Raw genomic sequence first — 143540 nt, 5'->3', positions numbered from 1 at the left:
GCATGTCATACCTGCTTGTGCTCCATCATCAGCTTTTTCAGCCTTGAGTCATATTGGTTCCATGTTTCAGCCTCAAGATTTTTGAGCTTATGGGCCATCAGTATGCGGTGCCTTCTTTCTTCTATCTTAGCGCGTACAGAGCGCGCTCCCTGCAGGCAAGGAAAACACATCCGCATGCAGCGTTAGTCTCCTAGGACTGGGCACAGGCAGGAGCACAGGGACGGTGGGCCGCCACATCTGCTGCTTCTGCCCTGCTCTGGAATCTCCGAGGGGAAACGGGGCTGGGAAATGCCTATGGAGTACCGTTGTTGAAGGGTCCTGAGGATTATCCAGGCACTCAGGGGTCCTAGGCTTTGGGTAAGCTGGAGGTGTTGGTTTCTTCAACTCCTCCTCAGATCCCTCGTAAATTGGTGGCATTAATCTAGAAAGACAGAACAGGCTTAGTTTATGGGGGTACACTTGGAGGCAGTTACTCAGAGCTGGGCTCGCAGCTCACAGCTTAGCTCCAGCAGCACAAGGTGCTTCTGGCAGAGGAAGACCACGACCACACCAGGACGACACCTGTCCCTTTGATGTTTCCAGTGCCTTTTGGCATGAGCACATTCACTGCAGCCAAGGGAAACATCTCACTGGCACAAAACCATCTGACTTCCTCCACTTGTGTGGGGAAAAAGGGACAGAATTGTCCCAAGGCCTCACTCAGGCCCGTAGTTGTAGGATGTGTTGCTAAGTCGAACACAGACGCACACCATCAGACATGGCGCCATTGGCCCTTTGCACCCATAGCCTTCCCCTCGGGACCTGTGTCATGCCTCAGTTATGGGGTGCAGAGAGATCCCTGGGTTGGCATCGCACCCAGCTCCTTCCCGTGTCACGAGGAAGGGGAAGACGACAAGACCTGGAACCCCAGAACACGGCTCAGGGGCTCAGGGCCTCCAGGGCTGTTCCCAGGCCTCAGCTGGACCGGTGCACACTTACTTTCTCTGTGCTGTCCTTGGTTGCTGTGGCACTTGCTGCCACTCCTTTGGTGCCTTCTGGCTCGTAGGCATTTGGCCTTTCAACTTGTCCTTTATTCTCTTCTTCAGCATCTTATCATACTCCTTTCTCACAATGTGGGAAGGAGCTCGCGTGCACTTGAGTATTTGGCAGAACGATTTCTGCAAAACGAGAAGAGAGTCTCCTAAAGAACTGCTGCAAGCAGCTGAGGCTGCTCCTCCCAGTGCGTTCCTGCAGGAAATGGCTCTGAGCAGCAGCGGGCCACGCTCTCCAATGGGGTCTCCTACCAACAGACAGTGCTTTCAAGGCTGCAGCCCTTGCTCCCTGAGCCCAGGGCAGGGCCTGTTCTTTCTGCTTGCGTGTGTGCTTCTGCTGAGGCAGGTGCCTCGCACAGCCTCACTTTAGTCTTCAGGGTGCAGGTACAGCGGGCACTCATCCCTCGCAGGGCGGTACAGACCCTCGGCAGATCCTTGCCCATGCCCAGCTCGCTGCTGGCTTTGCCCTTTGCTCACTGCAACAGCTCGTCCCGCATGGCAACGTGCAGGGGAGCGGGCAGACAGCAGGCACATGCCTGGCCAGGTGGGGACTGCAACGCTGCCGTGCCGGAGACCTGCACTGCTCCCCTCCCTCCCAAGGAGCAGGGCAAAAGCCTGCTGGGGGCATTTTTTCCTAGGCTCTCTGAAAACACGCCATGCTCCTTGCTCCTATTCCATATGCATACATATCATTGGTCCCACATTTCAGCTTCAATCTTTCTGATCCTGTGGACCAGCAGCATTCATGCCCGTCTTCTATCTGAGCGCGCACAGAGCGCACTCCCTGCAGGCAAGGGAAACACATCTGCATGCAGCGTTAGTCTCCTGGGGCTGGGCACAGGCACGAGCACAGGGACAGTGGGCAGCAACAGCTGCTGCTTCTGCCTTGCTCTGGAACCCCCAAAGTGAAACGGGACTGACAAATGCCTATGGCATACCATTGTTGGAGTGTCCTTATCACAAGCCGGGATTATGGATGACCGTGGATAAGCTGAAGGTGTTGGTTTCTTCAGCTCCTCCTCAGACCTCTCATGAATTGGTGGCAGGGATCTAGAAAGACACAGCAGGTTTAGCTTATGGGAGGCAGTCTCTAAAAGGCGGGCTCGCAGCTCACATCTTAGCTCCAGCAGCACAAGGTGCTTCTGCAGGAGGAAGACCACGCCCCCGCCCGGACAACTCCTGTCCCTTTGATGTTTCCAGTGCCTGCTGGCATGAGCACCGGCACTGCAGCCTATGGAAACTTCTCACTGGCACAAAAGGCAAGAGCACAGCGAGTCCCCTAACTCCGCCACAACACTTCCCCAGCAGGCTCACCTGGCTTGGTCACCCTGCTTCTTTGCATCCTCCATTCTTTTCTTCTCTGCCCTCTTGGCTAGAGAAACCCTCCTCCGAGCCATCACCACCGGGTCCAGCACACTCACTGCAAGACAACACCACGATGTCACCTCTGTGTCTGTGCAGGGGAGCGGCAGCAGCAGAGCTGCTCAGCCATGCCCACCCACACTCATTGCCACCGCTGGGAGCCACCACTCCTGGGGCATTTTATCCCACACAGCTGCCTTCTCTCCCATCCCCCCCACATCAACATTGGCTCTCCTGCCCTGCGAGGACAAAAGGAGAACACGCAACCCCCTGCCAGGAGCCCACTGGGACATTACATCTTCGGCCACCCATGCCCCAAGGCTGCGGATCTCTTCTGGGCTTGATGCAAATCGGTTTGCGTTGTGGCTCCTTAAGTATAAGCCTGCAAACAGGAAGACACCAGTTGTCAAATAAGGCACTATGTTCCCTTGGTGCCCCACACTAAGAAGCTGCTGGCAGGGTTCTTTGGGAGCCACTGCCGAGCCTCTGGAGGACACAATGGCCTGTGCGAGCTGAGGGGCCCTACAGCCTCCAGCAGCTTCTTCCCGTGCTTCTTATGCCTTACTGCCAGACCCAACACAAGTCCTCCTCGCTGTCCCCTCACACCCTCCCACCGCTCTCAGGGACCCTCAACTGCAGACTGGCTGCTTCATCTGCACTGCCCAGAAGGACTGAGCAGGGGGTCAGCCTGGAAGGCCTCCCAGGAACGAGCTGGTCCTGCCTCACTCTGGCAGGAGAGAAGCATCAAGAAGAGGCTGCACCCAACGCACGAGCTGGGCACCAGCTCCCCTGGCCAGTCAGATGTTATAGAAGAGAAGGTACTCACGTTGGTAGTGTGAGGAAAGTATTTCCACTGATACGAGTATATTTATTTTTGCCGTTGAACGCAAGCATATCCATCATCTTGGGGTTCTGCAAATGGGACAGACACACGTCAGCAGGAGCCAAGGATATGTGCTCCTTGCTCCCAAAGGTAGCAAACGTTCCCACTGCTCAGGAACGTGGCTAGCTCTCCAAAATCCTTGCCCCACTTTGTCCTTTGGTGTCATTAGCCCCCAACACAAACAGGCCAAGGTGCTACCGACAGTTTGTGTAGCTCCTCAAGCCTGTCTCACCCAATGGTGAGGCAGGCAAGGAGAAAGCAGTTTGAGAGAGCTTTGACAGCATTGCCAGAGCTGCAAGCTGCCCTGGAGACATGATCCGCTCACCGTGAGTAGAGCTTCACGCATATTGCGTGTGTCATCCACTTCCATCAGGAACTCGGTGTAATAGTTCATGGTGACCACTCTTCTTCGCACAGTAAGAATGCCAATGCCCTTGAAGAAGAATTCCACATCGTGTTTGTCCAAGAGGCCACCAGCGTAGAGAAGCAGGGTCTCGTGGATGCACTGCTCTACTATTTGTGGTCGGAAGTAGATGGCTGCGGCAATTTTCTCAAAGTCCAGCGGATCAATTAGGGTCTCGACTAGAAAACAACCATGAAGGAACAATGTCAGTCCTCACTCAGTTCAGCAAACTCACAGACGAAGTGTGTGCAGCACCCAGCCCTCGCGCGATGCTGTGCCACGGGGAAGGTCCTTGCCAGCTTTGGCCACATCTCCAGAGCACAGCAGATGGGGAACAGAAGGCCAAGGGAAGCTCTGCCACCTGCTACGAGCATCCTGCTAGAGGGTGGGATGAGCTGCAGACGGGGCTGACTCCCAGGGCAGGGGCATGTTCTGGGATGCTGTATGTGCACCCACACTCAGCCTCTCCATGGTGCAAGAGACTTTGCTCTGCCGTGGCACAAGGACGACTGCATGGAGCGAAAGGCAAGGGCTGCAGAGGGAAAGCAAAGCAAAAATCTTCTTACTAGGAATTCTGCTCTCAGCACACTTGAGCTTGTAAAACATCTTCATAAACCTGCAGGGCTTGAATATGGGTTTGCGAACAACCATAGCCCTGCCATCCGCACCAGTGGTCTTCGCTGACACAACGGCAAATGTCCCGATTCCAATATTCACCGCCTGAAAACGCAAGCAAGAAGAGGGACCAATGGCAGTGCTGGGCAGAGCTGGAAGGGTGCTGGGTGACTTGCTGGCCCTGAAGATGGTGCTGTGTGGCCCAGGTCCAAAGGGGCAAGATGGGCCAGGGGCAGGATGTAAGGCTCACCTTCTTCTGCAACAGTTGCCTTCTGATGTATCTGCATGTACTATTCCACACTTGGGCGATTTCTGGAAAGCAAACGACAGATCCCAAGATGCTGTGAGTTGGCAATGCCCGTGAAGTCTGAACCCCCACAGCCACAGAGGTGACAGTGGTGTGTGATCAAGCTCTGCCTTGCCCTCAACCAGCACTCGCACCGCTGGGGCAAGCTGCTGCACAGCTCCTGAACCTTGCCCAGCTTGCAAGAAGCCCACGCTGTGCCCAGGAATGGCCTGGGGAGGGAGGGGAGGCATTAGATGCGCTTTGGGAAGCACATTGGATGCACTCAGGGCTCTCCTTGCAGACGCCAGGACCCTTCAGAAGACCTTCCCCCGGCAGCCCCAGCCGCAAGCTTTCCACAGCTCATGTCCATCTTTGCAACAACAGCGCTTCCACAAGGGCCCCCCAGGGCCTTACCTTTCCTGGTGAGCTCCTTAATTAATGAAAGGTCCTCAGGCTTCAAGGGGTTGAACAGCAGGTAGTGCTTCATCTTTACCCTAGCCTTACAGAAGCTGGGAAAGACGTGCTCTTCGTGCTACAAAACTCCCTTGGCTCCTCCTCCTTTTCCTCAACACTTCCCAACCAGCGTTCTCTACCACAGGCTCCCCTCGCCTTCTGCTGCCGGCAGAGCAGCTCCTGTGGAGCAGAGTAGCGCTGGCGAGAGCAGCTCCAACACTTCCCAGGCCTTGCTGGGGAGTGTGGCCAGGCACGGCAGGGCCGGTATTTATAGCCGAGCCCCATGACATCATCGAACGCGTCACAATGGGATGACACCTCACAGGCCACCCACATCTTGCCTCAGCATGGGCAGGGGTGCAGAGGGAGGCCCCTGAGGGGGCGGTGCAGACACCTCTGCCTCCATCTCTCACCTCAGCTTGTTACCATATGCTCCTGTTACTCCAGCGCACCGTTTTCTTTGATATACTGCCTCCACCTTTCCAGCACCCCCACGTCCAATTACTAATTAAGTAATTAATTGCAATTACTGTTGTGAGGAGGACACATTTTGGACTTCACTCCCTTGTGTGAGGCTGCTTTGAGCTCAGAACTCCACGCAGGCTGAACATAGGTATCACCGCAGTGCCTGTAGAGAATTTGTTCAGCTCACTGCTCAAAACAAGACCCACAGCCTGGTTTTGCCAGGGTCTGCGCAAACCGTGTCCTAACAAGCTGGAGGCTGCAGTAAGGCTCCTTGCCAGTCAGGCCCAGCTTAGTTGCATATGCTCCTTCAAAGTGTTCTTCCAGAGCACGGCTGTTTTCTTCAGGCTGCTTTTGATGTTCAGGTGAATTCTTTGCTTTCAAAATTAAGAGAATCACGGAACCATAGATCAGAGAGGAATCCTAGATCCTCTCAAGCAGGGCCACCTACAGCAGGTTGCCGAGGAGCATGCACAGGCTGCTTTTGAGGATCTCTGTTGGGGGAGGCTCCACAGCCTCTCTGGGCACCCTGTGCCAGTTCTCTGTCACAGGTGTCCCTTACGCCCGAGTGTGGATGTTTTATTTTGTTCATTAATTTATTTATCAATTTCTGAGAGAAACACTTGACTGTCTCTGCCTGTGTGCAGGTTTCTGACCAGGGAGTGTGAGAAACAAAGATTGTGTTGTTGCAGTAGAATACCACTGAGTGTGGCTGTTTTATTGTTCGTTTGTTTGTTTGTTCTGTTGTTGTTTCATTTTTTTTTCTTTTAATTATTTTTATTTATTTATTTATTTATTTTTCGGAGAGGTACACTTACCTCTCTCTGCCTGCGTGCAGGTTTCTCACTTGGGAGACAGCGACCAAAGATGACAAGAGTTGTTCATCTCCTTAATCTGCTGATCTTATCAGCAAGGGTTAGAGGGAAAATGGGGTGGGAGGGGAGTCGGGACCTCACTGTGGCTGTTCCAAGGGAAGATGCAGGGTATATAATAAATAACGCTGTTTTTTATTTTGTGCTGTGCTGTTTTACTTTCTCTTCCCATTGAAATCTTATTTTTATGTCTCAAGGGATGAACAACCGTTTCCTTCTTTGATCCTACCGTATGCTGTGTTTATTCTAGTTTGCCCTGTCCTTCACAACACCGGTCCCACCTTCTCTGAATTTCCCCTGATGTTGCACTTGTGTTTAGGCTGTTAGTTTTCAGGAGGACACATCTGGGACTTCGCTTCCTTCTGTGAGGCTGGGTTAAGCTCTGAATTACACACTTGTTGAATACTAATAGCAGTGTGGTAGCAGCAGAGCAGTTGTGCAGCTCAGTACTCAACTCTCTTTCTGCAGGGCTGCACTTCAGCCATCAGTCCCCCTGTCTATATGCAATACCCTCTTCTTGTCTTCCAAGCCAGTCCTTTCATCATGCAATTTTAAGCAGTTTATCAAGCATGATTTCCTCGTGGTGAACCTGAGAAGGCTGGGGGTGCACAGGGAGGTGGGAGGGGACACGGCCAGGACAGCTGACCCCAACTGGCCACAGGGATGTCCCATAGCATGTGGTGTCATGTGGGACAATAACGCTGGGGGGGTTGGCAGGAGAGGTCACTGTTGCTCAGGGACCAGGTGGGCATCAGTTGGCTTGTGGTGACCAGCTGCATTGTGCATCACCTGCTTCTTTTATTTGTGTTATTGTTTTCTGATATTTTTTTTCCTTTCTTTATTCCTTTGTAAACTGTCCTGATCTAAACCCTTTTTTGTCACATTTTCTCCTCACTTTCCTTTGAGCAGGGGTAGGGTGAGAGACCTGTGTGGTAAAGCTGAGCTAGCCATCACTGTGAAAGCACCTCCTGGCTAACACTGTTTTCTTTTGCTAATCCGAATTTTCCCTGCTACTGCTTGTTTTTTGCTCCTGGACAGTTTGTTTGGCCATCTCATGTATTCCTACACACCCATAAAATTTTAGAAATTGATCACTCAATGCTGTTGTTCCCTAATGGGTTTGTAGTAATAACTGTAGAAGTACACGCCTAGCTTGTTCCTTTGGCAGCATTTCTCTTCCATCAGGCAGAATCCATTTTCCTTCTTTCAGTTCTGCCCCTATTGTCTTTATAGTTTTTATTTCTGCTTCTGTATACTTTTTCTCTTGTGTCCCTTTTTCATTATCCGATTCCTGTAGGGTTAGAACTACGTCATGCTTCCTAAGAGCTGCTTCCCTAGCTTCTTTATCTGCTAGGTCATTCCCTCTTATGTGGAAACCAGTTCCCTTTTGATGTCCTCTGACATGTACTACGGCAATTTCCCTAGGTCCTCTCAATGCGGGCAATATTTGAGTAACTACAGTTTGGTGAATTAGCCCTTTTCCTTGAGTGCCTATGAGTCCCTTTTCTTCCCCAATTTTCCCAATTTAAATTTCTGGTATTGCAAAAAAAAAAAAAACACCTTTTCCTGTTGGCCAGTTGCTCCTATTACATTTACAGACTAATTAACACAGAGGAAGAAGCTCCCATAACCAACAAAAAATTCAAGCCTCTCTCTTCGTTTCCTAGTTTTATTTCAACTAGTGGACCTGCTAGGGTAGATGCTCCTGGTCCCCGTCATTCCTGACTGTTGTAAGTTTATCCTGCAGCCTAAGACAATTTCTTTCTGATATCAAGGGCCGATTGCCCTAGAAAGAGGCTAGCCAATTGCCTCTGTTTGTTTTCAGATGCCAGGTCCATTTTTTTTTTTTTCATTGCATTTAAAAGTTGGCCCCAAAATTTGAAAATTCCACAGGGGTTCTTTTGGACCTTGTTGGAACAGATTCTCAGTTCCCAAGCTAACCAGATTTTGGTATTTACATAATTTCCAGAGGGATTAGGGTCTCAGTGAGGGGGGTGGTCAGGGTAATGCAATCGTTGACAGTTCCCTGAGCGGTCCCATTGGCAATCTGAGCTCATGCATGAACTCAGGTTGTTTTAAGAGTTAGCACCTTTTTTGTTTCCATGACAACTCTCTTGGACCCCTCATGTGTGCCTTAATGAACAGGAGTAGTATCTGACCATGTTTACTAAAAGAAGTAGGCAGAGGCAGTGAGATTTATTCCAATGGGGTTGATAGCAAGTCCAAGCATCCTAAAGACCTCTAGTTTAGGCAAGAAAAAGGAATCATAGAATGGCTTGGGTGGAAGGGCTCTCAAGCATCACCTAGATCCGCCCCCCTGCCATGGGCAGGGACGCCACCCACTAGATGGTGTTGCTCAGGGCCTCATCTCAGTAGCTGAGGTCAGCCGCGTCAGAGCCGGAGCAGCCACATGCACAGGCGCAGCGCCAGACCACGAGTGACGCGTCGCTGCCCACTGTGAGCAGGGAGGGGCCAGCAGCGTGGGAACACCACTCCACCCAACACTCACAAGGCGATTCCAGAGATCACAACGGAATCGCAAAGATTTTGGTAATGTAGTTGGAGCTGCTGGCCAAACTGAGAAAGATTTTTTTAAAGCAACTCCTTAAATATAAGATTGGGATGCAAAGTGGTACGCATCAATTTTTGTATTTGCCAGGATCACCTAAACCATTGTTGGGAAGAGATTTGTTAAAACAATCAGGAGCATGCATAACGTTTTGCCCAAGGAGCTCCAAGTAAAAGAGACGCAGCTTATCTTATCTTCCCTATGAGGAAAGGCTGAGAGACCTAGGTCTGTTCAGCATAGAGCAAAGAAGACTGAGAGGGGATCTCATCAATGCGTAGAAATAGCTGAGGTGTGGGAGACAGAGGGATTTGGCCAACCTCTTTTCAGTGGTTTGTGGAGACAGGACAAGGAGTAATGGCCACAAGATAGAGCACAGGAAGTTCCGCACCAACATGCCAAAGAACCTCTTCACGGGGGTGGGTGACGGAGCACTGGGACAGGCTGCCCAGGGAGGTTGTGGAGTCTCCTTCTCTGGAGATATTCGAGGCCCGTCTGGACGCCTCCCTGGGCAGCCTGCTCTAAGGAACCTGCTTTGGCAGGGGGGTTGGACCTGATGATCTTTCGAGGTCCCTTCCAACCCCTACAGTTCTGTGATTCTGTGATTCAGCTAATCCAATTTTTAAGTTAATACAGGTACCAACAGTACTCTCCTGCCTAGTGAAATCCTGGAGCACATCTACCCCAAATTCAAAACTGACCATGTGTGATTTACCATGTTGGGCTTGAAAGATGCCTTCTTTTGTCAAAAAGTATTTGCTTTTGTGTGAGAAAATCCGTTAAATGGCAGAAAGATTCAGTTGTCTTGGACAGTGTTACCTCAAGGGCTTAAAATAGCCTGACGATGTTTGGTAATCAGCTAGCAAAGGAGCTTGAGGCTTGGAGCTCATTCCCAGGCAAAGGCACAGGATGTAGATGACCTAATAGCCCCAACTATGCAAGAAGAATATATATATTCAGAGGACTATAAACTTGTGATTTTTTTTTTGATTAAGTGGGTAAAGCGTATCTCAAGAAAAGGCCCAATTCGATCAATATCGAAGTGGATGTCTGAGGCAATCTGCTCAAAGTCCAGCGGAGCAAGTAGTGTCTCGGCTAAAAAACCACCTTTTCTTTTTTTGCACATTGAACCTGGAAAAGCAGAGTGTTGCGAAGCACGGACAAAAAGCACAACAGACACCAGTTGAGTCAGATCATGCTGCTCCATTTTATTGCCCGAATAGCCCAACTTTTATAGTGAATTTTACAGGGGTGGACAGTGTTTCACACAAGATTATTGGTCAAGAGCACTCAGACAAACCGTTAAGAAAATAACACCACCTGCAAGAAAAGAACCCCCCTTTTGATTAGAAGTTAGGAAAACAACCCCCTTTGTGCTTAACGGTCACGTAGACCTAGTCCTTGAGGCCAGCTGCTGATAACAATATTATCTGAGTTCCTTAATTGGGTGATGTGGGAGTCATTGCAGTGGGAGCTTCTCACAGTTACTCTGGCAGCTTGGTTTGCTCAGCTACAGCAGGCCCTGAGATTTCTAAGGCCTACTGGTTGCTTAAAGCAAGCTTAGATCGAACAATTATGCCAATTCCCAACAGCAGAGTACTTCTAGTGAAGGTCTAAAGTGCTGAGAGGGCATGTGGAGAAAACCCCAAAGGAATCCCCAAAGCAGGAGAATGGGTCTGTGGGCCCACAAATGGTAGAACGGATGGCAAGGAAGGTGTCCCAGAGACAGAAGCCTGCTTGACATTCCCGGCCATTGTTGCAAAGCAGCAAGTCCCTGGTGGCAGATGGTCCTCGTCAGCACTGCGAGAAGCCCTCTGCCGCAGGGCCCGAGGCCCTCCTGCGTGAGCTGCCCTTCACCAGGAGAGGTGGCTCGCAACCACGGGAGCAGTACTGGGAGTTGCAGGGCTTCTCCTTTCCTGTGCAAAAATAAAGGCCATGCAGGGAGCAGTGTGGTCAGTCCAGCTGGCAGAAGGCACCAGCACTCTTTATTTGGCAGGTCACTCTTTGGAAGGCGCTCCTCACACCCCTTGCTGACAGCTCTCACACTGCAAAGGGGACAGCGCCATGAGCAGAGGTGGGAGCTTCTACTCGAGTGTCCCTGGTACTGGTGCCGGCGCCTGCTCCAGCTTTTGGTATTGGTGCTGATGGCTACGGCCTCTGCAGCTGGAAGCTGCAGGGCCGCTTGCGGTTTCCTGGCGTGGACGGCATGCCCTGGGCCTTCTCACGGTTGTCCAAGAGCCTCGTCTTCTCCCCTTTCCTGCAGGATCCAAAAGAAAGGCCATCAGTTTGGGTGGGGAAGAAGGGACAGAATTGTCCCAAGGCCTCACTCAGGCCCCTAGCTATAGGATGTGTTGTTACAACCCATGCAGACGCACACCATCAGACACAGCCCCCTTGGCCCTTTGCACCCACAGCCTTCCCCTCCGGACCTGTGTCATGGAAAGGCCTGGGGATGCCGAGAGGCCCCTGGGGGTGACATCGCACCCAGCTCCTTCCCGTGTCAAGAAGAAGGGGAGGATGACAAGCCGAAAGAACCCCAGAAGACGGTGCAGGGACTCCAGGGCCTCTAGGGCTATTCCCAGGCCTCGGTGGGGCTCGTGCACACTTACTCTGTCTGAGGTCTCCTGGGAAGCTCTGCCTTTTCCTTATGCCCATCTGATGTCTTGTGGCTCGCAGGGCTTTTGCCGTTGACATGCAACATCCTCTCCTTCAGCTTCTCATCGTATTCTTTTCTCAAGAGGAAGGAAGGATGTTGGTCACCCTCCAGGAGGTGGTAGGCAGGGTTCTGCAAAACCAGAAGAGTCTCCCAAAGACCTGCTGCAAGGAGCTGAGGCTGACTCGCCTAGTACAGTCCTGCAGGAAATGGATCTGAGCAGCAGCGGGCAACCCTCTGCGTGTTACTGTTTTGTTTTGTTTTGTTTTGTTTTGTTTTGTTTTGTTTTGTTTTATTTTATTTTATTTTATTTTATTTTATTTTATTTCATTTTATTTTATTTTTACCATATGCTGTGTTTATTCTAGTTTGCCCTGTCCTTTGCAACACCGGTCCCATCTTCTCTGAATTTCCCCTGATGTCACACTTGTGTTTATGCTGTTAGTTTTCAGGAGGACTCATTTGGGACTTCACTTCCTTCTGTGAGGCTTGGTTAAGCTCTGAATTACACACTTGTTGAATACTAATAGCAGTGTGGTAGCAGCAGAGCATTTGTGCAGCTCAGTACTCAACTCTCTTTCTGCAGGGCTGCACTTCAGGCATCAGTCCCCCTGTCTATATCCATGCAGTGGGTTTACATGCAAGGTTTTGGGAGCAGCGGGCCTTAGGAGTGGTTTCTGTGAGAAGGATCTAGAAGCTGCCCCATGTTTGCTAAGAGCCCCACTGTTGACCAGAGCCAAGCCAATTTATGATGTTGTTTTGAGCCTGTATAGGTGAGAGCATATTTAAGACAGGAGAGAGAAAAATGCTGCACCACACAGCAGCTGGGAGAGGAGTGAGGAACAGCCTTGCCTGCACCAAGGTCAGTGAAGGAGGGGGATAGGTGCTGCAGGTGCCAGAGCAGAAGTCTCCTGCGGCCTGTGGTGAGGACCATGGTGGAGCAGCATTTCCCCCTACAGCCCATGGAGTACCACTGTGGAGCAGGGTTCCACACTACAGTCCATGGAGGAAACCGGGGTGGAGCAGTTGGACCTGCACCGATGGAGGCTGCAGCCTGTGGAAGACATTCTGGTCCGAGAAGAGATTCCGGGCTGGACCTGTAGCCTGTGTAGAGGAGACCACACAGGAGCAGGTGACCTGACAGGAGCTGCTGCCCGTGGGGAACCCAGGCTGGAGCAGTTTGCTCCTGAGGGATGGACCCCGTGGTACGGACCCATATCTGGAGCAGTTCTGAAAGAGCTGCTGCCTGTGGGAAGCCCATGCCGGATCAGTTCATGAAGGACTGCATCCCATGGGAGGGACCCCACAGCACAGGGGACGAGAGTGACCGAGAAGGAGCAGCAGAGAAGTGCTATAGACTGACCAGAACCCCCATTCCCCTGTTCCCCTGCACCACTCGGGGGGAGGAGGTGGAAGAGGGCGGATGGGGGGGGGGAAGGTGCTTTTGGTTTCTTTCCTCTGTTTCTCACTTCTCTAGCTTGTTAGTAATAGGTAATAAACCTTACTACCTCCCTATTCTGAGTCTGTTTTTCCCATCACAATAATTACTGTGTGATCTCCTTGTTCATATCTCAACCCTTGAGTCCTTTTCATCGTATTTTCTCCGTGTTCCTCTTTGAGGAGGGGGAATGAGATAGCGGTTGTGCTGGAGCTCGGCTGCCCACCCAAGTAAAACCACCATAATCCAATGCCCTCTTCTTGTCTTCCAAGCCAGTCCTTTCATTATATAATTTTAAGAGGTTTATCAAGCACGACTTCCTCCTGGTGAATCCGAGAAGGCTGGGGGTGCACAGGGAGGTGGGAGGGGACACGGCCAGGACAGCTGACCCCAACTGGCCACAGGGATGTCCCATAGCATGTGGTGTCATGTGGGACAATAACGCTGGGGGGGTTGGTGGGAGAGGCCACTATTGCTCAGGGACAAGGTGGGCCTCAGTTGGCTTGTGGTGACCAGCTGCATTGTGCATCACCTGCTTCTCTTATTCTTGTTATTGTTTTCTTCTTATTATTATTTTTTAAACATATGAATCAGCAGAATCTTGAAGTTATAATGTACTTATACATCCATCCATCATTGTTATGTACATTACTGAGCTGTTTGGGTTTCAAACAATAAAGTTCCAAACATCCTAATAGCAGAGGTACTCCAGCCCTTTGATCATCCTTGTGGACCTCCTCTGGGCTTGTTCTAATACATCCATGTCCTTCCTGTGCTGGGTAGAGGCCCCAGAGCTGAACGCAGCACTCCTGGTGGGGTCTCATGAGATCAGAGCAGAGGGAAACAATCACCTCCCTCTCCCTGATGGCCACGCTGCTTTTGATGCAACCCAGGATATAGATGGCTTTCTGAGCTACAATCACACATTGCTGACAATGTCGACCTTCATGTCAACCAACACCCCCAGGTCCTGCTCCTCAGAGCTGCTCTCAATCCATTTTTCTCCCAGCCTTTATTTGTGCTGGGGATTGCAGGACTTGCACTTGGACTGGTTGAACTCCATGAGGTTCACAAAAACTCAATTCTCAGGTCTGCCTGGGTCCTTCTGGATGGCATCCCTTCCCTCCAGCCTGTCTACGGTGCCACACAGCTTCGTGTCATCATCAAACTTGCTGATTGTGCACTCAGTCCCACTGTCCATGTCACCGACAAAGATGTTGAACAGTACCAATCCAAATACTGATCCCTGAGGAATACCAGTCATTACTGATCTCCACCTGGATATTAAGCTGTTGACTACAATTCTTTGAGTGCAACCATCTAGCCAATTCCTTACCCACCAAGTGGTCCATCTGTCAAATCAAGGTCCATCTGTCAAATCTCTCAAATTTAGAGACAAAGATATCATGAGGGACATGGTATGGGCCAATTTCCTCAGGACCTGGATCCATCTTATCAGGCCCCATGGACTTGTGCACCCTTCCGGTTCCTTAGCTTGTCTTGAACCTGACCTCCTACAGTGGGAGATTAATTATCTCACCCAGTACTGGATGGCTCTGGATGGTGAAGATGCTAGCTTTGAAGCACAGCAGAGACTCATAGTGATGTTCTGGCCACTGAACGTATCACAGTACTGGCTCAACAGTGGGAAATAAATGAGGGAGCTTTTCCTAATCTTATAGATTTTACAGCCTGGAATCAAAATGAGCTCAGAAAGCCAAAACAGTTTTGGTAAGGCTTATGCAAAAGGCTACGTCTGATTCACATCACCCAAGGGAGCTATTTCTTTGGAATATGGCCTGACTGCAGTCAGCACTGCCTCACTGCTCTCTGCTCCACGTGGAGAGACAATCTCAACCCAAAGTACACAATGTGTATTGTCATCTGTTTCCTCTAAGGCCATATCATGATAGTGATGAACAAATGGAACTAGCTGAAATAAATATCGCCCACATCAGTAAGGCTCTTTTGAAAGGCCTACGTACAGTACCCAAGCAGGTATCTAATTCTAAGTCCTCAACTTACCTAAGGATGCCATGGATGCTCTGGATCCCACAGTTACTGTGCCATACTCTGAAAGAGAAGCTAGGGAGACTTAAAGACAACTTATGTGCTCAATTGAGATATTAGAAAAGCTTCTGTGGTCTGTATTATGCTGGTTTCAGAAAAGATGATCAGCTCATAAAGCTCATTTCTGGGCTTCAGGGACAAAAAAACACCCCTGTGAGGTCCTTTAAGTATAGGTTTAGAAGTTTCTGTTGTTGCAACACACAGTTCATCTGATGTGGATCACTGGCTTTTTTTATTTTTAAATCAAATATATTTCTGTGTCTTCTGCCTGGAGTAGCCATGGTAAGGTGACTGAAGAAAATTACCGTGAACCAGGCATAGTCCCATGCATACAACATTGTAACTTGTATCTCCAAATTTTAGCTGCATTCTTAAAGATACATTTCTCTCCGGGGGGATTCATTCATATCTTAACTGTAGTTAATGTAGGCATGTTTTCTAAGGCAGACGGGGAAGAAGGGAATAAGAGAGGGAAGAAAGGAGGAAGGGAGAGGATGTGAGGGAGGGGATGTTTCTTTATCCCACAAGTGTTTAAAAAGCACGCAGCAGAGAAATGTCTAAAGGCAAACTCAAAAAAGGAAAGGAAAGGAAAGGAAAGGAAAGGAAAGGGAAGGGAAGGGAAGGGAAGGGAAGGGAAGGGAAGGGAAGGGAAGGGAAGGGAAGGGAAGGGAAGGGAAGGGAAGGGAAGGGAAGGGAAGGGAAGGGAAGGGAAGGGAAGGGAAGGGAAGGGAAGGGAAGGGAAGGGAAGGGAAGGGAAGGGAAGGGAAGGGAAGGGAAGGGAAGGGAAGGGAAGGGAAGGGAAGGGAAGGGAAGGGAAGGGAAGGGAAGGGAAGGGAAGGGAAGGGAAGGGAAGGGAAGGGAAGGGAAGGGAAGGGAAGGGAAGGGAAGGGAAGGGAAGGGAAGGGAAGGGAAGGGAAGGGAAGGGAAGGGAAGGGAAGGGAAGGGAAGGGAAGGGAAGGGAAGGGAAGGGAAGGGAAGGGAAGGGAAGGGAAGGGAAGACAAATGCTGCAGTATATTGTCCCACCAAATCCATTTTGTCTTACATAATATTGTGAGTATGAATAACAATTGGGAAGGATAGCTTCAGAGATAAAGTGTGTTTGCAATAAAAACTGCTCATGTTTACCAGAAAACTGTAAATTTCATCTCATTAATGAACTCTGGAAAACCACCATGCAGGGTACCACTTATAGCTACAGAAATCAGTTTAGCAGTGAGAACTTCTGTTTACTCATGGTGCAGCAACATCACAATGTGACAGTAACCACACTAGTTGTAAATCCAGTGGTGGAAAATGAGGAAACAGTGTGGACAAATTCCAGAAGCTTGGGACAAAATATCTTAAAAAAAAAGAAAACATATCAGAGACATACAAGAAGTGCTTACATGAATTAAATGCCTACATGGATTGGAGATATATTTAAACAGTCCAACCTCTGACCTAACACTAACCCTTCCTCCACTAAACCATATCACTAAGCTCTACATTTAAACGCCTTTTAAAGACGTCCAGGGATGGTGACTCCACCACTTCCCTGGGCAGCCTGTTCCAATGTCTAACAACTCTTTTGGTAAAGAATTTCTTCCTAATATCCAACCTAAACCTCCCCTGGCGCAACTTTAGCCCATTCCCCCTTGTCCTGTCGCCAGGCACTTGGGAGAATAGACCAACCTCCACCTTGCTACAGTCTCCTTTAAGGTACCTATAGAGAGCAATAAGGTCACCCTTGAGCACTTCTTGTAAGACTTGTTCTCCAGACCTTCAACAGCTTTGTTGCCCTTTTCTGGACTTGCTCGAGCACCTCCATGTCCTTCTTGTAGCGAGGGGCCCAAAATTGAACACAGTACTCGAGGTGTGGCCTCACCAGAGCCGAGTACAGGGGGACAATCACTTCCCTAGCCCTGCTGGCCACGCTGCTTCTGATACAAGCCAGGATGCTGTTGGCCTTCTTGGCCACCTGAGCACACTGCTGGCTCATATTCAGCCGACTGTCAACCATCACTCCCAGGTCCTTCTCTGCCAGGCAGCTTTTCAACCACTCATCTCCCAGCCTGTAGCTCTGCTTGGGGTTGTTGTGCCCCAGGTGCAGGACCCGGCACTTGGCCTTGGTGAACTTCATACAGTTGACCTCAGCCCATCGGTCCAGCCTATCCAGATCCTCCTGCAGAGCCTTCCTACCCTCGAGCAGATCAACACACGCACCTAACTTGGTGTCATCTGCAAACTTACGGAGGGTGCACTCGATCCCCTCATCCAGATCATCGATAAAGATATTAAAGAGAACTGGCCCTAGTGCTGAGCCCTAGGGGACTCCACTAGTGATGGGCCTCCAACTGCATTTAACTCCATCCACCACGACGCTTTGTGCCAGGCTACCCAGCCAGTTTCTTGTTGCAGGAAGAACGGCCAAAGTCATGACATACCCCAATATGATCAGATCATGCTCTCTCTTTATTACCCGAATAGCCTGATTCTTATGCCAATCTAGTAGGGGCGTACAGCATCTAACACAAGATTATTGGTCAAAAGCACTCAGACAAACAACTACAAGAAAACAACCCCCTTGTGATAGCAGTCACGTAGACCTTGTCCTCGAAGAAAGTGCCAGCTGCTTGCAACAATATTTTTAATTCCTCAATTGGGGGATAGAAGAACATTGTTATGGCAACTCCTCATAGGCGTCCTGGTAGCTTGCTTTGCTCAGCTGCAGCAAGTCATGGCCTCCTTGCTCTTTCCAGAATTCCTCAACAGTTTCTAACCCAACAAAGCGTACGCTAGTCCAAGCCAAGAGCAGCCAGTTTCTTAAGGAGAATGCTGTGGGAAATGGTGTCAAAAGCCTTACTGAAGCCTTTCCCTCATCCACCAAGCGTGTCACTTTGTCATAGAAGGTGATCAGGTTCATCAGTCAGGACCTGCCTCTCATAAACCCATGCTGACTGGGCCTGATCGCCTGGTTGCCCTGCAAGCGCTGTGTGATGACACTCAAGATAATCTGCTCCTTGAGCTTCCCTGGCACTGAGGTCAAACTGACAGGCTTATAGTTTCCCAGGATTTACCTTCTTGTAGATGGGCGTCATGTTTTCTAGCCGCCAGTCAACTGGGACCTCCCCTCATAGCCAGGACTGCCAATAAATGATGGAAAGCAGCTTGGCCAGCTCTTCCACCAGTTCTCTCAGTACCCTCGGGTGGATCCCATATGGCCCAATTGACTTGCACACATCCAAGTGCTGTAGCAGGTCACCAAACATTTCCTGGTGGATTATGAGGGCCACATTCTGCTCCCCATCCCCTTCTACCAGCTCAGGGTACTGGGTATCCAGAGAAGAACTGGTTTTGCGCTAAAGACTGAGGCAAAGAAGGCATTAAGCACCTCAGCCTTTTCCTCATCTCTCGTCACAAAGTTTCCTCCCACATTCAGTAAAGGATGGAGATTCTCCTGAGTCCTCCTTTTTCTGTTATTGTATTTATAAAAACATTTTCTGTTATCCTTAACAGCAGTAGCCAGATTGAGCTCCCGATGAGCTTTGGCCTTTCTAATTTTGTCCCTACACATCCTTACAACATCCTTATAATCCTTCTGAGTGGCCCACCCTCTTTTCCAAAGATCATAAACCCTCTAAGCTCTACCCCCAACTCTCTGTTCAGCCAGGCTGGTGGTCTTCTATGCCAGCTTGTCTTTGGGCACATGGGGACAGACCGCTCCTGAGCCATTAAGATTTCCTTCTTGAGGAGTGCCTAGCCTTTCTGGACTCCTCTGCCTTTCAGAGCTGCCTCCTAAGGGACTCTACCAACCAGTGTCCTCAATAGCTCAAAGTCAGCCCTCTGGAAGTCCAAGACAGCAGTGTTAGTGGTCCCCCTCCTGACTTCGCCAAGAATAGAGAACTCTACCATTTCGTGGTCACTCTGCCCAAGACAGCTCCCAAACACCACATGTCCCACCAGTCCTTCTCTCTTTGTGAACAGCAGGTCCAGTGGGGTGTCTCCCTTGGTAGGCTCACTAACCAGCTGTGTCAGGAAGTTATCTTCCACACTCTCCAGAAGCCTCCTAGACTGCTACCTCTGAGCTGTATTGTACTTCCAGGATATGTCTGGGAAGTTGAAGTCCCCCACAAGGAGAAGAGCTGACGATTTCACAACTTGTGCCAGCTGCCTGTAGAATTCCTCATCCGTCTCCTCAACCTGGTTTGGCGGTCTGTAACAGACCCCCACCAGGATGCTTGCCTTCTTGGCCTTCCCGCTGATGCTAACCCACAGGGACTCAACCTTATCATTCCCAGTCTCAAGTTCCAAAACATCAAAACACTCTCTAATACAGAGAGCTATGCCACCACCCCTTCTGTGCTGCCTGTTCATTCTGAACAGCCTAGAGCCAGTCATTGCAGCACTGCAGTCATGGGAGTGGTCCCACCACGTCTCAGTGATGGCAACCAAGTCATAGCCTGCCTGCTGCATGATTCCAAGACCTCCTGTTTGTTGCCCATGCTGCGTGCATTAGTGTAGACGTACTTCAGCTGGGCCATTGCCTGCTCCCCCAGCTCGGACATTGTTCCCCCTGGCACACCTCCAGCAAACCTTATTTCATCCCCATCTGCTTCCTACCTAGCTTAAAGCCCTCTCAATGATCCCTGCCAGCTCTTGCGCTAGTGTCTGTTTTCCCCTTGCAGGTGGGACCCATCTGCAGCCATCAGGCCGGGTGCCAAGTAAAGCGCCCCATGGTCAAAAAAACACAAAATTTCTGCACCAGCCTCTGAGCCACCTGTTTATCAGGTAGGCTTTCCGGGTCCTTTCTATACCCCTCCCTGCCATTGTAGGGATGGAGGAAAGCATGACCTGTACTCCCATTCCATCTACTAATCGTTCCAGTCCCCTAAAGTCCCATTTGATAGCCTTCAGGCTTCTCTCCTCAATATCATCTCTGCCAGCCTGGACTATCAAAAGAGGATAATAGTCAGAGGGGTGAACCAGGTTGGGAAGCTTTCTGGCAATGTCCCTGACCCAGGCCACAGGGAGGCAGCAGACTTCTCTACGGGGAGGGTCATGTCAACAAATAGGGCCCTCTGTTCCCCTGAGAAGTGAGTCACCTACAACAATCACCCTTCCTTCTTTCTTCGTGGAGGCAGTCCTGAAGCGTGGAATTGACTTCCTTGCCCTAGGCATCCTCCTGGGTAGACTGTTCACCTCGTCCTCACCCATCAGTCTCTCAAGCTCCAGGGCCTCAAACCTGTTGTGTAAGGGCACCTGGGAAGGCAGGGCCAGTAGGGAAGGGGGTTGCCTGCGATGTCTAGCAGGGACCTCTTTCCATTCCTCCTCAACTCCTAGGTCCGCTCCCTCTGCTCAGCAGGTCAGCGGCTCCGCCACTCTTTGGGGTGTCTCACCCTGGTGCCTTTCCTTCAGGCATGGCAGGGAGTTGCTATCTCCCGCTCACACTCCTGATATTCTTCGAAGACATGATCCATTCACCATGAGAAGCATTTTGAGCATGTTGCAAGTGCCAGCCACCTCCAGCATGCAGACAGTAAAGAAGATCACGGCGACCACTTTTATTTGCACGGTAAGAATGCCAATACCATTGAAGAAGAATTCCACATCCTGTTTGTCCAAGAGGCCACCAGTGAAGAGAAGCAGGGTCTCGCGGATGCACTGCTCTACTATTTGGGGTCAGAAGTGGATGTCTGTCCTGGTTTCAGTTAGAACAGAATTAATTTTCTTCCTAGTAGCTGGTGGAATGCTGTGTTTTGGCTTAGGATGAGAAGAGTGCTGATAACACCCCGATGTTTTAATTGTTGCAGAGCAGTGCTTATACCAAGCCAAGGACATCTCAGCCTTTTGCTCTGTCCTGCCAACAGGCAGGCTGGGGGTGCAGTAAGAGCTGGGAGGGGACAGACCCAGGACAGGTGACCCAAACTAGCCAAAGGGGTATTCCATACCATCTGACGTCATGCTAAACAATATATAGGGGTGGCTAGCCGGGGGAGGGGGCCGGACTGCTCGGGGTTAAGCTGGGCATCGGTCAGCGGGTGGTGAGCAATTGCATTGTGCATCACTTGTTTGTACATATTAGTAGTAGTAGTACTATTATCATCATTGTATTATTATTATTATTATTATTATTATTATTATTATTATTATTATTATTATTATTATTATTATTATTTTCCTGTCTTATTAAACTGCCTTTATCTCAACTCACGGGCTTCACTTTCCATTTCTCTCCCCTGTCCCAGAGAGGGAGGGGGGAGGGTGAGCGAACGGCTGCGTGGTGTTTAGCTGCCAGCCGGGTTAAACCACGACAGTCTTTTTGGCGCCCAACGTGGGGCTCGAAAGGTTGAGATAACGGCAGATCTGACCAGAGTGTGTTAAACTAAAATTGGTATAAGATTTAGACCTGCTTAATAGTCACTTGTCATAATGCTGATTGCTTTAATCTCAACTGTGCTGCGCCTGTTTTCCAAATTGAGTATTATAGCACGTTATTTTCCGTATGTGCTCTCTGTCATGTTGTTTATCCTCTCCGGGCCCTGGTTTCAGACCATTATGGTACTGTGTGTTGTATCAGTGGCTTATGAGATGATGTAATATCTGGCCATGACACTAACCTGGTATTTGTACTCAGTAACATCTTCGATTCTATACTTTGGAAACTGTATTTTGGAAACTATTAGCAATTATATCTGTTGCCTTTTTTCATTAGGGAGTCAATCTGTGGAGGGGAAAGGGGAAGATAATTTTTCTTACTTGATCACTCTCCCTTTCTCCTTCACCACCCCTGTATCCTCCTTGATCACTCTCCCTTCCTCCTTCACCACCCTCTTATCCTCCGAGTTTATTACAATAGCTCTCCAAGATATTGAATATCCTTGGGATACTCAGACCAGCATAGTCTTGTTGTTCTGCCTCCTGAATGCACTTCAGGTTCTGCTTAAAGTTAAACAACTACTTAGGAAGCTCATCCGGAGATCTGCCCGGAGGCAGTATACTTGTGGGTGGCAGGGAGTATGGGAGGATATGGGCAGGCATCTAGAGCAGTTGGCACCCCCAGTGTTTTGGAAATTCACCCCTGAACAACTGAAAAATCCTAAAAAACTGGCAGAATGCTTGAAAAAAAAGGTGTCGCGATTCGGGAAGTTCCAAAGTAACACAAATCATTGTAACATGCTGGGGCGTGGCTCATGCCTATCGAGCTGCCATGGATACTGCTATCAACTTAGTGACAGACCCTGCGGCCACTCCAAGTCCCGTGACAGATCCAACGGTCACTGTGACCCCTACGGTGGACTCTGCAGCTGCTCCAGTCCCAGCTCCTGCAGATGCTCTAGTCCCAGCTCCTGCAGCCGCTCCAGTCCCAGCTCCTGCAGCTGCTCCAGCTCCAGCTCCTGCAGCCGCTCCAGTTCAAGCTCCTGCAGCCGCACCAGTTCCAGCTCCTGCAGCTGCTCCAGCTCCGGTTCCTGCAGCTGCTCCAGCTCCTGCAGCCACTCCAGCTCCTGTGGCTGGGTCAGAGAAACGAGCTGTAGCAGTGCAAGTTGACCCTGCAGAGGGTATTCCAACCTCTGTGGCAGACCCTATAACAAGGTCAGAGAAACGAGCTGTAGCAGTGCAAGTTGACCCTGCGGAGGGTATTCCAACCTCTGTGGCAGACCCTGTAACAAGGTCAGAGAAACGAGCAGTAGCAGTGCAAGCTGCCCCTGTAGAGAAGGTGAAAAGATGGTATAGAGATTCAGGTCGTTTAGAACGCAGAGAATCTTCTGCCAAATCTAGGTATAGAGACGACGGAGACGACGACGACGCTGGGCCATCAAGGGTTCAGGAGGAGGAAGATGGGGATGCCAAAAAATCAACAGTAACTACCCGAAGCCTAAACGAGCGTGAGTTACGAGATGTGCAAAAAGATTTTGGTCGCTGTATAGGTGAGCAGCTTGTCACCTGGCTGCTCCGATGCTGGGACACTGGAGCCAATTGTGTGGAATTAGATGGCAGGGAAGCCAAGCGACTGGGATCCCTTGCTAGAGACGCAGGCATTGACAAAGCAATTGCAGACGGAGCACAATCTCACAGCCTCTGGAGGCGTCTCCTCTCAGCTGTGAGGGAAAGGTATCCCTTCAAGGAAGAACTTTTATGTCTACCAGGCAAGTGGACCACTATGGAGAAGGCAATCCAGTACCTGAGGGAATTAGCCGTACGGGAAGTGATTTATGAGGATCCAGACCTCAGACAAACATCCAAAGATCCAGATGAAGTCAGGTGTACACGACCCATGTGGCGGAAGTTTGTACGGAGTGCACCATCATCATATGCCAGCTCATTGGCAATAATGGCCTGGAAAGAGGATGAGGAACCCACAGTGGATGAAGTGGCTAAACAACTCCGGCAGTACGAAGAAAGTCTCTCCTCTTCCTTACAGGCCTGCGTCTCAGCTGTGGAGAAACTTTCTGAAGAGTTCCACCAACTTAAAGAGAATCTATCTTCATCCCCACCTGAACCAACCAGTGTCCACCGACCAAAAGAGAACACTTGGGAGAAACTTTCTGAAAAGGTTCACCAACTTGAAGAGAGATTATTCTCCTCCATACCTGTACAAAGCAGTGTCTCAGCTATCAGGGGTAGTCGTTCATCCACACAAGGAAGACGATATGGTGGGTACTCACCCCGTGCCACCCTGTGGTTTTACTTACGAGACCATGGAGAGGACATGAGAAAATGGGATGGAAAATCTACCGCGACCCTAGAGGCACGGGTACGTGAGTTGCAAAAGAAAACAATCAGGAAAAAGGGGTTCTCTGAAAAGTTTGCTGCTCCAACTTCCAGCAGACAGTCCTTCAAACACAGAAACGAAGAAGATTCTGACCAGGATTAGGGAGGCCCTGCCTCCAGCCAGGGGCAGGAAAGGGATAATCGAGTTTATTGGACTGTGTGGATTCGATGGCCTGGCACATCAGACGCACAGAAGTATAAGGCTTTAGTAGACACCGGTGCACAATGCACTATAATGCCATCGAGCTATAAAGGACCAGAGCCCATCTATATTTGTGGAGTGATAGGGGGATCTCAGCAGTTGACTGTATTGGAGGCTGAAGTGAGTCTGACTGGGAATGAGTGGGAAAAGCACCGTATTGTGACTGGCCCAGATGCTCCATGTATCCTTGGCATAGACTATCTTAGAAGAGGATATTGCAAGGACCCAAAAGGGTTCCGGTGGGCTTTTGGTATAGCTGCCTTAGAGACAGAGGGCATTAAACAATTATCTACCTTGCCTGGTCTCTCAGAGGACCCCTCTGTTGTGGGGTTGCTGAGGGTCGAAGAACAGCAAGTGCCAATCGCTACCACAACTGTGCACCGGCGGCAATATCGCACTAACCGGGACTCCCTGATTCCCATCCATAAGCTAATTCGTCAATTGGAGAGCCAAGGAGTGATCAGCAAGACTCATTCACCTTTCAATAGTCCCATATGGCCAGTGCGAAAGTCTAATGGCGAGTGGAGACTAACAGTGGACTATCGTGGCCTGAACAAAGTGACGCCACCACTGAGTGCTGCAGTGCCGGACATGCTGGAACTTCAGTATGAACTTGAATCGAAGGCAGCCAAGTGGTACGCCACAATTGATATCGCTAATGCATTTTTCTCCATCCCTCTAGCAGCAGAGTGCAGGCCACAGTTTGCTTTCACTTGGAGGGGAGTCCAATATACTTGGAATCGGCTGCCCCAGGGGTGGAAACACAGCCCTACCATTTGCCATGGACCGATCCAGTCTGTGCTAGAGCAGGGGGAAGCTCCTGAACACCTGCAGTACATCGATGGCATTATTGTGTGGGGTGACACAGCAGAGGAAGTTTTCGAGAAAGGGAAGAAAATAGTCCAAATCCTTCTGAAAGCCCGTTTTGCCATAAAACAAAATAAAGTCAAAGGACGACCTGCACGAGAGATCCAGTTTTTAGGAATAAAATGGCAAGATGGACGTCGTCAAATCCCAATGGATGTGATCAACAAAATAACAGCTATGTCTCCACCAACTAACAAAAAAGAAACACAGACTTTCCTCGGTGTTGTGGGGTTTTGGAGAATGCACATCCCAAATTACAGTCTGATTGTAAACCCGCTCTACCAAGTAACCCGTAAGAAGAATGAGTTTGAATGGGGCCCTGAACAACGACAAGCCTTTGAACAAATCAAGCAGGAAATAGTCCATGCAGTAGCCCTTGGGCCAGTTCGAACAGGACCAGATGTAAAGAATGTGCTCTACACTGCAGCCGGGGAGAACGGCCCCACCTGGAGCCTCTGGCAGAAAGAACCTGGGGAAACTCGAGGTCGGCCCCTGGGGTTTTGGAGTCGGGGATACAGAGGGTCTGAGGCCCGCTATACTCCAACTGAAAAGGAGATATTGGCAGCATATGAAGGAGTTCGATCTGCTTCGGAGGTGGTCGGTACTGAAGCACAGCTCCTCCTAGCACCCCGATTGCCAGTACTAGGCTGGATGTTCAAGGGAAGGGTCTCTTCTACGCATCATGCAACTGATGCTACATGGAGCAAGTGGGTTGCACTGATTACTCAGCGGGCTCGAATAGGAAACCCCAGTCACCCAGGAATATTGGAAGTGATTATGGACTGGCCAGAAGGCAAATACTTTGGGATATCATCAGAGGAGGAGGTGGGTCGTGCTGAAGAAGCCCCACTGCACAACCAGTTACCAGAGAATGAAAAGAAATATGCCCTGTTCACTGATGGGTCCTGTCGTATTGTGGGGAAGCATCGGAGATGGAAGGCTGCTGTATGGAGTCCTACATGACGAGTTGCAGAAGCTGCTGAGGGAGAAGGTGAATCGAGTCAGTTTGCAGAAGTGAAGGCCATTCAGCTGGCTTTAGACATTGCTGAACGAGAAAAATGGCCAGTTCTCTATCTCTACACCGATTCATGGATGGTAGCAAATGCCCTGTGGGGATGGTTACAGCAATGGGCGCTGGGACATTCAAAAACTGGGATACGCATTTGGCAAAGGCCACCTGGCTAGTCAATACTAGGGGATCGGCCAACCGAGCTGGACCTGCCCAATCAAACCTGTTACGTACTGTAGATGGGGATAAAGTTCCTGTAGTGCATGTAAAAAATATGCTGGGTAAAACAGTCTGGGCTACTCCTGCCTCAGGAAAAGGCAAACCTATTCGTGGAATTGTTTTCGCTCAGGGACCTGGATACACTTGGTGGGTGATGCAAAAGAACGGAGAGGTCCGGTGTGTACCTCAAGGAGATTTAATACTGGGTGAGAATAGCCCATGAACTGAATTGTACCATGTTAATTACTATATAATACTGTATGTTATCACTACCATGACTACTATAGGTGACTAATTAGAATGTATGGAAAAGAGTGTAACCTGAGCATGACATAAATAGTATGGAATAAGGGGTGGATAGATGTCCTGGTTTCAGTTAGAACAGAATTAATTTTCTTCCTAGTAGCTGGTGGAATGCTGTGTTTTGGCTTAGGATGAGAAGAGTGCTGATAACACCCCGATGTTTTAATTGTTGCAGAGCAGTGCTTATACCAAGCCAAGGACATCTCAGCCTTTTGCTCTGTCCTGCCAACAGGCAGGCTGGGGGTGCAGTAAGAGCTGGGAGGGGACAGACCCAGGACAGGTGACCCAAACTAGCCAAAGGGGTATTCCATACCATCTGACGTCATGCTAAACAATATATAGGGGTGGCTAGCCGGGGGAGGGGGCCGGACTGCTCGGGGTTAAGCTGGGCATCGGTCAGCGGGTGGTGAGCAATTGCATTGTGCATCACTTGTTTGTACATATTAGTAGTAGTAGTACTATTATCATCATTGTATTATTATTATTATTATTATTATTATTATTATTATTATTATTATTATTATTATTATTATTTTCCTGTCTTATTAAACTGTCTTTATCTCAACTCACGGGCTTCACTTTCCATTTCTCTCCCCCGTCCCTGAGAGGGAAGGGGGAGGATGAGCGAACGGCTGCATGGTGTTTAGCTGCCAGCCGGGTTAAACCATGACAATGTCCGAGGCAATCTGCTCAAAGTCCAGTGGAGCAAGTAGTGTCTCGGCTAGAAAACCACCTTTTCTTTTTTTTTGCACACTGAACCAGGAAAAGCAGAGTACTTCTAGTGAAGGTCTAAAGTGCTGAGAGGGCATGTGGAGAAAACCCCAAAGGAATCCCCAAAGCAGGAGAATGGGTCTGTGGGCCCACAAATGGTAGAACGGATGGCAAGGAAGGTGTCCCGGAGACAGAAGCCTGCTTGTCATTCCCGGCCACTGTTGCAAAGCAGCAAGTCCCTGGTGGCAGATGGTCCTCGTCAGCACTGTGAGAAGCCCCCTACCACAGGGCCCGAGACCCCACTGCACGAGCTGCCCTCCACTGGGAGAGGTGGCTCGCAACCGTGGGAGCAGTACCAGGAGTTGCAGGGCTTCTCCTCTCCTCCTCTGCGCAAAAAAAAAGGCCATGCAGGGAGCAGTGCAGTCAGTCCAGCTGGCAGCAGGCACCAGCACTCTTTATTCGGCCACTGACAGGCATCACCCTCTCCTTCAGCTTCTCATCGTACTCTTTTCTAATGTGGAAGGAAGGACGTCGGTCACACATCTGCAAGGGGTTGACGGAGTTCTGCAAAACCAGAAGAGAGTCTCCTAAAGAACTGCAGGAAGCAGCTGAGGCTGCCCCTCCCAGTGCACTCCTGCAGGAACTGGCTCCGAGCAGCTGCAGGCTACCCTGAGCACAGCGACAGGTGGGCAGCCAGAGCTGCTGCTTCTGCCCTGCTCTGGAATCTCCAAGGGGAAACGGGGCTGGGAAATGCCTATGGCGTACCGATGTTGCTGTTTTCTGAGCAGCAAAAGACAGGCGCTCATGGGGTTTAGCCTGTGGATAAGCTGGAGGTTTTGGCTTCTTCAGCTCCTTCTCAGACCTCCCATGAATTGGTGGCAGGAATCTGAAAAGACACAGCAGGCTTAGCTTATGGGAGTACACTTGGAGGCAGTTTCTAAGAGCTGGGCTCACAGCTCACAGCATAGCTCCAGCAGCACAAGGTGCTCCTGCTGGAGGAAGACCATGTCTCCACCAGGACAACAGCTGTCCCTTTGATGTTTCCAGTGCCTTTTGGCATGAATACATTCACTGCAGCCAAGGGAAACATCTCACTGGCACAAAACCATCTGACTTCCTCCACTTGTGTGGGGAAGAAGGGACAAAAATGTCCCAAGGCCTCACTCAGGCCCCTAGCTGTGGGATGTGTTGCTATGTCCCACGCAGACGCACACCATCAGACACGGCCCCCTTGGCCCTTTGCACCCACAGCCTTCCCCTCCGGACCTGTGTCATGGAAAGGCCTGGGGATGCCGAGAGGCCCCTGGGGGTGGTATCGCACCCAGCTCCTTCCCGTGTCAAGAAGAAGGGGAGGACGACAAGCCGAAAGAACCCCAGAAGACGGTGCAGGGACTCCAGGGCCTCTAGGGCTATTCCCAGGCCTCGGTGGGGCTCGTGCACACTTACACTGTCTGAGGTCTCCTGGGAAGCTCTGCCTTTTCCTTATGCCCATCTGATGTCTTGTGGCTCGCAGGGTTTTTGCCATTGACATGCAACATCCTCTCCTTCAGCTTCTCATCGTATTCTTTTCTCAAGAGGAAGGAAGGACGTCGGTCATACTCCTGTGTGGGGTAGACGGGGTTCTGCAAAACGAGAAGAGAGTCTCCTAAAGACCTGCTGCAAGGAGCTGAGGCTGCCCCTCCCAGTGCACTGCTGCAGGAAATGGTGCTGAGCAGCAGTGGGCTACCCTCTCCAATGGGGTCTCTTTCCAACAGCCAGCACTTTCAAGGCTGCAGCCCTTACTTCCTGAGCCCAGGGCAGGGCCTGCCTTTTCTGCTTGCGTGTGTGCTTCTGCTGAGGCAGGTGCCTCGCACAGCCTCACTTTAGTCTTCAGGGTGCAGGTACAGCGGGCACTCATCCCTCGCAGGGAGGTACAGTCCCTTGGCAGACCCATGCCCATGCCCAGCTCACTGCTGGCTCTGCCCTTTTCTTCTTGCAATAGCTCGTCCCTCATGGCAACACACAGGGGAGTGGGCAGACAGCAGGCATGTGGCTGGCCAGGTGGGGACTGCAATGCTGCTGTGCCGGAGACCTGCACTGCTCCCCTCCCTCCCAAGGAGCAGGGGAAATGCCTGTTGGGACATTTTCTTCCTGGGGGCTCTGAACGCATGTCATACCTGCTTGTGCTCCATCATCAGCTTTTTCAGCCTTGAGTCATATTGGTTCCATGTTTCAGCCTCAAGATTTTTGAGCTTATGGGCCATCAGTATGCGGTGCCTTCTTTCTTCTATCTTAGCGCGTACAGAGCGCGCTCCCTGCAGGCAAGGAAAACACATCCGCATGCAGCGTTAGTCTCCTAGGACTGGGCACAGGCAGGAGCACAGGGACGGTGGGCCGCCACATCTGCTGCTTCTGCCCTGCTCTGGAATCTCCGAGGGGAAACGGGGCTGGGAAATGCCTATGGAGTACCGTTGTTGAAGGGTCCTGAGGATTATCCAGGCACTCAGGGGTCCTAGGCTTTGGGTAAGCTGGAGGTGTTGGTTTCTTCAACTCCTCCTCAGATCCCTCGTAAATTGGTGGCATTAATCTAGAAAGACAGAACAGGCTTAGTTTATGGGGGTACACTTGGAGGCAGTTACTCAGAGCTGGGCTCGCAGCTCACAGCTTAGCTCCAGCAGCACAAGGTGCTTCTGGCAGAGGAAGACCACGACCACACCAGGACGACAGCTGTCCCTTTGATGTTTCCAGTGCCTTTTGGCATGAGCACATTCACTGCAGCCAAGGGAAACATCTCACTGGCACAAAACCATCTGACTTCCTCCACTTGTGTGGGGAAAAAGGGACAGAATTGTCCCAAGGCCTCACTCAGGCCCGTAGTTGTAGGATGTGTTGCTAAGTCGAACACAGACGCACACCATCAGACATGGCGCCATTGGCCCTTTGCACCCATAGCCTTCCCCTCGGGACCTGTGTCATGCCTCAGTTATGGGGTGCAGAGAGATCCCTGGGTTGGCATCGCACCCAGCTCCTTCCCGTGTCACGAGGAAGGGGAAGACGACAAGACCTGGAACCCCAGAACACGGCTCAGGGGCTCAGGGCCTCCAGGGCTGTTCCCAGGCCTCAGCTGGACCGGTGCACACTTACTTTCTCTGTGCTGTCCTTGGTTGCTGTGGCACTTGCTGCCACTCCTTTGGTGCCTTCTGGCTCGTAGGCATTTGGCCTTTCAACTTGTCCTTTATTCTCTTCTTCAGCATCTTATCATACTCCTTTCTCACAATGTGGGAAGGAGCTCGCGTGCACTTGAGTATTTGGCAGAACGATTTCTGCAAAACGAGAAGAGAGTCTCCTAAAGAACTGCTGCAAGCAGCTGAGGCTGCTCCTCCCAGTGCGTTCCTGCAGGAAATGGCTCTGAGCAGCAGCGGGCCACGCTCTCCAATGGGGTCTCCTACCAACAGACAGTGCTTTCAAGGCTGCAGCCCTTGCTCCCTGAGCCCAGGGCAGGGCCTGTTCTTTCTGCTTGCGTGTGTGCTTCTGCTGAGGCAGGTGCCTCGCACAGCCTCACTTTAGTCTTCAGGGTGCAGGTACAGCGGGCACTCATCCCTCGCAGGGCGGTACAGACCCTCGGCAGATCCTTGCCCATGCCCAGCTCGCTGCTGGCTTTGCCCTTTGCTCACTGCAACAGCTCGTCCCGCATGGCAACGTGCAGGGGAGCGGGCAGACAGCAGGCACATGCCTGGCCAGGTGGGGACTGCAACGCTGCCGTGCCGGAGACCTGCACTGCTCCCCTCCCTCCCAAGGAGCAGGGCAAAAGCCTGCTGGGGGCATTTTTTCCTAGGCTCTCTGAAAACACGCCATGCTCCTTGCTCCTACTCCATATGCATACATATCATTGGTCCCACATTTCAGCTTCAATCTTTCTGAGCCTGTGGACCAGCAGCATTCATGCCCGTCTTCTATCTGAGCGCGCACAGAGCGCACTCCCTGCAGGCAAGGGAAACACATCTGCATGCAGCGTTAGTCTCCTGGGGCTGGGCACAGGCACGAGCACAGGGACAGTGGGCAGCAACAGCTGCTGCTTCTGCCTTGCTCTGGAACCCCCAAAGTGAAACGGGACTGACAAATGCCTATGGCATACCATTGTTGGAGTGTCCTTATCACAAGCCGGGATTATGGATGACCGTGGATAAGCTGAAGGTGTTGGTTTCTTCAGCTCCTCCTCAGACCTCTCATGAATTGGTGGCAGGGATCTAGAAAGACACAGCAGGTTTAGCTTATGGGAGGCAGTCTCTAAAAGGCGGGCTCGCAGCTCACATCTTAGCTCCAGCAGCACAAGGTGCTTCTGCAGGAGGAAGACCACGCCCCCGCCCGGACAACTCCTGTCCCTTTGATGTTTCCAGTGCCTGCTGGCATGAGCACCGGCACTGCAGCCTATGGAAACTTCTCACTGGCACAAAAGGCAAGAGCACAGCGAGTCCCCTAACTCCGCCACAACACTTCCCCAGCAGGCTCACCTGGCTTGGTCACCCTGCTTCTTTGCATCCTCCATTCTTTTCTTCTCTGCCCTCTTGGCTAGAGAAACCCTCCTCCGAGCCATCACCACCGGGTCCAGCACACTCACTGCAAGACAACACCACGATGTCACCTCTGTGTCTGTGCAGGGGAGCGGCAGCAGCAGAGCTGCTCAGCCATGCCCACCCACACTCATTGCCACCGCTGGGAGCCACCACTCCTGGGGCATTTTATCCCACACAGCTGCCTTCTCTCCCATCCCCCCCACATCAACATTGGCTCTCCTGCCCTGCGAGGACAAAAGGAGAACACGCAACCCCCTGCCAGGAGCCCACTGGGACATTACATCTTCGGCCACCCATGCCCCAAGGCTGCGGATCTCTTCTGGGCTTGATGCAAATCGGTTTGCGTTGTGGCTCCTTAAGTATAAGCCTGCAAACAGGAAGACACCAGTTGTCAAATAAGGCACTATGTTCCCTTGGTGCCCCACACTAAGAAGCTGCTGGCAGGGTTCTTTGGGAGCCACTGCCGAGCCTCTGGAGGACACAATGGCCTGTGCGAGCTGAGGGGCCCTACAGCCTCCAGCAGCTTCTTCCCGTGCTTCTTATGCCTTACTGCCAGACCCAACACAAGTCCTCCTCGCTGTCCCCTCACACCCTCCCACCGCTCTCAGGGACCCTCAACTGCAGACTGGCTGCTTCATCTGCACTGCCCAGAAGGACTGAGCAGGGGGTCAGCCTGGAAGGCCTCCCAGGAACGAGCTGGTCCTGCCTCACTCTGGCAGGAGAGAAGCATCAAGAAGAGGCTGCACCCAACGCACGAGCTGGGCACCAGCTCCCCTGGCCAGTCAGATGTTATAGAAGAGAAGGTACTCACGTTGGTAGTGTGAGGAAAGTATTTCCACTGATACGAGTATATTTATTTTTGCCATTGAACGCAAGCATATCCATCATCTTGGGGTTCTGCAATGGGACAGACACACGTCAGCAGGAGCCAAGGATATGTGCTCCTTGCTCCCAAAGGTAGCAAACGTTCCCACTGCTCAGGAACGTGGCTAGCTCTCCAAAATCCTTGCCCCACTTTGTCCTTTGGTGTCATTAGCCCCCAACACAAACAGGCCAAGGTGCTACCGACAGTTTGTGTAGCTCCTCAAGCCTGTCTCACCCAATGGTGAGGCAGGCAAGGAGAAGGCAGTTTGAGAGAGCTTTGACAGCATTGCCAGAGCTGCAAGCTGCCCTGGAGACATGATCCGCTCACCGTGAGTAGAGCTTCACGCATATTGCGTGTGTCATCCACTTCCATCAGGAACTTGGTGTAATAGTTCATGGTGACCACTCTTCTTCGCACAGTAAGAATGCCAATGCCCTTGAAGAAGAATTCCACATCGTGTTTGTCCAAGAGGCCACCAGCGTAGAGAAGCAGGGTCTCGTGGATGCACTGCTCTACTATTTGTGGTCGGAAGTAGATGGCTGCGGCAATTTTCTCAAAGTCCAGCGGATCAATTAGGGTCTCGACTAGAAAACAACCATGAAGGAACAATGTCAGTCCTCACTCAGTTCAGCAAACTCACAGACGAAGTGTGTGCAGCACCCAGCCCTCGCGCGATGCTGTGCCACGGGGAAGGTCCTTGCCAGCTTTGGCCACATCTCCAGAGCACAGCAGATGGGGAACAGAAGGCCAAGGGAAGCTCTGCCACCTGCTACGAGCATCCTGCTAGAGGGTGGGATGAGCTGCAGACGGGGCTGACTCCCAGGGCAGGGGCATGTTCTGGGATGCTGTATGTGCACCCACACTCAGCCTCTCCATGGTGCAAGAGACTTTGCTCTGCCGTGGCACAAGGACGACTGCATGGAGCGAAAGGCAAGGGCTGCAGAGGGAAAGCAAAGCAAAAATCTTCTTACTAGGAATTCTGCTCTCAGCACACTTGAGCTTGTAAAACATCTTCATAAACCTGCAGGGCTTGAATATGGGTTTGCGAACAACCATAGCCCTGCCATCCGCACCAGTGGTCTTCGCTGACACAACGGCAAATGTCCCGATTCCAATATTCACCGCCTGAAAACGCAAGCAAGAAGAGGGACCAATGGCAGTGCTGGGCAGAGCTGGAAGGGTGCTGGGTGACTTGCTGGCCCTGAAGATGGTGCTGTGTGGCCCAGGTCCAAAGGGGCAAGATGGGCCAGGGGCAGGATGTAAGGCTCACCTTCTTCTGCAACAGTTGCCTTCTGATGTATCTGCATGTACTATTCCACACTTGGGCGATTTCTGGAAAGCAAACGACAGATCCCAAGATGCTGTGAGTTGGCAATGCCCGTGAAGTCTGAACCCCCACAGCCACAGAGGTGACAGTGGTGTGTGATCAAGCTCTGCCTTGCCCTCAACCAGCACTCGCACCGCTGGGGCAAGCTGCTGCACAGCTCCTGAACCTTGCCCAGCTTGCAAGAAGCCCACGCTGTGCCCAGGAATGGCCTGGGGAGGGAGGGGAGGCATTAGATGCGCTTTGGGAAGCACATTGGATGCACTCAGGGCTCTCCTTGCAGACGCCAGGACCCTTCAGAAGACCTTGCCCCGGCAGCCCCAGCCGCAAGCTTTCCACAGCTCATGTCCATCTTTGCAACAACAGCGCTTCCACAAGGGCCCCCCAGGGCCTTACCTTTCCTGGTGAGCTCCTTAATTAATGAAAGGTCCTCAGGCTTCAAGGGGTTGAACAGCAGGTAGTGCTTCATCTTTACCCTAGCCTTACAGAAGCTGGGAAAGACGTGCTCTTCGTGCTACAAAACTCCCTTGGCTCCTCCTCCTTTTCCTCAACACTTCCCAACCAGCGTTCTCTACCACAGGCTCCCCTCGCCTTCTGCTGCCGGCAGAGCAGCTCCTGTGGAGCAGAGTAGCGCTGGCGAGAGCAGCTCCAACACTTCCCAGGCCTTGCTGGGGAGTGTGGCCAGGCACGGCAGGGCCGGTATTTATAGCCGAGCCCCATGACATCATCGAACGCGTCACAATGGGATGACACCTCACAGGCCACCCACATCTTGCCTCAGCATGGGCAGGGGTGCAGAGGGAGGCCCCTGAGGGGGCGGTGCAGACACCTCTGCCTCCATCTCTCACCTCAGCTTGTTACCATATGCTCCTGTTACTCCAGCGCACCGTTTTCTTTGATATACTGCCTCCACCTTTCCAGCACCCCCACGTCCAATTACTAATTAAGTAATTAATTGCAATTACTGTTGTGAGGAGGACACATTTTGGACTTCACTCCCTTGTGTGAGGCTGCTTTGAGCTCAGAACTCCACGCAGGCTGAACATAGGTATCACCGCAGTGCCTGTAGAGAATTTGTTCAGCTCACTGCTCAAAACAAGACCCACAGCCTGGTTTTGCCAGGGTCTGCGCAAACCGTGTCCTAACAAGCTGGAGGCTGCAGTAAGGCTCCTTGCCAGTCAGGCCCAGCTTAGTTGCATATGCTCCTTCAAAGTGTTCTTCCAGAGCACGGCTGTTTTCTTCAGGCTGCTTTTGATGTTCAGGTGAATTCTTTGCTTTCAAAATTAAGAGAATCACGGAACCATAGATCAGAGAGGAATCCTAGATCCTCTCAAGCAGGGCCACCTACAGCAGGTTGCCGAGGAGCATGCACAGGCTGCTTTTGAGGATCTCTGTTGGGGGAGGCTCCACAGCCTCTCTGGGCACCCTGTGCCAGTTCTCTGTCACAGGTGTCCCTTACGCCCGAGTGTGGATGTTTTATTTTGTTCATTAATTTATTTATCAATTTCTGAGAGAAACACTTGACTGTCTCTGCCTGTGTGCAGGTTTCTGACCAGGGAGTGTGAGAAACAAAGATTGTGTTGTTGCAGTAGAATACCACTGAGTGTGGCTGTTTTATTGTTCGTTTGTTTGTTTGTTCTGTTGTTGTTTCATTTTTTTTTCTTTTAATTATTTTTATTTATTTATTTATTTATTTTTCGGAGAGGTACACTTACCTCTCTCTGCCTGCGTGCAGGTTTCTCACTTGGGAGACAGCGACCAAAGATGACAAGAGTTGTTCATCTCCTTAATCTGCTGATCTTATCAGCAAGGGTTAGAGGGAAAATGGGGTGGGAGGGGAGTCGGGACCTCACTGTGGCTGTTCCAAGGGAAGATGCAGGGTATATAATAAATAATGCTGTTTTTTATTTTGTGCTGTGCTGTTTTACTTTCTCTTCCCATTGAAATCTTATTTTTATGTCTCAAGGGATGAACAACCGTTTCCTTCTTTGATCCTACCGTATGCTGTGTTTATTCTAGTTTGCCCTGTCCTTCACAACACCGGTCCCACCTTCTCTGAATTTCCCCTGATGTTGCACTTGTGTTTAGACTGTTAGTTTTCAGGAGGACACATTTGGGACTTCGCTTCCTTCTGTGAGGCTGGGTTAAGCTCTGAATTACACACTTGTTGAATACTAATAGCAGTGTGGTAGCAGCAGAGCAGTTGTGCAGCTCAGTACTCAACTCTCTTTCTGCAGGGCTGCACTTCAGCCATCAGTCCCCCTGTCTATATGCAATACCCTCTTCTTGTCTTCCAAGCCAGTCCTTTCATCATGCAATTTTAAGCAGTTTATCAAGCATGATTTCCTCCTGGTGAACCTGAGAAGGCTGGGGGTGCACAGGGAGGTGGGAGGGGACACGGCCAGGACAGCTGACCCCAACTGGCCACAGGGATGTCCCATAGCATGTGGTGTCATGTGGGACAATAACGCTGGGGGGGTTGGCAGGAGAGGTCACTGTTGCTCAGGGACCAGGTGGGCATCAGTTGGCTTGTGGTGACCAGCTGCATTGTGCATCACCTGCTTCTTTTATTTGTGTTATTGTTTTCTGATATTTTTTTTTCCTTTCTTTATTCCTTTGTAAACTGTCCTGATCTAAACCCTTTTTTGTCACATTTTCTCCTCACTTTCCTTTGAGCAGGGGTAGGGTGAGAGACCTGTGTGGTAAAGCTGAGCTAGCCATCACTGTGAAAGCACCTCCTGGCTAACACTGTTTTCTTTTGCTAATCCGAATTTTCCCTGCTACTGCTTGTTTTTTGCTCCTGGACAGTTTGTTTGGCCATCTCATGTATTCCTACACACCCATAAAATTTTAGAAATTGATCACTCAATGCTGTTGTTCCCTAATGGGTTTGTAGTAATAACTGTAGAAGTACACGCCTAGCTTGTTCCTTTGGCAGCATTTCTCTTCCATCAGGCAGAATCCATTTTCCTTCTTTCAGTTCTGCCCCTATTGTCTTTATAGTTTTTATTTCTGCTTCTGTATACTTTTTCTCTTGTGTCCCTTTTTCATTATCCGATTCCTGTAGGGTTAGAACTACGTCATGCTTCCTAAGAGCTGCTTCCCTAGCTTCTTTATCTGCTAGGTCATTCCCTCTTATGTGGAAACCAGTTCCCTTTTGATGTCCTCTGACATGTACTACGGCAATTTCCCTAGGTCCTCTCAATGCGGGCAATATTTGAGTAACTACAGTTTGGTGAATTAGCCCTTTTCCTTGAGTGCCTATGAGTCCCTTTTCTTCCCCAATTTTCCCAATTTAAATTTCTGGTATTGCAAAAAAAAAAAAACACCTTTTCCTGTTGGCCAGTTGCTCCTATTACATTTACAGACTAATTAACACAGAGGAAGAAGCTCCCATAACCAACAAAAAATTCAAGCCTCTCTCTTCGTTTCCTAGTTTTATTTCAACTAGTGGACCTGCTAGGGTAGATGCTCCTGGTCCCCGTCATTCCTGACTCTTGTAAGTTTATCCTGCAGCCTAAGACAATTTCTTTCTGATATCAAGGGCCGATTGCCCTAGAAAGAGGCTAGCCAATTGCCTCTGTTTGTTTTCAGATGCCAGGTCCATTTTTTTTTTTTTCATTGCATTTAAAAGTTGGCCCCAAAATTTGAAAATTCCATAGGGGTTCTTTTGGACCTTGTTGGAACAGATTCTCAGTTCCCAAGCTAACCAGATTTTGGTATTTACATAATTTCCAGAGGGATTAGGGTCTCAGTGAGGGGGGTGGTCAGGGTAATGCAATCGTTGACAGTTCCCTGAGCGGTCCCATTGGCAATCTGAGCTCATGCATGAACTCAGGTTGTTTTAAGAGTTAGCACCTTTTTTGTTTCCATGACAACTCTCTTGGACCCCTCATGTGTGCCTTAATGAACAGGAGTAGTATCTGACCATGTTTACTAAAAGAAGTAGGCAGAGGCAGTGAGATTTATTCCAATGGGGTTGATAGCAAGTCCAAGCATCCTAAAGACCTCTAGTTTAGGCAAGAAAAAGGAATCATAGAATGGCTTGGGTGGAAGGGCTCTCAAGCATCACCTAGATCCGCCCCCCTGCCATGGGCAGGGACGCCACCCACTAGATGGTGTTGCTCAGGGCCTCATCTCAGTAGCTGAGGTCAGCCGCGTCAGAGCCGGAGCAGCCACATGCACAGGCGCAGCGCCAGACCACGAGTGACGCGTCGCTGCCCACTGTGAGCAGGGAGGGGCCAGCAGCGCGGGAACACCACTCCACCCAACACTCACAAGGCGATTCCAGAGATCACAACGGAATCGCAAAGATTTTGGTAATGTAGTTGGAGCTGCTGGCCAAACTGAGAAAGATTTTTTTAAAGCAACTCCTTAAATATAAGATTGGGATGCAAAGTGGTACGCATCAATTTTTGTATTTGCCAGGATCACCTAAACCATTGTTGGGAAGAGATTTGTTAAAACAATCAGGAGCATGCATAACGTTTTGCCCAAGGAGCTCCAAGTAAAAGAGACGCAGCTTATCTTATCTTCCCTATGAGGAAAGGCTGAGAGACCTAGGTCTGTTCAGCATAGAGCAAAGAAGACTGAGAGGGGATCTCATCAATGCGTAGAAATAGCTGAGGTGTGGGAGACAGAGGGATTTGGCCAACCTCTTTTCAGTGGTTTGTGGAGACAGGACAAGGAGTAATGGCCACAAGATAGAGCACAGGAAGTTCCGCACCAACATGCCAAAGAACCTCTTCACGGGGGTGGGTGACGGAGCACTGGGACAGGCTGCCCAGGGAGGTTGTGGAGTCTCCTTCTCTGGAGATATTCGAGGCCCGTCTGGACGCCTCCCTGGGCAGCCTGCTCTAAGGAACCTGCTTTGGCAGGGGGGTTGGACCTGATGATCTTTCGAGGTCCCTTCCAACCCCTACAGTTCTGTGATTCTGTGATTCAGCTAATCCAATTTTTAAGTTAATACAGGTACCAACAGTACTCTCCTGCCTAGTGAAATCCTGGAGCACATCTACCCCAAATTCAAAACTGACCATGTGTGATTTACCATGTTGGGCTTGAAAGATGCCTTCTTTTGTCAAAAATTATTTGCTTTTGTGTGAGAAAATCCGTTAAATGGCAGAAAGATTCAGTTGTCTTGGACAGTGTTACCTCAAGGGCTTAAAATAGCCTGACGATGTTTGGTAATCAGCTAGCAAAGGAGCTTGAGGCTTGGAGCTCATTCCCAGGCAAAGGCACAGGATGTAGATGACCTAATAGCCCCAACTATGCAAGAAGAATATATATATTCAGAGGACTATAAACTTGTGATTTTTTTTTTGATTAAGTGGGTAAAGCGTATCTCAAGAAAAGGCCCAATTCGATCAATATCGAAGTGGATGTCTGAGGCAATCTGCTCAAAGGCCAGCGGAGCAAGTAGTGTCTCGGCTAAAAAACCACCTTTTCTTTTTTTGCACATTGAACCTGGAAAAGCAGAGTGTTGCGAAGCACGGACAAAAAGCACAACAGACACCAGTTGAGTCAGATCATGCTGCTCCATTTTATTGCCCGAATAGCCCAACTTTTATAGTGAATTTTACAGGGGTGGACAGTGTTTCACACAAGATTATTGGTCAAGAGCACTCAGACAAACCGTTAAGAAAATAACACCACCTGCAAGAAAAGAACCCCCCTTTTGATTAGAAGTTAGGAAAACAACCCCCTTTGTGCTTAACGGTCACGTAGACCTAGTCCTTGAGGCCAGCTGCTGATAACAATATTATCTGAGTTCCTTAATTGGGTGATGTGGGAGTCATTGCAGTGGGAGCTTCTCACAGTTACTCTGGCAGCTTGGTTTGCTCAGCTACAGCAGGCCCTGAGATTTCTAAGGCCTACTGGTTGCTTAAAGCAAGCTTAGATCGAACAATTATGCCAATTCCCAACAGCAGAGTACTTCTAGTGAAGGTCTAAAGTGCTGAGAGGGCATGTGGAGAAAACCCCAAAGGAATCCCCAAAGCAGGAGAATGGGTCTGTGGGCCCACAAATGGTAGAACGGATGGCAAGGAAGGTGTCCCAGAGACAGAAGCCTGCTTGACATTCCCGGCCATTGTTGCAAAGCAGCAAGTCCCTGGTGGCAGATGGTCCTCGTCAGCACTGCGAGAAGCCCTCTGCCGCAGGGCCCGAGGCCCTCCTGCGTGAGCTGCCCTTCACCAGGAGAGGTGGCTCGCAACCACGGGAGCAGTACTGGGAGTTGCAGGGCTTCTCCTTTCCTGTGCAAAAACAAAGGCCATGCAGGGAGCAGTGTGGTCAGTCCAGCTGGCAGAAGGCACCAGCACTCTTTATTTGGCAGGTCACTCTTTGGAAGGCGCTCCTCACACCCCTTGCTGACAGCTCTCACACTGCAAAGGGGACAGCGCCATGAGCAGAGGTGGGAGCTTCTACTCGAGTGTCCCTGGTACTGGTGCCGGCGCCTGCTCCAGCTTTTGGTATTGGTGCTGATGGCTACGGCCTCTGCAGCTGGAAGCTGCAGGGCCGCTTGCGGTTTCCTGGCGTGGACGGCATGCCCTGGGCCTTCTCACGGTTGTCCAAGAGCCTCGTCTTCTCCCCTTTCCTGCAGGATCCAAAAGAAAGGCCATCAGTTTGGGTGGGGAAGAAGGGACAGAATTGTCCCAAGGCCTCACTCAGGCCCCTAGCTATAGGATGTGTTGTTACAACCCATGCAGACGCACACCATCAGACACAGCCCCCTTGGCCCTTTGCACCCACAGCCTTCCCCTCCGGACCTGTGTCTTGGAAAGGCCTGGGGATGCCGAGAGGCCCCTGGGGGTGACATCGCACCCAGCTCCTTCCCGTGTCAAGAAGAAGGGGAGGATGACAAGCCGAAAGAACCCCAGAAGACGGTGCAGGGACTCCAGGGCCTCTAGGGCTATTCCCAGGCCTCGGTGGGGCTCGTGCACACTTACTCTGTCTGAGGTCTCCTGGGAAGCTCTGCCTTTTCCTTATGCCCATCTGATGTCTTGTGGCTCGCAGGGCTTTTGCCGTTGACATGCAACATCCTCTCCTTCAGCTTCTCATCGTATTCTTTTCTCAAGAGGAAGGAAGGATGTTGGTCACCCTCCAGGAGGTGGTAGACAGGGTTCTGCAAAACCAGAAGAGTCTCCCAAAGACCTGCTGCAAGGAGCTGAGGCTGACTCGCCTAGTACAGTCCTGCAGGAAATGGATCTGAGCAGCAGCGGGCAACCCTCTGCATGTTACTGTTTTGTTTTGTTTTGTTTTGTTTTGTTTTGTTTTGTTTTGTTTTGTTTTGTTTTGTTTTGTTTTGTTTTATTTTATTTTATTTTATTTTATTTTATTTTATTTTATTTTATTTTATTTTTACCATATGCTGTGTTTATTCTAGTTTGCCCTGTCCTTTGCAACACTGGTCCCATCTTCTCTGAATTTCCCCTGATGTCGCACTTGTGTTTATGCTGTTAGTTTTCAGGAGGACTCATCTGGGACTTCACTTCCTTCTGTGAGGCTGGGTTAAGCTCTGAATTACACACTTGTTGAATACTAATAGCAGTGTGGTAGCAGCAGAGCATTTGTGCAGCTCAGTACTCAACTCTCTTTCTGCAGGGCTGCACTTCAGGCATCAGTCCCCCTGTCTATATCCATGCAGTGGGTTTACATGCAAGGTTTTGGGAGCAGCGGGCCTTAGGAGTGGTTTCTGTGAGAAGGATCTAGAAGCTGCCCCATGTTTGCTATGAGCCCCACTGTTGACCAGAGCCAAGCCAATTTATGATGTTGTTTTGTGCCTGTATAGGTAAGAGCATATTTAAGACAGGAGAAAGAAAAATGCTGCACCACACAGCAGCTGGGAGAGGAGTGAGGAACAGCCTTGCCTGCACCAAGGTCAGTGAAGGAGGGGGATAGGTGCTGCAGGTGCCAGAGCAGAAGTCTCCTGCGGCCTGTGGTGAGGACCATGGTGGAGCAGCATTTCCCCCTACAGCCCATGGAGTACCACTGTGGAGCAGGGTTCCACACTACAGTCCATGGAGGAAACCGGGGTGGAGCAGTTGGACCTGCACCGATGGAGGCTGCAGCCTGTGGAAGACATTCTGGTCCGAGAAGAGATTCCGGGCTGGACCTGTAGCCTGTGTAGAGGAGACCACACAGGAGCAGGTGACCTGACAGGAGCTGCTGCCCGTGGGGAACCCAGGCTGGAGCAGTTTGCTCCTGAGGGATGGACCCCGTGGTACGGACCCATATCTGGAGCAGTTCTGAAAGAGCTGCTGCCTGTGGGAAGCCCATGCCGGATCAGTTCATGAAGGACTGCATCCCATGGGAGGGACCCCACAGCACAGGGGACGAGAGTGACCGAGAAGGAGCAGCAGAGAAGTGCTATAGACTGACCAGAACCCCCATTCCCCTGTTCCCCTGCACCACTCGGGGGGAGGAGGTGGAAGAGGGCGGATGGGGGGGGGAAGGTGCTTTTGGTTTCTTTCCTCTGTTTCTCACTTCTCTAGCTTGTTAGTAATAGGTAATAAACCTTACTACCTCCCTATTCTGAGTCTGTTTTTCCCATCACAATAATTACTGTGTGATCTCCTTGTTCATATCTCAACCCTTGAGTCCTTTTCATCGTATTTTCTCTGTGTTCCTCTTTGAGGAGGGGGAATGAGATAGCGGTTGTGCTGGAGCTCGGCTGCCCACCCAAGTAAAACCACCATAATCCAATGCCCTCTTCTTGTCTTCCAAGCCAGTCCTTTCATTATATAATTTTAAGAGGTTTATCAAGCACGACTTCCTCCTGGTGAATCCGAGAAGGCTGGGGGTGCACAGGGAGGTGGGAGGGGACACGGCCAGGACAGCTGACCCCAACTGGCCACAGGGATGTCCCATAGCATGTGGTGTCATGTGGGACAATAACGCTGGGGGGGTTGGTGGGAGAGGCCACTATTGCTCAGGGACAAGGTGGGCCTCAGTTGGCTTGTGGTGACCAGCTGCATTGTGCATCACCTGCTTCTCTTATTCTTGTTATTGTTTTCTTCTTCTTATTATTTTTTAAACATATGAATCAGCAGAATCTTGAAGTTATAATGTACTTATACATCCATCCATCATTGTTATGTACATTACTGAGCTGTTTGGGTTTCAAACAATAAAGTTCCAAACATCCTAATAGCAGAGGTACTCCAGCCCTTTGATCATCCTTGTGGACCTCCTCTGGGCTTGTTCTAATACATCCATGTCCTTCCTGTGCTGGGTAGAGGCCCCAGAGCTGAACGCAGCACTCCTGGTGGGGTCTCATGAGATCAGAGCAGAGGGAAACAATCACCTCCCTCTCCCTGATGGCCACGCTGCTTTTGATGCAACCCAGGATATAGATGGCTTTCTGAGCTACAATCACACATTGCTGACAATGTCGACCTTCATGTCAACCAACACCCCCAGGTCCTGCTCCTCAGAGCTGCTCTCAATCCATTTTTCTCCCAGCCTTTATTTGTGCTGGGGATTGCAGGACTTGCACTTGGACTGGTTGAACTCCATGAGGTTCACAAAAACTCAGTTCTCAGGTCTGCCTGGGTCCTTCTGGATGGCATCCCTTCCCTCCAGCCTGTCTACGGTGCCACACAGCTTCGTGTCATCATCAAACTTGCTGATTGTGCACTCAGTCCCACTGTCCATGTCACCGACAAAGATGTTGAACAGTACCAATCCAAATACTGATCCCTGAGGAATACCAGTCATTACTGATCTCCACCTGGATATTAAGCTGTTGACTACAATTCTTTGAGTGCAACCATCTAGCCAATTCCTTACCCACCAAGTGGTCCATCTGTCAAATCAAGGTCCATCTGTCAAATCTCTCAAATTTAGAGACAAAGATATCATGAGGGACATGGTATGGGCCAATTTCCTCAGGACCTGGATCCATCTTATCAGGCCCCATGGACTTGTGCACCCTTCCGGTTCCTTAGCTTGTCTTGAACCTGACCTCCTACAGTGGGAGATTAATTATCTCACCCAGTACTGGATGGCTCTGGATGGTGAAGATGCTAGCTTTGAAGCACAGCAGAGACTCATAGTGATGTTCTGGCCACTGAACGTATCACAGTACTGGCTCAACAGTGGGAAATAAATGAGGGAGCTTTTCCTAATCTTATAGATTTTACAGCCTGGAATCAAAATGAGCTCAGAAAGCCAAAACAGTTTTGGTAAGGCTTATGCAAAAGGCTACGTCTGATTCACATCACCCAAGGGAGCTATTTCTTTGGAATATGGCCTGACTGCAGTCAGCACTGCCTCACTGCTCTCTGCTCCACGTGGAGAGACAATCTCAACCCAAAGTACACAATGTGTATTGTCATCTGTTTCCTCTAAGGCCATATCATGATAGTGATGAACAAATGGAACTAGCTGAAATAAATATCGCCCACATCAGTAAGGCTCTTTTGAAAGGCCTACGTACAGTACCCAAGCAGGTATCTAATTCTAAGTCCTAAACTTACCTAAGGATGCCATGGATGCTCTGGATCCCACAGTTACTGTGCCATACTCTGAAAGAGAAGCTAGGGAGACTTAAAGACAACTTATGTGCTCAATTGAGATATTAGAAAAGCTTCTGTGGTCTGTATTATGCTGGTTTCAGAAAAGATGATCAGCTCATAAAGCTCATTTCTGGGCTTCAGGGACAAAAAAACACCCCTGTGAGGTCCTTTAAGTATAGGTTTAGAAGTTTCTGTTGTTGCAACACACAGTTCATCTGATGTGGATCACTGGCTTTTTTTATCTTTAAATCAAATATATTTCTGTGTCTTCTGCCTGGAGTAGCCATGGTAAGGTGACTGAAGAAAATTACCGTGAACCAGGCATAGTCCCATGCATACAACATTGTAACTTGTATCTCCAAATTTTAGCTGCATTCTTAAAGATACATTTCTCTCTGGGGGGATTCATTCATATCTTAACTGTAGTTAATGTAGGCATGTTTTCTAAGGCAGACGGGGAAGAAGGGAATAAGAGAGGGAAGAAAGGAGGAAGGGAGAGGATGTGAGGGAGGGGATGTTTCTTTATCCCACAAGTGTTTAAAAAGCACGCAGCAGAGAAATGTCTAAAGGCAAACTCAAAAGAAAAGAAAAGAAAAGAAAAGAAAAGAAAAGAAAAGAAAAGAAAAGAAAAGAAAAGAAAAGAAAAGAAAAGAAAAGAAAAGAAAAGAAAAGAAAAGAAAAGAAAAGAAAAGAAAAGAAAAGACAAATGCTGCAGTATATTGTCCCACCAAATCCATTTTGTCTTACATAATATTGTGAGTATGAATAACAATTGGGAAGGATAGCTTCAGAGATAAAGTGTGTTTGCAATAAAAACTGCTCATGTTTACCAGAAAACTGTAAATTTCATCTCATTAATGAACTCTGGAAAACCACCATGCAGGGTACCACTTATAGCTACAGAAATCAGTTTAGCAGTGAGAACTTCTGTTTACTCATGGTGCAGCAACATCACAATGTGACAGTAACCACACTAGTTGTAAATCCAGTGGTGGAAAATGAGGAAACAGTGTGGACAAATTCCAGAAGCTTGGGACAAAATATCTTAAAAAAAAAGAAAACATATCAGAGACATACAAGAAGTGCTTACATGAATTAAATGCCTACATGGATTGGAGATATATTTAAACAGTCCAACCTCTGACCTAACACTAACCCTTCCTCCACTAAACCATATCACTAAGCTCTACATTTAAACGCCTTTTAAAGATGTCCAGGGATGGTGACTCCACCACTTCCCTGGGCAGCCTGTTCCAATGTCTAACAACTCTTTTGGTAAAGAATTTCTTCCTAATATCCAACCTAAACCTCCCCTGGCGCAACTTTAGCCCATTCCCCCTTGTCCTGTCGCCAGGCACTTGGGAGAATAGACCAACCTCCACCTTGCTACAGTCTCCTTTAAGGTACCTATAGAGAGCAATAAGGTCACCCTTGAGCACTTCTTGTAAGACTTGTTCTCCAGACCTTCAACAGCTTTGTTGCCCTTTTCTGGACTTGCTCGAGCACCTCCATGTCCTTCTTGTAGCGAGGGGCCCAAAATTGAACACAGTACTCGAGGTGTGGCCTCACCAGAGCCGAGTAGAGAGGGACAATCACTTCCCTAGCCCTGCTGGCCACGCTGCTTCTGATACAAGCCAGGATGCCGTTGGCCTTCTTGGCCACCTGAGCACACTGCTGGCTCATATTCAGCCGACTGTCAACCATCACTCCCAGGTCCTTCTCTGCCAGGCAGCTTTTCAACCACTCATCTCCCAGCCTGTAGCTCTGCTTGGGGTTGTTGTGCCCCAGGTGCAGGACCCGGCACTTGGCCTTGGTGAACTTCATACAGTTGACCTCAGCCCATCGGTCCAGCCTATCCAGATCCTCCTGCAGAGCCTTCCTACCCTCGAGCAGATCAACACACGCACCTAACTTGGTGTCATCTGCAAACGTACGGAGGGTGCACTCGATCCCCTCATCCAGATCATCGATAAAGATATTAAAGAGAACTGGCCCTAGTGCTGAGCCCTAGGGGACTCCACTAGTGATGGGCCTCCAACTGCATTTAACTCCATCCACCACGACGCTTTGTGCCAGGCTACCCAGCCAGTTTCTTGTTGCAGGAAGAACGGCCGAAGTCATGACATACCCCAATATGATCAGATCATGCTCTCTCTTTATTACCCGAATAGCCTGATTCTTATGCCAATCTAGTAGGGGCGTACAGCATCTAACACAAGATTATTGGTCAAAAGCACTCAGACAAACAACTACAAGAAAACAACCCCCTTGTGATAGCAGTCACGTAGACCTTGTCCTTGAAGAAAGTGCCAGCTGCTTGCAACAATATTTTTAATTCCTCAATTGGGGGATAGAAGAACATTGTTATGGCAACTCCTCATAGGCATCCTGGTAGCTTGCTTTGCTCAGCTGCAGCAAGTCATGGCCTCCTTGCTCTTTCCAAAATTCCTCAACAGTTTCTAACCCAACAAAGCGTACGCTAGTCCAAGCCAAGAGCAGCCAGTTTCTTAAGGAGAATGCTGTGGGAAATGGTGTCAAAAGCCTTACTGAAGCCTTTCCCTCATCCACCAAGCGCGTCACTTTGTCATAGAAGGTGATCAGGTTCATCAGTCAGGACCTGCCTCTCATAAACCCATGCTGACTGGGCCTGATCGCCTGGTTGCCCTGCAAGTGCTGTGTGATGACACTCAAGATAATCTGCTCCTTGAGCTTCCCTGGCACTGAGGTCAAACTGACAGGCTTATAGTTTCCCAGGATTTACCTTCTTGTAGATGGGCGTCATGTTTTCTAGCCGCCAGTCAACTGGGACCTCCCCTCATAGCCAGGACTGCCAATAAATGATGGAAAGCAGCTTGGCCAGCTCTTCCACCAGTTCTCTCAGTACCCTCGGGTGGATCCCATATGGCCCAATTGACTTGCACACATCCAAGTGCTGTAGCAGGTCACCAAACATTTCCTGGTGGATTATGAGGGCCACATTCTGCTCCCCATCCCCTTCTACCAGCTCAGGGTACTGGGTATCCAGAGAAGAACTGGTTTTGCGCTAAAGACTGAGGCAAAGAAGGCATTAAGCACCTCAGCCTTTTCCTCATCTCTCGTCACAAAGTTTCCTCCCACATTCAGTAAAGGATGGAGATTCTCCTGAGTCCTCCTTTTTCTGTTATTGTATTTATAAAAACATTTTCTGTTATCCTTAACAGCAGTAGCCAGATTGAGCTCCCGATGAGCTTTGGCCTTTCTAATTTTGTCCCTACACATCCTTACAACATCCTTATAATCCTTCTGCGTGGCCCACCCTCTTTTCCAAAGATCATAAACCCTCTAAGCTCTACCCCCAACTCTCTGTTCAGCCAGGCTGGTGGTCTTCTATGCCAGCTTGTCTTTGGGCACATGGGGACAGACCGCTCCTGAGCCATTAAGATTTCCTTCTTGAGGAGTGCCTAGCCTTCCTGGACTCCTCTGCCTTTCAGAGCTGCCTCCTAAGGGACTCTACCAACCAGTGTCCTCAATAGCTCAAAGTCAGCCCTCTGGAAGTCCAAGACAGCAGTGTTAGTGGTCCCCCTCCTGACTTCGCCAAGAATAGAGAACTCTACCATTTCGTGGTCACTCTGCCCAAGACAGCTCCCAAACACCACATGTCCCACCAGTCCTTCTCTCTTTGTGAACAGCAGGTCCAGTGGGGTGTCTCCCTTGGTAGGCTCACTAACCAGCTGTGTCAGGAAGTTATCTTCCACACTCTCCAGAAGCCTCCTAGACTGCTACCTCTGAGCTGTATTTTACTTCCAGGATATGTCTGGGAAGTTGAAGTCCCCCACAAGGAGAAGAGCTGACGATTTCACAACTTGTGCCAGCTGCCTGTAGAATTCCTCATCCGTCTCCTCAACCTGGTTTGGCGGTCTGTAACAGACCCCCACCAGGATGCTTGCCTTCTTGGCCTTCCCGCTGATGCTAACCCACAGGGACTCAACCTTATCATTCCCAGTCTCAAGTTCCAAAACATCAAAACACTCTCTAATACAGAGAGCTATGCCACCACCCCTTCTGTGCTGCCTGTTCATTCTGAACAGCCTAGAGCCAGTCATTGCAGCACTGCAGTCATGGGAGTGGTCCCACCACGTCTCAGTGATGGCAACCAAGTCATAGCCTGCCTGCTGCATGATTCCAAGACCTCCTGTTTGTTGCCCATGCTGCGTGCATTAGTGTAGACGTACTTCAGCTGGGCCATTGCCTGCTCCCCCAGCTCGGACATTGTTCCCCCTGGCACACCTCCAGCAAACCTTATTTCATCCCCATCTGCTTCCTACCTAGCTTAAAGCCCTCTCAATGATCCCTGCCAGCTCTTGCGCTAGTGTCTGTTTTCCCCTTGCAGGTGGGACCCATCTGCAGCCATCAGGCCGGGTGCCAAGTAAAGCGCCCCATGGTCAAAAAAACACAAAATTTCTGCACCAGCCTCTGAGCCACCTGTTTATCAGGTAGGCTTTCCGGGTCCTTTCTATACCCCTCCCTGCCATCGTAGGGATGGAGGAAAGCATGACCTGTACTCCCATTCCATCTACTAATCGTTCCAGTCCCCTAAAGTCCCATTTGATAGCCTTCAGGCTTCTCTCCTCAATATCATCTCTGCCAGCCTGGACTATCAAAAGAGGATAATAGTCAGAGGGGTGAACCAGGTTGGGAAGCTTTCTGGCAATGTCCCTGACCCAGGCCACAGGGAGGCAGCAGACTTCTCTACGGGGAGGGTCATGTCAACAAATAGGGCCCTCTGTTCCCCTGAGAAGTGAGTCACCTACAACAATCACCCTTCCTTCTTTCTTCGTGGAGGCAGTCCTGAAGCGTGGAATTGACTTCCTTGCCCTAGGCATCCTCCTGGGTAGACTGTTCACCTCGTCCTCACCCATCAGTCTCTCAAGCTCCAGGGCCTCAAACCTGTTGTGTAAGGGCACCTGGGAAGGCAGGGCCAGTAGGGAAGGGGGTTGCCTGCGATGTCTAGCAGGGACCTCTTTCCATTCCTCCTCAACTCCTAGGTCCGCTCCCTCTGCTCAGCAGGTCAGCGGCTCCGCCACTCTTTGGGGTGTCTCACCCTGGTGCCTTTCCTTCAGGCATGGCAGGGAGTTGCTATCTCCCGCTCACACTCCTGATATTCTTCGAAGACATGATCCATTCACCATGAGAAGCATTTTGAGCATGTTGCAAGTGCCAGCCACCTCCAGCATGCAGACAGTAAAGAAGATCACGGCGACCACTTTTATTTGCACGGTAAGAATGCCAATACCATTGAAGAAGAATTCCACATCCTGTTTGTCCAAGAGGCCACCAGTGAAGAGAAGCAGGGTCTCGCGGATGCACTGCTCTACTATTTGGGGTCAGAAGTGGATGTCTGTCCTGGTTTCAGTTAGAACAGAATTAATTTTCTTCCTAGTAGCTGGTGGAATGCTGTGTTTTGGCTTAGGATGAGAAGAGTGCTGATAACACCCCGATGTTTTAATTGTTGCAGAGCAGTGCTTATACCAAGCCAAGGACATCTCAGCCTTTTGCTCTGTCCTGCCAACAGGCAGGCTGGGGGTGCAGTAAGAGCTGGGAGGGGACAGACCCAGGACAGGTGACCCAAACTAGCCAAAGGGGTATTCCATACCATCTGACGTCATGCTAAACAATATATAGGGGTGGCTAGCCGGGGGAGGGGGCCGGACTGCTCGGGGTTAAGCTGGGCATCGGTCAGCGGGTGGTGAGCAATTGCATTGTGCATCACTTGTTTGTACATATTAGTAGTAGTAGTACTATTATCATCATTGTATTATTATTATTATTATTATTATTATTATTATTATTATTATTATTATTATTATTTTCCTGTCTTATTAAACTGCCTTTATCTCAACTCACGGGCTTCACTTTCCATTTCTCTCCCCTGTCCCAGAGAGGGAGGGGGGAGGGTGAGCGAACGGCTGCGTGGTGTTTAGCTGCCAGCCGGGTTAAACCACGACAGTCTTTTTGGCGCCCAACGTGGGGCTCGAAAGGTTGAGATAACGGCAGATCTGACCAGAGTGTGTTAAACTAAAATTGGTATAAGATTTAGACCTGCTTAATAGTCACTTGTCATAATGCTGATTGCTTTAATCTCAACTGTGCTGCGCCTGTTTTCCAAATTGAGTATTATAGCACGTTATTTTCCGTATGTGCTCTCTGTCATGTTGTTTATCCTCTCCGGGCCCTGGTTTCAGACCATTATGGTACTGTGTGTTGTATCAGTGGCTTATGAGATGATGAAATATCTGGCCATGACTCTAACCTGGTATTTGTACTCAGTAACATCTTCGATTCTATACTTTGGAAACTGTATTTTGGAAACTATTAGCAATTATATCTGTTGCCTTTTTTCATTAGGGAGTCAATCTGTGGAGGGGAAAGGGGAAGATAATTTTTCTTACTTGATCACTCTCCCTTTCTCCTTCACCACCCCTGTATCCTCCTTGATCACTCTCCCTTCCTCCTTCACCACCCTCTTATCCTCCGAGTTTATTACAATAGCTCTCCAAGATATTGAATATCCTTGGGATACTCAGACCAGCATAGTCTTGTTGTTCTGCCTCCTGAATGCACTTCAGGTTCTGCTTAAAGTTAAACAACTACTTAGGAAGCTCATCCGGAGATCTGCCCGGAGGCAGTATACTTGTGGGTGGCAGGGAGTATGGGAGGATATGGGCAGGCATCTAGAGCAGTTGGCACCCCCAGTGTTTTGGAAATTCACCCCTGAACAACTGCAAAATCCTAAAAAACTGGCAGAATGCTTGAAAAAAAGGTGTCGCGATTCGGGAAGTTCCAAAGTAACACAAATCATTGTAACATGCTGGGGCGTGGCTCATGCCTATCGAGCTGCCATGGATACTGCTATCAACTTAGTGACAGACCCTGCGGCCACTCCAAGTCCCGTGACAGATCCAACGGCCACTGTGACCCCTACGGTGGACTCTGCAGCCGCTCCAGTCCCAGTTCCTGCAGCCGCTCCAGTCCCAGCTCCTGCAGCCGCTCCAGTCCCAGTTCCTGCAGCCGCTCCAGTCCCAGCTCCTGCAGCCGCTCCAGCTCCGGTTCCTGCAGCTGCTCCAGTTCCAGCTCCTGCAGCTGCTCCAGTCCCAGCTCCTGCAGCCGCACCAGTCCCAGCTCCTGCAGCTGCTCCAGCTCCGGCTCCTGCAGCTGCTCTAGTCCCAGTTCCTGCAGCTGCTCCAGTTCCAGCTCCTGCAGCCGATCCAGCTCCAGTTCCTGCAGCCGCTCCAGTCCCAGCTCCTGCAGCCGCTCCAGCTCCGGTTCCTGCAGCTGCTCCAGCTCCTGCAGCCACTCCAGCTCCTGTGGCTGGGTCAGAGAAACGAGCTGTAGCAGTGCAAGTTGACCCTGCAGAGCGTATTCCAACCTCTGTGGCAGACCCTGTAACAAGGTCAGAGAAACGAGCAGTAGCAGTGCAAGCTGCCCCTGTAGAGAAGGTGCAAAAATGGTATAGAGATTCAGGTCGTTTAGAACGCACAGAATCTTCTGCCAAATCTAGGTATAGAGACGACGGAGACGACGACGACGCTGGGCCATCAAGGGTTCAGGAGGAGGAAGATGGGGATGCCGAAAAATCAACAGTAACTACCCGAAGCCTAAATGAGCGTGAGTTACGAGATGTGCAAAAAGATTTTGGTTGCTGTATAGGTGAGCAGCTTGTCACCTGGCTGCTCCGATGCTGGGACACTGGAGCCAATTGTGTGGAATTAGATGGCAGGGAAATGCCTATGGCGTACCGATGTTGGAAGGTCCTGAGGATTATCCAGGCACTCAGGGGTCCTAGGCTTTGGGTAAGCTGGAGGTGTTGGTTTCTTCAGCTCCTCAGTCCTCCCATGAATTGGTGGCAGGAATCTGAAAAGACACAGCAAGCTTAGCTTATGGGAGTACACTTGGAGGCAGTTTCTAAGAGCTGGGCTCACAGCTCACAGCTTAGCTCCAGCAGCACAAGGTGCTTCCGCAGGAGGAAGACCACGACCACACCAGGGCAACAGCTGTCCCTTTAATGTTTCCAGTGCCTTTTGGCATGAGCACATTCACTGCAGCCAAGGGAAATATCTCACTGGCACAACACCATCTGACTTCCTCCACTTGTGTGGGGAAGAAGGGACAGAATTGTCCCAAGGCCTCACTCAGGCCCCTAGCTGTGGGATGTGTTGCTATGTCCCACGCAGACGCACACCATCAGACACGGCCCCCTTGGCCCTTTGCACCCACAGCCTTCCCCTCAGGACCTGTGTCATGGAAAGGCCTGGGAATGCCGAGAAGCCCCTGGGTTGGCATTGCACCCAGCTCCTTCCTGTTTCAAGGGGAAGGGGAGGGCTTCAAGCCCAGGAAACCTCAGAACACAGTGCAGGGGCTCAGGGCCTCCAGGCCTGTTCCCAAGCCTCAGCTAGACCGGTGCACACTTACTCTGACTGTGCTCTCCTCAGGGGCTGTGGCTCTTCCTGCCTCCCCTCTGGTGCCTTTGGGCTCGCACCGCTCTGGCCTTTCTCATTCTTTTTCATCCTCTCCATTAGCTTCTCGTTGTAATCCATTCTCACTTGGAATGAAGAACGTTGGTCATGCTCCATCGGCTGGTGAGAGTTTTTCTGCAAAACCAGAAGAGAGTCTCCTAAAGAACTGCAGGAAGCAGCCGAGGCTGCCTCTCCCAGTGCACTGCTGCAGGAACTGGCTCTGAGCAGCTGCGGGCTACCCTCTCCAATGGGGTCTCTTTCCAACAGCCAGCACTTTCAAGGCTCCAGTCCCAGCTCCTGCAGATGCTCCAGTCCCAGCTCCTGCAGCCGCTCCAGTCCCAGCTCCTGCAGCCGCACCAGTTCCAGCTCCTGCAGCTGCTCCAGCTCCGGTTCCTGCAGCTGCTCCAGCTCCTGCAGCCACTCCAGCTCCTGTGGCTGGGTCAGAGAAACGAGCTGTAGCAGTGCAAGTTGACCCTGCAGAGGGTATTCCAACCTCTGTGGCAGACCCTATAACAAGGTCAGAGAAACGAGCTGTAGCAGTGCAAGTTGACCCTGCGGAGGGTATTCCAACCTCTGGCAGACCCTGTAACAAGGTCAGAGAAACGAGCAGTAGCAGTGCAAGCTGCCCCTGTAGAGAAGGTGAAAAGATGGTATAGAGATTCAGGTCGTTTAGAACGCAGAGAATCTTCTGCCAAATCTAGGTATAGAGACGACGGAGACGACGACGACGCTGGGCCATCAAGGGTTCAGGAGGAGGAAGATGGGGATGCCGAAAAATCAACAGTAACTACCTGAAGCCTAAACGAGCGTGAGTTACGAGATGTGCAAAAAGATTTTGGTCGCTGTATAGGTGAGCAGCTTGTCACCTGGCTGCTCCGATGCTGGGACACTGGAGCCAATTGTGTGGAATTAGATGGCAGGGAAGCCAAGCGACTGGGATCCCTTGCTAGAGACGCAGGCATTGACAAAGCAATTGCAGACGGAGCACAATCTCACAGCCTCTGGAGGCGTCTCCTCTCAGCTGTGAGGGAACGGTATCCCTTCAAGGAAGAACTTTTATGTCTACCAGGCAAGTGGACCACTGTGGAGAAGGGAATCCAGTACCTGAGGGAATTAGCCGTACGGGAAGTGATTTATGAGGATCCAGACCTCAGACAAACATCCAAAGATCCAGATGAAGTCAGGTGTACACGACCCATGTGGCGGAAGTTTGTACGGAGTGCACCATCATCATATGCCAGCTCATTGGCAATAATGGCCTGGAAAGAGGATGAGGAACCCACAGTGGATGAAGTGGCTAAACAACTCCGGCAGTACGAAGAAAGTCTCTCCTCTTCCTTACAGGCCTGCGTCTCAGCTGTGGAGAAACTTTCTGAAGAGTTCCACCAACTTAAAGAGAATCTATCTTCATCCCCACCTGAACCAACCAGTGTCCACCGACCAAAAGAGAACACTTGGGAGAAACTTTCTGAAAAGGTTCACCAACTTGAAGAGAGATTATTCTCCTCCATACCTGTACAAAGCAGTGTCTCAGCTATCAGGGGTAGTCGTTCATCCACACAAGGAAGACGATATGGTGGGTACTCACCCCGTGCCACCCTGTGGTTTTACTTACGAGACCATGGAGAGGACATGAGAAAATGGGATGGAAAATCTACCGCGACCCTAGAGGCACGGGTACGTGAGTTGCAAAAGAAAACAATCAGGAAAAAGGGGTTCTCTGAAAAGTTTGCTGCTCCAACTTCCAGCAGACAGTCCTTCAAACACAGAAACGAAGAAGATTCTGACCAGGATTAGGGAGGCCCTGCCTCCAGCCAGGGGCAGGAAAGGGATAATCGAGTTTATTGGACTGTGTGGATTCGATGGCCTGGCACATCAGACGCACAGAAGTATAAGGCTTTAGTAGACACCGGTGCACAATGCACTATAATGCCATCGAGCTATAAAGGACCAGAGCCCATCTATATTTGTGGAGTGATAGGGGGATCTCAGCAGTTGACTGTATTGGAGGCTGAAGTGAGTCTGACTGGGAATGAGTGGGAAAAGCACCGTATTGTGACTGGCCCAGATGCTCCATGTATCCTTGGCATAGACTATCTTAGAAGAGGATATTGCAAGGACCCAAAAGGGTTCCGGTGGGCTTTTGGTATAGCTGCCTTAGAGACAGAGGGCATTAAACAATTATCTACCTTGCCTGGTCTCTCAGAGGACCCCTCTGTTGTGGGGTTGCTGAGGGTCGAAGAACAGCAAGTGCCAATCGCTACCACAACTGTGCACCGGCGGCAATATCGCACTAACCGGGACTCCCTGATTCCCATCCATAAGCTAATTCGTCAATTGGAGAGCCAAGGAGTGATCAGCAAGACTCATTCACCTTTCAATAGTCCCATATGGCCAGTGCGAAAGTCTAATGGCGAGTGGAGACTAACAGTGGACTATCGTGGCCTGAACGAAGTGACGCCACCACTGAGTGCTGCAGTGCCGGACATGCTGGAACTTCAGTATGAACTTGAATCGAAGGCAGCCAAGTGGTACGCCACAATTGATATCGCTAATGCATTTTTCTCCATCCCTCTAGCAGCAGAGTGCAGGCCACAGTTTGCTTTCACTTGGAGGGGAGTCCAATATACTTGGAATCGGCTGCCCCAGGGGTGGAAACACAGCCCTACCATTTGCCATGGACCGATCCAGTCTGTGCTAGAGCAGGGGGAAGCTCCTGAACACCTGCAGTACATCGATGGCATTATTGTGTGGGGTGACACAGCAGAGGAAGTTTTCGAGAAAGGGAAGAAAATAGTCCAAATCCTTCTGAAAGCCGGTTTTGCCATAAAACAAAATAAAGTCAAAGGACGACCTGCACAAGAGATCCAGTTTTTAGGAATAAAATGGCAAGATGGACGTCGTCAAATCCCAATGGATGTGATCAACAAAATAACAGCTATGTCAGCTATGTCTCCACCAACTAACAAAAAAGAAACACAGACTTTCCTCGGTGTTGTGGGGTTTTGGAGAATGCACATCCCAAATTACAGTCTGATTGTAAACCCGCTCTACCAAGTAACCCGTAAGAAGAATGAGTTTGAATGGGGCCCTGAACAACGACAAGCCTTTGAACAAATCAAGCAGGAAATAGTCCATGCAGTAGCCCTTGGGCCAGTTCGAACAGGACCAGATGTAAAGAATGTGCTCTACACTGCAGCCGGGGAGAACGGCCCCACCTGGAGCCTCTGGCAGAAAGAACCTGGGGAAACTCGAGGTCGGCCCCTGGGGTTTTGGAGTCGGGGATACAGAGGATCTGAGGCCCGCTATACTCCAACTGAAAAGGAGATATTGGCAGCATATGAAGGAGTTCGATCTGCTTCGGAGGTGGTCGGTACTGAAGCGCAGCTCCTCCTAGCACCCCGATTGCCGGTACTAGGCTGGATGTTCAAGGGAAGGGTCTCTTCTACGCATCATGCAACTGATGCTACATGGAGCAAGTGGGTTGCACTGATTACTCAGCGGGCTCGAATAGGAAACCCCAGTCGCCCAGGAATATTGGAAGTGATTATGGACTGGCCAGAAGGCAAATACTTTGGGATATCATCAGAGGAGGAGGTGGGTCGTGCTGAAGAAGCCCCACTGCACAACCAGTTACCAGAGAATGAAAAGAAATATGCCCTGTTCACTGATGGGTCCTGTCGTATTGTGGGGAAGCATCGGAGATGGAAGGCTGCTGTATGGAGTCCTACACGACGAGTTGCAGAAGCTGCTGAGGGAGAAGGTGAATCGAGTCAGTTTGCAGAAGTGAAGGCCATTCAGCTGGCTTTAGACATTGCTGAACGAGAAAAATGGCCAGTTCTCTATCTCTACACCGATTCATGGATGGTAGCAAATGCCCTGTGGGGATGGTTACAGCAATGGGCACTGGGACATTCAAAAACTGGGATACGCATTTGGCAAAGGCCACCTGGCTAGTCAATACTAGGGGATCGGCCAACCGAGCTGGACCTGCCCAATCAAACCTGTTACGTACTGTAGATGGGGATAAAGTTCCTGTAGTGCATGTAAAAAATATGCTGGGTAAAACAGTCTGGGCTACTCCTGCCTCAGGAAAAGGCAAACCTATTCATGGAATTGTTTTCGCTCAGGGACCTGGATACACTTGGTGGGTGATGCAAAAGAACGGAGAGGTCCGGTGTGTACCTCAAGGAGATTTAATACTGGGTGAGAATAGCCCATGAACTGAATTGTACCATGTTAATTACTATATAATACTGTATGTTATCACTACCATGACTACTATAGGTGACTAATTAGAATGTATGGAAAAGAGTGTAACCTGAGCATGACATAAATGGTATGGAATAAGGGGTGGATAGATGTCCTGGTTTCAGTTAGAACAGAATTAATTTTCTTCCTAGTAGCTGGTGGAATGCTGTGTTTTGGCTTAGGATGAGAAGAGTGCTGATAACACCCCGATGTTTTAACTGTTGCAGAGCAGTGCTTATACCAAGCCAAGGACACCTCAGCCTTTCGCTCTGTCCTGCCAACAGGCAGGCTGGGGGTGCAGTAAGAGCTGGGAGGGGACAGACCCAGGACAGGTGACCCAAACTAGCCAAAGGGGTATTTCATACCATCTGACGTCATGCTAAACAATATATAGGGGTGGCTAGCCGGGGGAGGGGGCCGGACTGCTCGGGGTTAAGCTGGGCATCGGTCAGCGGGTGGTGAGCAATTGCATTGTGCATCACTTGTTTGTACATATTAGTAGTAGTAGTACTATTATCATCATTGTATTATTATTATTATTATTATTATTATTATTATTATTATTATTATTATTTCCTGTCTTATTAAACTGTCTTTATCTCAACTCACGGGCTTCACTTTCCATTTCTCTCCCCCGTCCCAGAGAGGGAGGGGGGAGGGTGAGCGAACGGCTGCATGGTGTTTAGCTGCCAGCCGGGTTAAACCACGACAATGTCCGAGGCAATCTGCTCAAAGACCAGTGGAGCAAGTAGTGTCTCGGCTAGAAAACCACCTTTTCTTTTTTTTTGCGCACTGAACCAGGAAAAGCAGAGTACTTCTAGTGAAGGTCTAAAGTGCTGAGAGGGCATGTGGAGAAAACCCCAAAGGAATCCCCAAAGCAGGAGAATGGGTCTGTGGGCCCACAAATGGTAGAACGGATGGCAAGGAAGGTGTCCCGGAGACAGAAGCCTGCTTGTCATTCCCGGCCACTGTTGCAAAGCAGCAAGTCCCTGGTGGCAGATGGTCCTCGTCAGCAGTGCGAGAAGCCCTCTGCCACAGGGCCCGAGACCCCACTGCACGAGCTACCTTCCACTGGGAGAGGTGGCTCGCAACCGTGGGAGCAGTACCAGGAGTTGCAGGACTTCTCCTCTCCTCCTCTGCGCAAAAAATAAAGGTCATGCAGGGAGCAGTGCAGTCAGTCCAGCTGGCAGCAGGAACCAGCACTCTTTATTCGGCCACTAACAGGCATCACCCTGTCCTTCAGCTTCTCATCGTACTCTTTTCTAATGTGGAAGGAAGGACGTCGGTCACACATCTGCAAGGGGTTGACGGAGTTCTGCAAAACCAGAAGAGAGTCTCCTAAAGAACTGCTGCAAGCAGCTGAGGCTGCCCCTCCCAGTGCACTGCTGCAGGAACTGGCTCTGAGCAGCTGCGGGCTACCCTCTCCAATGGGATCTCTTTCCAACAGCCAGCACTTTGAAGGCTGCAGCCCTTACTTCCTGAGCCCAGGGCAGGGCCTGCCTTTTCTGCTTGCGTGTGTGCTTCTGCTGAGGCAGGTGCCTCGCACAGCCTCACTTTAGTCTTCAGAGTGCAGGTACAGCGGGCACTCATCCCTCGCAGGGAGGTACAGTCCCTCGGCAGACCCTTGCCCATGCCCAGCTCGCTGCTGGCTTTGCCCTTTGCTCACTGCAACAGCTCCTCCCGCATGGCAACGTGCAGGGGAGCGGGCAGACAGCAGGCACCTGCCTGGCCAGGTGGAGACTGCAATGCTGCCGTGCCGGAGACCTGCACTGCTCCCCTCCCTCCCAAGGAGAGAGCGAAGTGCCTGCTTGCGTTTTGTTTTTCCTCGGGGCTCGGAATCCATGTCATACCTTTCTTCGTTCAAAGAGCAGCTTCTGCGTCTTGGAATCATATTCATTCCATGCTTCAACTTGACGCATTTTGAGTCTGTGGGCCATCAGCGCTTGTTCCCGTTTTTCCTCTCTTAGAGCACGCATATAGTACACTCCCTGCAGGTAAGGAAAACACAATCGCATGCAGCATTAGTCTACGGAGCTTGGGCACAGGCAGGAGCACAGCGACAGGTGGGCAGCCAGAGCTGCTGCTTCTGCCCTGCTCTGGAATCTCCAAGGGGATACTGGGCTGGGAAATGCCTATGGCGTACCGATGTTGCTGTTTTCTGAGCAGCAAAAGACAGGCGCTCATGGGGTTTAGTCTGTGGGTAAGCTGGAGGTTTTGGCTTCTTCAGCTCCTTCTCAGACCTCCCATGAATTGGTGGCAGGAATCTGAAAAGACACAGCAGGCTTAGCTTATGGGAGTACACTTGGAGGCAGTTTCTAAGAGCTGGGCTCACAGCTCACAGCTTAGCTCCAGCAGCACAAGGTGCTTCCGCAGGAGGAAGACCACGTTTCCACCAGGGCAACACCTGTCCCTTTGATGTTTCCAGTGCCTTTTGGCATGAGCACATTCACTGCAGCCAAGGGAAACATCTCACTGGCACAAAACCATCTGACTTCCTCCACTTGTGTGGGGAAGAAGGGACAGAATTGTCCCAAGGCCTCACTCAGGCCCCTAGCTGTGGGATGTGTTGTTACAACCCACGCAGACGCACACTATCAGACATGGCGCCATTGGCCCTTTGCACCCACAGCCTTCCCCTCGGGACCTGTGTCATGCCTCAGTTATGGGGTGCAGAGAGATCCCTGGGTTGGCATCGCACCCAGCTCCTTCCTGTGTCACAAGGAAGGGGAAGACAACAAGGCCTGGAACCCCAGAACACGGCTCAGGGGCTCAGGGCCTCCAGGGCTGTTCCCAGGCCTCAGCTGGACCGGTGCACACTTACTCTGTCTGTGTTGACTTCGTGGCCTTTGGCTCTTCCTTCGAGGCATCTGGTGCCGTCTTACTTACAGGGCTTTGGCCTTTGACATTCTCTTTCATCCTGTCCTTCAGCTTCTTGTCATACTCCTTTCTCACAATGTTGGAAGGACGTTGGTCACCCTCCAGGAGGTGGTAGACAGGGTTCTGCAAGAACAGAAGAGTCTACTAAAGACCTGCTGCAAGGAGCTGAGGCTTACCCTCCCAGTGCATTCCTGCAGGAAATGGCTCTGAGCAGCTGCGGGCTACCCTCTCCAATGGGGTCTCTTACCAACACTTTCAAGGCTGTAGCCCTTGCTCCCTAAGACCAGGGCAGGGCCTGTTCTTTCTGCATGCGTGTGTGCTTCTGCTGAGGCAGGTGCCTCGCACAGCCTCACTTTAGTCTTCAGAGTGCAGGTACAGCGGGCACTGCTCCCTTGCAAGGAGGTACGGTCCCTCGGCAGACCCGTGCCCATGCCCCGTTCGCTGCTGGCTCTGCCCTTTGCTTCTTGCAACAGCTCCTCCCGCATGGCAATGTGCAGGTGAGCGGGCAGACAGCAGGCACCTGCCTGGCCAGGTGGGGACTGCAATGCTGCCGTGCCGGAGACCTGCACTGCTCCCCTCCCTCCCAAGGAGTGGGGGAATTGCTTTCCTGGGGCTTTTCTTTCCTGGGGGCTCTGAATACATGACATACCTGTTTTCGCTCTCTGCTCCTACTCCGTAGGATTGCATCGTATTCCCCACAAATTTCATCTTCAAGCTCTGCGCGCTTGTGGGCCATGAGTATTCTGTGCTGTCTTTCTGCCATCCGAGCACGCACAGAGCGCCACCTCTGCAGGCAAGTGAAACACAACCGCATGCAGCGTTAGTCTCCTGGGGCTGGGCACAGGCAGGAGCACAGGGACGGTGGGCCGCCACATCCGCTGCTTCTGCCCTGCTCTGGAGTCTCCAAGGGGAAACGGGGCTGGGAAATGCCTATGGCGTACCGATGTTGGAAGGTCCTGAGGATTATCCAGGCACTCAGGGGTCCTAGGCTTTGGGTAAGCTGGAGGTGTTGGTTTCTTCAGCTCCTCAGTCCTCCCATGAATTGGTGGCAGGAATCTGAAAAGACACAGCAAGCTTAGCTTATGGGAGTACACTTGGAGGCAGTTTCTAAGAGCTGGGCTCACAGCTCACAGCTTAGCTCCAGCAGCACAAGGTGCTTCCGCAGGAGGAAGACCACGACCACACCAGGGCAACAGCTGTCCCTTTAATGTTTCCAGTGCCTTTTGGCATGAGCACATTCACTGCAGCCAAGGGAAATATCTCACTGGCACAACACCATCTGACTTCCTCCACTTGTGTGGGGAAGAAGGGACAGAATTGTCCCAAGGCCTCACTCAGGCCCCTAGCTGTGGGATGTGTTGCTATGTCCCACGCAGACGCACACCATCAGACACGGCCCCCTTGGCCCTTTGCACCCACAGCCTTCCCCTCAGGACCTGTGTCATGGAAAGGCCTGGGAATGCCGAGAAGCCCCTGGGTTGGCATTGCACCCAGCTCCTTCCTGTTTCAAGGGGAAGGGGAGGGCTTCAAGCCCAGGAAACCTCAGAACACAGTGCAGGGGCTCAGGGCCTCCAGGCCTGTTCCCAAGCCTCAGCTAGACCGGTGCACACTTACTCTGACTGTGCTCTCCTCAGGGGCTGTGGCTCTTCCTGCCTCCCCTCTGGTGCCTTTGGGCTCGCACCGCTCTGGCCTTTCTCATTCTTTTTCATCCTCTCCATTAGCTTCTCGTTGTAATCCATTCTCACTTGGAATGAAGAACGTTGGTCATGCTCCATCGGCTGGTGAGAGTTTTTCTGCAAAACCAGAAGAGAGTCTCCTAAAGAACTGCAGGAAGCAGCCGAGGCTGCCTCTCCCAGTGCACTGCTGCAGGAACTGGCTCTGAGCAGCTGCGGGCTACCCTCTCCAATGGGGTCTCTTTCCAACAGCCAGCACTTTCAAGGCTCCAGTCCCAGCTCCTGCAGATGCTCCAGTCCCAGCTCCTGCAGCCGCTCCAGTCCCAGCTCCTGCAGCCGCACCAGTTCCAGCTCCTGCAGCTGCTCCAGCTCCGGTTCCTGCAGCTGCTCCAGCTCCTGCAGCCACTCCAGCTCCTGTGGCTGGGTCAGAGAAACGAGCTGTAGCAGTGCAAGTTGACCCTGCAGAGGGTATTCCAACCTCTGTGGCAGACCCTATAACAAGGTCAGAGAAACGAGCTGTAGCAGTGCAAGTTGACCCTGCGGAGGGTATTCCAACCTCTGGCAGACCCTGTAACAAGGTCAGAGAAACGAGCAGTAGCAGTGCAAGCTGCCCCTGTAGAGAAGGTGAAAAGATGGTATAGAGATTCAGGTCGTTTAGAACGCAGAGAATCTTCTGCCAAATCTAGGTATAGAGACGACGGAGACGACGACGACGCTGGGCCATCAAGGGTTCAGGAGGAGGAAGATGGGGATGCCGAAAAATCAACAGTAACTACCTGAAGCCTAAACGAGCGTGAGTTACGAGATGTGCAAAAAGATTTTGGTCGCTGTATAGGTGAGCAGCTTGTCACCTGGCTGCTCCGATGCTGGGACACTGGAGCCAATTGTGTGGAATTAGATGGCAGGGAAGCCAAGCGACTGGGATCCCTTGCTAGAGACGCAGGCATTGACAAAGCAATTGCAGACGGAGCACAATCTCACAGCCTCTGGAGGCGTCTCCTCTCAGCTGTGAGGGAACGGTATCCCTTCAAGGAAGAACTTTTATGTCTACCAGGCAAGTGGACCACTATGGAGAAGGGAATCCAGTACCTGAGGGAATTAGCCGTACGGGAAGTGATTTATGAGGATCCAGACCTCAGACAAACATCCAAAGATCCAGATGAAGTCAGGTGTACACGACCCATGTGGCGGAAGTTTGTACGGAGTGCACCATCATCATATGCCAGCTCATTGGCAATAATGGCCTGGAAAGAGGATGAGGAACCCACAGTGGATGAAGTGGCTAAACAACTCCGGCAGTACGAAGAAAGTCTCTCCTCTTCCTTACAGGCCTGCGTCTCAGCTGTGGAGAAACTTTCTGAAGAGTTCCACCAACTTAAAGAGAATCTATCTTCATCCCCACCTGAACCAACCAGTGTCCACCGACCAAAAGAGAACACTTGGGAGAAACTTTCTGAAAAGGTTCACCAACTTGAAGAGAGATTATTCTCCTCCATACCTGTACAAAGCAGTGTCTCAGCTATCAGGGGTAGTCGTTCATCCACACAAGGAAGACGATATGGTGGGTACTCACCCCGTGCCACCCTGTGGTTTTACTTACGAGACCATGGAGAGGACATGAGAAAATGGGATGGAAAATCTACCGCGACCCTAGAGGCACGGGTACGTGAGTTGCAAAAGAAAACAATCAGGAAAAAGGGGTTCTCTGAAAAGTTTGCTGCTCCAACTTCCAGCAGACAGTCCTTCAAACACAGAAACGAAGAAGATTCTGACCAGGATTAGGGAGGCCCTGCCTCCAGCCAGGGGCAGGAAAGGGATAATCGAGTTTATTGGACTGTGTGGATTCGATGGCCTGGCACATCAGACGCACAGAAGTATAAGGCTTTAGTAGACACCGGTGCACAATGCACTATAATGCCATCGAGCTATAAAGGACCAGAGCCCATCTATATTTGTGGAGTGATAGGGGGATCTCAGCAGTTGACTGTATTGGAGGCTGAAGTGAGTCTGACTGGGAATGAGTGGGAAAAGCACCGTATTGTGACTGGCCCAGATGCTCCATGTATCCTTGGCATAGACTATCTTAGAAGAGGATATTGCAAGGACCCAAAAGGGTTCCGGTGGGCTTTTGGTATAGCTGCCTTAGAGACAGAGGGCATTAAACAATTATCTACCTTGCCTGGTCTCTCAGAGGACCCCTCTGTTGTGGGGTTGCTGAGGGTCGAAGAACAGCAAGTGCCAATCGCTACCACAACTGTGCACCGGCGGCAATATCGCACTAACCGGGACTCCCTGATTCCCATCCATAAGCTAATTCGTCAATTGGAGAGCCAAGGAGTGATCAGCAAGACTCATTCACCTTTCAATAGTCCCATATGGCCAGTGCGAAAGTCTAATGGCGAGTGGAGACTAACAGTGGACTATCGTGGCCTGAACGAAGTGACGCCACCACTGAGTGCTGCAGTGCCGGACATGCTGGAACTTCAGTATGAACTTGAATCGAAGGCAGCCAAGTGGTACGCCACAATTGATATCGCTAATGCATTTTTCTCCATCCCTCTAGCAGCAGAGTGCAGGCCACAGTTTGCTTTCACTTGGAGGGGAGTCCAATATACTTGGAATCGGCTGCCCCAGGGGTGGAAACACAGCCCTACCATTTGCCATGGACCGATCCAGTCTGTGCTAGAGCAGGGGGAAGCTCCTGAACACCTGCAGTACATCGATGGCATTATTGTGTGGGGTGACACAGCAGAGGAAGTTTTCGAGAAAGGGAAGAAAATAGTCCAAATCCTTCTGAAAGCCGGTTTTGCCATAAAACAAAATAAAGTCAAAGGACGACCTGCACAAGAGATCCAGTTTTTAGGAATAAAATGGCAAGATGGACGTCGTCAAATCCCAATGGATGTGATCAACAAAATAACAGCTATGTCTCCACCAACTAACAAAAAAGAAACACAGACTTTCCTCGGTGTTGTGGGGTTTTGGAGAATGCACATCCCAAATTACAGTCTGATTGTAAACCCGCTCTACCAAGTAACCCGTAAGAAGAATGAGTTTGAATGGGGCCCTGAACAACGACAAGCCTTTGAACAAATCAAGCAGGAAATAGTCCATGCAGTAGCCCTTGGGCCAGTTCGAACAGGACCAGATGTAAAGAATGTGCTCTACACTGCAGCCGGGGAGAACGGCCCCACCTGGAGCCTCTGGCAGAAAGAACCTGGGGAAACTCGAGGTCGGCCCCTGGGGTTTTGGAGTCGGGGATACAGAGGATCTGAGGCCCGCTATACTCCAACTGAAAAGGAGATATTGGCAGCATATGAAGGAGTTCGATCTGCTTCGGAGGTGGTCGGTACTGAAGCGCAGCTCCTCCTAGCACCCCGATTGCCGGTACTAGGCTGGATGTTCAAGGGAAGGGTCTCTTCTACGCATCATGCAACTGATGCTACATGGAGCAAGTGGGTTGCACTGATTACTCAGCGGGCTCGAATAGGAAACCCCAGTCGCCCAGGAATATTGGAAGTGATTATGGACTGGCCAGAAGGCAAATACTTTGGGATATCATCAGAGGAGGAGGTGGGTCGTGCTGAAGAAGCCCCACTGCACAACCAGTTACCAGAGAATGAAAAGAAATATGCCCTGTTCACTGATGGGTCCTGTCGTATTGTGGGGAAGCATCGGAGATGGAAGGCTGCTGTATGGAGTCCTACACGACGAGTTGCAGAAGCTGCTGAGGGAGAAGGTGAATCGAGTCAGTTTGCAGAAGTGAAGGCCATTCAGCTGGCTTTAGACATTGCTGAACGAGAAAAATGGCCAGTTCTCTATCTCTACACCGATTCATGGATGGTAGCAAATGCCCTGTGGGGATGGTTACAGCAATGGGCACTGGGACATTCAAAAACTGGGATACGCATTTGGCAAAGGCCACCTGGCTAGTCAATACTAGGGGATCGGCCAACCGAGCTGGACCTGCCCAATCAAACCTGTTACGTACTGTAGATGGGGATAAAGTTCCTGTAGTGCATGTAAAAAATATGCTGGGTAAAACAGTCTGGGCTACTCCTGCCTCAGGAAAAGGCAAACCTATTCATGGAATTGTTTTCGCTCAGGGACCTGGATACACTTGGTGGGTGATGCAAAAGAACGGAGAGGTCCGGTGTGTACCTCAAGGAGATTTAATACTGGGTGAGAATAGCCCATGAACTGAATTGTACCATGTTAATTACTATATAATACTGTATGTTATCACTACCATGACTACTATAGGTGACTAATTAGAATGTATGGAAAAGAGTGTAACCTGAGCATGACATAAATGGTATGGAATAAGGGGTGGATAGATGTCCTGGTTTCAGTTAGAACAGAATTAATTTTCTTCCTAGTAGCTGGTGGAATGCTGTGTTTTGGCTTAGGATGAGAAGAGTGCTGATAACACCCCGATGTTTTAACTGTTGCAGAGCAGTGCTTATACCAAGCCAAGGACACCTCAGCCTTTCGCTCTGTCCTGCCAACAGGCAGGCTGGGGGTGCAGTAAGAGCTGGGAGGGGACAGACCCAGGACAGGTGACCCAAACTAGCCAAAGGGGTATTTCATACCATCTGACGTCATGCTAAACAATATATAGGGGTGGCTAGCCGGGGGAGGGGGCCGGACTGCTCGGGGTTAAGCTGGGCATCGGTCAGCGGGTGGTGAGCAATTGCATTGTGCATCACTTGTTTGTACATATTAGTAGTAGTAGTACTATTATCATCATTGTATTATTATTATTATTATTATTATTATTATTATTATTATTATTTTCCTGTCTTATTAAACTGTCTTTATCTCAACTCACGGGCTTCACTTTCCATTTCTCTCCCCCGTCCCAGAGAGGGAGGGGGGAGGGTGAGCGAACGGCTGCATGGTGTTTAGCTGCCAGCCGGGTTAAACCACGACAATGTCCGAGGCAATCTGCTCAAAGACCAGTGGAGCAAGTAGTGTCTCGGCTAGAAAACCACCTTTTCTTTTTTTTTGCGCACTGAACCAGGAAAAGCAGAGTACTTCTAGTGAAGGTCTAAAGTGCTGAGAGGGCATGTGGAGAAAACCCCAAAGGAATCCCCAAAGCAGGAGAATGGGTCTGTGGGCCCACAAATGGTAGAACGGATGGCAAGGAAGGTGTCCCGGAGACAGAAGCCTGCTTGTCATTCCCGGCCACTGTTGCAAAGCAGCAAGTCCCTGGTGGCAGATGGTCCTCGTCAGCAGTGCGAGAAGCCCTCTGCCACAGGGCCCGAGACCCCACTGCACGAGCTACCTTCCACTGGGAGAGGTGGCTCGCAACCGTGGGAGCAGTACCAGGAGTTGCAGGACTTCTCCTCTCCTCCTCTGCGCAAAAAATAAAGGTCATGCAGGGAGCAGTGCAGTCAGTCCAGCTGGCAGCAGGAACCAGCACTCTTTATTCGGCCACTAACAGGCATCACCCTGTCCTTCAGCTTCTCATCGTACTCTTTTCTAATGTGGAAGGAAGGACGTCGGTCACACATCTGCAAGGGGTTGACGGAGTTCTGCAAAACCAGAAGAGAGTCTCCTAAAGAACTGCTGCAAGCAGCTGAGGCTGCCCCTCCCAGTGCACTGCTGCAGGAACTGGCTCTGAGCAGCTGCGGGCTACCCTCTCCAATGGGATCTCTTTCCAACAGCCAGCACTTTGAAGGCTGCAGCCCTTACTTCCTGAGCCCAGGGCAGGGCCTGCCTTTTCTGCTTGCGTGTGTGCTTCTGCTGAGGCAGGTGCCTCGCACAGCCTCACTTTAGTCTTCAGAGTGCAGGTACAGCGGGCACTCATCCCTCGCAGGGAGGTACAGTCCCTCGGCAGACCCTTGCCCATGCCCAGCTCGCTGCTGGCTTTGCCCTTTGCTCACTGCAACAGCTCCTCCCGCATGGCAACGTGCAGGGGAGCGGGCAGACAGCAGGCACCTGCCTGGCCAGGTGGAGACTGCAATGCTGCCGTGCCGGAGACCTGCACTGCTCCCCTCCCTCCCAAGGAGAGAGCGAAGTGCCTGCTTGCGTTTTGTTTTTCCTCGGGGCTCGGAATCCATGTCATACCTTTCTTCGTTCAAAGAGCAGCTTCTGCGTCTTGGAATCATATTCATTCCATGCTTCAACTTGACGCATTTTGAGTCTGTGGGCCATCAGCGCTTGTTCCCGTTTTTCCTCTCTTAGAGCACGCATATAGTACACTCCCTGCAGGTAAGGAAAACACAATCGCATGCAGCATTAGTCTACGGAGCTTGGGCACAGGCAGGAGCACAGCGACAGGTGGGCAGCCAGAGCTGCTGCTTCTGCCCTGCTCTGGAATCTCCAAGGGGATACTGGGCTGGGAAATGCCTATGGCGTACCGATGTTGCTGTTTTCTGAGCAGCAAAAGACAGGCGCTCATGGGGTTTAGTCTGTGGGTAAGCTGGAGGTTTTGGCTTCTTCAGCTCCTTCTCAGACCTCCCATGAATTGGTGGCAGGAATCTGAAAAGACACAGCAGGCTTAGCTTATGGGAGTACACTTGGAGGCAGTTTCTAAGAGCTGGGCTCACAGCTCACAGCTTAGCTCCAGCAGCACAAGGTGCTTCCGCAGGAGGAAGACCACGTTTCCACCAGGGCAACACCTGTCCCTTTGATGTTTCCAGTGCCTTTTGGCATGAGCACATTCACTGCAGCCAAGGGAAACATCTCACTGGCACAAAACCATCTGACTTCCTCCACTTGTGTGGGGAAGAAGGGACAGAATTGTCCCAAGGCCTCACTCAGGCCCCTAGCTGTGGGATGTGTTGTTACAACCCACGCAGACGCACACTATCAGACATGGCGCCATTGGCCCTTTGCACCCACAGCCTTCCCCTCGGGACCTGTGTCATGCCTCAGTTATGGGGTGCAGAGAGATCCCTGGGTTGGCATCGCACCCAGCTCCTTCCTGTGTCACAAGGAAGGGGAAGACAACAAGGCCTGGAACCCCAGAACACGGCTCAGGGGCTCAGGGCCTCCAGGGCTGTTCCCAGGCCTCAGCTGGACCGGTGCACACTTACTCTGTCTGTGTTGACTTCGTGGCCTTTGGCTCTTCCTTCGAGGCATCTGGTGCCGTCTTACTTACAGGGCTTTGGCCTTTGACATTCTCTTTCATCCTGTCCTTCAGCTTCTTGTCATACTCCTTTCTCACAATGTTGGAAGGACGTTGGTCACCCTCCAGGAGGTGGTAGACAGGGTTCTGCAAGAACAGAAGAGTCTACTAAAGACCTGCTGCAAGGAGCTGAGGCTTACCCTCCCAGTGCATTCCTGCAGGAAATGGCTCTGAGCAGCTGCGGGCTACCCTCTCCAATGGGGTCTCTTACCAACACTTTCAAGGCTGTAGCCCTTGCTCCCTAAGACCAGGGCAGGGCCTGTTCTTTCTGCATGCGTGTGTGCTTCTGCTGAGGCAGGTGCCTCGCACAGCCTCACTTTAGTCTTCAGAGTGCAGGTACAGCGGGCACTGCTCCCTTGCAAGGAGGTACGGTCCCTCGGCAGACCCGTGCCCATGCCCCGTTCGCTGCTGGCTCTGCCCTTTGCTTCTTGCAACAGCTCCTCCCGCATGGCAATGTGCAGGTGAGCGGGCAGACAGCAGGCACCTGCCTGGCCAGGTGGGGACTGCAATGCTGCCGTGCCGGAGACCTGCACTGCTCCCCTCCCTCCCAAGGAGTGGGGGAATTGCTTTCCTGGGGCTTTTCTTTCCTGGGGGCTCTGAATACATGACATACCTGTTTTCGCTCTCTGCTCCTACTCCGTAGGATTGCATCGTATTCCCCACAAATTTCATCTTCAAGCTCTGCGCGCTTGTGGGCCATGAGTATTCTGTGCTGTCTTTCTGCCATCCGAGCACGCACAGAGCGCCACCTCTGCAGGCAAGTGAAACACAACCGCATGCAGCGTTAGTCTCCTGGGGCTGGGCACAGGCAGGAGCACAGGGACGGTGGGCCGCCACATCCGCTGCTTCTGCCCTGCTCTGGAGTCTCCAAGGGGAAACGGGGCTGGGAAATGCCTATGGCGTACCGATGTTGGAAGGTCCTGAGGATTATCCAGGCACTCAGGGGTCCTAGGCTTTGGGTAAGCTGGAGGTGTTGGTTTCTTCAGCTCCTCAGTCCTCCCATGAATTGGTGGCAGGAATCTGAAAAGACACAGCAAGCTTAGCTTATGGGAGTACACTTGGAGGCAGTTTCTAAGAGCTGGGCTCACAGCTCACAGCTTAGCTCCAGCAGCACAAGGTGCTTCCGCAGGAGGAAGACCACGACCACACCAGGGCAACAGCTGTCCCTTTAATGTTTCCAGTGCCTTTTGGCATGAGCACATTCACTGCAGCCAAGGGAAATATCTCACTGGCACAACACCATCTGACTTCCTCCACTTGTGTGGGGAAGAAGGGACAGAATTGTCCCAAGGCCTCACTCAGGCCCCTAGCTGTGGGATGTGTTGCTATGTCCCACGCAGACGCACACCATCAGACACGGCCCCCTTGGCCCTTTGCACCCACAGCCTTCCCCTCAGGACCTGTGTCATGGAAAGGCCTGGGAATGCCGAGAAGCCCCTGGGTTGGCATTGCACCCAGCTCCTTCCTGTTTCAAGGGGAAGGGGAGGGCTTCAAGCCCAGGAAACCTCAGAACACAGTGCAGGGGCTCAGGGCCTCCAGGCCTGTTCCCAAGCCTCAGCTAGACCGGTGCACACTTACTCTGACTGTGCTCTCCTCAGGGGCTGTGGCTCTTCCTGCCTCCCCTCTGGTGCCTTTGGGCTCGCACCGCTCTGGCCTTTCTCATTCTTTTTCATCCTCTCCATTAGCTTCTCGTTGTAATCCATTCTCACTTGGAATGAAGAACGTTGGTCATGCTCCATCGGCTGGTGAGAGTTTTTCTGCAAAACCAGAAGAGAGTCTCCTAAAGAACTGCAGGAAGCAGCCGAGGCTGCCTCTCCCAGTGCACTGCTGCAGGAACTGGCTCTGAGCAGCTGCGGGCTACCCTCTCCAATGGGGTCTCTTTCCAACAGCCAGCACTTTCAAGGCTCCAGTCCCAGCTCCTGCAGATGCTCCAGTCCCAGCTCCTGCAGCCGCTCCAGTCCCAGCTCCTGCAGCCGCACCAGTTCCAGCTCCTGCAGCTGCTCCAGCTCCGGTTCCTGCAGCTGCTCCAGCTCCTGCAGCCACTCCAGCTCCTGTGGCTGGGTCAGAGAAACGAGCTGTAGCAGTGCAAGTTGACCCTGCAGAGGGTATTCCAACCTCTGTGGCAGACCCTATAACAAGGTCAGAGAAACGAGCTGTAGCAGTGCAAGTTGACCCTGCGGAGGGTATTCCAACCTCTGGCAGACCCTGTAACAAGGTCAGAGAAACGAGCAGTAGCAGTGCAAGCTGCCCCTGTAGAGAAGGTGAAAAGATGGTATAGAGATTCAGGTCGTTTAGAACGCAGAGAATCTTCTGCCAAATCTAGGTATAGAGACGACGGAGACGACGACGACGCTGGGCCATCAAGGGTTCAGGAGGAGGAAGATGGGGATGCCGAAAAATCAACAGTAACTACCTGAAGCCTAAACGAGCGTGAGTTACGAGATGTGCAAAAAGATTTTGGTCGCTGTATAGGTGAGCAGCTTGTCACCTGGCTGCTCCGATGCTGGGACACTGGAGCCAATTGTGTGGAATTAGATGGCAGGGAAGCCAAGCGACTGGGATCCCTTGCTAGAGACGCAGGCATTGACAAAGCAATTGCAGACGGAGCACAATCTCACAGCCTCTGGAGGCGTCTCCTCTCAGCTGTGAGGGAACGGTATCCCTTCAAGGAAGAACTTTTATGTCTACCAGGCAAGTGGACCACTATGGAGAAGGGAATCCAGTACCTGAGGGAATTAGCCGTACGGGAAGTGATTTATGAGGATCCAGACCTCAGACAAACATCCAAAGATCCAGATGAAGTCAGGTGTACACGACCCATGTGGCGGAAGTTTGTACGGAGTGCACCATCATCATATGCCAGCTCATTGGCAATAATGGCCTGGAAAGAGGATGAGGAACCCACAGTGGATGAAGTGGCTAAACAACTCCGGCAGTACGAAGAAAGTCTCTCCTCTTCCTTACAGGCCTGCGTCTCAGCTGTGGAGAAACTTTCTGAAGAGTTCCACCAACTTAAAGAGAATCTATCTTCATCCCCACCTGAACCAACCAGTGTCCACCGACCAAAAGAGAACACTTGGGAGAAACTTTCTGAAAAGGTTCACCAACTTGAAGAGAGATTATTCTCCTCCATACCTGTACAAAGCAGTGTCTCAGCTATCAGGGGTAGTCGTTCATCCACACAAGGAAGACGATATGGTGGGTACTCACCCCGTGCCACCCTGTGGTTTTACTTACGAGACCATGGAGAGGACATGAGAAAATGGGATGGAAAATCTACCGCGACCCTAGAGGCACGGGTACGTGAGTTGCAAAAGAAAACAATCAGGAAAAAGGGGTTCTCTGAAAAGTTTGCTGCTCCAACTTCCAGCAGACAGTCCTTCAAACACAGAAACGAAGAAGATTCTGACCAGGATTAGGGAGGCCCTGCCTCCAGCCAGGGGCAGGAAAGGGATAATCGAGTTTATTGGACTGTGTGGATTCGATGGCCTGGCACATCAGACGCACAGAAGTATAAGGCTTTAGTAGACACCGGTGCACAATGCACTATAATGCCATCGAGCTATAAAGGACCAGAGCCCATCTATATTTGTGGAGTGATAGGGGGATCTCAGCAGTTGACTGTATTGGAGGCTGAAGTGAGTCTGACTGGGAATGAGTGGGAAAAGCACCGTATTGTGACTGGCCCAGATGCTCCATGTATCCTTGGCATAGACTATCTTAGAAGAGGATATTGCAAGGACCCAAAAGGGTTCCGGTGGGCTTTTGGTATAGCTGCCTTAGAGACAGAGGGCATTAAACAATTATCTACCTTGCCTGGTCTCTCAGAGGACCCCTCTGTTGTGGGGTTGCTGAGGGTCGAAGAACAGCAAGTGCCAATCGCTACCACAACTGTGCACCGGCGGCAATATCGCACTAACCGGGACTCCCTGATTCCCATCCATAAGCTAATTCGTCAATTGGAGAGCCAAGGAGTGATCAGCAAGACTCATTCACCTTTCAATAGTCCCATATGGCCAGTGCGAAAGTCTAATGGCGAGTGGAGACTAACAGTGGACTATCGTGGCCTGAACGAAGTGACGCCACCACTGAGTGCTGCAGTGCCGGACATGCTGGAACTTCAGTATGAACTTGAATCGAAGGCAGCCAAGTGGTACGCCACAATTGATATCGCTAATGCATTTTTCTCCATCCCTCTAGCAGCAGAGTGCAGGCCACAGTTTGCTTTCACTTGGAGGGGAGTCCAATATACTTGGAATCGGCTGCCCCAGGGGTGGAAACACAGCCCTACCATTTGCCATGGACCGATCCAGTCTGTGCTAGAGCAGGGGGAAGCTCCTGAACACCTGCAGTACATCGATGGCATTATTGTGTGGGGTGACACAGCAGAGGAAGTTTTCGAGAAAGGGAAGAAAATAGTCCAAATCCTTCTGAAAGCCGGTTTTGCCATAAAACAAAATAAAGTCAAAGGACGACCTGCACAAGAGATCCAGTTTTTAGGAATAAAATGGCAAGATGGACGTCGTCAAATCCCAATGGATGTGATCAACAAAATAACAGCTATGTCTCCACCAACTAACAAAAAAGAAACACAGACTTTCCTCGGTGTTGTGGGGTTTTGGAGAATGCACATCCCAAATTACAGTCTGATTGTAAACCCGCTCTACCAAGTAACCCGTAAGAAGAATGAGTTTGAATGGGGCCCTGAACAACGACAAGCCTTTGAACAAATCAAGCAGGAAATAGTCCATGCAGTAGCCCTTGGGCCAGTTCGAACAGGACCAGATGTAAAGAATGTGCTCTACACTGCAGCCGGGGAGAACGGCCCCACCTGGAGCCTCTGGCAGAAAGAACCTGGGGAAACTCGAGGTCGGCCCCTGGGGTTTTGGAGTCGGGGATACAGAGGATCTGAGGCCCGCTATACTCCAACTGAAAAGGAGATATTGGCAGCATATGAAGGAGTTCGATCTGCTTCGGAGGTGGTCGGTACTGAAGCGCAGCTCCTCCTAGCACCCCGATTGCCGGTACTAGGCTGGATGTTCAAGGGAAGGGTCTCTTCTACGCATCATGCAACTGATGCTACATGGAGCAAGTGGGTTGCACTGATTACTCAGCGGGCTCGAATAGGAAACCCCAGTCGCCCAGGAATATTGGAAGTGATTATGGACTGGCCAGAAGGCAAATACTTTGGGATATCATCAGAGGAGGAGGTGGGTCGTGCTGAAGAAGCCCCACTGCACAACCAGTTACCAGAGAATGAAAAGAAATATGCCCTGTTCACTGATGGGTCCTGTCGTATTGTGGGGAAGCATCGGAGATGGAAGGCTGCTGTATGGAGTCCTACACGACGAGTTGCAGAAGCTGCTGAGGGAGAAGGTGAATCGAGTCAGTTTGCAGAAGTGAAGGCCATTCAGCTGGCTTTAGACATTGCTGAACGAGAAAAATGGCCAGTTCTCTATCTCTACACCGATTCATGGATGGTAGCAAATGCCCTGTGGGGATGGTTACAGCAATGGGCACTGGGACATTCAAAAACTGGGATACGCATTTGGCAAAGGCCACCTGGCTAGTCAATACTAGGGGATCGGCCAACCGAGCTGGACCTGCCCAATCAAACCTGTTACGTACTGTAGATGGGGATAAAGTTCCTGTAGTGCATGTAAAAAATATGCTGGGTAAAACAGTCTGGGCTACTCCTGCCTCAGGAAAAGGCAAACCTATTCATGGAATTGTTTTCGCTCAGGGACCTGGATACACTTGGTGGGTGATGCAAAAGAACGGAGAGGTCCGGTGTGTACCTCAAGGAGATTTAATACTGGGTGAGAATAGCCCATGAACTGAATTGTACCATGTTAATTACTATATAATACTGTATGTTATCACTACCATGACTACTATAGGTGACTAATTAGAATGTATGGAAAAGAGTGTAACCTGAGCATGACATAAATGGTATGGAATAAGGGGTGGATAGATGTCCTGGTTTCAGTTAGAACAGAATTAATTTTCTTCCTAGTAGCTGGTGGAATGCTGTGTTTTGGCTTAGGATGAGAAGAGTGCTGATAACACCCCGATGTTTTAACTGTTGCAGAGCAGTGCTTATACCAAGCCAAGGACACCTCAGCCTTTCGCTCTGTCCTGCCAACAGGCAGGCTGGGGGTGCAGTAAGAGCTGGGAGGGGACAGACCCAGGACAGGTGACCCAAACTAGCCAAAGGGGTATTTCATACCATCTGACGTCATGCTAAACAATATATAGGGGTGGCTAGCCGGGGGAGGGGGCCGGACTGCTCGGGGTTAAGCTGGGCATCGGTCAGCGGGTGGTGAGCAATTGCATTGTGCATCACTTGTTTGTACATATTAGTAGTAGTAGTACTATTATCATCATTGTATTATTATTATTATTATTATTATTATTATTATTATTATTATTTTCCTGTCTTATTAAACTGTCTTTATCTCAACTCACGGGCTTCACTTTCCATTTCTCTCCCCCGTCCCAGAGAGGGAGGGGGGAGGGTGAGCGAACGGCTGCATGGTGTTTAGCTGCCAGCCGGGTTAAACCACGACAATGTCCGAGGCAATCTGCTCAAAGACCAGTGGAGCAAGTAGTGTCTCGGCTAGAAAACCACCTTTTCTTTTTTTTTGCGCACTGAACCAGGAAAAGCAGAGTACTTCTAGTGAAGGTCTAAAGTGCTGAGAGGGCATGTGGAGAAAACCCCAAAGGAATCCCCAAAGCAGGAGAATGGGTCTGTGGGCCCACAAATGGTAGAACGGATGGCAAGGAAGGTGTCCCGGAGACAGAAGCCTGCTTGTCATTCCCGGCCACTGTTGCAAAGCAGCAAGTCCCTGGTGGCAGATGGTCCTCGTCAGCAGTGCGAGAAGCCCTCTGCCACAGGGCCCGAGACCCCACTGCACGAGCTACCTTCCACTGGGAGAGGTGGCTCGCAACCGTGGGAGCAGTACCAGGAGTTGCAGGACTTCTCCTCTCCTCCTCTGCGCAAAAAATAAAGGTCATGCAGGGAGCAGTGCAGTCAGTCCAGCTGGCAGCAGGAACCAGCACTCTTTATTCGGCCACTAACAGGCATCACCCTGTCCTTCAGCTTCTCATCGTACTCTTTTCTAATGTGGAAGGAAGGACGTCGGTCACACATCTGCAAGGGGTTGACGGAGTTCTGCAAAACCAGAAGAGAGTCTCCTAAAGAACTGCTGCAAGCAGCTGAGGCTGCCCCTCCCAGTGCACTGCTGCAGGAACTGGCTCTGAGCAGCTGCGGGCTACCCTCTCCAATGGGATCTCTTTCCAACAGCCAGCACTTTGAAGGCTGCAGCCCTTACTTCCTGAGCCCAGGGCAGGGCCTGCCTTTTCTGCTTGCGTGTGTGCTTCTGCTGAGGCAGGTGCCTCGCACAGCCTCACTTTAGTCTTCAGAGTGCAGGTACAGCGGGCACTCATCCCTCGCAGGGAGGTACAGTCCCTCGGCAGACCCTTGCCCATGCCCAGCTCGCTGCTGGCTTTGCCCTTTGCTCACTGCAACAGCTCCTCCCGCATGGCAACGTGCAGGGGAGCGGGCAGACAGCAGGCACCTGCCTGGCCAGGTGGAGACTGCAATGCTGCCGTGCCGGAGACCTGCACTGCTCCCCTCCCTCCCAAGGAGAGAGCGAAGTGCCTGCTTGCGTTTTGTTTTTCCTCGGGGCTCGGAATCCATGTCATACCTTTCTTCGTTCAAAGAGCAGCTTCTGCGTCTTGGAATCATATTCATTCCATGCTTCAACTTGACGCATTTTGAGTCTGTGGGCCATCAGCGCTTGTTCCCGTTTTTCCTCTCTTAGAGCACGCATATAGTACACTCCCTGCAGGTAAGGAAAACACAATCGCATGCAGCATTAGTCTACGGAGCTTGGGCACAGGCAGGAGCACAGCGACAGGTGGGCAGCCAGAGCTGCTGCTTCTGCCCTGCTCTGGAATCTCCAAGGGGATACTGGGCTGGGAAATGCCTATGGCGTACCGATGTTGCTGTTTTCTGAGCAGCAAAAGACAGGCGCTCATGGGGTTTAGTCTGTGGGTAAGCTGGAGGTTTTGGCTTCTTCAGCTCCTTCTCAGACCTCCCATGAATTGGTGGCAGGAATCTGAAAAGACACAGCAGGCTTAGCTTATGGGAGTACACTTGGAGGCAGTTTCTAAGAGCTGGGCTCACAGCTCACAGCTTAGCTCCAGCAGCACAAGGTGCTTCCGCAGGAGGAAGACCACGTTTCCACCAGGGCAACACCTGTCCCTTTGATGTTTCCAGTGCCTTTTGGCATGAGCACATTCACTGCAGCCAAGGGAAACATCTCACTGGCACAAAACCATCTGACTTCCTCCACTTGTGTGGGGAAGAAGGGACAGAATTGTCCCAAGGCCTCACTCAGGCCCCTAGCTGTGGGATGTGTTGTTACAACCCACGCAGACGCACACTATCAGACATGGCGCCATTGGCCCTTTGCACCCACAGCCTTCCCCTCGGGACCTGTGTCATGCCTCAGTTATGGGGTGCAGAGAGATCCCTGGGTTGGCATCGCACCCAGCTCCTTCCTGTGTCACAAGGAAGGGGAAGACAACAAGGCCTGGAACCCCAGAACACGGCTCAGGGGCTCAGGGCCTCCAGGGCTGTTCCCAGGCCTCAGCTGGACCGGTGCACACTTACTCTGTCTGTGTTGACTTCGTGGCCTTTGGCTCTTCCTTCGAGGCATCTGGTGCCGTCTTACTTACAGGGCTTTGGCCTTTGACATTCTCTTTCATCCTGTCCTTCAGCTTCTTGTCATACTCCTTTCTCACAATGTTGGAAGGACGTTGGTCACCCTCCAGGAGGTGGTAGACAGGGTTCTGCAAGAACAGAAGAGTCTACTAAAGACCTGCTGCAAGGAGCTGAGGCTTACCCTCCCAGTGCATTCCTGCAGGAAATGGCTCTGAGCAGCTGCGGGCTACCCTCTCCAATGGGGTCTCTTACCAACACTTTCAAGGCTGTAGCCCTTGCTCCCTAAGACCAGGGCAGGGCCTGTTCTTTCTGCATGCGTGTGTGCTTCTGCTGAGGCAGGTGCCTCGCACAGCCTCACTTTAGTCTTCAGAGTGCAGGTACAGCGGGCACTGCTCCCTTGCAAGGAGGTACGGTCCCTCGGCAGACCCGTGCCCATGCCCCGTTCGCTGCTGGCTCTGCCCTTTGCTTCTTGCAACAGCTCCTCCCGCATGGCAATGTGCAGGTGAGCGGGCAGACAGCAGGCACCTGCCTGGCCAGGTGGGGACTGCAATGCTGCCGTGCCGGAGACCTGCACTGCTCCCCTCCCTCCCAAGGAGTGGGGGAATTGCTTTCCTGGGGCTTTTCTTTCCTGGGGGCTCTGAATACATGACATACCTGTTTTCGCTCTCTGCTCCTACTCCGTAGGATTGCATCGTATTCCCCACAAATTTCATCTTCAAGCTCTGCGCGCTTGTGGGCCATGAGTATTCTGTGCTGTCTTTCTGCCATCCGAGCACGCACAGAGCGCCACCTCTGCAGGCAAGTGAAACACAACCGCATGCAGCGTTAGTCTCCTGGGGCTGGGCACAGGCAGGAGCACAGGGACGGTGGGCCGCCACATCCGCTGCTTCTGCCCTGCTCTGGAGTCTCCAAGGGGAAACGGGGCTGGGAAATGCCTATGGCGTACCGATGTTGGAAGGTCCTGAGGATTATCCAGGCACTCAGGGGTCCTAGGCTTTGGGTAAGCTGGAGGTGTTGGTTTCTTCAGCTCCTCAGTCCTCCCATGAATTGGTGGCAGGAATCTGAAAAGACACAGCAAGCTTAGCTTATGGGAGTACACTTGGAGGCAGTTTCTAAGAGCTGGGCTCACAGCTCACAGCTTAGCTCCAGCAGCACAAGGTGCTTCCGCAGGAGGAAGACCACGACCACACCAGGGCAACAGCTGTCCCTTTAATGTTTCCAGTGCCTTTTGGCATGAGCACATTCACTGCAGCCAAGGGAAATATCTCACTGGCACAACACCATCTGACTTCCTCCACTTGTGTGGGGAAGAAGGGACAGAATTGTCCCAAGGCCTCACTCAGGCCCCTAGCTGTGGGATGTGTTGCTATGTCCCACGCAGACGCACACCATCAGACACGGCCCCCTTGGCCCTTTGCACCCACAGCCTTCCCCTCAGGACCTGTGTCATGGAAAGGCCTGGGAATGCCGAGAAGCCCCTGGGTTGGCATTGCACCCAGCTCCTTCCTGTTTCAAGGGGAAGGGGAGGGCTTCAAGCCCAGGAAACCTCAGAACACAGTGCAGGGGCTCAGGGCCTCCAGGCCTGTTCCCAAGCCTCAGCTAGACCGGTGCACACTTACTCTGACTGTGCTCTCCTCAGGGGCTGTGGCTCTTCCTGCCTCCCCTCTGGTGCCTTTGGGCTCGCACCGCTCTGGCCTTTCTCATTCTTTTTCATCCTCTCCATTAGCTTCTCGTTGTAATCCATTCTCACTTGGAATGAAGAACGTTGGTCATGCTCCATCGGCTGGTGAGAGTTTTTCTGCAAAACCAGAAGAGAGTCTCCTAAAGAACTGCAGGAAGCAGCCGAGGCTGCCTCTCCCAGTGCACTGCTGCAGGAACTGGCTCTGAGCAGCTGCGGGCTACCCTCTCCAATGGGGTCTCTTTCCAACAGCCAGCACTTTCAAGGCTTCAGGCCTTACTTCCTGAGCCCAGGGCAGGGCCTGCCTTTTCTGCTTGTGTGTGTGCTTCTGCTGAGGCAGGTGCCTTGCACAGCCTCACTTTAGTCTTCAGGGTGCAGGTACAGCGGGCACTCATCCCTCGCAGGGAGGTACAGTCCCTTGGCAGACCCATGCCCATGCCCAGCTCACTGCTGGCTCTGCCCTTTTCTTCTTGCAATAGCTCGTCCCGCATGGCAACACACAGGGGGAGCGGGCAGACAGCAGGCACGTGGCTGGCCAGGTGGGGACTGCAATGCTGCTGTGCCGGAGACCTGCACTGCTCCCCTCCCTCCCAAGGAGCAGGGGAAATGCCTGTTGGGACATTTTCTTCCTGGGGGCTCTGAACGCATGTCATACCTGCTTGTGCTCCATCATCAGCTTTTTCAGCGTTGAGTCATATTGGTTCCATGTTTCAGCCTCAAGATTTTTGAGCTTATGGGCCATCAGTATGCGGTGCCTTCTTTCTTCTATCTTAGCGCGTACAGAGCGCACTCCCTGCAGGCAAGGAAAACACATCCGCATGCAGCGTTAGTCTCCTAGGACTGGGCACAGGCAGGAGCACAGCGACAGGTGGGCAGCCACATCTGCTGCTTCTGCCCTGCTCTGGAATCTCTGAGGGGAAACGGGGCTGGGAAATGCCTATGGCGTACCGTTGTTGAAGGGTCCTGAGGATTATCCAGGCACTCAGGGGTCCTAGGCTTTGGGTAAGCTGGAGGTGTTGGTTTCTTCAGCTCCTCCTCAGATCCCTCGTAAATTGGTGGCATTAATCTAGAAAGACAGAACAGGCTTAGTTTATGGGGGTACACTTGGAGGCAGTTACTCAGAGCTGGGCTCACAGCTCACATCTTATCTCCAGCACCACAAGGTGCTTCTGGCAGAGGAAGACCACGACCACACCAGGACGACAGCTGTCCCTTTGATGTTTCCAGTGCCTTTTGGCATGAGCACATTCACTGCAGCCAAGGGAAACATCTCACTGGCACAAAACCATCTGACTTCCTCCACTTGTGTGGGGAAGAAGGGACAGAATTGTCCCAAGGCCTCACTCAGGCCCGTAGTTGTAGGATGTGTTGCTAAGTCGAACACAGACGCACACCATCAGACATGGCGCCATTGGCCCTTTGCACCCACAGCCTTCCCCTCGGGACCTGTGTCATGCCTCAGTTATGGGGTGCAGAGAGATCCCTGGGTTGGCATCGCACCCAGCTCCTTCCCGTGTCACGAGGAAGGGGAAGACGACAAGACCTGGAACCCCAGAACACGGCTCAGGGGCTCAGGGCCTCCAGGGCTGTTCCCAGGCCTCAGCTGGACCGGTGCACACTTACTTTCTCTGTGCTGTCCTTGGTTGCTGTGGCACTTGCTGCCACTCCTTTGGTGCCTTCTGGCTCGTAGGCATTTGGCCTTTCAACTTGTCCTTTATTCTCTTCTTCAGCATCTTACCATACTCCTTTCTCACAATGTGGGAAGGAACTCGCGTGCACTTGAGTATTTGGCAGAACGATTTCTGCAAAACGAGAAGAGAGTCTCCTAAAGAACTGTTGCAAGCAGCTGAGGCTGCTCCTCCCAGTGCGTTCCTGCAGGAAATGGCTCTGAGCAGCAGTGGGCCACGCTCTCCAATGGGGTCTCCTACCAACAGACAGTGCTTTCAAGGCTGCAGCCCTTGCTCCCTGAGCCCAGGGCAGGGACTGTTCTTTCTGCTTGCGTGTGTGCTTCTGCTGAGGCAGGTGCCTCGCACAGCCTCACTTTAGTCTTCAGGGTGCAGGTACAGCGGGCACTCATCCCTCGCAGGGCGGTACAGACCCTCGGCAGATCCTTGCCCATGCCCAGCTCGCTGCTGGCTTTGCCTTTTGCTCACTGCAACAGCTCGTCCCGCATGGCAACGTGCAGGGGAGCGGGCAGACAGCAGGCATGTGCCTGGCCAGGTGGGGACTGCAACGCTGCCGTGCCGGAGACCTGCACTGCTCCCCTCCCTCCCAAGGAGCAGGGCAAAAGCCTGCTGGGGGCATTTTTTCCTAGGCTCTCTGAAAACACGCCATGCTCCTTGCTCCTACTCCATATGCATACATATCATTGGTCCCACATTTCAGCTTCAATCTTTCTGAGCCTGTGGACCAGCAGCATTCATGCCCGTCTTCTATCTGAGCGCGCACAGAGCGCACTCCCTGCAGGCAAGGGAAACACATCTGCATGCAGCGTTAGTCTCCTGGGGCTGGGCACAGGCACGAGCACAGGGACAGTGGGCAGCAACAGCTGCTGCTTCTGCCTTGCTCTGGAACCCCCAAAGTGAAACGGGACTGACAAATGCCTATGGCATACCATTGTTGGAATGTCCTTATCACAAGCCGGGATTATGGATGACCGTGGATAAGCTGAAGGTGTTGGTTTCTTCAGCTCCTCCTCAGACCTCTCATGAATTGGTGGCAGGGATCTAGAAAGACACAGCAGGTTTAGCTTATGGGAGGCAGTTTCTAAAAGGCGGGCTCGCAGCTCACATCTTAGCTCCAGCAGCACAAGGTGCTTCTGCAGGAGGAAGACCACGCCCCCGCCCGGACAACTCCTGTCCCTTTGATGTTTCCAGTGCCTGCTGGCATGAGCACCGGCACTGCAGCCTATGGAAACTTCTCACTGGCACAAAAGGCAAGAGCACAGCGAGTCCCCTAACTCCGCCACAACACTTCCCCAGCAGGCTCACCTGGCTTGGTCACCCTGCTTCTTTGCATCCTCCATTCTTTTCTTCTCTGCCCTCTTGGCTAGAGAAACCCTCCTCCGAGCCATCACCACCGGGTCCAGCACACTCACTGCAAGACAACACCACGATGTCACCTCTGTGTCTGTGCAGGGGAGCGGCAGCAGCAGAGCTGCTCAGCCATGCCCACCCACACTCATTGCCACCGCTGGGAGCCACCACTCCTGGGGCATTTTATCCCACACAGCTGCCTTCTCTCCCATCCCCCCCACATCAACATTGGCTCTCCTGCCCTGCGAGGACAAAAGGAGAACACGCAACCCCCTGCCAGGAGCCCACTGGGACATTACATCTTCGGCCACCCATGCCCCAAGGCTGCGGATCTCTTCTGGGCTTGATGCAAATCGGTTTGCGTTGTGGGTCCTGAAGTATAAGCCTGCAAACAGGAAGACACCAGTTGTCAAATAAGGCACTATGTTCCCTTGGTGCCCCACACTAAGAAGCTGCTGGCAGGGTTCTTTGGGAGCCACTGCCGAGCCTCTGGAGGACACAATGGCCTGTGCGAGCTGAGGGGCCCTACAGCCTCCAGCAGCTTCTTCCCGTGCTTCTTATGCCTTACTGCCAGACCCAACACAAGTCCTCCTCGCTGTCCCCTCACACCCTCCCACCGCTCTCAGGGACCCTCAACTGCAGACTGGCTGCTTCATCTGCACTGCCCAGAAGGACTGAGCAGGGGGTCAGCCTGGAAGGCCTCCCAGGAACGAGCTGGTCCTGCCTCACTCTGGCAGGAGAGAAGCATCAAGAAGAGGCTGCACCCAACGCACGAGCTGGGCACCAGCTCCCCTGGCCAGTCAGATGTTATAGAAGAGAAGGTACTCACGTTGGTAGTGTGAGGAAAGTATTTCCACTGATACGAGTATATTTATTTTTGCCGTTGAACGCAAGCATATCCATCATCTTGGAGTTCTGCAAATGGGACAGACACACGTCAGCAGGAGCCAAGGATATGTGCTCCTTGCTCCCAAAGGTAGCAAACGTTCCCACTGCTCAGGAACGTGGCTAGCTCTCCAAAATCCTTGCCCCACTTTGTCCTTTGGTGTCATTAGCCCCCAACACAAACAGGCCAAGGTGCTACCGACAGTTTGTGTAGCTCCTCAAGCCTGTCTCACCCAATGGTGAGGCAGGCAAGGAGAAAGCAGTTTGAGAGAGCTTTGACAGCATTGCCAGAGCTGCAAGCTGCCCTGGAGACATGATCCGCTCACCGTGAGTAGAGCTTCACGCATATTGCGTGTGTCATCCACTTCCATCAGGAACTCGGTGTAATAGTTCATGGTGACCACTCTTCTTCGCACAGTAAGAATGCCAATGCCCTTGAAGAAGAATTCCACATCGTGTTTGTCCAAGAGGCCACCAGCGTAGAGAAGCAGGGTCTCGTGGATGCACTGCTCTACTATTTGTGGTCGGAAGTAGATGGCTGCGGCAATTTTCTCAAAGTCCAGCGGATCAATTAGGGTCTCGACTAGAAAACAACCATGAAGGAACAATGTCAGTCCTCACTCAGTTCAGCAAACTCACAGACGAAGTGTGTGCAGCACCCAGCCCTCGCGCGATGCTGTGCCACGGGGAAGGTCCTTGCCAGCTTTGGCCACATCTCCAGAGCACAGCAGATGGGGAACAGAAGGCCAAGGGAAGCTCTGCCACCTGCTACGAGCATCCTGCTAGAGGGTGGGATGAGCTGCAGACGGGGCTGACTCCCAGGGCAGGGGCATGTTCTGGGATGCTGTATGTGCACCCACACTCAGCCTCTCCATGGTGCAAGAGACTTTGCTCTGCCGTGGCACAAGGACGACTGCATGGAGCGAAAGGCAAGGGCTGCAGAGGGAAAGCAAAGCAAAAATCTTCTTACTAGGAATTCTGCTCTCAGCACACTTGAGCTTGTAAAACATCTTCATAAACCTGCAGGGCTTGAATATGGGTTTGCGAACAACCATAGCCCTGCCATCCGCACCAGTGGTCTTCGCTGACACAACGGCAAATGTCCCGATTCCAATATTCACCGCCTGAAAACGCAAGCAAGAAGAGGGACCAATGGCAGTGCTGGGCAGAGCTGGAAGGGTGCTGGGTGACTTGCTGGCCCTGAAGATGGTGCTGTGTGGCCCAGGTCCAAAGGGGCAAGATGGGCCAGGGGCAGGATGTAAGGCTCACCTTCTTCTGCAACAGTTGCCTTCTGATGTATCTGCATGTACTATTCCACACTTGGGCGATTTCTGGAAAGCAAACGACAGATCCCAAGATGCTGTGAGTTGGCAATGCCCGTGAAGTCTGAACCCCCACAGCCACAGAGGTGACAGTGGTGTGTGATCAAGCTCTGCCTTGCCCTCAACCAGCACTCGCACCGCTGGGGCAAGCTGCTGCACAGCTCCTGAACCTTGCCCAGCTTGCAAGAAGCCCACGCTGTGCCCAGGAATGGCCTGGGGAGGGAGGGGAGGCATTAGATGCGCTTTGGGAAGCACATTGGATGCACTCAGGGCTCTCCTTGCAGACGCCAGGACCCTTCAGAAGACCTTCCCCCGGCAGCCCCAGCCGCAAGCTTTCCACAGCTCATGTCCATCTTTGCAACAACAGCGCTTCCACAAGGGCCCCCCAGGGCCTTACCTTTCCTGGTGAGCTCCTTAATTAATGAAAGGTCCTCAGGCTTCAAGGGGTTGAACAGCAGGTAGTGCTTCATCTTTACCCTAGCCTTACAGAAGCTGGGAAAGACGTGCTCTTCGTGCTACAAAACTCCCTTGGCTCCTCCTCCTTTTCCTCAACACTTCCCAACCAGCGTTCTCTACCACAGGCTCCCCTCGCCTTCTGCTGCCGGCAGAGCAGCTCCTGTGGAGCAGAGTAGCGCTGGCGAGAGCAGCTCCAACACTTCCCAGGCCTTGCTGGGGAGTGTGGCCAGGCACGGCAGGGCCGGTATTTATAGCCGAGCCCCATGACATCATCGAACGCGTCACAATGGGATGACACCTCACAGGCCACCCACATCTTGCCTCAGCATGGGCAGGGGTGCAGAGGGAGGCCCCTGAGGGGGCGGTGCAGACACCTCTGCCTCCATCTCTCACCTCAGCTTGTTACCATATGCTCCTGTTACTCCAGCGCACCGTTTTCTTTGATATACTGCCTCCACCTTTCCAGCACCCCCACGTCCAATTACTAATTAAGTAATTAATTGCAATTACTGTTGTGAGGAGGACACATTTTGGACTTCACTCCCTTGTGTGAGGCTGCTTTGAGCTCAGAACTCCACGCAGGCTGAACATAGGTATCACCGCAGTGCCTGTAGAGAATTTGTTCAGCTCACTGCTCAAAACAAGACCCACAGCCTGGTTTTGCCAGGGTCTGCGCAAACCGTGTCCTAACAAGCTGGAGGCTGCAGTAAGGCTCCTTGCCAGTCAGGCCCAGCTTAGTTGCATATGCTCCTTCAAAGTGTTCTTCCAGAGCACGGCTGTTTTCTTCAGGCTGCTTTTGATGTTCAGGTGAATTCTTTGCTTTCAAAATTAAGAGAATCACGGAACCATAGATCAGAGAGGAATCCTAGATCCTCTCAAGCAGGGCCACCTACAGCAGGTTGCCGAGGAGCATGCACAGGCTGCTTTTGAGGATCTCTGTTGGGGGAGGCTCCACAGCCTCTCTGGGCACCCTGTGCCAGTTCTCTGTCACAGGTGTCCCTTACGCCCGAGTGTGGATGTTTTATTTTGTTCATTAATTTATTTATCAATTTCTGAGAGAAACACTTGACTGTCTCTGCCTGTGTGCAGGTTTCTGACCGGGGAGTGTGAGAAACAAAGATTGTGTTGTTGCAGTAGAATACCACTGAGTGTGGCTGTTTTATTGTTCGTTTGTTTGTTTGTTCTGTTGTTGTTTCATTTTTTTTTCTTTTAATTATTTTTATTTATTTATTTATTTATTTTTCGGAGAGGTACACTTACCTCTCTCTGCCTGCGTGCAGGTTTCTCACTTGGGAGACAGCGACCAAAGATGACAAGAGTTGTTCATCTCCTTAATCTGCTGATCTTATCAGCAAGGGTTAGAGGGAAAATGGGGTGGGAGGGGAGTCGGGACCTCACTGTGGCTGTTCCAAGGGAAGATGCAGGGTATATAATAAATAACGCTGTTTTTTATTTTGTGCTGTGCTGTTTTACTTTCTCTTCCCATTGAAATCTTATTTTTATGTCTCCAGGGATGAACAACCGTTTCCTTCTTTGATCCTACCGTATGCTGTGTTCATTCTAGTTTGCCCTGTCCTTCACAACACCGGTCCCATCTTCTCTGAATTTCCCCTGATGTTGCACTTGTGTTTAGGCTGTTAGTTTTCAGGAGGACACATTTGGGACTTCGCTTCCTTCTGTGAGGCTGGGTTAAGCTCTGAATTACACACTTGTTGAATACTAATAGCAGCGTGGTAGCAGCAGAGCAGTTGTGCAGCTCAGTACTCAACTCTCTTTCTGCAGGGCTGCACTTCAGCCATCAGTCCCCCTGTCTATATGCAATACCCTCTTCTTGTCTTCCAAGCCAGTCCTTTCATCATGCAATTTTAAGCAGTTTATCAAGCATGATTTCCTCGTGGTGAACCTGAGAAGGCTGGGGGTGCACAGAGAGGTGGGAGGGGACACGGCCAGGACAGCTGACCCCAACTGGCCACAGGGATGTCCCATAGCATGTGGTGTCATGTGGGACAATAACGCTGGGGGGGTTGGCAGGAGAGGTCACTGTTGCTCAGGGACCAGGTGGGCATCAGTTGGCTTGTGGTGACCAGCTGCATTGTGCATCACCTGCTTCTTTTATTTGTGTTATTGTTTTCTGATATTTTTTTTCCTTTCTTTATTCCTTTGTAAACTGTCCTGATCTAAACCCTTTTTTGTCACATTTTCTCCTCACTTTCCTTTGAGCAGGGGTAGGGTGAGAGACCTGTGTGGTAAAGCTGAGCTAGCCATCACTGTGAAAGCACCTCCTGGCTAACACTGTTTTCTTTTGCTAATCCGAATTTTCCCTGCTACTGCTTGTTTTTTGCTCCTGGACAGTTTGTTTGGCCATCTCATGTATTCCTACACACCCATAAAATTTTAGAAATTGATCACTCAATGCTGTTGTTCCCTAATGGGTTTGTAGTAATAACTGTAGAAGTACATGCCTAGCTTGTTCCTTTGGCAGCATTTCTCTTCCATCAGGCAGAATCCATTTTCCTTCTTTCAGTTCTGCCCCTATTGTCTTTATAGTTTTTATTTCTGCTTCTGTATACTTTTTCTCTTGTGTCCCTTTTTCATTATCCGATTCCTGTAGGGTTAGAACTACGTCATGCTTCCTAAGAGCTGCTTCCCTAGCTTCTTTATCTGCTAGGTCATTCCCTCTTATGTGGAAACCAGTTCCCTTTTGATGTCCTCTGACATGTACTACGGCAATTTCCCTAGGTCCTCTCAATGCGGGCAATATTTGAGTAACTACAGTTTGGTGAATTAGCCCTTTTCCTTGAGTGCCTATGAGTCCCTTTTCTTCCCCAATTTTCCCAATTTAAATTTCTGGTATTGCAAAAAAAAAACCCACCTTTTCCTGTTGGCCAGTTGCTCCTATTACATTTACAGACTAATTAACACAGAGGAAGAAGCTCCCATAACCAACAAAAAAATTCAAGCCTCTCTCTTCGTTTCCTAGTTTTATTTCAACTAGTGGACCTGCTAGGGTAGATGCTCCTGGTCCCCGTCATTCCTGACTGTTGTAAGTTTATCCTGCAGCCTAAGACAATTTCTTTCTGATATCAAGGGCCGATTGCCCTAGAAAGAGGCTAGCCAATTGCCTCTGTTTGTTTTCAGATGCCAGGTCCATTTTTTTTTTTTTCATTGCATTTAAAAGTTGGCCCCAAAATTTGAAAATTCCATAGGGGTTCTTTTGGACCTTGTTGGAACAGATTCTCAGTTCCCAAGCTAACCAGATTTTGGTATTTACATAATTTCCAGAGGGATTAGGGTCTCAGTGAGGGGGGTGGTCAGGGTAATGCAATCGTTGACAGTTCCCTGAGCGGTCCCATTGGCAATCTGAGCTCATGCATGAACTCAGGTTGTTTTAAGAGTTAGCACCTTTTTTGTTTCCATGACAACTCTCTTGGACCCCTCATGTGTGCCTTAATGAACAGGAGTAGTATCTGACCATGTTTACTAAAAGAAGTAGGCAGAGGCAGTGAGATTTATTCCAATGGGGTTGATAGCAAGTCCAAGCATCCTAAAGACCTCTAGTTTAGGCAAGAAAAAGGAATCATAGAATGGCTTGGGTGGAAGGGCTCTCAAGCATCACCTAGATCCGCCCCCCTGCCATGGGCAGGGACGCCACCCACTAGATGGTGTTGCTCAGGGCCTCATCTCAGTAGCTGAGGTCAGCCGCGTCAGAGCCGGAGCAGCCACATGCGCAGGCGCAGCGCCAGACCACGAGTGACGCGTCGCTGCCCACTGTGAGCAGGGAGGGGCCAGCAGCGCGGGAACACCACTCCACCCAACACTCACAAGGCGATTCCAGAGATCACAACGGAATCGCAAAGATTTTGGTAATGTAGTTGGAGCTGCTGGCCAAACTGAGAAAGATTTTTTTAAAGCAACTCCTTAAATATAAGATTGGGAAGAGATTTGTTAAAACAATCAGGAGCATGCATAACGTTTTGCCCAAGGAGCTCCAAGTAAAAGAGACGCAGCTTATCTTATCTTCCCTATGAGGAAAGGCTGAGAGACCTAGGTCTGTTCAGCCTGGAGCAAAGAAGACTGAGAGGGGATCTCATCAATGCGTAGAAATAGCTGAGGTGTGGGAGACAGAGGGATTTGGCCAACCTCTTTTCAGTGGTTTGTGGAGACAGGACAAGGAGTAATGGCCACAAGATAGAGCACAGGAAGTTCCGCACCAACATGCCAAAGAACCTCTTCACGGGGGTGGGTGACGGAGCACTGGGACAGGCTGCCCAGGGAGGTTGTGGAGTCTCCTTCTCTGGAGATATTTGAGGCCCGTCTGGACGCCTCCCTGGGCAGCCTGCTCTAAGGAACCTGCTTTGGCAGGGGGGTTGGACCTGATGATCTTTCGAGGTCCCTTCCAACCCCTACAGTTCTGTGATTCTGTGATTCAGCCAATCCAATTTTTAAGGTAATACAGGTACCAACAGTACTCTCCTGCCTAGTGAAATCCTTGAGCACATCTACCCCAAATTCAAAACTGACCATGTGTGATTTACCATGTTGGGCTTGAAAGATGCCTTCTTTTGTCAAAAATTATTTGCTTTTGTGTGAGAAAATCCGTTAAATGGCAGAAAGATTCAGTTGTCTTGGACAGCGTTACCTCAAGGGCTTAAAATAGCCTGACGATGTTTGGTAATCAGCTAGCAAAGGAGCTTGAGGCTTGGAGCTCACTCCCAGGCAAAGGCACAGGATGTAGATGACCTAATAGCCCCAACTATGCAAGAAGAATATATATATTCAGAGGACTATAAACTTGTTGATTTTTTTTTGGATTAAGTGGGTAAAGCGTATCTCAAGAAAAGGCCCAATTCGATCAATATCGAAGTGGATGTCTGAGGCAATCTGCTCAAAGGCCAGCGGAGCAAGTAGTGTCTCGGCTAAAAAAACACCTTTTCTTTTTTTGCACATTGAACCTGGAAAAGCAGAGTGTTGCGAAGCACGGACAAAAAGCACGACAGACACCAGTTGAGTCAGATCATGCTGCTCCATTTTATTGCCCGAATAGCCCAACTTTTATAGTGAATTTTACAGGGGTGGACAGTGTTTCACACAAGATTATTGGTCAAGAGCACTCAGACAAACCGTTAAGAAAATAACACCACCTGCAAGAAAAGAACCCCCCTTTTGATTAGAAGTTAGGAAAACAACCCCCTTTGTGCTTAACGGTCACGTAGACCTAGTCCTTGAGGCCAGCTGCTGATAACAATATTATCTGAGTTCCTTAATTGGGTGATGTGGGAGTCATTGCAGTGGGAGCTTCTCACAGTTACTCTGGCAGCTTGGTTTGCTCAGCTACAGCAGGCCCTGAGGTTTCTAAGGCCTACTCCTGGTTGCTTAAAGCAAGCTTAGATCGAACAATTATGCCAATTCCCAACAATTCCCCCGTTTTCTTTTTGTACAAGCAGTACTTGGTTTTACAGCAGATGTCAAATACATAACATAACGCAACTATATAACTTAATCCTAATAACACTACAATTACTGTAAGCACTTAATGGTAACACAATTTAATAGTAAGTAACACAACTTAATAGTAACACACTTAAACCTAATCACTTGATGGTGATCAACACAACTATACAACTTAACCCTAATAACACTATAATTACTGTAAGCACTTAATGGTAACACAATTTAATAGTAAGTAACACAACTTAATAGTAACACACTTAAACCTAATCACTTGATGGTGATCAAAGGCTGTTCTTGACAGTCCTTGAGGTGTCACAGCCCACGTCATTGTCAGAATGATTATCAGGAACCTCTTCATGGTCGTCTTCAGCGTGTACAGATTCTAAAACTGCTTCAGTCCACTTTGCAGTGATCCACTGGGTACCTGTTCCCGGCACCACTTCAAAATCCCTATAACATTTTGCAAGTAACCCTTTAACCACATTTATCACAATACTACGTGTAATGATGATTGACACCACAATGAACAGAATCCTTAATCCCCCTTTGACTAATCCCAGTAACCATCTATGCATTGTTTCAAACAAATCAGTGAACCATTGATTGAAACGATTGATACCATATTGACTCTTTCTCATGTGCTCTTTCAGGAAAATAATGAATTTGTGAGTTGAAAAGGTCTAAACAGTACATTCCCTTAAATTTCTCCAAGTGGCTACTTCAAACAATGACTCCGTACTAGTGAAACTTGATTTTGCTCAACCGATCACAACTAGCCCTGCTAGTTGCTTACAACTGACTCCCCGTTTTTCTAACAGCGCTGTAATAAATCCATTTCTTCTGATTTTTGCTGGCACCAATTTCCTATGCTTTTAGCCTGCCCTATGGCTATATCCCGGGATCCTGCACTGTGGCAACAATAACCTGAACTATGGCTATATTCCGGAATCCTGCACTATGGCAATGATAACCTGTACTAGGGCCGTATTCCGGAATCCTGCACTATGGCAATAACCTGCACTAAGGCAATAACCTGCACTGTGGCAAACCTGCACTAAGGCAATAACCTGCACTGTGGCAAACACCTGCACTATGGCAATAACCTGCACTATGGCAAACCTGCACTAAGGCAATAACCTGCACTGTGGCAAAAGCGCGCTCTCACTCACACAGTACACAGCACAATCACACATACAGAGCACAATCGCACACCCAGAGGCCTCTGGCACATCTCACTCTCAATCATACCACAACCTCAATCATACCACAAGAATATAATTTAGAATGATAAGCAAACAAACAAGTATTGTCTCTCATTGTGTTCCTCGTGAAATGACTTGCAACACTTTGTTTTAAAACCTTACCCTTACACAAATACTTTCAACACAAAATACCTGGACATTTAAGAATAACACACACAATTATTAACACTCCAGTTAGTATCCCTCCAGCAGCTGAAAACATACTGTTTGTCTGCAGCTTCAGGAGATCTTTGTCTGCTCCTGCGGTGAGCAGCTGAGAGTGGAGTCCCCTCCGAACAAAACGCTCAGGGTGCACCTAGGGGCGTCCACACCACAGCCGATCCCCGCAGCCGAGCAGTTGTTACGTGCGGCCGCAGATGCCACTCCAGGCACTAAAATTGCCAATGCCGCTCTAGCTGCAACCCCCCACAATTCAACATTATCATTGCAATCCGGTGCAAGCAATGCCCATTTATGTCTGGTGATCTCACACAACTGTAACAAGCTAGGAGCAAATACAACTCGTTTATCTAAGTAACATGGACATCTGATAGCATTTGCAGCAATACCTTGCCAGGCCCTATCCCCACAAATCAGAAAAACATCAGGAGGTAAGGCCAAAGCTGTACAATTGTTCCAAACACTGTAGTTGTGACCCCTTGTCTCCATGCTATAAACGCCTAAACCCTGCTTAGCAGCGTCATTGTAATCACAGGTGTTATTTGTATTTCTATACCCGTATGGCCCTTTCCAGGTTCCTGTAGCAGAATTCATCTGATAGCCACGGCTACATTCACATTTGTAGCCACCTTTCAGGTTGATACAGATTTGACTACAGATACCAGGGTTTTGACATTCATCAATATCTCCACAGTTTCTCTTGTCTACAAACTCAAACCCAGCTGGACAGTCACATTCATTTTTGTTGCATTCCTTCAGGGGCTCATCACCCCAGTCCTTGCAGTCTCTTTGCTGGTTACACACTATATTGATATCTACGCGTTCTCCACTTCTGCACTTGAATTTGCCAGGTCCAGAGCACTGAATAACATTGTTACATTTTGCTTCATCAGTGCCATCCAGACAGTCTCTCACACCACTGCACTGCCTACTCCCATGGACACAGTTCCCATCTTCACATCTGAACTGGTCTGGCCTGCAGGTCTGAGAAGGGCAGTTAATTTCATCACTTCCATCCTTGCAATCAGGATCTCTGTCACAGTCTTTTTCACCATCACATTTCCAGGACACTGGGATACACTGGGTTGACTGAGGACCACAGCTGATTTCATTTACCCGGCATGCTCTCATATGACACAGCTCAGAACTTTCGTCAGACCCATCTTCACAGTCCAGATCCCTATCACACTGCCATCTGTTTGGCACACACTGACCACTGTTGCACACAAAGTCAGATTCAGCACACATCTTCTTCACACAAGCACTCTCATCACTGCCATCTGAGCAGTCTTCACATTTTGTTCTAGCACTGTCGGCAGCAGTGCACAGGCCGGCGAGGGCGAGCAGCAGGCAGAGTGCCCCGCAGCACAGCAGCGCCCGCCGCCGCCCTGCACCTGTGTCACTTATACTACTCCTATTACCCGTGCTGTTACTGTCAGTGGCATCCTCCTGGTACCGTTTCTGTCTTTGTCGCCCCTTACTCTCCCCCTTTTCTTTTTGCCACTGACCAATCACCACAAATGGATGAGACACATGATTACTAGTTAGGAAAGAGAGTGTAACGTCTGCTATACGGCTGCAGGCCGTGCCAGCTGCAACCTTAGAAGCTGTTTGTGAACAAGCCTGCCGGTGGTCATTTGGCGGTGTAATCTGCGTCTCTGCACTCCTGCCCTGCAATAGGGCTAAATCGTCATTAATAGTCTGTAGAATGTGGCAACCCCACGGAATGTTATCCAGAAACATAGTTATAACACCGATCTGGGGACGAATAGTCTTTTTTGCATTGCAAGATAAACCTCTTATAAAAGGAATGCTAGAGAGAAGCAGCACAGCCGCTGCTGCCGCTGCCTCCATGGTTCCGTCAGACAGGCTGCAGGGTCCTGATGTCCGTCCCTCTGCTCTGTGCCGACTCGCCACACGGTGAGAGTCGACTGCCGTTGTCCGCTGACGCCTCTGGTCTCCGGTAGCAACTCGATCTCGGATGTCCCGCATCACACCGCGATTACTTAAATTTCCCTCATTTTCCGCGGCTCCGTTTCCCACGTCTCTCCACAATTCCTTTTTCCACGTCCCTCCGCGATTCCTTTTCCCACGCTTCCCCGCGGATCTTTTCCCACGCTCCCCACGGTTTCTTTTCCCCGTGTCTTACCATGAGTCCTTTGTACAGTGTTTGCGGCTCAGTGTCTGGTCAGGTGCAGCGCCAGTCCGATGTCCGCTCCGATGTCCACTCCGATGTCCCGCGCCGCTCCGATGTCTCAGTCTCGGCGCTGTGATGTCGCGGCGCCGCTGGTCCCCTGCGGCACTGGTCCCGACGCCGCTGGTCTCCTGCTCTGCCTGCGTTCGGATGTGCCGGCGCCGCTGGTGTCCCGCTGCGCTGGTGTCCCGCTGCGCTGCGATGTTCGCCCCGGCGCCGCTGCGATGTCCGTGCTCGGCTGCGATGTCTGCTCCGGTGCTGCGATGTCCTGCTCCGGTGCGATGTCTGTCCCGCTGCGATGTCCTGTTCAGGTCCTGTTCAGGTCTCAGCCTGTTCGGGTGCCATTTGTTGCGAAGCACGGATGAAAGCACGACAGACACCAGTTGAGTCAGATCATGCTGCTCCATTTTATTGCCCGAATAGCCCAACTTTTATAGTGAATTTTACAGGGGTGGACAGTGTTTCACACAAGATTATTGGTCAAGAGCACTCAGACAAACCGTTAAGAAAATAATACCACCTGCAAGAAAAGAACCCCCCTTTTGATTAGAAGTTAGGAAAACAACCCCCTTTGTGCTTAACGGTCACGTAGACCTAGTCCTTGAGGCCAGCTGCTGATAACAATATTATCTGAGTTCCTTAATTGGGTGATGTGGGAGTCATTGCAGTGGGAGCTTCTCACAGTTACTCTGGCAGCTTAGTTTGCTCAGCTACAGCAGGCCCTGAGATTTCTAAGGCCTACTCCTGGTTGCTTAAAGCAAGCTTAGATCGAACAATTATGCCAATTCCCAACAGCAGAGTACTTCTAGTGAAGGTCTAAAGTGCTGAGAGGGCATGTGGAGAAAACCCCAAAGGAATCCCCAAAGCAGGAGAATGGGTCTGTGGGCCCACAAATGGTAGAACGGATGGCAAGGAAGGTGTCCCAGAGACAGAAGCCTGCTTGACATTCCCGGCCATTGTTGCAAAGCAGCAAGTCCCTGGTGGCAGATGGTCCTCGTCAGCAGTGCGAGAAGCCCTCTGCCGCAGGGCCCGAGGCCCTCCTGCGTGAGCTGCCCTTCACCAGGAGAGGTGGCTCGCAACCACGGGAGCAGTACTGGGAGTTGCAGGGCTTCTCCTTTCCTGTGCAAAAATAAAGGCCATGCAGGGAGCAGTGTGGTCAGTCCAGCTGGCAGAAGGCACCAGCACTCTTTATTTGGCAGGTCACTCTTTGGAAGGCGCTCCTCACACCCCTTGCTGACAGCTCTCACACTGCAAAGGGGACAGCGCCATGAGCAGAGGTGGGAGCTTCTACTCGAGTGTCCCTGGTACTGGTGCCGGCGCCTGCTCCAGCTTTTGGTATTGGTGCTGATGGCTACGGCCTCTGCAGCTGGAAGCTGCAGGGCCGCTTGCGGTTTCCTGGCGTGGACGGCATGCCCTGGGCCTTCTCACGGTTGTCCAAGAGCCTCGTCTTCTCCCCTTTCCTGCAGGATCCAAAAGAAAGGCCATCAGTTTGGGTGGGGAAGAAGGGACAGAATTGTCCCAAGGCCTCACTCAGGCCCCTAGCTATAGGATGTGTTGTTACAACCCATGCAGACGCACACCATCAGACACAGCCCCCTTGGCCCTTTGCACCCACAGCCTTCCCCTCCGGACCTGTGTCTTGGAAAGGCCTGGGGATGCCGAGAGGCCCCTAGGGGTGACATCGCACCCATCTCCTTCCCGTGTCAAGAAGAAGGGTAGGACGACAAGCCGAAAGAACCCCAGAAGACGGTGCAGGGACTCCAGGGCCTCTAGGGCTATTCCCAGGCCTCGGTGGGGCTCGTGCACACTTACTCTGTCTGAGGTCTCCTGGGAAGCTCTGCCTTTTCCTTATGCCCATCTGATGTCTTGTGGCTCGCAGGGCTTTTGCCATTGACATGCAACATCCTCTCCTTCAGCTTCTCATCGTATTCTTTTCTCAAGAGGAAGGAAGGATGTTGGTCACCCTCCAGGAGGTGGTAGACAGGGTTCTGCAAAACCAGAAGTGTCTCCCAAAGACCTGCTGCAAGGAGCTGAGGCTGACCCGCCTAGTACAGTCCTGCAGGAAATGGATCTGAGCAGCAGCGGGCAACCCTCTGCGTGTTACTGTTTTGTTTTGTTTTGTTTTGTTTTGTTTTGTTTTGTTTTATTTTATTTTATTTTATTTTATTTTATTTTATTTTATTTTATTTTATTTTATTTTATTTTATTTTATTTTATTTTTACCATATGCTGTGTTTATTCTAGTTTGCCCTGTCCTTTGCAACACTGGTCCCATCTTCTCTGAATTTCCCCTGATGTCGCACTTGTGTTTATGCTGTTAGTTTTCAGGAGGACTCATTTGGGACTTCACTTCCTTCTGTGAGGCTTGGTTAAGCTCTGAATTACACACCTGTTGAATACTAATAGCAGTGTGGTAGCAGCAGAGCATTTGTGCAGCTCAGTACTCAACTCTCTTTCTGCAGGGCTGCACTTCAGCCATCAGTCCCCCTGTCGATATCCATGCAGTGGGTTTACATGCAAGGTTTTGGGAGCAGCGGGCCTTAGGAGTGGTTTCTGTGAGAAGGATCTAGAAGCTGCCCCATGTTTGCTAAGAGCCCCACTGTTGACCAGAGCCAAGCCAATTTATGATGTTGTTTTGAGCCTGTATAGGTGAGAGCATATTTAAGACAGGAGAGAGAAAAATGCTGCACCACACAGCAGCTGGGAGAGGAGTGAGGAACAGCCTTGCCTGCACCAAGGTCAGTGAAGGAGGGGGATAGGTGCTGCAGGTGCCAGAGCAGAAGTCTCCTGCGGCCTGTGGTGAGGACCATGGTGGAGCAGCATTTCCCCCTACAGCCCATGGAGTACCACTGTGGAGCAGGGTTCCACACTACAGTCCATGGAGGAAACCGGGGTGGAGCAGTTGGACCTGCACCGATGGAGGCTGCAGCCTGTGGAAGACATTCTGGTCCGAGAAGAGATTCCGGGCTGGACCTGTAGCCTGTGTAGAGGAGACCACACAGGAGCAGGTGACCTGACAGGAGCTGCTGCCCGTGGGGAACCCAGGCTGGAGCAGTTTGCTCCTGAGGGATGGACCCCGTGGTACGGACCCATATCTGGAGCAGTTCTGAAAGAGCTGCTGCCTGTGGGAAGCCCATGCCGGATCAGTTCATGAAGGACTGCATCCCATGGGAGGGACCCCACAGCACAGGGGACGAGAGTGACCGAGAAGGAGCAGCAGAGAAGTGCTATAGACTGACCAGAACCCCCATTCCCCTGTTCCCCTGCACCACTCGGGGGGAGGAGGTGGAAGAGGGCGGATGGGGGGGGGAAGGTGCTTTTGGTTTCTTTCCTCTGTTTCTCACTTCTCTAGCTTGTTAGTAATAGGTAATAAACCTTACTACCTCCCTATTCTGAGTCTGTTTTTCCCATCACAATAATTACTGTGTGATCTCCTTGTTCATATCTCAACCCTTGAGTCCTTTTCATCGTATTTTCTCCGTGTTCCTCTTTGAGGAGGGGGAATGAGATAGCGGTTGTGCTGGAGCTCGGCTGCCCACCCAAGTAAAACCACCATAATCCAATGCCCTCTTCTTGTCTTCCAAGCCAGTCCTTTCATTATATAATTTTAAGAGGTTTATCAAGCACGACTTCCTCCTGGTGAATCCGAGAAGGCTGGGGGTGCACAGGGAGGTGGGAGGGGACACGGCCAGGACAGCTGACCCCAACTGGCCACAGGGATGTCCCATAGCATGTGGTGTCATGTGGGACAATAACGCTGGGGGGGTTGGTGGGAGAGGCCACTATTGCTCAGGGACAAGGTGGGCCTCAGTTGGCTTGTGGTGACCAGCTGCATTGTGCATCACCTGCTTCTCTTATTCTTGTTATTGTTTTCTTCTTCTTATTATTTTTTAAACATATGAATCAGCAGAATCTTGAAGTTATAATGTACTTATACATCCATCCATCATTGTTATGTACATTACTGAGCTGTTTGGGTTTCAAACAATAAAGTTCCAAACATCCTAATAGCAGAGGTACTCCAGCCCTTTGATCATCCTTGTGGACCTCCTCTGGGCTTGTTCTAATACATCCATGTCCTTCCTGTGCTGGGTAGAGGCCCCAGAGCTGAACGCAGCACTCCTGGTGGGGTCTCATGAGATCAGAGCAGAGGGAAACAATCACCTCCCTCTCCCTGATGGCCACGCTGCTTTTGATGCAACCCAGGATATAGATGGCTTTCTGAGCTACAATCACACATTGCTGACAATGTCGACCTTCATGTCAACCAACACCCCCAGGTCCTGCTCCTCAGAGCTGCTCTCAATCCATTTTTCTCCCAGCCTTTATTTGTGCTGGGGATTGCAGGACTTGCACTTGGACTGGTTGAACTCCATGAGGTTCACAAAAACTCAATTCTCAGGTCTGCCTGGGTCCTTCTGGATGGCATCCCTTCCCTCCAGCCTGTCTACGGTGCCACACAGCTTCGTGTCATCATCAAACTTGCTGATTGTGCACTCAGTCCCACTGTCCATGTCACCGACAAAGATGTTGAACAGTACCAATCCAAATACTGATCCCTGAGGAATACCAGTCATTACTGATCTCCACCTGGATATTAAGCTGTTGACTACAATTCTTTGAGTGCAACCATCTAGCCAATTCCTTACCCACCAAGTGGTCCATCTGTCAAATCAAGGTCCATCTGTCAAATCTCTCAAATTTAGAGACAAAGATATCATGAGGGACATGGTATGGGCCAATTTCCTCAGGACCTGGATCCATCTTATCAGGCCCCATGGACTTGTGCACCCTTCCGGTTCCTTAGCTTGTCTTGAACCTGACCTCCTACAGTGGGAGATTAATTATCTCACCCAGTACTGGATGGCTCTGGATGGTGAAGATGCTAGCTTTGAAGCACAGCAGAGACTCATAGTGATGTTCTGGCCACTGAACGTATCACAGTACTGGCTCAACAGTGGGAAATAAATGAGGGAGCTTTTCCTAATCTTATAGATTTTACAGCCTGGAATCAAAATGAGCTCAGAAAGCCAAAACAGTTTTGGTAAGGCTTATGCAAAAGGCTACGTCTGATTCACATCACCCAAGGGAGCTATTTCTTTGGAATATGGCCTGACTGCAGTCAGCACTGCCTCACTGCTCTCTGCTCCACATGGAGAGACAATCTCAACCCAAAGTACACAATGTGTATTGTCATCTGTTTCCTCTAAGGCCATATCATGATAGTGATGAACAAATGGAACTAGCTGAAATAAATATCGCCCACATCAGTAAGGCTCTTTTGAAAGGCCTACGTACAGTACCCAAGCAGGTATCTAATTCTAAGTCCTAAACTTACCTAAGGATGCCATGGATGCTCTGGATCCCACAGTTACTGTGCCATACTCTGAAAGAGAAGCTAGGGAGACTTAAAGACAACTTATGTGCTCAATTGAGATATTAGAAAAGCTTCTGTGGTCTGTATTATGTTGGTTTCAGAAAAGATGATCAGCTCATAAAGCTCATTTCTGGGCTTCAGGGACAAAAAAACACCCCTGTGAGGTCCTTTAAGTATAGGTTTGGAAGTTTCTGTTGTTGCAACACACAGTTCATCTGATGTGGATCACTGGCTTTTTTTATTTTTAAATCAAATATATTTCTGTGTCTTCTGCCTGGAGTAGCCATGGTAAGGTGACTGAAGAAAATTACCGTGAACCAGGCATAGTCCCATGCATACAACATTGTAACTTGTATCTCCAAATTTTAGCTGCATTCTTAAAGATACATTTCTCTCCGGGGGGATTCATTCATATCTTAACTGTAGTTAATGTAGGCATGTTTTCTAAGGCAGACGGGGAAGAAGGGAATAAGAGAGGGAAGAAAGGAGGAAGGGAGAGGATGTGAGGGAGGGGATGTTTCTTTATCCCACAAGTGTTTAAAAAGCACGCAGCAGAGAAATGTCTAAAGGCAAACTCAAAAAAGAAAAGGAAAGGAAAGGAAAGGAAAGGAAAGGAAAGGAAAGGAAAGGAAAGGAAAGGAAAGGAAAGGAAAGGAAAGGAAAGGAAAGGAAAGGAAAGGAAAGGAAAGGAAAGGAAAGGAAAGGAAAGGAAAGGAAAGGAAAGGAAAGGAAAGGAAAGGAAAGGAAAGGAAAGGAAAGGAAAGGAAAGGAAAGGAAAGGAAAGGAAAGGAAAGGAAAGGAAAGGAAAGGAAAGACAAATGCTGCAGTATATTGTCCCACCAAATCCATTTTGTCTTACATAATATTGTGAGTATGAATAACAATTGGGAAGGATAGCTTCAGAGATAAAGTGTGTTTGCAATAAAAACTGCTCATGTTTACCAGAAAACTGTAAATTTCATCTCATTAATGAACTCTGGAAAACCACCATGCAGGGTACCACTTATAGCTACAGAAATCAGTTTAGCAGTGAGAACTTCTGTTTACTCATGGTGCAGCAACATCACAATGTGACAGTAACCACACTAGTTGTAAATCCAGTGGTGGAAAATGAGGAAACAGTGTGGACAAATTCCAGAAGCTTGGGACAAAATATCTTAAAAAAAAAGAAAACATATCAGAGACATACAAGAAGTGCTTACATGAATTAAATGCCTACATGGATTGGAGATATATTTAAACAGTCCAACCTCTGACCTAACACTAACCCTTCCTCCACTAAACCATATCACTAAGCTCTACATTTAAACGCCTTTTAAAGACGTCCAGGGATGGTGACTCCACCACTTCCCTGGGCAGCCTGTTCCAATGTCTAACAACTCTTTTGGTAAAGAATTTCTTCCTAATATCCAACCTAAACCTCCCCTGGCGCAACTTTAGCCCATTCCCCCTTGTCCTGTCGCCAGGCACTTGGGAGAATAGACCAACCTCCACCTTGCTACAGTCTCCTTTAAGGTACCTATAGAGAGCAATAAGGTCACCCTTGAGCACTTCTTGTAAGACTTGTTCTCCAGACCTTCAACAGCTTTGTTGCCCTTTTCTGGACTTGCTCGAGCACCTCCATGTCCTTCTTGTAGCGAGGGGCCCAAAATTGAACACAGTACTCGAGGTGTGGCCTCACCAGAGCCGAGTACAGGGGGACAATCACTTCCCTAGCCCTGCTGGCCACGCTGCTTCTGATACAAGCCAGGATGCTGTTGGCCTTCTTGGCCACCTGAGCACACTGCTGGCTCATATTCAGCCGACTGTCAACCATCACTCCCAGGTCCTTCTCTGCCAGGCAGCTTTTCAACCACTCATCTCCCAGCCTGTAGCTCTGCTTGGGGTTGTTGTGCCCCAGGTGCAGGACCCGGCACTTGGCCTTGGTGAACTTCATACAGTTGACCTCAGCCCATCGGTCCAGCCTATCCAGATCCTCCTGCAGAGCCTTCCTACCCTCGAGCAGATCAACACACGCACCTAACTTGGTGTCATCTGCAAACTTACGGAGGGTGCACTCGATCCCCTCATCCAGATCATCGATAAAGATATTAAAGAGAACTGGCCCTAGTGCTGAGCCCTAGGGGACTCCACTAGTGATGGGCCTCCAACTGCATTTAACTCCATCCACCACGACGCTTTGTGCCAGGCTACCCAGCCAGTTTCTTGTTGCAGGAAGAACGGCCAAAGTCATGACATACCCCAATATGATCAGATCATGCTCTCTCTTTATTACCCGAATAGCCTGATTCTTATGCCAATCTAGTAGGGGCGTACAGCATCTAACACAAGATTATTGGTCAAAAGCACTCAGACAAACAACTACAAGAAAACAACCCCCTTGTGATAGCAGTCACGTAGACCTTGTCCTTGAAGAAAGTGCCAGCTGCTTGCAACAATATTTTTAATTCCTCAATTAAGGGATAGAAGAACATTGTTATGGCAACTCCTCATAGGCATCCTGGTAGCTTGCTTTGCTCAGCTGCAGCAAGTCATGGCCTCCTTGCTCTTTCCAAAATTCCTCAACAGTTTCTAACCCAACAAAGCGTACGCTAGTCCAAGCCAAGAGCAGCCAGTTTCTTAAGGAGAATGCTGTGGGAAATGGTGTCAAAAGCCTTACTGAAGCCTTTCCCTCATCCACCAAGCGCGTCACTTTGTCATAGAAGGTGATCAGGTTCATCAGTCAGGACCTGCCTCTCATAAACCCATGCTGACTGGGCCTGATCGCCTGGTTGCCCTGCAAGTGCTGTGTGATGACACTCAAGATAATCTGCTCCTTGAGCTTCCCTGGCACTGAGGTCAAACTGACAGGCTTATAGTTTCCCAGGATTTACCTTCTTGTAGATGGGCGTCATGTTTTCTAGCCGCCAGTCAACTGGGACCTCCCCTCATAGCCAGGACTGCCAATAAATGATGGAAAGCAGCTTGGCCAGCTCTTCCACCAGTTCTCTCAGTACCCTCGGGTGGATCCCATATGGCCCAATCGACTTGCACACATCCAAGTGCTGTAGCAGGTCACCAAACATTTCCTGGTGGATTATGAGGGCCACATTCTGCTCCCCATCCCCTTCTACCAGCTCAGGGTACTGGGTATCCAGAGAAGAACTGGTTTTGCGCTAAAGACTGAGGCAAAGAAGGCATTAAGCACCTCAGCCTTTTCCTCATCTCTCGTCACAAAGTTTCCCCCCACATTCAGTAAAGGATGGAGATTCTCCTGAGTCCTCCTTTTTCTGTTATTGTATTTATAAAAACATTTTCTGTTATCCTTAACAGCAGTAGCCAGATTGAGCTCCCGATGAGCTTTGGCCTTTCTAATTTTGTCCCTACACATCCTTACAACATCCTTATAATCCTTCTGCGTGGCCCACCCTCTTTTCCAAAGATCATAAACCCTCTAAGCCCTACCCCCAACTCTCTGTTCAGCCAGGCTGGTGGTCTTCTATGCCAGCTTGTCTTTGGGCACATGGGGACAGACCACTCCTGAGTCATTAAGATTTCCTTCTTGAGGAGTGCCTAGCCTTCCTGGACTCCTCTGCCTTTCAGAGCTGCCTCCTAAGGGACTCTACCAACCAGTGTCCTCAATAGCTCAAAGTCAGCCCTCTGGAAGTCCAAGACAGCAGTGTTAGTGGTCCCCCTCCTGACTTCGCCAAGAATAGAGAACTCTACCATTTTGTGGTCACTCTGCCCAAGACAGCTCCCAAACACCACATGTCCCACCAGTCCTTCTCTCTTTGTGAACAGCAGGTCCAGTGGGGTGTCTCCCTTGGTAGGCTCGCTAACCAGCTGTGTCAGGAAGTTATCTTCCACACTCTCCAGAAGCCTCCTAGACTGCTACCTCTGAGCTGTATTGTACTTCCAGGATATGTCTGGGAAGTTGAAGTCCCCCACAAGGAGAAGAGCTGACGATTTCACAATTTTTGCCAGCTGCCTGTAGAATTCCTCATCCGTCTCCTCAACCTGGTTTGGCGGTCTGTAACAGACCCCCACCAGGATGCTTGCCTTCTTGGCCTTCCCACAGGGAAGAAACTGTTGAGGAAATTTTGAAAGAGCAAGGAGGCCATGACTTGCTGCAGCTGAGCAAAGCAAGCTACCAGGACGACTACGAGGAGTTGCCATAACAATGCTCTTCTATCCCCCAGTTGAGGAATTAAAAATATTGTTGCAAGCAGCTGGCACTTTCTTCAAGATGCTAACCCACAGGGACTCAACCTTATCATTCCCAGTCTCAAGTTCCAAAACATCAAAACACTCTCTAATACAGAGAGCTATGCCACCACCCCTTCTGTGCTGCCTGTTCATTCTGAACAGCCTAGAGCCAGTCATTGCAGCACTGCAGTCATGGGAGTGGTCCCACCACGTCTCAGTGATGGCAACAAAGTCATAGCCTGCCTGCTGCATGATTCCAAGACCTCCTGTTTGTTGCCCATGCTGCGTGCATTAGTGTAGATGTACTTCAGCTGGGCCATTGCCTGCTCCCCCAGCTCGGACATTGTTCCCCCTGGCACACCTCCAGCAAACCTTATTTCATCCCCATCTGCTTCCTACCTAGCTTAAAGCCCTCTCAATGATCCCTGCCAGCTCTTGCGCTAGTGTCTGTTTTCCCCTTGCAGGTGGGACCCATCTGCAGCCATCAGGCCGGGTGCCAAGTAAAGCGCCCCATGGTCAAAAAAACACAAAATTTCTGCACCAGCCTCTGAGCCACCTGTTTATCAGGTAGGCTTTCCGGGTCCTTTCTATACCCCTCCCTGCCATCGTAGGGATGGAGGAAAGCATGACCTGTACTCCCATTCCATCTACTAATCGTTCCAGTCCCCTAAAGTCCCATTTGATAGCCTTCAGGCTTCTCTCCTCAATATCATCTCTGCCAGCCTGGACTATCAAAAGAGGATAATAGTCAGAGGGGTGAACCAGGTTGGGAAGCTTTCTGGCAATGTCCCTGACCCAGGCCACAGGGAGGCAGCAGACTTCTCTACGGGGAGGGTCGTGTCAACAAATAGGGCCCTCTGTTCCCCTGAGAAGTGAGTCACCTACAACAATCACCCTTCCTTCTTTCTTCGTGGAGGCAGTCCTGAAGCGTGGAATTGACTTCCTTGCCCTAGGCATCCTCCTGGGTAGACTGTTCACCTCGTCCTCACCCATCAGTCTCTCAAGCTCCAGGGCCTCAAACCTGTTGTGTAAGGGCACCTGGGAAGGCAGGGCCAGTAGGGAAGAGGGTTGCCTGCGATGTCTAGCAGAGACCTCTTTCCATTCCTCCTCAACTCCTAGGTCCGCTCCCTCTGCTCAGCAGGTCAGCGGCTCCGCCACTCTTTGGGGTGTCTCACCCCGGTGCCTTTCCTTCAGGCATGGCAGGAAGTTGCTATCTCCCGCTCACACTCCTGATATTCTTCGAAGACATGATCCATTCACCATGAGAAGCATTTTGAGCATGTTGCAAGTGCCAGCCACCTCCAGCATGCAGACAGTAAAGAAGATCATGGCGACCACTTTTATTTGCACGGTAAGAATGCCAATACCATTGAAGAAGAATTCCACATCCTGTTTGTCCAAGAGGCCACCAGTGAAGAGAAGCAGGGTCTCGTGGATGCACTGCTCTACTATTTGGGGTCAGAAGTGGATGTCTGTCCTGGTTTCAGTTAGAACAGAATTAATTTTCGTCCTAGTAGCTGGTGGAATGCTGTGTTTTGGCTTAGGATGAGAAGAGTGCTGATAACACCCCGATGTTTTAATTGTTGCAGAGCAGTGCTTATACCAAGCCAAGGACACCTCAGCCTTTCGCTCTGTCCTGCAACAGGCAGGCTGGGGGTGCAGTAAGAGCTGGGAGGGGACAGACCCAGGACAGGTGACCCAAACTAGCCAAAGGGGTATTCCATACCATCTGACGTCATGCTAAACAATATATAGGGGTGGCTAGCCGGGGGAGGGGGCCGGACTGCTCGGGGTTAAGCTGGGCATCGGTCAGCGGGTGGTGAGCAATTGCATTGTGCATCACTTGTTTGTACATATTAGTAGTAGTAGTACTATTATCATCATTGTATTATTATTATTATTATTATTATTATTATTATTATTATTATTATTTTCCTGTCTTATTAAACTGCCTTTATCTCAACTCACGGGCTTCACTTTCCATTTCTCTCCCCTGTCCCAGAGAGGGAGGGGGGAGGGTGAGCGAACGGCTGCGTGGTGTTTAGCTGCCAGCCGGGTTAAACCACGACAGTCTTTTTGGCGCCCAACGTGGGGCTCGAAAGGTTGAGATAACGGCAGATCTGACCAGAGTGTGTTAAACTAAAATTGGTATAAGATTTAGACCTGCTTAATAGTCACTTGTCATAATGCTGATTGCTTTAATCTCAACTGTGCTGCGCCTGTTTTCCAAATTGAGTATTATAGCACGTTATTTTCCGTATGTGCTCTCTGTCATGTTGTTTATCCTCTCCGGGCCCTGGTTTCAGACCATTATGGTACTGTGTGTTGTATCAGTGGCTTATGAGATGATGAAATATCTGGCCATGACTCTAACCTGGTATTTGTACTCAGTAACATCTTCGATTCTATACTTTGGAAACTGTATTTTGGAAACTATTAGCAATTATATCTGTTGCCTTTTTTCATTAGGGAGTCAATCTGTGGAGGGGAAAGGGGAAGATAATTTTTCTTACTTGATCACTCTCCCTTTCTCCTTCACCACCCCTGTATCCTCCTTGATCACTCTCCCTTCCTCCTTCACCACCCTCTTATCCTCCGAGTTTATTACAATAGCTCTCCAAGATATTGAATATCCTTGGGATACTCAGACCAGCATAGTCTTGTTGTTCTGCCTCCTGAATGCACTTCAGGTTCTGCTTAAAGTTAAACAACTACTTAGGAAGCTCATCCGGAGATCTGCCCGGAGGCAGTATACTTGTGGGTGGCAGGGAGTATGGGAGGATATGGGCAGGCATCTAGAGCAGTTGGCACCCCCAGTGTTTTGGAAATTCACCCCTGAACAACTGAAAAATCCTAAAAAACTGGCAGAATGCTTGAAAAAAAAGGTGTCGCGATTCGGGAAGTTCCAAAGTAACACAAATCATTGTAACATGCTGGGGCGTGGCTCATGCCTATCGAGCTGCCATGGATACTGCTATCAACTTAGTGACAGACCCTGCGGCCACTCCAAGTCCCGTGACAGATCCAACGGTCACTGTGACCCCTACGGTGGACTCTGCAGCTGCTCCAGTCCCAGCTCCTGCAGATGCTCTAGTCCCAGGTCCTGCAGCCGCTCCAGTCCCAGCTCCTGCAGCTGCTCCAGCTCCAGCTCCTGCAGCCGCTCCAGTCCCAGCTCCTGCAGCCGCACCAGTTCCAGCTCCTGCAGCTGCTCCAGCTCCGGTTCCTGCAGCTGCTCCAGCTCCTGCAGCCACTCCAGCTCCTGTGGCTGGGTCAGAGAAACGAGCTGTAGCAGTGCAAGTTGACCCTGCAGAGGGTATTCCAACCTCTGTGGCAGACCCTATAACAAGGTCAGAGAAACGAGCTGTAGCAGTGCAAGTTGACCCTGCGGAGGGTATTCCAACCTCTGTGGCAGACCCTGTAACAAGGTCAGAGAAACGAGCAGTAGCAGTGCAAGCTGCCCCTGTAGAGAAGGTGAAAAGATGGTATAGAGATTCAGGTCGTTTAGAACGCAGAGAATCTTCTGCCAAATCTAGGTATAGAGACGACGGAGACGACGACGACGCTGGGCCATCAAGGGTTCAGGAGGAGGAAGATGGGGATGCCAAAAAATCAACAGTAACTACCCGAAGCCTAAACGAGCGTGAGTTACGAGATGTGCAAAAAGATTTTGGTCGCTGTATAGGTGAGCAGCTTGTCACCTGGCTGCTCCGATGCTGGGACACTGGAGCCAATTGTGTGGAATTAGATGGCAGGGAAGCCAAGCGACTGGGATCCCTTGCTAGAGACGCAGGCATTGACAAAGCAATTGCAGACGGAGCACAATCTCACAGCCTCTGGAGGCGTCTCCTCTCAGCTGTGAGGGAAAGGTATCCCTTCAAGGAAGAACTTTTATGTCTACCAGGCAAGTGGACCACTATGGAGAAGGCAATCCAGTACCTGAGGGAATTAGCCGTACGGGAAGTGATTTATGAGGATCCAGACCTCAGACAAACATCCAAAGATCCAGATGAAGTCAGGTGTACACGACCCATGTGGCGGAAGTTTGTACGGAGTGCACCATCATCATATGCCAGCTCATTGGCAATAATGGCCTGGAAAGAGGATGAGGAACCCACAGTGGATGAAGTGGCTAAACAACTCCGGCAGTACGAAGAAAGTCTCTCCTCTTCCTTACAGGCCTGCGTCTCAGCTGTGGAGAAACTTTCTGAAGAGTTCCACCAACTTAAAGAGAATCTATCTTCATCCCCACCTGAACCAACCAGTGTCCACCGACCAAAAGAGAACACTTGGGAGAAACTTTCTGAAAAGGTTCACCAACTTGCAGAGAGATTATTCTCCTCCATACCTGTACAAAGCAGTGTCTCAGCTATCAGGGGTAGTCGTTCATCCACACAAGGAAGACGATATGGTGGGTACTCACCCCGTGCCACCCTGTGGTTTTACTTACGAGACCATGGAGAGGACATGAGAAAATGGGATGGAAAATCTACCGCGACCCTAGAGGCACGGGTACGTGAGTTGCAAAAGAAAACAATCAGGAAAAAGGGGTTCTCTGAAAAGTTTGCTGCTCCAACTTCCAGCAGACAGTCCTTCAAACACAGAAACGAAGAAGATTCTGACCAGGATTAGGGAGGCCCTGCCTCCAGCCAGGGGCAGGAAAGGGATAATCGAGTTTATTGGACTGTGTGGATTCGATGGCCTGGCACATCAGACGCACAGAAGTATAAGGCTTTAGTAGACACCGGTGCACAATGCACTATAATGCCATCGAGCTATAAAGGACCAGAGCCCATCTATATTTGTGGAGTGATAGGGGGATCTCAGCAGTTGACTGTATTGGAGGCTGAAGTGAGTCTGACTGGGAATGAGTGGGAAAAGCACCGTATTGTGACTGGCCCAGATGCTCCATGTATCCTTGGCATAGACTATCTTAGAAGAGGATATTGCAAGGACCCAAAAGGGTTCCGGTGGGCTTTTGGTATAGCTGCCTTAGAGACAGAGGGCATTAAACAATTATCTACCTTGCCTGGTCTCTCAGAGGACCCCTCTGTTGTGGGGTTGCTGAGGGTCGAAGAACAGCAAGTGCCAATCGCTACCACAACTGTGCACCGGCGGCAATATCGCACTAACCGGGACTCCCTGATTCCCATCCATAAGCTAATTCGTCAATTGGAGAGCCAAGGAGTGATCAGCAAGACTCATTCACCTTTCAATAGTCCCATATGGCCAGTGCGAAAGTCTAATGGCGAGTGGAGACTAACAGTGGACTATCGTGGCCTGAACGAAGTGACGCCACCACTGAGTGCTGCAGTGCCGGACATGCTGGAACTTCAGTATGAACTTGAATCGAAGGCAGCCAAGTGGTACGCCACAATTGATATCGCTAATGCATTTTTCTCCATCCCTCTAGCAGCAGAGTGCAGGCCACAGTTTGCTTTCACTTGGAGGGGAGTCCAATATACTTGGAATCGGCTGCCCCAGGGGTGGAAACACAGCCCTACCATTTGCCATGGACCGATCCAGTCTGTGCTAGAGCAGGGGGAAGCTCCTGAACACCTGCAGTACATCGATGGCATTATTGTGTGGGGTGACACAGCAGAGGAAGTTTTCGAGAAAGGGAAGAAAATAGTCCAAATCCTTCTGAAAGCCGGTTTTGCCATAAAACAAAATAAAGTCAAAGGACGACCTGCACAAGAGATCCAGTTTTTAGGAATAAAATGGCAAGATGGACGTCGTCAAATCCCAATGGATGTGATCAACAAAATAACAGCTATGTCTCCACCAACTAACAAAAAAGAAACACAGACTTTCCTCGGTGTTGTGGGGTTTTGGAGAATGCACATCCCAAATTACAGTCTGATTGTAAACCCGCTCTACCAAGTAACCCGTAAGAAGAATGAGTTTGAATGGGGCCCTGAACAACGACAAGCCTTTGAACAAATCAAGCAGGAAATAGTCCATGCAGTAGCCCTTGGGCCAGTTCGAACAGGACCAGATGTAAAGAATGTGCTCTACACTGCAGCCGGGGAGAACGGCCCCACCTGGAGCCTCTGGCAGAAAGAACCTGGGGAAACTCGAGGTCGGCCCCTGGGGTTTTGGAGTCGGGGATACAGAGGATCTGAGGCCCGCTATACTCCAACTGAAAAGGAGATATTGGCAGCATATGAAGGAGTTCGATCTGCTTCGGAGGTGGTCGGTACTGAAGCGCAGCTCCTCCTAGCACCCCGATTGCCGGTACTAGGCTGGATGTTCAAGGGAAGGGTCTCTTCTACGCATCATGCAACTGATGCTACATGGAGCAAGTGGGTTGCACTGATTACTCAGCGGGCTCGAATAGGAAACCCCAGTCGCCCAGGAATATTGGAAGTGATTATGGACTGGCCAGAAGGCAAATACTTTGGGATATCATCAGAGGAGGAGGTGGGTCGTGCTGAAGAAGCCCCACTGCACAACCAGTTACCAGAGAATGAAAAGAAATATGCCCTGTTCACTGATGGGTCCTGTCGTATTGTGGGGAAGCATCGGAGATGGAAGGCTGCTGTATGGAGTCCTACACGACGAGTTGCAGAAGCTGCTGAGGGAGAAGGTGAATCGAGTCAGTTTGCAGAAGTGAAGGCCATTCAGCTGGCTTTAGACATTGCTGAACGAGAAAAATGGCCAGTTCTCTATCTCTACACCGATTCATGGATGGTAGCAAATGCCCTGTGGGGATGGTTACAGCAATGGGCGCTGGGACATTCAAAAACTGGGATACGCATTTGGCAAAGGCCACCTGGCTAGTCAATACTAGGGGATCGGCCAACCGAGCTGGACCTGCCCAATCAAACCTGTTACGTACTGTAGATGGGGATAAAGTTCCTGTAGTGCATGTAAAAAATATGCTGGGTAAAACAGTCTGGGCTACTCCTGCCTCAGGAAAAGGCAAACCTATTCATGGAATTGTTTTCGCTCAGGGACCTGGATACACTTGGTGGGTGATGCAAAAGAACGGAGAGGTCCGGTGTGTACCTCAAGGAGATTTAATACTGGGTGAGAATAGCCCATGAACTGAATTGTACCATGTTAATTACTATATAATACTGTATGTTATCACTACCATGACTACTATAGGTGACTAATTAGAATGTATGGAAAAGAGTGTAACCTGAGCATGACATAAATGGTATGGAATAAGGGGTGGATAGATGTCCTGGTTTCAGTTAGAACAGAATTAATTTTCTTCCTAGTAGCTGGTGGAATGCTGTGTTTTGGCTTAGGATGAGAAGAGTGCTGATAACACCCCGATGTTTTAACTGTTGCAGAGCAGTGCTTATACCAAGCCAAGGACACCTCAGCCTTTCGCTCTGTCCTGCCAACAGGCAGGCTGGGGGTGCAGTAAGAGCTGGGAGGGGACAGACCCAGGACAGGTGACCCAAACTAGCCAAAGGGGTATTTCATACCATCTGACGTCATGCTAAACAATATATAGGGGTGGCTAGCCGGGGGAGGGGGCCGGACTGCTCGGGGTTAAGCTGGGCATCGGTCAGCGGGTGGTGAGCAATTGCATTGTGCATCACTTGTTTGTACATATTAGTAGTAGTAGTACTATTATCATCATTGTATTATTATTATTATTATTATTATTATTATTATTATTATTATTATTATTATTATTATTATTATTATTTTCCTGTCTTATTAAACTGTCTTTATCTCAACTCACGGGCTTCACTTTCCATTTCTCTCCCCCGTCCCAGAGAGGGAGGGGGGAGGGTGAGCGAACGGCTGCATGGTGTTTAGCTGCCAGCCGGGTTAAACCACGACAATGTCCGAGGCAATCTGCTCAAAGACCAGTGGAGCAAGTAGTGTCTCGGCTAGAAAACCACCTTTTCTTTTTTTTTGCGCACTGAACCAGGAAAAGCAGAGTACTTCTAGTGAAGGTCTAAAGTGCTGAGAGGGCATGTGGAGAAAACCCCAAAGGAATCCCCAAAGCAGGAGAATGGGTCTGTGGGCCCACAAATGGTAGAACGGATGGCAAGGAAGGTGTCCCGGAGACAGAAGCCTGCTTGTCATTCCCGGCCACTGTTGCAAAGCAGCAAGTCCCTGGTGGCAGATGGTCCTCGTCAGCAGTGCGAGAAGCCCTCTGCCACAGGGCCCGAGACCCCACTGCACGAGCTACCTTCCACTGGGAGAGGTGGCTCGCAACCGTGGGAGCAGTACCAGGAGTTGCAGGACTTCTCCTCTCCTCCTCTGCGCAAAAAATAAAGGTCATGCAGGGAGCAGTGCAGTCAGTCCAGCTGGCAGCAGGAACCAGCACTCTTTATTCGGCCACTAACAGGCATCACCCTGTCCTTCAGCTTCTCATCGTACTCTTTTCTAATGTGGAAGGAAGGACGTCGGTCACACATCTGCAAGGGGTTGACGGAGTTCTGCAAAACCAGAAGAGAGTCTCCTAAAGAACTGCTGCAAGCAGCTGAGGCTGCCCCTCCCAGTGCACTGCTGCAGGAACTGGCTCTGAGCAGCTGCGGGCTACCCTCTCCAATGGGATCTCTTTCCAACAGCCAGCACTTTGAAGGCTGCAGCCCTTACTTCCTGAGCCCAGGGCAGGGCCTGCCTTTTCTGCTTGCGTGTGTGCTTCTGCTGAGGCAGGTGCCTCGCACAGCCTCACTTTAGTCTTCAGAGTGCAGGTACAGCGGGCACTCATCCCTCGCAGGGAGGTACAGTCCCTCGGCAGACCCTTGCCCATGCCCAGCTCGCTGCTGGCTTTGCCCTTTGCTCACTGCAACAGCTCCTCCCGCATGGCAACGTGCAGGGGAGCGGGCAGACAGCAGGCACCTGCCTGGCCAGGTGGAGACTGCAATGCTGCCGTGCCGGAGACCTGCACTGCTCCCCTCCCTCCCAAGGAGAGAGCGAAGTGCCTGCTTGCGTTTTGTTTTTCCTCAGGGCTCGGAATCCATGTCATACCTTTCTTCGTTCAAAGAGCAGCTTCTGCGTCTTGGAATCATATTCATTCCATGCTTCAACTTGACGCATTTTGAGTCTGTGGGCCATCAGCGCTTGTTCCCGTTTTTCCTCTCTTAGAGCACGCATATAGTACACTCCCTGCAGGTAAGGAAAACACAATCGCATGCAGCATTAGTCTACGGAGCTTGGGCACAGGCAGGAGCACAGCGACAGGTGGGCAGCCAGAGCTGCTGCTTCTGCCCTGCTCTGGAATCTCCAAGGGGATACTGGGCTGGGAAATGCCTATGGCGTACCGATGTTGCTGTTTTCTGAGCAGCAAAAGACAGGCGCTCATGGGGTTTAGTCTGTGGGTAAGCTGGAGGTTTTGGCTTCTTCAGCTCCTTCTCAGACCTCCCATGAATTGGTGGCAGGAATCTGAAAAGACACAGCAGGCTTAGCTTATGGGAGTACACTTGGAGGCAGTTTCTAAGAGCTGGGCTCACAGCTCACAGCTTAGCTCCAGCAGCACAAGGTGCTTCCGCAGGAGGAAGACCACGTTTCCACCAGGGCAACACCTGTCCCTTTGATGTTTCCAGTGCCTTTTGGCATGAGCACATTCACTGCAGCCAAGGGAAACATCTCACTGGCACAAAACCATCTGACTTCCTCCACTTGTGTGGGGAAGAAGGGACAGAATTGTCCCAAGGCCTCACTCAGGCCCCTAGCTGTGGGATGTGTTGTTACAACCCACGCAGACGCACACTATCAGACATGGCGCCATTGGCCCTTTGCACCCACAGCCTTCCCCTCGGGACCTGTGTCATGCCTCAGTTATGGGGTGCAGAGAGATCCCTGGGTTGGCATCGCACCCAGCTCCTTCCTGTGTCACAAGGAAGGGGAAGACAACAAGGCCTGGAACCCCAGAACACGGCTCAGGGGCTCAGGGCCTCCAGGGCTGTTCCCAGGCCTCAGCTGGACCGGTGCACACTTACTCTGTCTGTGTTGACTTCGTGGCCTTTGGCTCTTCCTTCGAGGCATCTGGTGCCGTCTTACTTACAGGGCTTTGGCCTTTGACATTCTCTTTCATCCTGTCCTTCAGCTTCTTGTCATACTCCTTTCTCACAATGTTGGAAGGACGTTGGTCACCCTCCAGGAGGTGGTAGACAGGGTTCTGCAAGAACAGAAGAGTCTACTAAAGACCTGCTGCAAGGAGCTGAGGCTTACCCTCCCAGTGCATTCCTGCAGGAAATGGCTCTGAGCAGCTGCGGGCTACCCTCTCCAATGGGGTCTCTTACCAACACTTTCAAGGCTGTAGCCCTTGCTCCCTAAGACCAGGGCAGGGCCTGTTCTTTCTGCATGCGTGTGTGCTTCTGCTGAGGCAGGTGCCTCGCACAGCCTCACTTTAGTCTTCAGAGTGCAGGTACAGCGGGCACTGCTCCCTTGCAAGGAGGTACGGTCCCTCGGCAGACCCGTGCCCATGCCCCGTTCGCTGCTGGCTCTGCCCTTTGCTTCTTGCAACAGCTCCTCCCGCATGGCAATGTGCAGGTGAGCGGGCAGACAGCAGGCACCTGCCTGGCCAGGTGGGGACTGCAATGCTGCCGTGCCGGAGACCTGCACTGCTCCCCTCCCTCCCAAGGAGTGGGGGAATTGCTTTCCTGGGGCTTTTCTTTCCTGGGGGCTCTGAATACATGACATACCTGTTTTCGCTCTCTGCTCCTACTCCGTAGGATTGCATCGTATTCCCCACAAATTTCATCTTCAAGCTCTGCGCGCTTGTGGGCCATGAGTATTCTGTGCTGTCTTTCTGCCATCCGAGCACGCACAGAGCGCCACCTCTGCAGGCAAGTGAAACACAACCGCATGCAGCGTTAGTCTCCTGGGGCTGGGCACAGGCAGGAGCACAGGGACGGTGGGCCGCCACATCCGCTGCTTCTGCCCTGCTCTGGAGTCTCCAAGGGGAAACGGGGCTGGGAAATGCCTATGGCGTACCGATGTTGGAAGGTCCTGAGGATTATCCAGGCACTCAGGGGTCCTAGGCTTTGGGTAAGCTGGAGGTGTTGGTTTCTTCAGCTCCTCAGTCCTCCCATGAATTGGTGGCAGGAATCTGAAAAGACACAGCAAGCTTAGCTTATGGGAGTACACTTGGAGGCAGTTTCTAAGAGCTGGGCTCACAGCTCACAGCTTAGCTCCAGCAGCACAAGGTGCTTCCGCAGGAGGAAGACCACGACCACACCAGGGCAACAGCTGTCCCTTTAATGTTTCCAGTGCCTTTTGGCATGAGCACATTCACTGCAGCCAAGGGAAATATCTCACTGGCACAACACCATCTGACTTCCTCCACTTGTGTGGGGAAGAAGGGACAGAATTGTCCCAAGGCCTCACTCAGGCCCCTAGCTGTGGGATGTGTTGCTATGTCCCACGCAGACGCACACCATCAGACACGGCCCCCTTGGCCCTTTGCACCCACAGCCTTCCCCTCAGGACCTGTGTCATGGAAAGGCCTGGGAATGCCGAGAAGCCCCTGGGTTGGCATTGCACCCAGCTCCTTCCTGTTTCAAGGGGAAGGGGAGGGCTTCAAGCCCAGGAAACCTCAGAACACAGTGCAGGGGCTCAGGGCCTCCAGGCCTGTTCCCAAGCCTCAGCTAGACCGGTGCACACTTACTCTGACTGTGCTCTCCTCAGGGGCTGTGGCTCTTCCTGCCTCCCCTCTGGTGCCTTTGGGCTCGCACCGCTCTGGCCTTTCTCATTCTTTTTCATCCTCTCCATTAGCTTCTCGTTGTAATCCATTCTCACTTGGAATGAAGAACGTTGGTCATGCTCCATCGGCTGGTGAGAGTTTTTCTGCAAAACCAGAAGAGAGTCTCCTAAAGAACTGCAGGAAGCAGCCGAGGCTGCCTCTCCCAGTGCACTGCTGCAGGAACTGGCTCTGAGCAGCTGCGGGCTACCCTCTCCAATGGGGTCTCTTTCCAACAGCCAGCACTTTCAAGGCTTCAGGCCTTACTTCCTGAGCCCAGGGCAGGGCCTGCCTTTTCTGCTTGCGTGTGTGCTTCTGCTGAGGCAGGTGCCTCGCACAGCCTCACTTTAGTCTTCAGGGTGCAGGTACAGCGGGCACTCATCCCTCGCAGGGAGGTACAGTCCCTTGGCAGACCCATGCCCATGCCCAGCTCACTGCTGGCTCTGCCCTTTTCTTCTTGCAATAGCTCGTCCCGCATGGCAACACACAGGGGAGCGGGCAGACAGCAGGCACGTGGCTGGCCAGGTGGGGACTGCAATGCTGCTGTGCCGGAGACCTGCACTGCTCCCCTCCCTCCCAAGGAGCAGGGGAAATGCCTGTTGGGACATTTTCTTCCTGGGGGCTCTGAACGCATGTCATACCTGCTTGTGCTCCATCATCAGCTTTTTCAGCGTTGAGTCATATTGGTTCCATGTTTCAGCCTCAAGATTTTTGAGCTTATGGGCCATCAGTATGCGGTGCCTTCTTTCTTCTATCTTAGCGCGTACAGAGCGCGCTCCCTGCAGGCAAGGAAAACACATCCGCATGCAGCGTTAGTCTCCTAGGACTGGGCACAGGCAGGAGCACAGGGACGGTGGGCAGCCACATCTGCTGCTTCTGCCCTGCTCTGGAATCTCCGAGGGGAAACGGGGCTGGGAAATGCCTATGGCGTACCGTTGTTGAAGGGTCCTGAGGATTATCCAGGCACTCAGGGGTCCTAGGCTTTGGGTAAGCTGGAGGTGTTGGTTTCTTCAGCTCCTCCTCAGATCCCTCGTAAATTGGTGGCATTAATCTAGAAAGACAGAACAGGCTTAGTTTATGGGGGTACACTTGGAGGCAGTTACTCAGAGCTGGGCTCGCAGCTCACATCTTATCTCCAGCACCACAAGGTGCTTCTGGCAGAGGAAGACCACGACCACACCAGGACGACAGCTGTCCCTTTGATGTTTCCAGTGCCTTTTGGCATGAGCACATTCACTGCAGCCAAGGGAAACATCTCACTGGCACAAAACCATCTGACTTCCTCCACTTGTGTGGGGAAAAAGGGACAGAATTGTCCCAAGGCCTCACTCAGGCCCGTAGTTGTAGGATGTGTTGCTAAGTCGAACACAGACGCACACCATCAGACATGGCGCCATTGGCCCTTTGCACCCACAGCCTTCCCCTCGGGACCTGTGTCATGCCTCAGTTATGGGGTGCAGAGAGATCCCTGGGTTGGCATCGCACCCAGCTCCTTCCCGTGTCACGAGGAAGGGGAAGATGACAAGACCTGGAACCCCAGAACACGGCTCAGGGGCTCAGGGCCTCCAGGGCTGTTCCCAGGCCTCAGCTGGACCGGTGCACACTTACTTTCTCTGTGCTGTCCTTGGTTGCTGTGGCACTTGCTGCCACTCCTTTGGTGCCTTCTGGCTCGTAGGCATTTGGCCTTTCAACTTGTCCTTTATTCTCTTCTTCAGCATCTTACCATACTCCTTTCTCACAATGTGGGAAGGAACTCGCGTGCACTTGAGTATTTGGCAGAACGATTTCTGCAAAACGAGAAGAGAGTCTCCTAAAGAACTGTTGCAAGCAGCTGAGGCTGCTCCTCCCAGTGCGTTCCTGCAGGAAATGGCTCTGAGCAGCAGTGGGCCACGCTCTCCAATGGGGTCTCCTACCAACAGACAGTGCTTTCAAGGCTGCAGCCCTTGCTCCCTGAGCCCAGGGCAGGGCCTGTTCTTTCTGCTTGCGTGTGTGCTTCTGCTGAGGCAGGTGCCTCGCACAGCCTCACTTTAGTCTTCAGGGTGCAGGTACAGCGGGCACTCATCCCTCGCAGGGCGGTACAGACCCTCGGCAGATCCTTGCCCATGCCCAGCTCGCTGCTGGCTTTGCCTTTTGCTCACTGCAACAGCTCGTCCCGCATGGCAACGTGCAGGGGAGCGGGCAGACAGCAGGCATGTGCCTGGCCAGGTGGGGACTGCAACGCTGCCGTGCCGGAGACCTGCACTGCTCCCCTCCCTCCCAAGGAGCAGGGCAAAAGCCTGCTGGGGGCATTTTTTCCTAGGCTCTCTGAAAACACGCCATGCTCCTTGCTCCTACTCCATATGCATACATATCATTGGTCCCACATTTCAGCTTCAATCTTTCTGAGCCTGTGGACCAGCAGCATTCATGCCCGTCTTCTATCTGAGCGCGCACAGAGCGCACTCCCTGCAGGCAAGGGAAACACATCTGCATGCAGCGTTAGTCTCCTGGGGCTGGGCACAGGCACGAGCACAGGGACAGTGGGCAGCAACAGCTGCTGCTTCTGCCTTGCTCTGGAACCCCCAAAGTGAAACGGGACTGACAAATGCCTATGGCATACCATTGTTGGAATGTCCTTATCACAAGCCGGGATTATGGATGACCGTGGATAAGCTGAAGGTGTTGGTTTCTTCAGCTCCTCCTCAGACCTCTCATGAATTGGTGGCAGGGATCTAGAAAGACACAGCAGGTTTAGCTTATGGGAGGCAGTTTCTAAAAGGCGGGCTCGCAGCTCACATCTTAGCTCCAGCAGCACAAGGTGCTTCTGCAGGAGGAAGACCACGCCCCCGCCCGGACAACTCCTGTCCCTTTGATGTTTCCAGTGCCTGCTGGCATGAGCACCGGCACTGCAGCCTATGGAAACTTCTCACTGGCACAAAAGGCAAGAGCACAGCGAGTCCCCTAACTCCGCCACAACACTTCCCCAGCAGGCTCACCTGGCTTGGTCACCCTGCTTCTTTGCATCCTCCATTCTTTTCTTCTCTGCCCTCTTGGCTAGAGAAACCCTCCTCCGAGCCATCACCACCGGGTCCAGCACACTCACTGCAAGACAACACCACGATGTCACCTCTGTGTCTGTGCAGGGGAGCGGCAGCAGCAGAGCTGCTCAGCCATGCCCACCCACACTCATTGCCACCGCTGGGAGCCACCACTCCTGGGGCATTTTATCCCACACAGCTGCCTTCTCTCCCATCCCCCCCACATCAACATTGGCTCTCCTGCCCTGCGAGGACAAAAGGAGAACACGCAACCCCCTGCCAGGAGCCCACTGGGACATTACATCTTCGGCCACCCATGCCCCAAGGCTGCGGATCTCTTCTGGGCTTGATGCAAATCGGTTTGCGTTGTGGGTCCTGAAGTATAAGCCTGCAAACAGGAAGACACCAGTTGTCAAATAAGGCACTATGTTCCCTTGGTGCCCCACACTAAGAAGCTGCTGGCAGGGTTCTTTGGGAGCCACTGCCGAGCCTCTGGAGGACACAATGGCCTGTGCGAGCTGAGGGGCCCTACAGCCTCCAGCAGCTTCTTCCCGTGCTTCTTATGCCTTACTGCCAGACCCAACACAAGTCCTCCTCGCTGTCCCCTCACACCCTCCCACCGCTCTCAGGGACCCTCAACTGCAGACTGGCTGCTTCATCTGCACTGCCCAGAAGGACTGAGCAGGGGGTCAGCCTGGAAGGCCTCCCAGGAACGAGCTGGTCCTGCCTCACTCTGGCAGGAGAGAAGCATCAAGAAGAGGCTGCACCCAACGCACGAGCTGGGCACCAGCTCCCCTGGCCAGTCAGATGTTATAGAAGAGAAGGTACTCACGTTGGTAGTGTGAGGAAAGTATTTCCACTGATACGAGTATATTTATTTTTGCCGTTGAACGCAAGCATATCCATCATCTTGGAGTTCTGCAAATGGGACAGACACACGTCAGCAGGAGCCAAGGATATGTGCTCCTTGCTCCCAAAGGTAGCAAACGTTCCCACTGCTCAGGAACGTGGCTAGCTCTCCAAAATCCTTGCCCCACTTTGTCCTTTGGTGTCATTAGCCCCCAACACAAACAGGCCAAGGTGCTACCGACAGTTTGTGTAGCTCCTCAAGCCTGTCTCACCCAATGGTGAGGCAGGCAAGGAGAAAGCAGTTTGAGAGAGCTTTGACAGCATTGCCAGAGCTGCAAGCTGCCCTGGAGACATGATCCGCTCACCGTGAGTAGAGCTTCACGCATATTGCGTGTGTCATCCACTTCCATCAGGAACTCGGTGTAATAGTTCATGGTGACCACTCTTCTTCGCACAGTAAGAATGCCAATGCCCTTGAAGAAGAATTCCACATCGTGTTTGTCCAAGAGGCCACCAGCGTAGAGAAGCAGGGTCTCGTGGATGCACTGCTCTACTATTTGTGGTCGGAAGTAGATGGCTGCGGCAATTTTCTCAAAGTCCAGCGGATCAATTAGGGTCTCGACTAGAAAACAACCATGAAGGAACAATGTCAGTCCTCACTCAGTTCAGCAAACTCACAGACGAAGTGTGTGCAGCACCCAGCCCTCGCGCGATGCTGTGCCACGGGGAAGGTCCTTGCCAGCTTTGGCCACATCTCCAGAGCACAGCAGATGGGGAACAGAAGGCCAAGGGAAGCTCTGCCACCTGCTACGAGCATCCTGCTAGAGGGTGGGATGAGCTGCAGACGGGGCTGACTCCCAGGGCAGGGGCATGTTCTGGGATGCTGTATGTGCACCCACACTCAGCCTCTCCATGGTGCAAGAGACTTTGCTCTGCCGTGGCACAAGGACGACTGCATGGAGCGAAAGGCAAGGGCTGCAGAGGGAAAGCAAAGCAAAAATCTTCTTACTAGGAATTCTGCTCTCAGCACACTTGAGCTTGTAAAACATCTTCATAAACCTGCAGGGCTTGAATATGGGTTTGCGAACAACCATAGCCCTGCCATCCGCACCAGTGGTCTTCGCTGACACAACGGCAAATGTCCCGATTCCAATATTCACCGCCTGAAAACGCAAGCAAGAAGAGGGACCAATGGCAGTGCTGGGCAGAGCTGGAAGGGTGCTGGGTGACTTGCTGGCCCTGAAGATGGTGCTGTGTGGCCCAGGTCCAAAGGGGCAAGATGGGCCAGGGGCAGGATGTAAGGCTCACCTTCTTCTGCAACAGTTGCCTTCTGATGTATCTGCATGTACTATTCCACACTTGGGCGATTTCTGGAAAGCAAACGACAGATCCCAAGATGCTGTGAGTTGGCAATGCCCGTGAAGTCTGAACCCCCACAGCCACAGAGGTGACAGTGGTGTGTGATCAAGCTCTGCCTTGCCCTCAACCAGCACTCGCACCGCTGGGGCAAGCTGCTGCACAGCTCCTGAACCTTGCCCAGCTTGCAAGAAGCCCACGCTGTGCCCAGGAATGGCCTGGGGAGGGAGGGGAGGCATTAGATGCGCTTTGGGAAGCACATTGGATGCACTCAGGGCTCTCCTTGCAGACGCCAGGACCCTTCAGAAGACCTTCCCCCGGCAGCCCCAGCCGCAAGCTTTCCACAGCTCATGTCCATCTTTGCAACAACAGCGCTTCCACAAGGGCCCCCCAGGGCCTTACCTTTCCTGGTGAGCTCCTTAATTAATGAAAGGTCCTCAGGCTTCAAGGGGTTGAACAGCAGGTAGTGCTTCATCTTTACCCTAGCCTTACAGAAGCTGGGAAAGACGTGCTCTTCGTGCTACAAAACTCCCTTGGCTCCTCCTCCTTTTCCTCAACACTTCCCAACCAGCGTTCTCTACCACAGGCTCCCCTCGCCTTCTGCTGCCGGCAGAGCAGCTCCTGTGGAGCAGAGTAGCGCTGGCGAGAGCAGCTCCAACACTTCCCAGGCCTTGCTGGGGAGTGTGGCCAGGCACGGCAGGGCCGGTATTTATAGCCGAGCCCCATGACATCATCGAACGCGTCACAATGGGATGACACCTCACAGGCCACCCACATCTTGCCTCAGCATGGGCAGGGGTGCAGAGGGAGGCCCCTGAGGGGGCGGTGCAGACACCTCTGCCTCCATCTCTCACCTCAGCTTGTTACCATATGCTCCTGTTACTCCAGCGCACCGTTTTCTTTGATATACTGCCTCCACCTTTCCAGCACCCCCACGTCCAATTACTAATTAAGTAATTAATTGCAATTACTGTTGTGAGGAGGACACATTTTGGACTTCACTCCCTTGTGTGAGGCTGCTTTGAGCTCAGAACTCCACGCAGGCTGAACATAGGTATCACCGCAGTGCCTGTAGAGAATTTGTTCAGCTCACTGCTCAAAACAAGACCCACAGCCTGGTTTTGCCAGGGTCTGCGCAAACCGTGTCCTAACAAGCTGGAGGCTGCAGTAAGGCTCCTTGCCAGTCAGGCCCAGCTTAGTTGCATATGCTCCTTCAAAGTGTTCTTCCAGAGCACGGCTGTTTTCTTCAGGCTGCTTTTGATGTTCAGGTGAATTCTTTGCTTTCAAAATTAAGAGAATCACGGAACCATAGATCAGAGAGGAATCCTAGATCCTCTCAAGCAGGGCCACCTACAGCAGGTTGCCGAGGAGCATGCACAGGCTGCTTTTGAGGATCTCTGTTGGGGGAGGCTCCACAGCCTCTCTGGGCACCCTGTGCCAGTTCTCTGTCACAGGTGTCCCTTACGCCCGAGTGTGGATGTTTTATTTTGTTCATTAATTTATTTATCAATTTCTGAGAGAAACACTTGACTGTCTCTGCCTGTGTGCAGGTTTCTGACCGGGGAGTGTGAGAAACAAAGATTGTGTTGTTGCAGTAGAATACCACTGAGTGTGGCTGTTTTATTGTTCGTTTGTTTGTTTGTTCTGTTGTTGTTTCATTTTTTTTTCTTTTAATTATTTTTATTTATTTATTTATTTATTTTTCGGAGAGGTACACTTACCTCTCTCTGCCTGCGTGCAGGTTTCTCACTTGGGAGACAGCGACCAAAGATGACAAGAGTTGTTCATCTCCTTAATCTGCTGATCTTATCAGCAAGGGTTAGAGGGAAAATGGGGTGGGAGGGGAGTCGGGACCTCACTGTGGCTGTTCCAAGGGAAGATGCAGGGTATATAATAAATAACGCTGATTTTTATTTTGTGCTGTGCTGTTTTACTTTCTCTTCCCATTGAAATCTTATTTTTATGTCTCAAGGGATGAACAACCGTTTCCTTCTTTGATCCTACCATATGCTGTGTTTATTCTAGTTTGCCCTGTCCTTCACAACACCGGTCCCATCTTCTCTGAATTTCCCCTGATGTCACACTTGTGTTTAGGCTGTTAGTTTTCAGGAGGACACATTTGGGACTTCGCTTCCTTCTGTGAGGCTGGGTTAAGCTCTGAATTACACACTTGTTGAATACTAATAGCAGTGTGGTAGCAGCAGAGCAGTTGTGCAGCTCAGTACTCAACTCTCTTTCTGCAGGGCTGCACTTCAGCCATCAGTCCCCCTGTCTATATGCAATACCTTCTTCTTGTCTTCCAAGCCAGTCCTTTCATCATGCAATTTTAAGCAGTTTATCAAGCATGATTTCCTCCTGGTGAACCTGAGAAGGCTGGGGGTGCACAGGGAGGTGGGAGGGGACACGGCCAGGACAGCTGACCCCAACTGGCCACAGGGATGTCCCATAGCATGTGGTGTCATGTGGGACAATAACGCTGGGGGGGTTGGCAGGAGAGGTCACTGTTGCTCTCTTGGGACCAGGTGGGCATCAGTTGGCTTGTGGTGACCAGCTGCGTTGTGCATCACCTGCTTCTTTTATTTGTGTTATTGTTTTCTGATTTTTTTTTTCCTTTCTTTATTCCTTTGTAAACTGTCCTGATCTAAACCCTTTTTTGTCACATTTTCTCCTCACTTTCCTTTGAGTAGGGGTAGGGTGAGAGACCTGTGTGGTAAAGCTGAGCTAGCCATCACTGTGAAAGCACCTCCTGGCTAACACTGTTTTCTTTTGCTAATCCGAATTTTCCCTGCTACTGCTTGTTTTTTGCTCCTGGACAGTTTGTTTGGCCATCTCATGTATTCCTACACACCCATAAAATTTTAGAAATTGATCACTCAATGCTGTTGTTCCCTAATGGGTTTGTAGTAATAACTGTAGAAGTACATGCCTAGCTTGTTCCTTTGGCAGCATTTCTCTTCCATCAGGCAGAATCCATTTTCCTTCTTTCAGTTCTGCCCCTATTGTCTTTATAGTTTTTATTTCTGCTTCTGTATACTTTTTCTCTTGTGTCCCTTTTTCATTATCCGATTCCTGTAGGGTTAGAACTACGTCATGCTTCCTAAGAGCTGCTTCCCTAGCTTCTTTATCTGCTAGGTCATTCCCTCTTATGTGGAAACCAGTTCCCTTTTGATGTCCTCTGACATGTACTACGGCAATTTCCCTAGGTCCTCTCAATGCGGGCAATATTTGAGTAACTACAGTTTGGTGAATTAGCCCTTTTCCTTGAGTGCCTATGAGTCCCTTTTCTTCCCCAATTTTCCCAATTTAAATTTCTGGTATTGCAAAAAAAAAACCCACCTTTTCCTGTTGGCCAGTTGCTCCTATTACATTTACAGACTAATTAACACAGAGGAAGAAGCTCCCATAACCAACAAAAAAATTCAAGCCTCTCTCTTCGTTTCCTAGTTTTATTTCAACTAGTGGACCTGCTAGGGTAGATGCTCCTGGTCCCCGTCATTCCTGACTGTTGTAAGTTTATCCTGCAGCCTAAGACAATTTCTTTCTGATATCAAGGGCCGATTGCCCTAGAAAGAGGCTAGCCAATTGCCTCTGTTTGTTTTCAGATGCCAGGTCCATTTTTTTTTTTTCATTGCATTTAAAAGTTGGCCCCAAAATTTGAAAATTCCATAGGGGTTCTTTTGGACCTTGTTGGAACAGATTCTCAGTTCCCAAGCTAACCAGATTTTGGTATTTACATAATTTCCAGAGGGATTAGGGTCTCAGTGAGGGGGGTGGTCAGGGTAATGCAATCGTTGACAGTTCCCTGAGCGGTCCCATTGGCAATCTGAGCTCATGCATGAACTCAGGTTGTTTTAAGAGTTAGCACCTTTTTTGTTTCCATGACAACTCTCTTGGACCCCTCATGTGTGCCTTAATGAACAGGAGTAGTATCTGACCATGTTTACTAAAAGAAGTAGGCAGAGGCAGTGAGATTTATTCCAATGGGGTTGATAGCAAGTCCAAGCATCCTAAAGACCTCTAGTTTAGGCAAGAAAAAGGAATCATAGAATGGCTTGGGTGGAAGGGCTCTCAAGCATCACCTAGATCCGCCCCCCTGCCATGGGCAGGGATGCCACCCACTAGATGGTGTTGCTCAGGGCCTCATCTCAGTAGCTGAGGTCAGCCGCGTCAGAGCCGGAGCAGCCACATGCGCAGGCGCAGCGCCAGACCACGAGTGACGCGTCGCTGCCCACTGTGAGCAGGGAGGGGCCAGCAGCGCGGGAACACCACTCCACCCAACACTCACAAGGCGATTCCAGAGATCACAACGGAATCGCAAAGATTTTGGTAATGTAGTTGGAGCTGCTGGCCAAACTGAGAAAGATTTTTTTAAAGCAACTCCTTAAATATAAGATTGGGATGCAAAGTGGTACGCATCAATTTTTGTATTTGCCAGGATCACCTAAACCATTGTTGGGAAGAGATTTGTTAAAACAATCAGGAGCATGCATAACGTTTTGCCCAAGGAGCTCCAAGTAAAAGAGACGCAGCTTATCTTATCTTCCCTATGAGGAAAGGCTGAGAGACCTAGGTCTGTTCAGCCTGGAGCAAAGAAGACTGAGAGGGGATCTCATCAATGCGTAGAAATAGCTGAGGTGTGGGAGACAGAGGGATTTGGCCAACCTCTTTTCAGTGGTTTGTGGAGACAGGACAAGGAGTAATGGCCACAAGATAGAGCACAGGAAGTTCCGCACCAACATGCCAAAGAACCTCTTCACGGGGAGGGTGACGGAGCACTGGGACAGGCTGCCCAGGGAGGTTGTGGAGTCTCCTTCTCTGGAGATATTCGAGGCCCGTCTGGACGCCTCCCTGGGCAGCCTGCTCTAAGGAACCTGCTTTGGCAGGGGGGTTGGACCTGATGATCTTTCGAGGTCCCTTCCAACCCCTACAGTTCTGTGATTCTGTGATTCAGCTAATCCAATTTTTAAGTTAATACAGGTACCAACAGTACTCTCCTGCCTAGTGAAATCCTTGAGCACATCTACCCCAAATTCAAAACTGACCATGTGTGATTTACCATGTTGGGCTTGAAAGATGCCTTCTTTTGTCAAAAAGTATTTGCTTTTGTGTGAGAAAATCCGTTAAATGGCAGAAAGATTCAGTTGTCTTGGACAGCGTTACCTCAAGGGCTTAAAATAGCCTGACGATGTTTGGTAATCAGCTAGCAAAGGAGCTTGAGGCTTGGAGCTCACTCCCAGGCAAAGGCACAGGATGTAGATGACCTAATAGCCCCAACTATGCAAGAAGAATATATATATTCAGAGGACTATAAACTTGTTGATTTTTTTTTGGATTAAGTGGGTAAAGCGTATCTCAAGAAAAGGCCCAATTCGATCAATATCGAAGTGGATGTCTGAGGCAATCTGCTCAAAGGCCAGCGGAGCAAGTAGTGTCTCGGCTAAAAAACCACCTTTTCTTTTTTTGCACATTGAACCTGGAAAAGCAGAGTGTTGCGAAGCACGGACAAAAAGCACAACAGACACCAGTTGAGTCAGATCATGCTGCTCCATTTTATTGCCCGAATAGCCCAACTTTTATAGTGAATTTTACAGGGGTGGACAGTGTTTCACACAAGATTATTGGTCAAGAGCACTCAGACAAACCGTTAAGAAAATAACACCACCTGCAAGAAAAGAACCCCCCTTTTGATTAGAAGTTAGGAAAACAACCCCCTTTGTGCTTAACGGTCACGTAGACCTAGTCCTTGAGGCCAGCTGCTGATAACAATATTATCTGAGTTCCTTAATTGGGTGATGTGGGAGTCATTGCAGTGGGAGCTTCTCACAGTTACTCTGGCAGCTTGGTTTGCTCAGCTACAGCAGGCCCTGAGGTTTCTAAGGCCTACTCCTGGTTGCTTAAAGCAAGCTTAGATCGAACAATTATGCCAATTCCCAACAATTCCCCCGTTTTCTTTTTGTACAAGCAGTACTTGGTTTTACAGCAGATGTCAAATACATAACATAACGCAACTATATAACTTAATCCTAATAACACTACAATTACTGTAAGCACTTAATGGTAACACAATTTAATAGTAAGTAACACAACTTAATAGTAACACACTTAAACCTAATCACTTGATGGTGATCAACACAACTATACAACTTAACCCTAATAACACTATAATTACTGTAAGCACTTAATGGTAACACAATTTAATAGTAAGTAACACAACTTAATAGTAACACACTTAAACCTAATCACTTGATGGTGATCAAAGGCTGTTCTTGACAGTCCTTGAGGTGTCACAGCCCACGTCATTGTCAGAATGATTATCAGGAACCTCTTCATGGTCGTCTTCAGCGTGTACAGATTCTAAAACTGCTTCAGTCCACTTTGCAGTGATCCACTGGGTACCTGTTCCCGGCACCACTTCAAAATCCCTATAACATTTTGCAAGTAACCCTTTAACCACATTTATCACAATACTACGTGTAATGATGATTGACACCACAATGAACAGAATCCTTAATCCCCCTTTGACTAATCCCAGTAACCATCTATGCATTGTTTCAAACAAATCAGTGAACCATTGATTGAAACGATTGATACCATATTGACTCTTTCTCATGTGCTCTTTCAGGAAAATAATGAATTTGTGAGTTGAAAAGGTCTAAACAGTACATTCCCTTAAATTTCTCCAAGTGGCTACTTCAAACAATGACTCCGTACTAGTGAAACTTGATTTTGCTCAACCGATCACAACTAGCCCTGCTAGTTGCTTACAACTGACTCCCCGTTTTTCTAACAGCGCTGTAATAAATCCATTTCTTCTGATTTTTGCTGGCACCAATTTCCTATGCTTTTAGCCTGCCCTATGGCTATATCCCGGGATCCTGCACTGTGGCAACAATAACCTGAACTATGGCTATATTCCGGAATCCTGCACTATGGCAATGATAACCTGTACTAGGGCCGTATTCCGGAATCCTGCACTATGGCAATAACCTGCACTAAGGCAATAACCTGCACTGTGGCAAACCTGCACTAAGGCAATAACCTGCACTGTGGCAAACACCTGCACTATGGCAATAACCTGCACTATGGCAAACCTGCACTAAGGCAATAACCTGCACTGTGGCAAAAGCGCGCTCTCACTCACACAGTACACAGCACAATCACACATACAGAGCACAATCGCACACCCAGAGGCCTCTGGCACATCTCACTCTCAATCATACCACAACCTCAATCATACCACAAGAATATAATTTAGAATGATAAGCAAACAAACAAGTATTGTCTCTCATTGTGTTCCTCGTGAAATGACTTGCAACACTTTGTTTTAAAACCTTACCCTTACACAAATACTTTCAACACAAAATACCTGGACATTTAAGAATAACACACACAATTATTAACACTCCAGTTAGTATCCCTCCAGCAGCTGAAAACATACTGTTTGTCTGCAGCTTCAGGAGATCTTTGTCTGCTCCTGCGGTGAGCAGCTGAGAGTGGAGTCCCCTCCGAACAAAACGCTCAGGGTGCACCTAGGGGCGTCCACACCACAGCCGATCCCCGCAGCCGAGCAGTTGTTACGTGCGGCCGCAGATGCCACTCCAGGCACTAAAATTGCCAATGCCGCTCTAGCTGCAACCCCCCACAATTCAACATTATCATTGCAATCCGGTGCAAGCAATGCCCATTTATGTCTGGTGATCTCACACAACTGTAACAAGCTAGGAGCAAATACAACTCGTTTATCTAAGTAACATGGACATCTGATAGCATTTGCAGCAATACCTTGCCAGGCCCTATCCCCACAAATCAGAAAAACATCAGGAGGTAAGGCCAAAGCTGTACAATTGTTCCAAACACTGTAGTTGTGACCCCTTGTCTCCATGCTATAAACGCCTAAACCCTGCTTAGCAGCGTCATTGTAATCACAGGTGTTATTTGTATTTCTATACCCGTATGGCCCTTTCCAGGTTCCTGTAGCAGAATTCATCTGATAGCCACGGCTACATTCACATTTGTAGCCACCTTTCAGGTTGATACAGATTTGACTACAGATACCAGGGTTTTGACATTCATCAATATCTCCACAGTTTCTCTTGTCTACAAACTCAAACCCAGCTGGACAGTCACATTCATTTTTGTTGCATTCCTTCAGGGGCTCATCACCCCAGTCCTTGCAGTCTCTTTGCTGGTTACACACTATATTGATATCTACGCGTTCTCCACTTCTGCACTTGAATTTGCCAGGTCCAGAGCACTGAATAACATTGTTACATTTTGCTTCATCAGTGCCGTCCAGACAGTCTCTCACACCACTGCACTGCCTACTCCCATGGACACAGTTCCCATCTTCACATCTGAACTGGTCTGGCCTGCAGGTCTGAGAAGGGCAGTTAATTTCATCACTTCCATCCTTGCAATCAGGATCTCTGTCACAGTCTTTTTCACCATCACATTTCCAGGACACTGGGATACACTGGGTTGACTGAGGACCACAGCTGATTTCATTTACCTGGCATGCTCTCATATGACACAGCTCAGAACTTTCGTCAGACCCATCTTCACAGTCCAGATCCCTATCACACTGCCATCTGTTTGGCACACACTGACCACTGTTGCACACAAAGTCAGATTCAGCACACATCTTCTTCACACAAGCACTCTCATCACTGCCATCTGAGCAGTCTTCACATTTTGTTCTAGCACTGTCGGCAGCAGTGCACAGGCCGGCGAGGGCGAGCAGCAGGCAGAGTGCCCCGCAGCACAGCAGCACCCGCCGCCGCCCTGCACCTGTGTCACTTATACTACTCCTATTACCCGTGCTGTTACTGTCAGTGGCATCCTCCTGGTACCGTTTCTGTCTTTGTCGCCCCTTACTCTCCCCCTTTTCTTTTTGCCACTGACCAATCACCACAAATGGATGAGACACATGATTACTAGTTAGGAAAGAGAGTGTAACGTCTGCTATACGGCTGCAGGCCGTGCCAGCTGCAACCTTAGAAGCTGTTTGTGAACAAGCCTGCCGGTGGTCATTTGGCGGTGTAATCTGCGTCTCTGCACTCCTGCCCTGCAATAGGGCTAAATCGTCATTAATAGTCTGTAGAATGTGGCAACCCCACGGAATGTTATCCAGAAACATAGTTATAACACCGATCTGGGGACGAATAGTCTTTTTTGCATTGCAAGATAAACCTCTTATAAAAGGAATGCTAGAGAGAAGCAGCACAGCCGCTGCTGCCGCTGCCTCCATGGTTCCGTCAGACAGGCTGCAGGGTCCTGATGTCCGTCCCTCTGCTCTGTGCCGACTCGCCACACGGTGAGAGTCGACTGCCGTTGTCCGCTGACGCCTCTGGTCTCCGGTAGCAACTCAATCTCGGATGTCCCGCATCACACCGCGATTACTTCAATATCCCTCGTTTTCCGCGGCTCCGTTTCCCGCGTCTCTCCGCAATTCCTTTTTCCACTTCCCTCCGCGATTCCTTTTCCCACGCTTCCCCGCGGATCTTTTCCCACGCTCCCCACGGTTTCTTTTCCCCGTGTCTTACCGTGAGTCCTTTGTACAGTGTTTGCGGCTCGGTGTCTGGTCAGGTGCAGCGCCAGTCCGATGTCCGCTCCGATGTCCACTCCGATGTCCCGCGCCGCTCCGATGTCTCAGTCTCGGCGCTGTGATGTCGCGGCGCCGGTGGTCCCCTGCGGCACTGGTCCCGACGCCGCTGGTCTCCTGCTCTGCCTGCGTTTGGATGTGCCGGCGCCGCTGGTGTCCCTCTGCGCTGGTGTCCCGCTGCGCTGCGATGTTCGCCCCGGCGCCGCTGCGATGTCCGTGCTCGGCTGCGATGTCTGCTCCGGTGCTGCGATGTCCTGCTCCGGTGCAATGTCTGTCCCGCTGCGATGTCCTGTTCAGGTCCTGTTCAGGTCTCAGCCTGTTCGGGCGCCATTTGTTGCGAAGCACGGACGAAAGCACGACAGACACCAGTTGAGTCAGATCATGCTGCTCCATTTTATTGCCCGAATAGCCCAACTTTTATAGTGAATTTTACAGGGGTGGACAGTGTTTCACACAAGATTATTGGTCAAGAGCACTCAGACAAACCGTTAAGAAAATAACACCACCTGCAAGAAAAGAACCCCCCTTTTGATTAGAAGTTAGGAAAACAACCCCCTTTGTGCTTAACGGTCACGTAGACCTAGTCCTTGAGGCCAGCTGCTGATAACAATATTATCTGAGTTCCTTAATTGGGTGATGTGGGAGTCATTGCAGTGGGAGCTTCTCACAGTTACTCTGGCAGCTTGGTTTGCTCAGCTACAGCAGGCCCTGAGATTTCTGAGGCCTACTCCTGGTTGCTTAAAGCAAGCTTAGATCGAACAATTATGCCAATTCCCAACAGCAGAGTACTTCTAGTGAAGGTCTAAAGTGCTGAGAGGGCATGTGGAGAAAACCCCAAAGGAATCCCCAAAGCAGGAGAATGGGTCTGTGGCCCCACAAATGGTAGAACGGATGGCAAGGAAGGTGTCCCAGAGACAGAAGCCTGCTTGACATTCCTGGCCATTGTTGCAAAGCAGCAAGTCCCTGGTGGCAGATGGTCCTCGTCAGCACTGTGAGAAGCCCTCTGCCGCAGGGCCCGAGGCCCTCCTGCGTGAGCTGCCCTCCACCAGGAGAGGTGGCTCGCAACCACGGGAGCAGTACTGGGAGTTGCAGGGCTTCTCCTTTCCTGTGCAAAAACAAAGGCCATGCAGGGAGCAGTGCGGTCAGTCCAGCTGGCAGCAAGCACCAGCACTCTTTATTTGGCAGGTCACTCTTTGGAAGGCGCTCCTCACACCCCTTGCTGACAGCTCTCACACTGCAAAGGGGACAGCGCCATGAGCAGAGGTGGGAGCTTCTTCTCAAGTGTCCCTGGTACTGGTGCCGAGGCCTGCTCCAGCTTTTGGTATGGGAGCTGATGGCTACGGCCTCTGCAGCTGGAAGCTGCAGGGCCGCTTGCGGTTTCCTGGCGTGGACGGCATGCCCTGGGCCTTCTCACGGTTGTCCAAGAGCCTCGTCTTCTCCCCTTTCCTGCAGGATCCAAAAGAAAGGCCATCAGTTTGGGTGGGGAAGAAGGGACAGAATTGTCCCAAGGCATCACTGAGGCCCCTAGCTGTAGGATGTGTTGTTACAACCCACGCAGACGCACACCATCAGACACAGCCCCCTTGGCCCTTTGCACCCACAGCCTTCCCCTCCGGACCTGTGTCTTGGAAAGGCCTGGGGATGCCGAGAGGCCCCTGGGGGTGGCATCGCACCCAGCTCCTTCCCGTGTCAAGAAGAAGGGGAGGACGACAAGCCGAAAGAACCCCAGAAGACGGTGCAGGGACTCCAGGGCCTCTAGGGCTATTCCCAGGCCTCGGTGGGGCTCGTGCACACTTACTCTGTCTGAGGTCTCCTGGGAAGCTCTGCCTTTTCCTTATGCCCATCTGATGTCTTGTGGCTCACAGGGCTTTTGCCATTGACATGCAACATCCTCTCCTTCAGCTTCTCATCGTATTCTTTTCTCAGGAGGAAGGAAGGATGTTGGTCACCCTCCAGGAGGTGGTAGGCAGGGTTCTGCAAAACCAGAAGTGTCTCCCAAAGACCTGCTGCAAGGAGCTGAGGCTGACCCGCCTAGTACAGTCCTGCAGGAAATGGATCTGAGCAGCAGCGGGCAACCCTCTGCGTGTTACTGTTTTGTTTTGTTTTGTTTTGTTTTGTTTTGTTTTATTTTATTTTATTTTATTTTATTTTATTTTATTTTATTTTATTTTATTTTATTTTATTTTATTTTTACCATATGCTGTGTTTATTCTAGTTTGCCCTGTCCTTTGCAACACCGGTCCCATCTTCTCTGAATTTCCCCTGATGTCACACTTGTGTTTATGCTGTTAGTTTTCAGGAGGACTCATCTGGGACTTCACTTCCTTCTGTGAGGCTGGGTTAAGCTCTGAATTACACACTTGTTGAATACTAATAGCAGTGTGGTAGCAGCAGAGCATTTGTGCAGCTCAGTACTCAACTCTCTTTCTGCAGGGCTGCACTTCAGGCATCAGTCCCCCTGTCTATATCCATGCAGTGGGTTTACATGCAAGGTTTTGGGAGCAGCGGGCCTTAGGAGTGGTTTCTGTGAGAAGGATCTAGAAGCTGCCCCATGTTTGCTATGAGCCCCACTGTTGACCAGAGCCAAGCCAATTTATGATGTTGTTTTGTGCCTGTATAGGTGAGAGCATATTTAAGACAGGAGAGAGAAAAATGCTGCACCACACAGCAGCTGGGAGAGGAGTGAGGAACAGCCTTGCCTGCACCAAGGTCAGTGAAGGAGGGGGATAGGTGCTGCAGGTGCCAGAGCAGAAGTCTCCTGCGGCCTGTGGTGAGGACCATGGTGGAGCAGCATTTCCCCCTACAGCCCATGGAGTACCACTGTGGAGCAGGGTTCCACACTACAGTCCATGGAGGAAACCGGGGTGGAGCAGTTGGACCTGCACCGATGGAGGCTGCAGGCTGTGGAAGACATTCTGGTCCGAGAAGAGATTCCGGGCTGGACCTGTAGCCTGTGTAGAGGAGACCACACAGGAGCAGGTGACCTGACAGGAGCTGCTGCCCGTGGGGAACCCAGGCTGGAGCAGTTTGCTCCTGAGGTTTGGACCCCGTGGTACGGACCCATATCTGGAGCAGTTCTGAAAGAGCTGCTGCCTGTGGGAAGCCCATGCCGGATCAGTTCATGAAGGACTGCATCCCATGGGAGGGACCCCACAGCACAGGGGACGAGAGTGACCGAGAAGGAGCAGCAGAGAAGTGCTATAGACTGACCAGAACCCCCATTCCCCTGTTCCCCTGCACCACTCGGGGGGAGGAGGTGGAAGAGGGCGGATGGGGGGGGGATGGTGCTTTTGGTTTCTTTCCTCTGTTTCTCACTTCTCTAGCTTGTTAGTAATAGGTAATAAACCTTACTACCTCCCTATTCTGAGTCTGTTTTTCCCATCACAATAATTACTGTGTGATCTCCTTGTTCATATCTCAACCCTTGAGTCCTTTTCATCGTATTTTCTCCGTGTTCCTCTTTGAGGAGGGGGAATGAGATAGCGGTTGTGCTGGAGCTCGGCTGCCCACCCAAGTAAAACCACCATAATCCAATGCCCTCTTCTTGTCTTCCAAGCCAGTCCTTTCATTATATAATTTTAAGAGGTTTATCAAGCACGACTTCCTCCTGGTGAATCCGAGAAGGCTGGGGGTGCACAGGGAGGTGGGAGGGGACACGGCCAGGACAGCTGACCCCAACTGGCCACAGGGATGTCCCATAGCATGTGGTGTCATGTGGGACAATAACGCTAGGGGGGTTGGTGGGAGAGGCCACTATTGCTCAGGGACAAGGTGGGCCTCAGTTGGCTTGTGGTGACCAGCTGCATTGTGCATCACCTGCTTCTCTTATTCTTGTTATTGTTTTCTTCTTATTATTATTTTTTAAACATATGAATCAGCAGAATCTTGAAGTTATAATGTACTTATACATCCATCCATCATTGTTATGTACATTACTGAGCTGTTTGGGTTTCAAACAATAAAGTTCCAAACATCCTAATAGCAGAGGTACTCCAGCCCTTTGATCATCCTTGTGGACCTCCTCTGGGCTTGTTCTAATACATCCATGTCCTTCCTGTGCTGGGTAGAGGCCCCAGAGCTGAACGCAGCACTCCTGGTGGGGTCTCATGAGATCAGAGCAGAGGGAAACAATCACCTCCCTCTCCCTGATGGCCACGCTGCTTTTGATGCAACCCAGGATATAGATGGCTTTCTGAGCTACAATCACACATTGCTGACAATGTCGACCTTCATGTCAACCAACACCCCCAGGTCCTGCTCCTCAGAGCTGCTCTCAATCCATTTTTCTCCCAGCCTTTATTTGTGCTGGGGATTGCAGGACTTGCACTTGGACTGGTTGAACTCCATGAGGTTCACAAAAACTCAATTCTCAGGTCTGCCTGGGTCCTTCTGGATGGCATCCCTTCCCTCCAGCCTGTCTACGGTGCCACACAGCTTCGTGTCATCATCAAACTTGCTGATTGTGCACTCAGTCCCACTGTCCATGTCACCGACAAAGATGTTGAACAGTACCAATCCAAATACTGATCCCTGAGGAATACCAGTCATTACTGATCTCCACCTGGATATTAAGCTGTTGACTACAATTCTTTGAGTGCAACCATCTAGCCAATTCCTTACCCACCAAGTGGTCCATCTGTCAAATCAAGGTCCATCTGTCAAATCTCTCAAATTTAGAGACAAAGATATCATGAGGGACATGGTATGGGCCAATTTCCTCAGGACCTGGATCCATCTTATCAGGCCCCATGGACTTGTGCACCCTTCCGGTTCCTTAGCTTGTCTTGAACCTGACCTCCTACAGTGGGAGATTAATTATCTCACCCAGTACTGGATGGCTCTGGATGGTGAAGATGCTAGCTTTGAAGCACAGCAGAGACTCATAGTGATGTTCTGGCCACTGAACGTATCACAGTACTGGCTCAACAGTGGGAAATAAATGAGGGAGCTTTTCCTAATCTTATAGATTTTACAGCCTGGAATCAAAATGAGCTCAGAAAGCCAAAACAGTTTTGGTAAGGCTTATGCAAAAGGCTACGTCTGATTCACATCACCCAAGGGAGCTATTTCTTTGGAATATGGCCTGACTGCAGTCAGCACTGCCTCACTGCTCTCTGCTCCACGTGGAGAGACAATCTCAACCCAAAGTACACAATGTGTATTGTCATCTGTTTCCTCTAAGGCCATATCATGATAGTGATGAACAAATGGAACTAGCTGAAATAAATATCGCCCACATCAGTAAGGCTCTTTTGAAAGGCCTACGTACAGTACCCAAGCAGGTATCTAATTCTAAGTCCTAAACTTACCTAAGGATGCCATGGATGCTCTGGATCCCACAGTTACTGTGCCATACTCTGAAAGAGAAGCTAGGGAGACTTAAAGACAACTTATGTGCTCAATTGAGATATTAGAAAAGCTTCTGTGGTCTGTATTATGCTGGTTTCAGAAAAGATGATCAGCTCATAAAGCTCATTTCTGGGCTTCAGGGACAAAAAAACACCCCTGTGAGGTCCTTTAAGTATAGGTTTAGAAGTTTCTGTTGTTGCAACACACAGTTCATCTGATGTGGATCACTGGCTTTTTTTATTTTTAAATCAAATATATTTCTGTGTCTTCTGCCTGGAGTAGCCATGGTAAGGTGACTGAAGAAAATTACCGTGAACCAGGCATAGTCCCATGCATACAACATTGTAACTTGTATCTCCAAATTTTAGCTGCATTCTTAAAGATACATTTCTCTCCGGGGGGATTCATTCATATCTTAACTGTAGTTAATGTAGGCATGTTTTCTAAGGCAGACGGGGAAGAAGGGAATAAGAGAGGGAAGAAAGGAGGAAGGGAGAGGATGTGAGGGAGGGGATGTTTCTTTATCCCACAAGTGTTTAAAAAGCACGCAGCAGAGAAATGTCTAAAGGCAAACTCAAAAAAGAAAAGGAAAGGAAAGGAAAGGAAAGGAAAGGAAAGGAAAGGAAAGGAAAGGAAAGGAAAGGAAAGGAAAGGAAAGGAAAGGAAAGGAAAGGAAAGGAAAGGAAAGGAAAGGAAAGGAAAGGAAAGGAAAGGAAAGGAAAGGAAAGGAAAGGAAAGGAAAGGAAAGGAAAGGAAAGGAAAGGAAAGGAAAGGAAAGGAAAGGAAAGGAAAGGAAAGGAAAGGAAAGACAAATGCTGCAGTATATTGTCCCACCAAATCCATTTTGTCTTACATAATATTGTGAGTATGAATAACAATTGGGAAGGATAGCTTCAGAGATAAAGTGTGTTTGCAATAAAAACTGCTCATGTTTACCAGAAAACTGTAAATTTCATCTCATTAATGAACTCTGGAAAACCACCATGCAGGGTACCACTTATAGCTACAGAAATCAGTTTAGCAGTGAGAACTTCTGTTTACTCATGGTGCAGCAACATCACAATGTGACAGTAACCACACTAGTTGTAAATCCAGTGGTGGAAAATGAGGAAACAGTGTGGACAAATTCCAGAAGCTTGGGACAAAATATCTTAAAAAAAAAGAAAACATATCAGAGACATACAAGAAGTGCTTACATGAATTAAATGCCTACATGGATTGGAGATATATTTAAACAGTCCAACCTCTGACCTAACACTAACCCTTCCTCCACTAAACCATATCACTAAGCTCTACATTTAAACGCCTTTTAAAGACATCCAGGGATGGTGACTCCACCACTTCCCTGGGCAGCCTGTTCCAATGTCTAACAACTCTTTTGGTAAAGAATTTCTTCCTAATATCCAACCTAAACCTCCCCTGGCGCAACTTTAGCCCATTCCCCCTTGTCCTGTCGCCAGGCACTTGGGAGAATAGACCAACCTCCACCTTGCTACAGTCTCCTTTAAGGTACCTATAGAGAGCAATAAGGTCACCCTTGAGCACTTCTTGTAAGACTTGTTCTCCAGACCTTCAACAGCTTTGTTGCCCTTTTCTGGACTTGCTCGAGCACCTCCATGTCCTTCTTGTAGCGAGGGGCCCAAAATTGAACACAGTACTCGAGGTGTGGCCTCACCAGAGCCGAGTACAGGGGGACAATCACTTCCCTAGCCCTGCTGGCCACGCTGCTTCTGATACAAGCCAGGATGCTGTTGGCCTTCTTGGCCACCTGAGCACACTGCTGGCTCATATTCAGCCGACTGTCAACCATCACTCCCAGGTCCTTCTCTGCCAGGCAGCTTTTCAACCACTCATCTCCCAGCCTGTAGCTCTGCTTGGGGTTGTTGTGCCCCAGGTGCAGGACCCGGCACTTGGCCTTGGTGAACTTCATACAGTTGACCTCAGCCCATCGGTCCAGCCTATCCAGATCCTCCTGCAGAGCCTTCCTACCCTCGAGCAGATCAACACACGCACCTAACTTGGTGTCATCTGCAAACTTACGGAGGGTGCACTCGATCCCCTCATCCAGATCATCGATAAAGATATTAAAGAGAACTGGCCCTAGTGCTGAGCCCTAGGGGACTCCACTAGTGATGGGCCTCCAACTGCATTTAACTCCATCCACCACGACGCTTTGTGCCAGGCTACCCAGCCAGTTTCTTGTTGCAGGAAGAACGGCCGAAGTCATGACATACCCCAATATGATCAGATCATGCTCTCTCTTTATTACCCGAATAGCCTGATTCTTATGCCAATCTAGTAGGGGCGTACAGCATCTAACACAAGATTATTGGTCAAAAGCACTCAGACAAACAACTACAAGAAAACAACCCCCTTGTGATAGCAGTCACGTAGACCTTGTCCTTGAAGAAAGTGCCAGCTGCTTGCAACAATATTTTTAATTCCTCAATTGGGGGATAGAAGAACATTGTTATGGCAACTCCTCATAGGCGTCCTGGTAGCTTGCTTTGCTCAGCTGCAGCAAGTCATGGCCTCCTTGCTCTTTCCAAAATTCCTCAACAGTTTCTAACCCAACAAAGCGTACGCTAGTCCAAGCCAAGAGCAGCCAGTTTCTTAAGGAGAATGCTGTGGGAAATGGTGTCAAAAGCCTTACTGAAGCCTTTCCCTCATCCACCAAGCGCGTCACTTTGTCATAGAAGGTGATCAGGTTCATCAGTCAGGACCTGCCTCTCATAAACCCATGCTGACTGGGCCTGATCGCCTGGTTGCCCTGCAAGCGCTGTGTGATGACACTCAAGATAATCTGCTCCTTGAGCTTCCCTGGCACTGAGGTCAAACTGACAGGCTTATAGTTTCCCAGGATTTACCTTCTTGTAGATGGGCGTCATGTTTTCTAGCCGCCAGTCAACTGGGACCTCCCCTCATAGCCAGGACTGCCAATAAATGATGGAAAGCAGCTTGGCCAGCTCTTCCACCAGTTCTCTCAGTACCCTCGGGTGGATCCCATATGGCCCAATTGACTTGCACACATCCAAGTGCTGTAGCAGGTCACCAAACATTTCCTGGTGGATTATGAGGGCCACATTCTGCTCCCCATCCCCTTCTACCAGCTCAGGGTACTGGGTATCCAGAGAAGAACTGGTTTTGCGCTAAAGACTGAGGCAAAGAAGGCATTAAGCACCTCAGCCTTTTCCTCATCTCTCGTCACAAAGTTTCCTCCCACATTCAGTAAAGGATGGAGATTCTCCTGAGTCCTCCTTTTTCTGTTATTGTATTTATAAAAACATTTTCTGTTATCCTTAACAGCAGTAGCCAGATTGAGCTCCCGATGAGCTTTGGCCTTTCTAATTTTGTCCCTACACATCCTTACAACATCCTTATAATCCTTCTGAGTGGCCCACCCTCTTTTCCAAAGATCATAAACCCTCTAAGCTCTACCCCCAACTCTCTGTTCAGCCAGGCTGGTGGTCTTCTATGCCAGCTTGTCTTTGGGCACATGGGGACAGACCGCTCCTGAGCCATTAAGATTTCCTTCTTGAGGAGTGCCTAGCCTTTCTGGACTCCTCTGCCTTTCAGAGCTGCCTCCTAAGGGACTCTACCAACCAGTGTCCTCAATAGCTCAAAGTCAGCCCTCTGGAAGTCCAAGACAGCAGTGTTAGTGGTCCCCCTCCTGACTTCGCCAAGAATAGAGAACTCTACCATTTCGTGGTCACTCTGCCCAAGACAGCTCCCAAACACCACATGTCCCACCAGTCCTTCTCTCTTTGTGAACAGCAGGTCCAGTGGGGTGTCTCCCTTGGTAGGCTCACTAACCAGCTGTGTCAGGAAGTTATCTTCCACACTCTCCAGAAGCCTCCTAGACTGCTACCTCTGAGCTGTATTGTACTTCCAGGATATGTCTGGGAAGTTGAAGTCCCCCACAAGGAGAAGAGCTGACGATTTCACAATTTTTGCCAGCTGCCTGTAGAATTCCTCATCCGTCTCCTCAACCTGGTTTGGCGGTCTGTAACAGACCCCCACCAGGATGCTTGCCTTCTTGGCCTTCCCACAGGGAAGAAACTGTTGAGGAAATTTTGAAAGAGCAAGGAGGCCATGACTTGCTGCAGCTGAGCAAAGCAAGCTACCAGGACGACTACGAGGAGTTGCCATAACAATGCTCTTCTATCCCCCAGTTGAGGAATTAAAAATATTGTTGCAAGCAGCTGGCACTTTCTTCAAGATGCTAACCCACAGGGACTCAACCTTATCATTCCCAGTCTCAAGTTCCAAAACATCAAAACACTCTCTAATACAGAGAGCTATGCCACCACCCCTTCTGTGCTGCCTGTTCATTCTGAACAGCCTAGAGCCTGTCATTGCAGCACTGCAGTCATGGGAGTGGTCCCACCACGTCTCAGTGATGGCAACAAAGTCATAGCCTGCCTGCTGCATGATTCCAAGACCTCCTGTTTGTTGCCCATGCTGCGTGCATTAGTGTAGATGTACTTCAGCTGGGCCATTGCCTGCTCCCCCAGCTCGGACATTGTTCCCCCTGGCACACCTCCAGCAAACCTTATTTCATCCCCATCTGCTTCCTACCTAGCTTAAAGCCCTCTCAATGATCCCTGCCAGCTCTTGCGCTAGTGTCTGTTTTCCCCTTGCAGGTGGGACCCATCTGCAGCCATCAGGCCGGGTGCCAAGTAAAGCGCCCCATGGTCAAAAAAACACAAAATTTCTGCACCAGCCTCTGAGCCACCTGTTTATCAGGTAGGCTTTCCGGGTCCTTTCTATACCCCTCCCTGCCATCGTAGGGATGGAGGAAAGCATGACCTGTACTCCCATTCCATCTACTAATCGTTCCAGTCCCCTAAAGTCCCATTTGATAGCCTTCAGGCTTCTCTCCTCAATATCATCTCTGCCAGCCTGGACTATCAAAAGAGGATAATAGTCAGAGGGGTGAACCAGGTTGGGAAGCTTTCTGGCAATGTCCCTGACCCAGGCCACAGGGAGGCAGCAGACTTCTCTACGGGGAGGGTCGTGTCAACAAATAGGGCCCTCTGTTCCCCTGAGAAGTGAGTCACCTACAACAATCACCCTTCCTTCTTTCTTCGTGGAGGCAGTCCTGAAGCGTGGAATTGACTTCCTTGCCCTAGGCATCCTCCTGGGTAGACTGTTCACCTCGTCCTCACCCATCAGTCTCTCAAGCTCCAGGGCCTCAAACCTGTTGTGTAAGGGCACCTGGGAAGGCAGGGCCAGTAGGGAAGAGGGTTGCCTGCGATGTCTAGCAGAGACCTCTTTCCATTCCTCCTCAACTCCTAGGTCCGCTCCCTCTGCTCAGCAGGTCAGCGGCTCCGCCACTCTTTGGGGTGTCTCACCCCGGTGCCTTTCCTTCAGGCATGGCAGGAAGTTGCTATCTCCCGCTCACACTCCTGATATTCTTCGAAGACATGATCCATTCACCATGAGAAGCATTTTGAGCATGTTGCAAGTGCCAGCCACCTCCAGCATGCAGACAGTAAAGAAGATCATGGCGACCACTTTTATTTGCACGGTAAGAATGCCAATACCATTGAAGAAGAATTCCACATCCTGTTTGTCCAAGAGGCCACCAGTGAAGAGAAGCAGGGTCTCGTGGATGCACTGCTCTACTATTTGGGGTCAGAAGTGGATGTCTGTCCTGGTTTCAGTTAGAACAGAATTAATTTTCGTCCTAGTAGCTGGTGGAATGCTGTGTTTTGGCTTAGGATGAGAAGAGTGCTGATAACACCCCGATGTTTTAATTGTTGCAGAGCAGTGCTTATACCAAGCCAAGGACACCTCAGCCTTTCGCTCTGTCCTGCAACAGGCAGGCTGGGGGTGCAGTAAGAGCTGGGAGGGGACAGACCCAGGACAGGTGACCCAAACTAGCCAAAGGGGTATTCCATACCATCTGACGTCATGCTAAACAATATATAGGGGTGGCTAGCCGGGGGAGGGGGCCGGACTGCTCGGGGTTAAGCTGGGCATCGGTCAGCGGGTGGTGAGCAATTGCATTGTGCATCACTTGTTTGTACATATTAGTAGTAGTAGTACTATTATCATCATTGTATTATTATTATTATTATTATTATTATTATTATTATTATTATTATTATTATTATTATTATTATTATTTTCCTGTCTTATTAAACTGCCTTTATCTCAACTCACGGGCTTCACTTTCCATTTCTCTCCCCTGTCCCAGAGAGGGAGGGGGGAGGGTGAGCGAACGGCTGCGTGGTGTTTAGCTGCCAGCCGGGTTAAACCACGACAGTCTTTTTGGCGCCCAACGTGGGGCTCGAAAGGTTGAGATAACGGCAGATCTGACCAGAGTGTGTTAAACTAAAATTGGTATAAGATTTAGACCTGCTTAATAGTCACTTGTCATAATGCTGATTGCTTTAATCTCAACTGTGCTGCGCCTGTTTTCCAAATTGAGTATTATAGCACGTTATTTTCCGTATGTGCTCTCTGTCATGTTGTTTATCCTCTCCGGGCCCTGGTTTCAGACCATTATGGTACTGTGTGTTGTATCAGTGGCTTATGAGATGATGAAATATCTGGCCATGACTCTAACCTGGTATTTGTACTCAGTAACATCTTCGATTCTATACTTTGGAAACTGTATTTTGGAAACTATTAGCAATTATATCTGTTGCCTTTTTTCATTAGGGAGTCAATCTGTGGAGGGGAAAGGGGAAGATAATTTTTCTTACTTGATCACTCTCCCTTTCTCCTTCACCACCCCTGTATCCTCCTTGATCACTCTCCCTTCCTCCTTCACCACCCTCTTATCCTCCGAGTTTATTACAATAGCTCTCCAAGATATTGAATATCCTTGGGATACTCAGACCAGCATAGTCTTGTTGTTCTGCCTCCTGAATGCACTTCAGGTTCTGCTTAAAGTTAAACAACTACTTAGGAAGCTCATCCGGAGATCTGCCCGGAGGCAGTATACTTGTGGGTGGCAGGGAGTATGGGAGGATATGGGCAGGCATCTAGAGCAGTTGGCACCCCCAGTGTTTTGGAAATTCACCCCTGAACAACTGAAAAATCCTAAAAAACTGGCAGAATGCTTGAAAAAAAAGGTGTCGCGATTCGGGAAGTTCCAAAGTAACACAAATCATTGTAACATGCTGGGGCGTGGCTCATGCCTATCGAGCTGCCATGGATACTGCTATCAACTTAGTGACAGACCCTGCGGCCACTCCAAGTCCCGTGACAGATCCAACGGTCACTGTGACCCCTACGGTGGACTCTGCAGCTGCTCCAGTCCCAGCTCCTGCAGATGCTCTAGTCCCAGGTCCTGCAGCCGCTCCAGTCCCAGCTCCTGCAGCTGCTCCAGCTCCAGCTCCTGCAGCCGCTCCAGTCCCAGCTCCTGCAGCCGCACCAGTTCCAGCTCCTGCAGCTGCTCCAGCTCCGGTTCCTGCAGCTGCTCCAGCTCCTGCAGCCACTCCAGCTCTTGTGGCTGGGTCAGAGAAACGAGCTGTAGCAGTGCAAGTTGACCCTGCAGAGGGTATTCCAACCTCTGTGGCAGACCCTATAACAAGGTCAGAGAAACGAGCTGTAGCAGTGCAAGTTGACCCTGCGGAGGGTATTCCAACCTCTGTGGCAGACCCTGTAACAAGGTCAGAGAAACGAGCAGTAGCAGTGCAAGCTGCCCCTGTAGAGAAGGTGAAAAGATGGTATAGAGATTCAGGTCGTTTAGAACGCAGAGAATCTTCTGCCAAATCTAGGTATAGAGACGACGGAGACGACGACGACGCTGGGCCATCAAGGGTTCAGGAGGAGGAAGATGGGGATGCCAAAAAATCAACAGTAACTACCCGAAGCCTAAACGAGCGTGAGTTACGAGATGTGCAAAAAGATTTTGGTCGCTGTATAGGTGAGCAGCTTGTCACCTGGCTGCTCCGATGCTGGGACACTGGAGCCAATTGTGTGGAATTAGATGGCAGGGAAGCCAAGCGACTGGGATCCCTTGCTAGAGACGCAGGCATTGACAAAGCAATTGCAGACGGAGCACAATCTCACAGCCTCTGGAGGCGTCTCCTCTCAGCTGTGAGGGAAAGGTATCCCTTCAAGGAAGAACTTTTATGTCTACCAGGCAAGTGGACCACTATGGAGAAGGCAATCCAGTACCTG

General features: G+C 50.5%; 2 long non-coding RNA genes across 2 annotated transcripts; both read right to left on the bottom strand.

The window, feature by feature from the left end:
- Window positions 1–39451: 39451 nt before the first annotated feature.
- Window positions 39452–92036, bottom strand: LOC311427324. Its single transcript, XR_014687297.1, has 3 exons — window positions 91500–92036; window positions 90309–91463; window positions 39452–39772 (listed from the first exon to the last, which is right to left on the bottom strand). It is a non-coding gene; the product is annotated as an uncharacterized lncRNA (long non-coding RNA).
- A 2520-nt stretch (window positions 92037–94556) lies between these two features.
- On the bottom strand, window positions 94557–128063 carry LOC311426575. The gene is made up of 3 exons (XR_014686872.1): window positions 127527–128063; window positions 126336–127490; window positions 94557–94752 (listed from the first exon to the last, which is right to left on the bottom strand). It is a non-coding gene; the product is annotated as an uncharacterized lncRNA (long non-coding RNA).
- Window positions 128064–143540: the final 15477 nt, after the last annotated feature.

Source organism: Aythya ferina (assembly GCF_964211825.1).
Source record: "Aythya ferina genome assembly, chromosome: Z".
NCBI lineage: Eukaryota > Metazoa > Chordata > Aves > Anseriformes > Anatidae > Aythya > Aythya ferina.
Note: the sequence above shows the minus strand (reverse complement) of the source record. Positions and strands in the feature narration are given on the sequence as shown.